This window comes from Capsicum annuum, chromosome 3 (genome assembly GCF_002878395.1).
Source record: "Capsicum annuum cultivar UCD-10X-F1 chromosome 3, UCD10Xv1.1, whole genome shotgun sequence".
NCBI lineage: Eukaryota > Viridiplantae > Streptophyta > Magnoliopsida > Solanales > Solanaceae > Capsicum > Capsicum annuum.
Genome location: NC_061113.1, coordinates 169,017,325 through 169,161,503, shown reverse-complemented (window position 1 = coordinate 169,161,503; position 144,179 = coordinate 169,017,325).

Here is a 144,179-nt window from a genome sequence, read left to right as displayed (position 1 = left end):
GCTTTCTGGTTTGAAAAAACTACTGGATAGATAAACATCTTTTTTCTTTTATAATTGAGTGATGATAAGGGTTGTAATTCAAGTGGACTAGGCATCCTAAATAGTACAAGTAGAACTTGTGCATTTTGTTACACAAGAGGACTAAACTATGCAGATGCATTCCAACTGTACTGTAGCCTTGAACATCCAGGGACCTGACCCATTATATTTATCTGCTCTTTATCAAAGTAAGATAAATACCTCACTTGATCTATATGGTGTTTTAAGGATTGTAGGCTGAGTTTATGTATCGAGAGTAGTTTATTAGATTAGATTGATATTGGTGGAGGATAATTATTCTAGATATTCCATCCATTCAAAAGTGACTAAGATGTATAATTATTTAAGACAATATATTTGGTCGGTGGTATGAGAAAGGATATAACAGATTGTGTAGCTCATGCCTATGTTTCTAGCAAGTGAAAGTCGAGCAATTGAGGATGTTTGCTTCAGAGGTTACCTATTCCTGAGTGAAATGGGAATGGATCACCATGATTTTCCTGACTAGTTTACCTTATAGTTCTAATAGTGCTTGGGTCATTATGGATCAATTGACCAAATCTTCTTATTTTATTCCAGTTCAGGTTTCTTTTAGTGTTCATAGGTTGGCCCATATCTATATTAATTAAATAGTTTATCTCCATGGTATACCAGTGTCCATCATCTCAGATAGAAGATCAATGTTGATATCTCACTTTTGGAGGACTTTTTTGGAATAGTTGTGTACTCGAGCTATCTTAATACAACCTTTCACTCCTTGACCAATGGTCATTCAAAGTAAACTATTCAAGTTTTGGAGGATATTCTTCACTCTCGTGTCTTAGATTTTGAAGGTTAGTGGGAGTAGTATCTTGCTTTGAAAGAGTTTTCATATAATAATAACTACCATTCCAGTATTAAGATGGCTCCTTTTAAGGCTTTGTATAGTAGGTGTTGTCGTTTTATAGTTGGTTGGTTTAAGGTTTCCAAGGTTATACATCAAGGTACGGACTTGCTTCATGAATCTGTATGTAGATTTTTGGTCATTCAGGATAGAATTCAAGTGGCTCAGAGTACGCAAGAGAGCTATGCGGATTGTAGACTTCGTTCTTTTATATTTAGTGTTAGTGATTAAGTTTTCCTTTGTGTTTTGACTATGAAGGGTATGATGAGGTTTGGAAAGAGGAGTGATCTTAGCCCCAGGCATGTTAGACTTTTTGAGATTCTTTGGACTATTGGGGATGTGGATTATAAGTTAGCATTACCCCTAGATTTATCATGTGTTCATCTAATTTTTCATGTCTCTATGCTTCGGCGTTATATTCTGGATAAGTCTCATATTATTCATTAGGATTCAGTCGAGTTAGATAAGAGGTTGTCTTTTGTTGAGGAGCCCATCTGCATTCTACCCAGGGATGTTAGACAACTACATTCTAGAGATATCCCAGGTCGAGTCTAATATGTGTGGTAGTTATCGCCAACTTTTTGCTAATTTTGGTATTTCCCTTGCCGATAGTTTAAGGTCAAAGTAGATTTTTAATGGTGGATGTCCAAATGACACGATTTTGGAGATTTTTCTAAAATAGAGAATTCTATGTGATTTGACCATTTTATCCTTCCTCGTGGTTGCATTATGATATTTTTGGTGTGTTGAGATATTTTTCCTGATTCCTAATGTATATCGATGTGATTTGTGCCAGATGATGGTTTTTGGTGGTTAAAAGACCTTATTAGTTGACTTCGGCCAACATTTATTGATATATGAGTCAGATGGTAAAATGGTCTATGCTAGTAGATCCAAAATGTTGATCGAGGTTGGTAACACGGTTGGTGTGGTTTTACGGCTTTTATATCTCATTTCAATCCTCGGTTCAAAAAGTTGCAAAATTGGGTTTCGACGGTTAACTTTGTGAAAACGTGTTTTTTCATAAATTTGATATCGCCATTGAGTCTAGAACATCGTATTCTAGTCTAGTAGCATATTTTATTTGCATTTCTAGGATTTTGGGTAAATCCTGAGGGGTCCGTAAAGATTTAAAGTTGTTGAGCTAGTGCACCCACTTAGTCGACTTTTTGGTTGCTTAAGCTACTCGACAACAATCTTGGTGTATTGCTTAAGTGACTCCTCCATCATGTATGTGACTATCGCTTAAGAGATAGCCACGTTGCTTACACGACAAAGCAGATATTGCGTAAGCAACACCTAGTCACTTAAGCAATGTCTGCTTAAGCGACCCGGTGATCACTTAAGCAATATCTAGGTGATATAAATCCATCTTTCTTGTGATTTTCACAATTTTTCAGACTTGGATCTTGGGTATTTGAGTTTTTAGGTGTTTTTTGCAATCTTTAAGCTTGTGGAAGCTACAAATTCCTTTTCCAATTACTTTTCTTCAATTTTTGTCATATAAATCTACTTAAAACATGAATTCAAAATTGAAATTTGGGGATATTGTCCTAGCAGGCCTAAATTATTAATTCTTTGATTAAAACACCGATTTCAACTCCTTTTCACTTGGGTTTTCTTCTATGAGTTTTTTTAATCATGGGATATTTTTTGACTAAAATTCTGATTTTACCTTTCTTTTTTGAAACCCCATTTTGGGGGTCTATTTTGACCCCGACCCAGAAATGGAAAACATGGGTATCGTTGTTTTAGTTGATTCTAAGCCCATTCATGAGGAGAAAGCTTTGTGTTGATGGCTTTTTTGACTTATTTTCAACATTCGTGGTAGGTTATGACTTAACTTTCTTCTGACTGGGCTGTGTCGTTAATATTTGTATAAAACCATGTTAGGGGTTTCGGAACTAATCATGCAAATGGGTTAATTATTGTGTTGTGCCCATGTGGTGGCCTATGTTGTTGATATTTGATGGATTTGAGATAATATTTTCTATGTGTGACCATGTGGGTTTTATATGATATTGTTGGCCTTGTGTATGTATATATGATTGTATTGTTTATGGTAAAAAAAGCATAAATTGGAAATTATGTGGTATCGATGGCATATTATTGTGCATTTTTTCCTATTGGCATATGGGTTATACTTGTTATTGGATAGTTGGCATATTGAGTGTATTTTTGCTCACAAACAATACGTCAGCTCTTCTACTTGAAATATCCTTCAATTATGGATATGGAAGTAATCTTCTTTTTTATACTGGATTGGTAATTGATTGGTTTGGAAATTTTCATTCTGGTTGGTTGTGAGCCTTACATCCTCATACCATACTGAACTAAGAAAGTGCAATAAACTAAACAAAATAAGGGAAATACAAAAAATAAATAACTCAAAAATTAAAGAAATGCACTAACTACAACCTAACCGAGGCCACATATGGCCAGAAAGATCACATAAGAAAGAAATTAACCCTACTAAGCCCCCATAAGCCGGTGGGTGCTGACAATAGGAAAAAAAATAGAAAACATAAATTCAGCAAATGAACTGATCCCAAGTAACCTTCTGATCCAAAATCCCTAATGAAACATCAAAATCCAAAATCTCGATATATATCAACTAGAACCAATGGGTAGTAGCGAGAGGCCAGCTGCCGTCTTCAAACAAAAAATAGTGAGAGTCCATATATAAACTATATAGAACCAATCTCAACACCACTGTCAAAATCCCAGTAACAACCATGATCAATACTGAAATATATCAGTCATAATCATATACAGAAGTAAGACAACTCAAACTAGAATTAAAATTCATTTATATAAAAATAAACACAACCAACTAATAGGAAGAAACTCAAGGGTTCTAGGCCAATCTCAAACCTATAAGTCAAGAATACAACTTTCAGGAAAATAAGTCTACTAAGGCAAGGTGGGTCTCGAATACTAGGTCAAGAAGGTGCGGACCTGTATCAGTTGCTATCCTACCTAGGAAAAGAAGCTAGAATAGGTTGAAAGTCGTGTTTAGGTTAGCCCAACTCAAAGTAATAGCCTAAACTAGCAACCAAAAGTCTAACTAAGCCAAAGGAAACTAAATGTCAAGTATACTAGCTAACAAGGGTAGTGAGACCCACAATGGGGTCACAAAAACTAAAATTGCCAAAACCTAGCCTAGTCTAGTCTAACGCTCCCCATTCTCATCTCAAGGTGCTAATAATACTAATCTTAGACCTAAATGATAGTACTACACTATACTAGTGGAGAACAAGCCCAAAATATACAAAATTGGGGCCTTAATTGGCTAAATAAGGCGTACAAATATTAATACAGTGCCCAAGATGCAACTACCTACCCAAAACTAGCAGAATAATACACAAATACCATAGACTAGCTCAATCTAAAAGTAGAGTATGCCTAGCCTACCTGGACATCGCAGAACGCTTCTTAAATTCTCTAAACTGGATCTTTACCCTTAAAAAAGTTCTTTGAGAGCTACCATACTATCCAAACAATAATCCATGTATCTATACTAGAAAACAATACCTATATTGCATATAAATGTGGACCAAAAATCCCATGGGGGACCTACTTGTGAAATTGTTAAATTAAAATCGTCACAGTGTCCCACGCAGCTCAAGGATCATTAGCCACATGAATTCTACTTAAATATGACCCTTAAAGTTCCCCGAACAAGCCTCAACATTAATACAAACTAAACAATCAAAATAGAGAACTATGGGAATTCAAACATATAGGGCCCACCAACATAGTCCTAAGCTAATCCTAACTCAACAATATGATTCTCCCTTGATTTCAAAGATCAAAGTGCCTTTAATGGTGATTTTAGTTAGAAAATAATGAGATAAAAAAAAAAGAAAGTATATATACTGCCAGGGGTCCTTTCTTTGTGAATTCAGGACTGCTGCCACAAACACAGGTGCCGACCCAAACAGACCTTCACGAATATAGCCGATCCACCTCGATTGTGAAGAATAACGCTAGACCAACTTGGACTGCCTCCTCTATGCGAACACAAAGTTTGGACCATGAATATGGAGACCAAAGCCTCGCAAATGCGAGGGCCATTTTTGGCCTGCACAACGTGCTGATGCACTAACAACTTTGGCAAGTTGAAATTATCCCAACCTATCCCTTAGGATTTATTCAAAATCTCATAAACATAAATGAACTATCATATCCTACAAAAATTAATATTCTAGACTCAATGCGCCATCAAAATTTCTATTCAAGATTATTTTGGTACGAAGTGGGTCCCACACCTCCAAGGGCCATTTTAATCAAATTTCACAGCCTAAAATGCATTTGGAAGCCTTGATACCCACAACAAGGGTCCATTTAGCCTAAAATCAAATTCCAGTGCTTTAGAGACTATCAATAAAGGAATTCAAGGATGTTTACCTAAGGTTTTGGCCCAAGACCTATTTCTTAACTTTAGAAGCTCCTAAAGAGGGAAATGGCTCTAAAAGCTAAGTGAACTGCTAGATAATCAAACTATCAGCCATAAGAAGTCATAAATGAACTGTAGTAGCTATAGGAAAGTTGTAAATAAAAAAAAATGTATGAATACAATGAAAATAACCTGGAGGATCATTACAAAATCCACTACTAAAAGGACTTTCATGATGCCACTGAATCTTAACTACAAAATTGTCCCTAGAGCATAACCGCCTAACATTTCTAAGAAAAATAGATATGAATATCAATCTCTCATCCAACTAAATCGATTCCCACAAATGAATGTGAGACTCATCTAGGATATACCTTTGTAACATAGTTATACGAAATACCAAGTGGATAGCAAAAATGCCTGAAGGTAAAGCTAAGTTATATAAAACCTCTCCAATTGTCCAAATAATCTTAAATAGTCCAATATACCTGGGGCTGAGTTTGCCCCTCCTCCTAAATCTCATCATACCCTTTATGGGTGACATTCGCATAATGACCCAGTCACCAAATCTAATGCTCAATGCACGTAGTCAACAGTTGTCATAACTCTTCTACCTGCTCTGGGATGCCCAAAACCTATCTTGAAACACCCAAACCCGATTCAATGAGTCAAGAAGTATACCTAAACAATGGGTAGATCTATTATTCTTAAACTAACAACCCCGAATATGCTCCGGCAATGTAGATGTAGCCTTAACTCTATTTAGAATCCTCTTGGGGTCTAAAATGTCAAGACAAACCATCAAGTTAGATAAAGACTCCATGAAAAAAGCTAACGACCATTGTGAAACTAAGATAAAGGCTAATCTACCTATAATCACTGCCCTTAGGTTTAAGGCCACATTGTCTTACCCGAATAGTATATAATAGATATACATAGTCCTTCAGCAACTTAATCCATTTGCACTACCTTAAATTATTCTCTTTTTAAGTCATAATATATTGAAGACTATAATGGCCTGTGAATGTCTCAAAACAAACACCATACAAACAATGTCTCCAAATCTTAAATGTGAAAACTACCTTAGTCAACTCCAAATCATGAGTGGGTAGTTTCACTCATTCCCCTTCAATTGTTGTGATTCATAAGTTATAATATGGCCTCGCTGCATCATATCACACACCAAACCAATGCCCAAAGCATCATAATAGATGATGAAACCCTCGCCCTTAAATATAAGAATAAAAAGAGATCTAAAGTAAGCAAGTCCTTGAGCTTTAGAAATCTCACCTCAAAACTCACAGACCACTAAAATGGAACCACTTTCCTAGTCAATGCAGTCATAGAGGTTATAATAATTTCAAAACTCTTGATGAACTGCCTGCAGTAGCCTGCTTAACATATGAAACTATGTACATTAGTAAGAGACACAGGCCTATCCCAATCATGAATAGGTTTAATCCTCATTGGGTCCACCATAATGCTATTCTTAGACATTATGTGCCCCAAGAAAGCTATAGAATTAAGCCAGAACTCTCACATTGAGAATTTGGCATAAAAGCCATGTCTTTTAAAGAGTATAACATAGTTCTCAAATGCTTCTCATTCTCCTCCCAACTTTTTGAATATACCAAATGTCATCAAGGAAAACTATCACCAAGGAGTCCAAATACGGCCTAAAAACATAATTCATCAAATCCATAAAGGCTTTTGGGCATTAGCCAACCTAAAAGATATAACTAGGAACTCATAATGACCATAAAAAGTTTTGAAAGTTGACTTAGGGATTTCCTTTGATCTTAGGTGGATTTATACACCTAAGTGTTGTTATTTAGTCTTAATTAGCTTAATTTTTAGGACTTCTCAATTGCATAGTGAGTTAATCTTCATATAAATAAGCATCTAAGTGTCAAGTTATGAATTAATTATTGTTTAAGGTATGTTCAAACAAGATTGGAATCAAAACCTTCAATTTGAATTCAAATAAGAAAACTAGTACTCTTAGCTTGAGTTATGTGCTATTCTAGCTTATCTTGCTTGATTTTATAGTGTTGTGAGCTCTAATTCATGGTGTTTGATGATATATGAAGATTGTTGAAATGTTTAATTTGATTTTGGGATGATATACAAGCTGTAATTGAAGACAAAAATCTACCATGAATCATGGAATCAAAGGCCAAACATCTGGAGTAGACTAGGACAAAATCTGGAATATTTGGACTTATTGGCGTGCCACACCCTCTAGGCACAACTTTAAGGTCTTGCCACACCCTTGTAATCAAATTGAAATGCAATTTCTAGTATGTTATAATGATAGAGGCATGCCACTCTCCCTATCCTCCGCGATAAGGGAGAGCATAGAGGCTAAACCAATATCAACAATTTAATCCTAATATAAATAGGACACTCTAACCCTTTTGTAAACACCTTGGACGACTTGTGGGGCTTGGACCATACGTGAGGAGGCTTCAATTAGGGGTTTTATTCCCTTACTTTAGGATTAAAAAATAAATTCATTAATTATGATTCGTTCTAAGTCTATGAGAGGCTAATCATCATCATCTAGGGTTAAGGCCTAGAACATGATTATTTTTGCTTTGTTTATTGACTTGTTTTGTGTTATTATCATTATTGGTTGTTTATGCATCCTTGTTTTAACTATTCTATGGGTTCACGACCCTTAGGATGAATTCATATTTCTATTATGATCTCGAAAGAAGGAATGATAGGATAGAATTGTAGTAGGATCATAATCATTCAATGAACTAAGGTTATGATTTGCTTTTACGATAGGAATATAACTAATTATACATAATAGGCTTATGCACAAAAAGAATACAAATATGTTTAGCTTAGTTTTTGCATCCCCGCTAAGTGATGTAGTTGTAAGGCTTAGTTAGATAATTGATTAGAGGTTCTAAAGACCATGATCAAGCTATGAAACCTGTGAACTAACAATAAAGATAATTAACTAAACCAATGATATAATATCTAAGTAGTATTGTTCGCAGTGCCTTAGCCTGATCAGGACTGATGGACCATCGAGCCAGCGACGGACCGTCGCCCAAACTGTCGCCACTTCCGATCAGCAATTTTAAGCAATTTTAAAAGGGTATGTAGGTCTTTTTCACCCGTTTTAACCCCTAATTATACCAGACCAGAGATCATAACTTCTTTATTCATCTACATTACCAAATTAGGGTTTCTCTCAAAGATCAATCCCCAAGAACAAGAAACCCTTGGTGTTCAATCCCAAGTCAAGAATTCAAGCTTTACTCCACCAAAATTCAAGAAATCATCCACCCAGGTATGCCAAGTGTTGATTCATTGGTTTCTTTCACTCATGAATCTCAAGAAACCCTATTTGAAATATAAACTTTGGATTCTATGGTATGAATTGAATTATATCCATGTTTATGTTGTTGTTTGATTTCCAAGTTGAAGTCTTTAATGACTATCATGAAAATATGTTAGTATATGGTTGAAGTTCTTGCATTGGAAATGTAAAATGTTGCCATGATGTATTATTTCAATATTCATGCCTAAGCCTAAAGATATGCATGCAAGGTGATTAATAAAATACCTAAGAGAATAGGAATTATGTCTTATGACTCATTTTTGACTAAAATTGATGAATCCATTTTCCCCCTTATGTTCGATATGATTCCCACGTTATTGTTATGCTTTTGTAATGGATTGACGAAATGCTCATAATATTAGGCTTATGAAATTATGATATGTTTACATGCATTCCTATTCATGTGTAATATTATAGTATATGAATACTTCATGAAGATCCCCAACGATTTTAATATGAATTGTTGACTATGGTCATTTGTCAAGAAGTGTCATGCCTTATCAGTTTCGTGCTATCGAGTCCTAGGGGTACTTGTACCCAAAAATTTAGTTGTGTGCCTCTAGAACTAGTGTTAGTTTACAAGATACTCTCATTCAAGCCATGCTCAGTAGAACTCAGTCAGACTCATGACTCAGGAAAACTCAGAAATCCTAGTAACCTCAGAAATTCAGTAATCTCAGTAGTATTCCCCCAGTCAACAGAACTCAATGAACGCAGTCCAGTTCAGTTCAGTTAATCATGTTTCAGTGTCTATTCGATAGGAGTAGGAATTAGAACCTAGTAAACCCAAGGATGAGGATACACACTTACAGTTGAGGGTGTAATTCTTAGAAGCAATCCTTGCATTCCAGAACTATGTAGCCAACATAGGTTCAGACATCAAGACTGATAGATGAGTGTTGATGAGGTAGATTAACACTGTCAGATGAGGGTCCCACCATTCTCTTTTGGGGACACTGTCAGACGAGGGTCACCCACAACTTTTCCTTAACAGTGGCGCAGTATTGACACCCTTCTAATTAGGGTTACAGATTAGACCCCAACTCAGCTATATAACTTATTGGGAATTTTGGTTAGATGACTACTTCCCAGAGTTACAGTGTCAATCTTAGTATCAGTAATAGAACTCAGATAGTTCTACAGAATTCAGGACTATCAGATACAGTCACCCAGTTTAGTACGAAACTTAACTAGTTCCATCAGAAACAGGACTGTCAGAACAGTCATTCAGATAATAGTATAACAGTTATATTAAAATTTACGTTATCGGTATTCAGATTTAGTGATGTATGATCTCAGTTACAGTTCACATATTTATGCATGTGTTCTCACGTTTATGTTATTCAATCAGTTAGTATTTTTTATGCATATAAACCCCGTGCATTCAACCAACGTCACTTGCATACCAGTTTATTCAATCGTACTGACGTATTTTCTCTATGGTATTTATTACCATAGGTTCAGAAATACGAGCTCTAGAGCATCCTTAGTAGATCAAATGTTCAGTAGCCAGACTAGAAGTTGGTCCTCATCATTTGAGGATAGCATGATTATTTTATTACTTTATTATTTCAGTAGTCCGGAGTTAGTTGGGGACATATCCCATCAACTCCACAATTTTTAGACAGTTTAGAGGCTTCCAGACTATAGCATGTTCAGACAGTTATTTCAGTGTTATTTTGGTATTGACATACCATATTTACAATTGTTATGTTTATCAGCTATTTGTACTTTATGGCCTTTCAGCCTTTTTCTGCATTTATACAGAGTATTATGCATTGCCCAGTTACAGATATCAGTCGTGGGTTAGCTTGTAGTCCTTCAGGGTCATGAGCACCATGTGGCATTTCGGGTACCAAATTTGGGGCGTTACAACCTCAAATTCAGCAAAAAGAGGATATTCATACACCCATGGCTAAAGATCCACCAGCACGTACAATCAAATGTGAAGTAGCAATCCCACCTATAATCAATGTTACCTCCGCCATCCGCAGAACAAAATTGGGAGGTAGATTTGAGCTTAAAAAAAACACGGTACACCTTTTGGATAGCAGTAGGCAGTTTACTGGATTGCTACCTGAGGATCCACATATCTATTTGTAGAACTTTTTGGAGATAAGTGACGTATTCATTCCCGCTAGAGCCTCTGAAAATTATATGAGGCTCACACTCTTCCCCTTCTCACTTTTAGGGGGAGCAAAAAGTGGTTAAGTATTGAGCCAATAGGTTCTATCACTACAAATGATGACTTGGCCCAAAAATTCCTCATCTGTTTCTTTCGATTCGATAAGACTTCAAGGTGTTAGCGCACACCTTTATTGAAGCACTTGACCATAATACAAAAATTTTGTTAGATTTAGTTGCAGGTGGTCAAGCACTGGAGAAAACATATGCGGAGCTCTATACCTTATTGAACTACATTGAACAAGGTAATCCTAACTAGCATGGTGACATCTCTAGAGGTCTAGTGAAAATGTCTGTAGGGCTGATTGAAGATGATAGTGTCATAGACTTAGCCACCTAACTGTTAGCTCTTTAGAATTAGATGATGCAGTTTAACAAATTAGGGGTGGATCACGCCTAGGATCAGGTGAATATAATTCAGTAGAACCTATCTTGGTGTGAGATTTATGGGAATAGTGGTTACTCTGCAGACTTGTGTGGAGAGAATCCAGAGTTTGGAAACTTTGTAAGCAATACACAAGGCCAAATATGGTAATGTCTACAACCAAAAGTAGAATACTCAATCCAACTATCCATGGGGTAACAATCAGACTCAACAATTTAAGTAGTAGCATAGCACATGGGCCAGTAATATTGAGGAGACATTAAAGAAGATCATGGATAAACAAGAAGAAATGGCTGCTACGATAAATAATCAACAACTTTCTCAAAAGATTTTAAAGGCGTAGTTGGGGCAGCTCACTCAAATACAGAACACCAGACCCTAAGGTCATTGTCAAGTTGCACCAAAAATCAAAAAACAGATTACGGTAATAACCTTTAAGAGTGGTAGATATCTTATTGACAAGCCTCCCAAGAAAAATAAGGAGTTTCACGAAGAGTTTTTCCCATAATAGGTTAAGGAGAAGCAAGTTATAGTTAAAGATGTTAAAAAATTGGAGAAGTCTGAGCACCCAAAAATAAAGACTACTGAGCCTGTAATAGAATGACCACCAACACCATTCACCTAGAGGCTCAAAAATTCATAGGAGGATGCATGTTTCAAGAAGTTCTTTGACACGTTCAGAGAACTTCACATTAATCTTCCTTTATTAGATGTCTTGCAGGGTATGCCTAAGTACACTAAGTACTTAAAGGATATGGTGACTATTAAAAATTTTGTAGGAAATTGAGATGGTGGAACTTACTGAGGAGTGCAGTTCAGTAGTAATGAGGAAGATGCAAAATAAATTGAAAGACCTAGGGAGTTTCACCTTCCCCATACAAATTAGTGATAATGATGTGGTCTATGCCTTGGTTGATTTAGGGGAAACTATAAACTTGATGCCCCGATCAGTGTTCAATGCTCTTAGGTTAGGTTAGCTGAGGCCATGCTCTGTGGCACTCCAAATGGTAGACAATACCAGAGTTCAACCCAAAGGAATCATTAAGGATGTGCTCATTAAGGTTGGTAAGTTCATTATCTCTACTGACTTTATTGCTCTTGACTATGCTCCAGGTGACAAGGTGCCAATCATCTTGGGACGTCCATTCATTTCAATGGAGGAGCACCAATTGATGTTAGAGAGGGCACTCTCAAAATGAGATTGGATGATGAAGAGATGTTCTTCAAAGTTTACAAACCACTCAATCCACCATCCCATTATAAAGACTTACACATGATCATAGCTATGGAAGTGGATGTGTGTGGAGTGGTAAAGCCTAAACGACCATTGACTTCTTTGAATAGTTTTATAGAGTTATCCAAGCCACCAACTAAGCCCAAAGTTGTGAAAATTAAAAAGGAGCCTAAAAAAGTTATTCTTGAAAAAAAAATGTTGTCACGACCCAATTTATGAGTCATGATGGCACGTACTCTACCTCGCCAGTAAGTAAGACAAACCGTAAACTGGAGCCTTGGTGGAAAATGCCCAATCATAGGTGAAAATAAAAAACACACATAAATAAGGAAAGTGTTCTAAATAGATAAAAACAATCAATACAAGATATCATCCCACGACCTGGTAGAGCCAGTATAAGAGAATCTAATAGTAATAATACAACTTTAAATATTTTAGAATACTCGACATCTGTCTAGATAACCAAAGATTGAATATCAAAAGCTAGAAGGAAAGAGGTGAATCCAACTATAAGATCTCACCATATCTCTAGAAATATTAACAAAGCATGATCAAGGATCAATAATGATAGCTAGTGATTGGATCTACACCAAAAAAGTACAGAACTGTTGTATGAGTACCAAAACAATAGGTACTCAGTAGGCATCATTGACTGTCTGAGCTAAACCATGGTATAAGTATGATAAAATGCAAGATAACATAACTAAGTCAAGGTGCAGAAACAAACATGAATCATCTCCAATACTTCTATACATAATAAATAATTCAATTGTAATAACAATATAACAGAAGGCATCAAAACATACCAATATTGTCGTGCAATATAAAAAAATAAATCAGAACAATAATGCATCAAAAGGCATCACACAACCAATCACAAACTATAAAATTAGATCCCATACGCCAATTGGTGCAAAAAATTAAATAACTCATCACATACCCCCATATGCATAAAGAGTACACAAAATATAGAATAACATAATCATCCATTATTACAACTAACCAACTCGTTATTTAACCACCATTTCACAATTTACCAATATTCGACAATGTACCCACATCCATAATATTTCCATCATTTAACACCCTTATCATCATTACTCACTATTCATCATCTATTGGCTAGCGATCTATCATTAAGTAATGCATTTGATTACTAGTCATCATATAACCTCAACTCATCATTTAACACTATTCAACACCTATTCACTAATCACTATTTATTAGATAACCATTATTTATCAACTAACATCATTTATTAACTAATCATCCTTTACCAATAAATCCTGATTTATCAACTAGACATGATTAGTCACTTAAAGAATATCCACTACTAATCATTATTTATCACTAATCATCAACTATACCACCTTATAATCATTTATCATTTTTGGGCTATAATCGGCGTCCCTAATATCAAATTTGTATATGCATATTTATGTATATATATATACATACATACATGCATACATACATACATACATACATATATATATATATATATATATATATATATATATATATATATATATATAATCATATCACAATAAATAGCCAGACTCAAATGGGTATATATACACATAGACACATCAACAAAATCATCTTTCAGCCTTATCGGGTATTAATGTATCATCATAATTATCCTCTGGCATTGTAAGGTATCAATGTATCATCATAATCACCCTCTGACTTTGTCGAGTATCAATGTATCATCATAATCATCCTCTAGCCTTGTCAGGTATCAATGTATCATCATAATCATCCTCCGCCTTTGTCGGGTATCAATGTATCATTGTTATCATCTTCAAAATCAAATCGGGTATAATAAATATTAATATTATCTTTATAAATTGAACAGAGTGTATTTTAGTAAATATCAAGACTCAAACTAGTAGCCATATCATCATAGTCAGTGGCATAATCAATATCATAAGTGCTAATACAGTCAAGTATCATGAATTCTAGCATAATATAGCATAACTTCCTATAAAATCAATAAGCATGACTTCTAGCATTATTAATAACACAATTGCTAACATCACCAGTAAGAATATTTTCTAGAATTCTTACTAGCATAATTGTTTACCATGATCATAATCATAAGTAATAAAATAGGGAATAACTTATCAATAGCATGGTCAAAGGCTTATCATTAGCATAATAGATAGCTTATATATGGAATAACCAATAGCTTGTTGAAATATGATTCATATCTCATCATAGCATAAGTAACATTTTAATCCATTAGTCTAGGAACATTACATCTAATGTTATAGTTACCATAACCATCAAATGTTGAGGTTCCTCAATATTGCCTCAAAAGTACATTCTCTAGGTATTTAATAAGCATATAAGGGTTTCAAGAGAACTATTTATCAATGTGACTTAAGGTGGGTCGAAGAGCCCACTTCTAAATCCCCAAAATACATTCTATGGCAAGTTCTACCCAGGACTAGGCTAGGGTATGTAACTCTATTATTAGATGTATAGCATGCTACAATTAGCCCTAAGGTAAAGATTCTTCTAAAACACAATAGTTAAGCCAGAATAGTAACTAAGGCAACTTCCTTTAATGTAAGAAACTAAAGCCAATGTTACCCTAAACATGGATGTCTAAATCATGTTTATCTAACCTGAGTTATATAAGGCATTCTTATGATAAACATGAGACTTGAAGCCAAATTCATCTACAACATAAGGCAACAAGTCAAGTGTTTTAAATCTATGGTTTCAAAATAGCCTAAATGGTCAAACTAACCCATCTTGCATTTCATAAATGCAACACCTAAAACCTTTCCCAAATCTAACATAATATCATGAGAATACTATGAAATACTTCAATCTAACAAGGGATAAACCTAGCCTACCTCGACGTCAAAGAAACCTCATGATCTGCTAAGCCATTGCTTTTCTATTTCGAGAAGCCTCTTCAATATGCCAAGCTATCATAAACACATTTTACATATCAATACGAGAATAACAATACCCATATTGCACCATAGTGCTTTGGGTCCAAAATTCATTAAAAAAATCATGTAGGTCCCACTTTTGAAAATCATATTTACAAAACTATCCCAATATTCTTACATGCTCAACGAATCATTACCCTAAAATGGGTGAAAACCAAGCTAAATATGGGCTAAAATCAAGCCGTTAAGTTTTGGGGGTTTGACCAAGAAAATACAAAAATATACCATGAATTTGGAGGAATATTACCTTAAATTTGAAGGATAATAGCAAAACAAGTGTTAATCAAGCTTTTGAATTACCCACAAGCTTCACTCTTACTTTACTTCACTATTTAGGGTTTAAGATCTCAAGAAATCAGTGAGAAATGGCTGAATTTATGATGTAATGGTCTATTTATACCCTTACCAGGTAATCGAGTCCCACTATCGTGGACCCAAAACCTGCGATCACAGGATTTAGTGGCTGCACATACAAGTTACAATCACAACTCATGCCCTACGATAGCACTACTTTACCATCAAAGGATACGATGATCGCGACCCTTGGCTTGCGATAGCAGCTTCACTAGATGACAGCTAAAACATGTAAAGTCTTCCATGTTTCCACCAAGACCTTGAGATTCATCTAGGATCCCAAATACACAAATAAACTATGTAACCATGCCAAATTCAATATTTCGGATTGAAAGGAACAATAGTATTTTCCATCCAAGGCCATCTTTACTAAATATGGTTCTCACACCTATATTTCATTTTCTTAACTTTTTAACCAATAGGTTGAAATGAGCTTGGATGCCTCAGGACCAGAACCAAAGGTACAACTTGCCTAAAATTGATATTTTGGATTTGTTGGCGCAGTCAAATTTTGCATATGAGTTTACTAAAGTTGTCGCAAGTGGCTATTTGGAATAAGCAAAGACTTCAAAAACTAAATGAACTGCCCGGTAACTGAACTGTTATCTCTAACAAGTTATAAATGACTTGGGGTAGCTATGGAAAGGATTTAACGGTAAAAATAAGTAAAACTATCGAAAATGACCTGAAGGGTCATTACAATATCCACTACTAAGGAACTTTCATCCGATAAAGTTAAGGATTAGGATGACCTAATGTCTTAAACCGGTGAGGATATAGGGTCCACATCTCACTCTTGATCTCCTAAGTGGCCTCCTCTACTAGGTGGTGCCTCCACTAAACCTTAACTATATGAACATCTCTAGTGCTTTGCCTGACATCACTAGCCAATATAAATGTTGGCGCCCTCACAAAGGTAAAATGCTCATCCAGCGAGATTGATTTCTATATAAGCACATGAGATGGATCAAAAATGTATCATCACAATATAAAAACATAGAAAACTAGATGAACAACAAGAAAAATAGAGGTAGATCTAACTTATAAGCCATCTCACCAACTGTGCGAATAATCTTGAAAGGTCCAATATAACTAGGACTGAGCTTACCCTTCCTTCTAAACCTCACCTTACCCTTCATGGGCGATACAAGGAGGAATACCTGATCACCAACCCTAAATCTCAAGGCACGAAGCCTATGGTCTGTATAGGCCTTCTACTTACTCTGAGCTGCTCTTAACCTATCCTGAATCATCCTGAGTCTATCCAATGACTCCTGAAGTAAATCAATACCACAGGGTCTAATCTTGAAAGTCTCAAGCTATCCAATCAAAGAACGACATCTCCTACTATATAAAGCCTCAAAAGGCACCATCTCAATACTCAAATGATAATTATTATTATAAGAAAACTCTTCGAAGGCAAATTTCTCCTCCACTAGCCCCCAAAATCCATAACACAAGTGCAGAACATATCCTCAAGCACCTGAATAGTCTATTTTTGATTGACCATCTATCTGTGGATGAAAGGATGTACTAAGATTGACCTGAGTATGCAAATCTCTCCAAAATCTAGAAGTGAACACAAAACCATAGTTTAAAATAATAGAAATGAGCACAACATACAAATGGACTATTTCCCAAACATAATTATAGGCTAACCTCTCAGTATTGAAGGACACTGAATAGGAATAAAATATGTTGACTTGGTCAAATGATCCACAATGACCCAAATTCCATCAAAATCATGGGAAGTGTGAGGCAAACCACTAATAAAATCAATGGTAAACCACTCTTATTTCTACTTTAGAATAGTAAACATCTAAGTCAATCCACCTGGTCACTAATGCTCAACTTTTACCTGCTGACAACATAGGAAATGAGCTATAAAGTCTGTCACATCTCTCTTCATACCACTACACCAAAATGTTATCTCAAATCTCTTTACATTTTGGTTATACCGGGATAAATAGAATATCTAGAGCTGTGAGCCTCATGTAAAATCAACTAAATCAAGTCATCGATCCTTGGAACACAAATATGGCCATCAAATCTTAAAAAAACATTAAAATCTTGGTGTTCCTCTCAGAATCACCACTCAATACCTAGTTATGAAGAAAGCAAGGCTTACTATCCTTAAATTAATGATCTTAAATTTGCTCAAATAGTGAGGACCTCACCTCCACACTAGTTAAAATCCTCCCAAGATCTAAAATATCAAGGTGAACCATTAGGTTAGCTAAGGACAGGATGTCCGTGCTAACGGCATTTGAGAAATTAAAATACAATCCAAGCAACATATACACAATACCTTTTAACTTAAGGTATTTACTGCCACATTAGCCTTGCCCGAATAATAAAAGATTAAAATATCATAATCCTTAAGCAACTTCATCCATCTATGTTTTCTAGCATTAAGCTCCTTAGGGCCATAAGATTCTAAAGACTTTAATGATTGGTGAAAATCTAACAATGACACATAATGATAATGCCTCCAAATCTTATGTACGAAAACAATCGCCACTAACTCTAAACAATGAGTAGGGTAGTTGCACTCATGCACCTTAAGATATCTAGAAATATAAGCAATGACATAACTCTTTTGCATCAATACACAACCCAAACTAATACCAAAAGAATCATAAAACACAATGAATCTCTCACCCTCAACAGGAAGAGCTAAAATAGGAGCTGAAGTGATAAAGTCCTTGAGCTTTTCAAAGCTTGACTCACACTCATTCGACCATTAAAAAGAACCTTTTTTCAAGTCAATCAAGTCATAGGGACTAAACTAGTAGCAAAACCTTCGATGAATCGCCTATAAAAACTAGTCAAACTAATGAAGCTACAAACCTCATTCAGAGATATAGGTCTAGACCAATCATAAATTGCCTTAAATTTAGCTGGGTCTACCCTAATACAATTCTTAAACACCATATGTCCAAGGTATGTAACAGACTAAAGCCAAAACTCACACTAAGAAAACTTAGGAAAAACCACATAATTTCTTAAAGTCTGGAACACAATCCTCAAATGTTATGCATGCTCCACTTTACTCCTCTAATACACAAGGATGTAGTCAATGAACACAATCAGAAAGAAATCCAAATAAGGCCTAAATACTCGATTCATCAAATCCATAAATGTGGATGGGACATTAGTAAACCCAAATATTATCACTGAAAACTCATAATGACTATAATAGAACTTAAAGTTTGCCTTTGGTATACCCTCGGCTTGAATCCTCAATTTTTGGTAACCAAATCTAAAATCAATCTTAGAAAATACTATTCCTTCCTGAAGCTGATCAAACAAATCATCAATGCTATGGATAGAATAACGGGTCGTCACCTTTACCTTATTAAAATGCCTATAATTAATATACAAATGCATAGAGCCATCTTTTTTCTTCATAAAAAATACATGAGCTCCCTAAGGAGGCACACTTGGTGTAATAAAAACCTTAACAAGAAGATCCTAAATTTGTGAATTCAGTTCCTTAAGTTTGGTAGGAGCCATACGGTAAGGTACCATAGAAATAGGTCGAGTGCCAAGCTCAAGGTTAATGGAAAACTCAATCTCAAAGATAGGGGAAATACTAGGCATATTGGTAGGGAACAGATTAGGAAACTCATAAACTATAGGAATGGATTCAAGCGACAAACTCTCCACCACTAGTATCACTAATATAAGCGAGATAAGAATTGTAACCCCTTAAAATAAGCCTTCTAGCACAAAAATATGAAATAATCCCCATCGTCTCACGGCTATTTGACATCTTCCACATGACTAGCGTTATGCCAAAAATGGATAAGGTAATGATTTTGGAAAATAATCCATCACTACATAATAGTGGGATAAAAAGTATGACCAAAATCACATAAAATCCACCATATCCAGAAACATAAGTATCAACATCACTAAGTGTCATAACACATGATCAGAAAATTCAATCCACTACTAAAAATTGCCCATGAGAGTAGAGATGCACAATGGCACAAATAATAAATCCTAAGGCAACTCCAACTATGGTGCATAATAAGAAGAAATATAAGAATAAGTAGATCCCAAATCAAACAAATTAAGGTCCATTAGTGGCACACCAAAATCGTACTTGTAACAATAACATTCAAAGTCTCAACCTCTATCCTAGTATGTATGAAACACCCAGGGATTTGTCCCTTGGAAATTTCCTAAGCTTTGAACTCACTGGTCTTGTAATAACTCATGATGTTGGGTGTATTTATACACTTTAGTTTTAGTATCCTAGCTTATTTAGCCTTGTTTTAAGGGTAATTCATGTTCTTAATGAGTGAATGATGATATAATTGAGAATCTAAGTATTTAGGTGTGTGGTTACAATATTCATGGTGCATTTCAATCAAGTTTGTAATTGAATTGGTCAATTACAATTCAAATGAGAAAACTAGTGTTACTAGTTTGAGCTAGGTGCTTGTCTAGTTGGTTTCATTGGATTCTAATGTGTTTAATGAGTACCAAATGGTTTAATTGTGTACTTATGTGTATAAAAACTTATTTATAATGTTCAAGGTTCAATTGAATCTATCCATTATTCAAAACACTAAGTTAAAGATGAATATAATGACACTAGTCTTAGCTTGAGTTTCCAGTTCACTGTTCTTGCTATTGTGTTGTTTTGATCACTAATCCGTGGTATATGTGATGTAGGATAATTTGTGAGTTGATTTTAGTTGTATATGGATGTTTAAAAGGCTGGAAATCAAGTTTAAATACACCACAAAATTTTGGGATAAAATATAAATGCATAAGGCAAAGAATGAGCGTCTAGAGCAAATTCAGTGAGGCATCGCTTTGAGCTTGTGTCGTGACCACCAGACCTTCTTTCCATATATTGTGTCACGACCTCCAATCCACCCTTAAAAATCTAATGATGTGACCACCAGTTCTTCTTTGCATATATCACGATAGAAAGCCCACTCCCTATATAACCAACTTTGCACTACTATAAATACAACCCTTTGCACATTATGTACTTACTTTTGCACGTCTTGGATATTGAGAGGAGGCTGCTCAAAACTATATTTAGGTTTTATTTCTCTTTAAATTATAATTTTAATGGATTATACCATGTATTCATCCATGATGATTACGGTTATGTGGATTAGTGGATAAACACCCCTTTTCAAGGTTAAAGCCAAGAACATAATTACGATTGCTATAAATTGATTTGGTTTTATTTATTTATCATAATTAGTTGTTTTTTTTTTAACCATTTTTATCATTATTTTAAGAATTTTCAAAGCTTATAATACATATATTGTTTATCTTATGATCTCGAGAGAGGGAAGATGAAGATAGAATGTGGGGGTAAATAGAGTAGGGTTCTTATTTATTTATAAAATAGGGGATTTAAAATAGAATCTAGGATTGAGATATATCTAAAAGCCTTGCTTGGTTTATATGTAGGATGATATCTTCTTGCATCTACTTCATTATTACATCCCCGCTTAATGATGTAGGCTTAATGTCCAAGTTAGGTAGACGATTAGAGGTCAGGAGACTATGATCATGCGATAAACCCTATGAATCAACAACAATGATAAGTAGTCTAATCAATGATGTTCGTTAGCATAGTATGATTGTTTATATTGCTTTATCCTCGGGCTTTCATCCATTGATTGTCCAAAGTCTTTACTTTTCTGCATTATTTTACTTTACTTTTAGTTCATAAACTTTCAAAACTCTTTGGTTACTTCACATTAATTTAATCTCAGTTGTGAACTGGAATTAAATAGTTGTTTAACACAAGTCCCTGTGGGATTGATACTTGGCTTCTAACGGGCCACTTTACTACTTGGTGAGACCTTGTAAACTTATGTGTGCACTTCAGTATAGCAAGTTTTTGGCGCCATTGTTGGGGACTTATAAATTGGAAACTATTTTATTTTTAGTTGTACTTTTTAGATTTTTATGGTGCTTTACTCTTTGTCTTAGGATTAATTATGCAGGAAAAAGGGTTTCATATAAGTAAGTTGGCAAGGGATATGGAATTGGTGAAACTGGGCCTCAAAGCCGAATAACGCTTTTATCAATTAAGGAGAAAAGCAATACCCTCCATAAAATTCCACAGATTCAAGAGGAAAAAAATGATCTTGCTCTCATGGCTGAAGAACAACTAGCCCGCAGAATAGTTCGCGAAGTGGCAATCCCACTTTTGATAAATTTGACCTTCCCTTTTAGAAGCCGACTGATGGAGGTAATTTTGAGATAAAACAGAACATTGTGCAGCTTTTGATCAGTAGTGGATAGTTTATGGGGTTTTCACATGAAGATCCACAAGTCCATCTATAAAATTTTATAGAGATTAGTAACACATTTATCCCGATGGGCATATCAACTGATTATTTAAAGATGGTACTATTCCCCTTTTCACTGTTGGGGGAATAAAAAAAGTGATTGAATGCTGAGCTAGCAAATTCAATCATAAGGTGGGATGACTTAGCCTAAAAATTCCCCATTCAATTTTGTCCGTCTGCCAAGACTGCAAGACTTTGCAGTGAGATTATGTGCTTAAAAAAGAAGCCAGATGAGAATTTATATCATGATAGGGAGTGCTTTAAGGCTTTTCTTTGGAACTATCCGTATCAGCAGCAGTCTAACGAGGTATTAGCTCACACTTTTGTTGAGGCACTTGACTATAACACAAAAAGTTTGCTAGATTCAGCTGCAAGTGGTCAAGCTTTGGAGCTGACTTATGATGACTTTATACTTTTTTGAAATGTATTGAACAATGAAATCTTGAGTGACATTTAGACACAAGAAATATCACAAAGAAAGTTGTAGGTGTATTGGAGGTAGACCAATTTTCTACAATCTCAGCCCAGATCTCTACACTGCAAAAATCAAATAAGCAACATAAAGTTGGAGACTACATAACCTGTATCCATAGTTAATATAATTCAACAAACTATAAGTTGGTGTGAGGTTTGTGGTAATAGTAGGCATTCAGTGGCTATGTGTGCTTCAAATCCTGAGTCTGTGATGTTTATTAGCAATGTTAAAAGGCCAAATTATGGGAATACCTACAACCTAAAGTGGAAAACTCAACCACCAAATCAATTATATAATAACCAATTATAGTATCAGCAGCAGCAAGTTTAGAATAATTTGGCTATAACTTAGACTAGCAATGTGGAAGAGATATTGAAGAAAATTATGGCTGGTCAAGCACAGTTATAAGCATATATAAAGAGTCAGTGGGAAGATATGTAAAGTTAGCAAGCTGTAATAAGGAGCTTGGAGTTGCAGTTGGGGCAGCTATAGCAGGCACAAAATACCAGGCCTCAAGGTGGTTTGCCAAGTGATACTAAACCTCCTAAACGAGTCATGCCAATTACTTTGAGGAGTGGTAAAGAGCTTAGTGAAGAACTTTTAAAGAAAACTAACGAGGTAGATGATGATTTGGTTCCTAAACTGGGAGAAGCTGATGAAAATTTGAGGAAGTCTGAATACTCAAAAACCACATTTACTGAAGAGGTGAAGAAGATCCGACCACTACCTTCCCCACAGATGTATATAAAGGCAAAGGAGGATGCATGATTCAAGAAGTTATTTGACACATTCATAGAGCTTCATATTAACCTTTCTTTTCTAGATGTTTTGCAAAGAATACCCAAGTACGCAAAATACTTGAGGGATGTGATCAATTATAAGGTTAAGCTGTAAGATATTGAGACAGTATCACTTACTGAGGAGTGTAGCTCTATGGTGAAGCAGAAAAAGCCTAAAAATCTCAAAGACCCTAGGAGTTTCACTCTCCCAATTCCAATTAGCGATAGTCAGGTAGTATATGCACTTAACGATTTGGGAGCAAGTATCAATTTGATGCCCTTCTCTTTGTTCAACACTTTAGGACTGAGGAAGATGAGACCAAGCTTTATGATACTCTAGTTGGTAGATCGAACCCTAGCTCATCCCAAAAGAATCATAGAGGATGTTCTAATCAAGGTTGGTAAGTTTATTATTCCTGCTAACTTTATTATTTTAGATTTTTAGCTAGATAAAAGAGTGCTAGTCATTTTGGGACATCCATTTTAGCGAGGAAGGATCTTTAATTGATGTGAGAGAGGGTACACACATAATGAAGTTGGATGATAAAGAGGTAGTTTTCAAAGTGTACAAACCGCTCAACATACTATCTTGCTATAATGATTTATGCATGATTATTATGATTGAAGGGGATAAGTGTGGGGTGGTGGAGTCTATTCCTCAAAATACCTCTTTGGACTTCCTCATTGAGCAGCTCAAGCCCCCAAAACCTAAGTACGACATGATGCAAATTGATAAGCCTAAAAAGACTAAATTTTAAAAAGTTGTTGAACTTAAGAGTTCACACTAAGGAGGTTATAAATGAATAACAAGATGGCATTATAGTGTGAGAAAGAGGATAAAACAATATGATTGAGTCAGAGATTGGGTCGTGCCACGACACTAAATCAGGCGTTGCTTGGGAGGCAACCGAAGTTGAGTTAAGGTATATTTTATTTTTAGTATTTTAGTTTCTTACTTTATTAGTTTTTTTTGGTTGAGTCACAGGTTGATGGGAAGTCTGAGTAACAAAAAACTTGAGCTAAGAAGCATAGAGAAGACTAAGTGTAGGGCCCCTAGACCCTTTTGATGCAAGAAGATGCTACTAACTAGGCCTAGAGGCTTCAGGGAGTATTTCTATCTCTACTTTTAAGTATAGTTTATGGACAAACTGTATTTGTAAGCGTTGGGTGGGGAATTCCCAGTTTTAGGGTAATTTTAAAATTTTTTGTGTTAGGAATAAGTGACATATTCTTGTTGGAGCTATATTTGACTGCATGATACAAGTGTTTCACTTGAAAAAGCATGTTGACTATGTGAATGACTACTTTTTGGACTCCTAGGCTTATTTTTATGAGTCTTGTACTTGTTGGCTTAATGTTGAATTCATATGATTGTTTAGTTGAGAGTCTAGTATAATCCTTCTTGTGGTAAGCATATGCCATGTGCGTGTGAGATGTTTGTATATTTACATGTGATTCTAGAACTTGCCTAGTGTGTATGTAAAATGAAATAAAATGTATGGGTTTAGGAGGTAATATAGTTATGTTCATACCCTTCTTTTTACCTACCCTTGTGTTACCCTAGTTAAATCCCATTGAGCTTTTAGTTTTTTCTTTGGCTGCCTATTATGCAGCCTAATCCCTTCTTTGATTGACCTTAATTTGATCCGAAAGCTCCTATGTTCTTTAGTATAAAATTAAGTGAGTTAAGGAGTTTGAATTGAAAAAGGGAAAGGTGAAATTGAAACCCCTAAGGGATAGCTATTAGTGTTCAAAAAAGTGATGTGTTATAGTGGGGACCCAACCTCTTTTCCTCACCCAACCTCCTTTCCAAAGCTTGTGTCATGACCTCTAATCCACATTTCCGCAGCTCATGAAACAACCACCAGTACTCTTTTGCACACATCATGACGCGAAGCCCACACTCTATGGATGACCAACTTTGCACTACTATAAATACAACCCTTTACACGTTTTGTACTTACTTTTGGACGTCTTAAATATTGAGAGGAGGATGATCAATACTTTATTTAGGTTTTACTTCTATTTAACTTATATTTTTAATGTATTATTCTATGTATTCATCCATGATGACTACAGTTATGTTGATTAGTGGCTAAACACCCCCTTTTTTGGGGTTAAAGCCAAGAATAGGATTATAATTGCTATGAATTGATTTGGTTTTATATATTTATCATAATTGGTAGTTTGTTTACCCTTTTATCATTATTTTAAGGATTTGTGACCCTTAGAATACATATATTATCAACCTTATGATCTCGGAGGGGGGAGGGGGAGAAGAAGATAGAATGTGGGGGTAAATAGAGTAGGGTCCTTATTTCTTTATAAAACAAGGGATTTCAATTAGCATCTAGGATAGGGATATATCTAGAAGACTTGGTTGGTTCACATGTAGAATGATATTTTTTTGCATCTACTTGGATTATTACATCCTCGCCTGATAATGTAGTTGTAATGTCCAAGTTAGGTAGACAATTAGAGGTCAGGAGACCATGATCAGGTGTAAACCCTATGAATCAAAAACCAAGATAAGTAGCCTAATCGATGAAGTTTGTTAGCATAGCTTGTAGTGCTTTATCCCCAGGCTTTCATCCATTGATTTTCCAAAGTCATTACTTTCCACATTATTTTACTTTACTTTTAGTTAATAAACTTTCAAAACTCTTTAGTTACCTTGCATTAATTTAATATCAATTGTGAACTAGAATCAAATATTTATTTAACACAAGTCCATGTGGGATTGTTACTTGTCTTCTAAAGGGCCACTTTACTACTTGGTGAGACCACATACACTTGCGTATGTGTTTGGGTGCAATAAGTATTGACTCACCACATAAGTCGTATGGGATGGGTATGGGTCAGGTGACCCAACTCATATGGAGTCTAGTAATTGGTGGTTGGGTTTCTATTATGGATACGACTTGGTGGGTAAACGTTGTATGTTTTGCTAACGAGTCATTTGGTCAATCCTTCACTTAATCTTAAACTTAAGAACCTAACTTTACTCTGAGTATGATAGGCTTACTAAGAGTCGTAAAGATAGGGTACGTGTGGGATAGTAAAGTTGTATGTTGTCTAGTGTAGATCCCATTGGTTTTTGTCTTAAGTATGACTGGACCATACGAGCCGTATGGTCTGGTCATGAGTTAGGGCAATGGAGTCGTATGGTGGACAGTGTGTGGGTCTCCAACCTTCTATTCTAGGTATGACTAGATGGTATAAGTCATATGATGTGGTGATGAGTTAGAGGATCAACTCTTACCCACATGTGGCATTTTTACAATTTAAGTTGGGGGTATTTTAGACTTTTTCCCTCTTAACTCCTTTTGACCCCATGACATAAAACCCCTTTTGTAACTTCATTGATCTACTATTCTCAATCCAACATTCTTAGAAATCTCTTAAATCTCTCTCAATCTCTTGGTTCAAAAAAAGGCTCGGGTTTCTACAAGGAAATCATTTAGGGGCTTTCAAGAGTGAATCTCTCCCTCTTACTTCTAGGGCATGTTACTCCTTTCTCATGTTTAGTTCAACTAAAATCATGTTTTAATAATTGGTTTTTCAAGGTATTATTATGGTATTTTTTTGGTTTAAAAATAGATATTAGGGGGTTTGGTTATCTATGGTTGGAGAATGTCTTCCCATGTTTTACTTAAGATTTTTCATGTTATAATTATGGTTTGAATATGTGGTTGCATGGGAATAGAGTGAAATGATATTTTGGTTTTGGAAGTTATATTCCCTCAACATGTTTGTTAAAATGCCAATGTGAATAATTTTGTCACATAGTTTAACTATTCTTGAAATCTTTGCATTGTATAATATGGTAATGGAACTTAAATTGGTTTGATTGGTTTTAAATGGATTGGAAAGGCCTTGGTGGCCATGGTATTAGTTATATTGGAAACTTTGGTGTCAAATTTGTTTAATGGCTTTGGTATGGCATAAATGGATAGACTTGGAAGCTCTAATTTTGGTATGATGATACCAATGGTTAATGCCTATTTAAAAAGACTCCTTGGTAAATGGTTGGGTATGTGTGAATTGTTTTAATATGGGCTTAAAGAGGATTGTGTTAGGAAAGCCATGGATTTTGGAGGTCCCGGGGGAACCAAAACTGAAAACTAATGTTTGTGGATATGAGATTTGGTCTTCGTGACCGTGTGCATTATGTCACACCTATATTTTGGGAGATGTACTAGTCATCTCAGGTTTTTCTTTAGTTTATGCAGCTAATATGCACCGGGGCTCTTTCAGCAGGGGGAGCTGAACCCATATAGCCTGTTGGTGGATTTAGGATGGTAAAACTACACAACTCAAGTTAAAGGTTTTAAATGCATACTAAACCCGGTTCCCTTTCCCGGCATAGTATATATATGTATATGTATGTGATTGCATATGGTTATTTACTTTGGTTTTGAATAATTATATTATTTTATCCTTTATTCCTGAGTACATGCTAGCATTTATTTTACTAACCATCTTTGGGTTATATCCCCACGTAATGCAGAAACAGACCATACTCCTCCTCCTACTCTATAACGTGGATTTGGGGACTGCTTCTTGTCAGACTAAAGTAGTGAGCTTTTATACTCTAGAATACTCCATTTCATGGAATGGACTTCTTTTATTATTGTCATTTCTTTGGTTTGTCTTTGGCTATAATTAAGGGCATATCTTGAATGAATGTTATTGATTCTGGTTAGACGCTTTTTTAAACTACTATAGGCATGGGTGGTGTCGATATGGGTGTTAATCTTTGTATTTCTATTAGCATTAGGGCTGATATCGGTTGGATACTTGGTTGGATATTTGGTTGGTTATATTTATTGACTCTATTAAATGTTTTCAACAATTGTTGATTTATCTTGTTATATATTTTGAATTTATCTAACATAGGGTACAGGGCAGTTATAGTTGGGTATTGGGGGCAGTCTCCGATCTCGGTCGAACTTGAGATGCCCAAACTGATTAGGCCTCGATTTGGTTTATGTTAAATTTGTATCAGAGCCCTAATTTCATGGTCAATTGGGAGTCTACAAAGCCATGTTGAGTAGAGTCTCTCTTAAATGTGTGTAGCGCGCCACACTTATAAGGGAGAAGATACATGGCATTTAGAAATATTTCTCTTTCTCATGTTCTATTTTCAAGCTGTAGAGTGTAAGACCTTAAAACTTCTCTAATTCTCGTTTGTTTACTTTATAGATCATGCCTCCTCGAAGATCTAAAGCTCATGAAAACTCTTATATCCTACATGACGACAATATTGATGGGACCCATTCTACTTATACAGTCCAGACTTGGTCTAGGGGTCCAGTTTATGCTGCCCTCTTAAAGTTCCACCGGTTCTCTCTAGTCCTTCTTGAGCACCTCAAGATGATGTAATGAATGTTAAGTTTTATCAATCTATTCACATGTTGGATCAGTTGGTAGCTTCTCAAGCTGAGTGTTGTACATTTGTTATTTTATTTTCTAGGGACATAGGGGTTGGCCAATTCATGAGGTCAAATCCTCTGTCCTTTACTTGTGTTATATTTAAGGAGGATCCTTAATGTTTTCTAGATGAGATGGAAAAGATCTTCCATGTTATGCAAGCCACAAATGTAGAGAGAATAAAATTTACCGCCTACCAGCTGAAAGATATGGCATATGAATAGTACGAGGAATAGGATTAGGCAAAGGGCAATGATACTGAGTTAGCCGTGTGGTAAGATTTCTCTAATGCTTTCCTAGACCGCTTTTTTTCTTAAGAGTTGAGAAACTTAAGGAAAAAGAGTTTGTTAGTCTAAAGCAAGGTAAGATATTAGTCAACGAGTTATCTCGGTATGCTCCAGAGTTAGTTTCTAGCATAAGGTATAAAATGAGAAAGTTTTAGTCTAAGTTGTTTAGAGACTTAATTCTGGAGAGTAAAGCTTCCTTGTTGAACAAGGACATGGATATCTCTAAGTTGGTTGTATACATGGAGCATGTAGAGAAAGAGAAATAAAAGTAGGTTGAGGTAGGGGAGAGGAAGAGCAAGAAGTGTAGATTTTCTCTGAAGGATGGTGCCCAACAGCAGAGTGGTAGGGATGGTTGAAAGTGGCCTAAGGAGAAGTGAGGCAATGTTGGGTCTTACTCGATGGCTAGACCAAAAGCCATCAAGTGACTTGTGTTTCTATATTAGCGACAACTATAAGGCATAAGGTGCCCAATCTTAATCTATTGGGGCCCAATCAACTCCATCGCATCCTCCCTGAAGGTATTATGGTAGATTGCATCGAGATTACTAAGAAGAAAGAAAGGATAAGTGCTTTAGCTGTGGTCACTAGAGCACCTAATTAGAAACTGTACAGTGTCCAAAGTTTCTTTGGGGACAAACAAAGTTCCAGTTGCCTCTTCATTAGTTCTGGTACCAAAGGGTGCACCATCTAGTTTCGGCATAAGTCAAAACTGTCTCTATGATTTCACTACCCTCTAGGAGTCCAAGGCATCACCTGATGTTGTGACTGGTATATTTAAACTCTTTTTCCATAATGTATACTTTTTTGTTGATCCGGGATCCACTCTCTCTTATGTGACCCCATTTATAGTTGTGTATTTTAGTTTTTGTCCCGAGTGTATTTGGGACCCCTTTTTTGTTTCTACCCCTATGGGTTATTTATGGTGTCTAACAAATTCTATAAGGGTTGTGTGGTATTTGTGGGTTGTCGGAGACTCTTGTGGATCTATTTGAATTAGACATTTTTAATTTCTACATCATACTTGGGATAGAGTTTGCACTCGTGCTATGCTTCTCTATACTATCAGACCTATAAGGTTGTCTTTAAATTCCCTAATAAGCCCATTATTGAGTGGGATGGTGGTTCCCTATCTCCTATAGGGAAATTCATATTATATCTTAGAGCTCAGTGATTATTCTCCAAGGAGTGTCTCTGTCATCTGGTCTAAGTTAATCTTTCTAACTCAAAGGGTCCTTTGCATTTCATCACGATGGTGATTGAATTTCCCGAGATCGTCTCTGATGACCTTCCTGGTGTTCCTTCTTATAGGGAGATTGAGTTTGGGATTGATATTGCTCTTGACACTCGTTCAATTTCTATTCCTCTATATATAATGGCTTCGGCTGAGTTGAAAGAGCTTAAGGAGCAATTCAAGGATCCTGTAGACAAAGGTTTCATCCATTCTAGTATGTCCCCGTGGGGTGTATCATTGTTATTCGTGTGTAAAAAAGATCATTCCTTTTGAATGTGCATTGATTATCGATAGTTGAATAAGGTAATGGTAAAGAATAAGTATCCTCTTTTTAGGATAGATAATATGTTTAATTAGTTGTAAGGTGCTAAATTTTTTTCCAAAATTGAACTTCAATCTGGGTATCATCAATTAAGGATTAGGGAGGCGCATATCCCTAAGACTGCCTTTTGTACTTGGTATAGGCATTTTGAGTTCTAGGTTATGTCTTTTGGATTGACTAATACCCTAGTGGCATTCATGGATTTGATCAATAGGGTCTTCCATCACTTTATAGATTTATTCATCATTGTATTTATAAATGACTTTTTAGTGTATTCTAAGAGTGAGGTGGATCATGCTGATCACCTCCGCATTGTATTACAGACCCTGAAAGAGCAGCAGTTGTATGCCAAATTTTTCAAATGTGAATTCTGGTTGAACGCCATTACTTTTCTGGGTCATGTCATTTCTAGTGAAGGGATCATGGTGGATTCATAAAAGGTAGTTGTGGTTAAGAAGTGGCCTAGAACCAAGACTCGAACCAATATTCAGAGCTTCTTGGGTTTAGTTGGTTAATACAGGAGGTTTATAGAGAGTTTTTCTTCTATAGCTTCCCCATTGATTTTGAGTTAACTCAAAAGAAAGTGAGGTTTTTATGTTAGAATGCTTGTGAGTGTAATTTTAAGAGGCTGAAGGATAAGCTAACATCGTCTCTAGTTTTGATGTTGCCAAAATGAATGAATGGATTTGTGGTATGTTGTGATGCAGACCGTGTGGGGCTTGGTTGTGTTTTGATGCATCATGGCAAGGTGATAGCTTATGCCTCTAGAAAGCTAAAGGTGAATGAAAAGAATTATCCAACTCAAGATTTGGAATTGTTATCCATGGTGTTCGCGTTGGAAATCTGGTGTCAATATTTGTATGGAGTGCATATGGATACCTTTTCTGATTATAAGAGCCCTCGGTATGTGTTTAATTAAAAAGAGTTTAGCCTTAGGTAAAGGAGATGGTTTGAGCTTCTGAAAGACTATGACCTGAGTCTTTACTACCATCCAGGTAAAGCTAATATGGTTGCTAATGCTCTTAGAAGGTTGTCCATGGGGATCCTACATTATACGGATGAGAAGAATCAGTAGTTGGTGAAGGATATTCACCGTCTTGCTAACCTAGGAGTTTGTCTCTTGGACTCTGGGGATGGGGACGTGTTTTTACAAGAGGTGGCGTAGTCGTCTCTTGGTAGTTAAATCAAGGAGAAGCAGATGTTAGATCCTGCCTTGATGAGGATAAAAAGTGAGGTAGGTGGGAAGAATGTGATGACCCTCGAGATTAGTGGTGATGGTACCCTACGGTACCAAAAGAGGTTATGTGTTCTAGATGCTGATGGTTTGGAAGAAAGGACCTTCGCTGAGGCGCGCTATAAGTCACATTATGTCATTCATCCTGGTTTGAAAAAAATGTACCATGACCTTAAGGAGATGTATTAGTAGAGCAATATAAAGCAGGATGTGGCTAGTTTTGTGGCTAAGTTCATGGTGTGCCAATAAGTGAAAGGTGAGCACATGAGGCCTAAAGGATTGTATCAAAATATTAAGTTGCTTGTGTGGAAGTGGGAAGTGGTCAATATGGATTTCATTACCAGTCTATCTTATCTCAGTATTAATTTTATTTAGTTTGGGTCATTGTGGATAGGATGACAAAGTTGGCTCAATTTTTTCCAGTGAGGACTAACTTTTTGGAAGAGGATTATGCAAGGTTGTACCTCCAAGAGATTGTGAAGTTACATGGGGTACCTATTTCTGTCATCTCGGATCAAGGTATGTAGTTTTCATCTCACTTTTGGCGATCATTTTTGAAAGGTTTGGGGATCAAAGTGATTCTTAGTATAGCTTTTCACCTATAGTTGGATGGGTAAGAAGAGAGGACTATTTTGATGTTGGAGGCTATGCTTTGGGATTACGTGATTGACTATGGTGGTAGTTGGGTGAAGCATTTTCCTATTATAGAGTTTACCTACAATAATAGCTACCACTCTAGCATTGGGATGGCTCCATTTAAGGTATTGTATGGCAGTAGATATAGGTCTCTGATTGGGTAGTTTAAGGTTGGTGAGGCGGATATGTTTGGCTCAGATTTGGTTCACCAAGCCATAGAGAAGGTGAAAGTTATTCAAAATAGACTTAAGGTTGCCCAAAGTTGCCAAAAATACTATGCAGATCTTAGGCGAGGGGAGTTAGAGTTTGAGGTTGGGGATAGGGTGTTCTTTAAGGTGTCTCCCATAAAGGGAGTGATGCGGTATGGAAAGAAGGGGAAAATTAGTCCCTAGTATATTGGTACGTATTTGGTTATGATAAAGGTTGGTAACGTTGCTTATGAATTGGAGTTGTCTTCTTGTTTGAGCTCCATTCACCTTGTATTCCATGTTTTGATGTTGAGAAAGTGCTTGGGTGATCCATTGCAAATTGTTCCTATCAAGGATATTAGTATTTTGGATTCTTTTTCTTATACGAAGGTCCCTGTTGAAATTTTATATCAGTAGGTTCGTCGGCTATGGACCAAGGATGTAGCTTCGATAAAGTTTCTATGGAGGAACCATAAAGTGGAAGAGGATACATAGGAAGCAGAAGAGGACATGAAGTCCAAATATCCATTCCTGTTTTCCCCTCTAAAAATTAGTGCGAGAGGTATATGTTCTTCTTAACATTTTTGTTTTCTAACTTAGTTAAAAGAAAGATTGAATTCCTTGCATATTTGTTTTCTAACTTAGTTAAAGGTAAGAGTAGAGGCTTATGGAGTCCAATCATGCTTGCACCACCTTGTTCTGTCATTCGAGGATGAATGATCAAAGTGGGGGAGAATTGAAACACCCAAAGTTTTGGCCCTTGGAAATTTCCTAAGCTTTGAGCTCACTGGACTTGTAACGACTCACCATTTATATGGTGTGGGTATAGGTAAGGTGAGCCAACTTGTAAGGAGTCCAGTAATTGGTGGTTGGGTTTTTATTGTGGGTATGACTTGGTGGGTATGGGTTGTATGGTTTTTCGATGGATCGTTACTTTGATCCTTTACTTAATTTAAATCTTAATAACTTTACTTGGTTCTGAGTACGTGTGGCTCACTAAGAGTTGTGAGTATAGGGTAAAGTGGGATAGTGGAGTCGTACGTTGTCCAATGTCGATCGCTTTGGCTTTTGTCTTGGGTATGACTGGACCATCCTAGTTGTACGGTCTGGTCATGAGTTAGGGAAATAGAGTCGTAAGGTGGATAGTGTGTGGGTGTCCAACTTTCTATTTTGGGTATGACTGTATGGTACCAGTCATGTGATGTGGTGGCGAGTTGGAGGGTCTAGTCATACCTACTAGTGGGATTTTTACAATTTAAGTTGGGGGTATTTTGAATATTTTCTCACTTAACTCTTTTTGACCCCATGACATAAAACACCTTTTAGGGATTCATTGACCTACTCTCAATCCAAACCTCTTAGAAATCTCTTAAAATCTCTCTCAAACTCTTTGTTTAAGAAAAGGATAGGGTTTCTACAAGGCAATCAATTAGGGGTTTTCAAGACTGAATCTCTCCATCTTTGTTGGTGTATAAGGCATGTTACTCCTCCCACATTGTTTGTTTAACTAATAACATGTTTTAATGATTGGTTTTCATGGTATTATTGTGGTACTGGTTTTGTTTAGAAATAGATGTTGGGGGTTTTGGTTGTCTATGGTTGGATAATGCTTTCCCATTTTTTACTTATGGTTTTTCATGTTATAATTATGGTTTGAACATGTAGCTACATGGAAATAGTGAAATTATATTTGGCTTTAGTTTTGGAAGTTATATGGCCTCAACATGTTTGTTGAAATGCCAATGGGAATGATTTTGTCGCATAGTTTGACTATTCTTGAAATCTTTGCATTGCATAATATGGTAATAGAACTTAAATTGGTTTGGTTGGCTTTAAATGGATTTGAAAGGCCTTAGTGGCCATGGTATTGGTTTAATTGGAAACTTTGGAGTCAAATTGGATTAATGGCTTTGGTACGGCATAAATGGATAGACTTGCAAGCTCTAATTTTCGTATGACGATACCAATGGATAATGCCTAATTAAAAATACTCCTTGGTAAATGGTTGGTTACGTGTGAATGGTTTTAAGATGGGCTTAAAGTGGGTCATGTTCGAAAAGCCATGGAAGGTGGAGTTCTCAGTGGGACCAAAACTAAAAACTCATATTTGCCGATGTGACGTTTTGTCTTGGTGAGCGTGTGCATTATCTCACACTTATATTTTTGGCAATGTACTAGTCATCTCAATTTTTTCTCCAATTCGTGCGGTTAACACACACCAGGGACCTTTCAGCTGGGGGATCTGAACCCAAATAGCCCATGGGAGGATTTAGGATGTTAAAGATACACAACCCAAGTTAAAGGTTTAAAATGTAAGGTAAACTCGATTCCCTTTCCTAGCATGGAATATATGTATATATATATATGTGATTGCATATGGTTATTTACTTTGGTTTTGAATAATGGAATTATTTCATCCTTATTCCTTAGTACATGCTAGCATTCAATACTCTAACCATCTTCGGGTGCTATATCCCCACACAATGTAGGAACTGCCCATACTGCTCCTCCTACTCAGTGATGTGGATTCCGGGACAACTTCGTTTCTAACTGAAGTGGTGAGATTTCATACTCCGAAAGACTCAATTTCATGCTATGGACTTCTTTTATTATTGTCATTTCTATGGTTTGGTTTTACATATGATCGGAGGCATGTCCCGATCAGATGTAATTAATTCTGGTTAGAGGTTTTGTAGGACTACTATACGCATGGGCGGTGTCGGTGTGGGTGTCAGCCATGGTATTGGTATTGAAATTGGGGATGACACCGGTTGGATACTTTGTTGGTTATGGTTATTGACTCTATTAAATATTTTTTCAACTATTGTTTATTTATCTTGTTATATGTTCAGAATTCATCCGACATAGGGTACAGGGAGGTTATGGTTGGGTATTAGGGGTGGTCTCCGATCCCCTTCGAACTTGAGATGCCCGACACGACTAGGCCCCAGTTTGGGTCGTGTCAAGGTACTTCATAGAACTGACCATGCTTCCACTGTGGCTGGGCACTTAATCGACCTCCTATCCTGCCTTCCTGAGAACCTCCTCGAGTTCCTTGGGAACTAGCCCTATGACTATGAGAACCACCTCTAGTTGAGGGATGAATTACTCTAATAAGGGGATCACTCTGAGCTGAAGCAACAATAACCCCATGACTAGGGCAATCTCATGAATAGTGACTAGGTGCTCTATAACTATAACATAACACCTGAGTTGAACCAAAACCACCAAATCCAACTGACCCAAAATAACTACCACATCTAGAATAACCAGATGATGAACCTCTCAAAGACTAACCATTTCCCTTACCAGGGAGACCACTAGCATAGACTTACCTCCGTCAGTAATTTAAAGTGTTGCCTGAATATGTCGACTAGGCTGACTCTAGGATTGATAGGATGGACAGGGAGGATATCTACTATGAAAACCGCTACCATTGAATCAGGAACTACTATGGCTCCCACTGAAACTGCCCTGATGTCTAGGCCTCTTATCACTGCCCCCACAGGCATTAAAATACATCTCCTTCATAAGCTGCGCATGATCAGAAACCTCAGCAAAAGACCTACCTATAACAACCAAACTATATATAAATATGCGAAAGGGAAGTATTAATACTCTGACAAAGTAATAGACTCTCTCATACTCAGTATCCAAAATAGAAGTAGCATATCTATCCAACTCGTTAAAATGAGCCTCATAATCTATAACTGTCATTGGGCCCTGCTCCAATCTAGAGAACTAATCCCTCAAACAATTTATAAGGCTATGAGGCATGTACTTCTCGAAGAACATCTCAAAAAACTGAGCCCATACCAAGGGAGATGATCTGAACTAGAATCCATATAACCTCTCCACCAATTTTGAGAAGCCAAGTCCAACTGAAATATAGTGTAATCCACACCATTGAGTCTCAACAAGTACCAAGTTATTGATCCTATCCTAAAAAACAATCAGAAACTCATATGCATCCTCATCCGGTGCACCAGAAAACCAAGGTGGAGCCAATCTCAAGAATCAACCCAACATCTTCTACTCCTCATAAGACATAGCAGGCTAAGCAACTACTCTCCGAGCAACCACTGGATGAGAAACTACCGGTTCAGGAGGAACCTAAACTCTAGGAGTTATAGCTACAGGTTGCGCCCCTGCCCCAATACCACTCTGATCAATAGACTCTTCATCATCAAATGGTCCACCACTAAATAACCCCCAAAAGCTGAACCATCACATCTCTGAGCACTGAAGAGGAAATGAATACTGGTGGAGCCAGGGATGGTCTCTAGGCTACCATTGTCTGGCATTAAAGAATCTCTATCTTAGGAGAAGGAATAGGGTTTGGTGGAGGACCCTTATCCTGGACCCTAGCTAAGGACACATCTTATGGCTGTCCATGACCTCAAGGTCATCCACAAAATAAGATAAGGATCTATAGGATTAGTCTTGGGACCCTCCTCTCATATAGTGATAGGACATGTCATGGCCATTTATGAAGAGTGAACTCAAAGAAATACACTACAAACCAACTCAGACTCTTAGATAGATATGAGTGAAAGAAGTGATAAACTCCTAATAATGTCCCATAGCCTCCCAAAGATAGGAAATGAACATCATCATTCCAATCTGCAGGACTCTACTCTTCACATGCTCTTGTACCGATAATATCGGTGTAGCCTAGGCTCTGATTCAAATTTTTCATAACCTAATTTACGAGTCATAATGGAACCTACTCTACCCCGCTAGTAGGTAATCCAAACCGTAACCCGGATCTAAAGGCAATGGTTAACTTAGTGAAAAATGCCCAATCATAGCAAAAAATAAATAACACACTTATAAATAAGCAAAGTGTTCTAAATAGATAAAAACAATCAATAAAAGATACCATCCCATAACCTGGTAGAGAAAGTACAAGAGCATCTAATAACTATAATACAACTTTAAATGTTTTATTATAGTCAACAATATCTGTCTTGATAACTAAAGACTGAATATCAGAAGATAGAAGAAAATAGGTGAATCTAACTCCAAGAGCTCACCCTATCTCTGGAAATATCAACATAACATGATCAATGATCAATGACCAATGACACAACTAGTACTCAGATCTGCACCAAAAAGGTACAGAAGTGTAGTATGAGCAACAAAAAATGGGTACTTAGTAGGCATCATCAGCTAACTGAACTAAACCATGGTATAAGTATGATAAAATGCAAGATAACATAACTAAGTAAAGGTGAAGAAACAAACTTGAATCATCTCCAATACTAATGTACACAAAAAGTAATTCAACCAAAATAATAATAAAATACAAGGCATTAACACATGCCAACAACATCGTGCAATATAAGTAAATAAATCATAGTAATAACATATCACAAGGTATCACACAAGAAATTACAAACTACAAAATTGGCTCTCATAGCCAATTGGTGCAGAAAAGTAAATAACTCATCACAGACCCTTATATGATTAGAAAGTAAACTCAAGATAAAATAATGCAATCGTCCATCATTACAACCAAACAAATCATTATTTTAACCATCATTTCACAATTTATTAACTTTCGATAATGTACCCACATTCCATAATATTACCATCATTTAACACTGTTATCATTGTTACTCACTATTCTCAAATATTAGATAACCATCGCTTATTTACTAATTCATTTAATGATGAGTAATCATATAAACTCTAGTCATTATTTAACATTATTCATCTCCTATCCACTAATCATTATTTATTAGATAACTAACATCATTTGTTAACTAATGATCCTTTACCAACAAAACCTCATTTATCAACTAGTCATGATTAGTCGCTTAAATAATATCCACTACTAATCCTTATTTATTACTAGTCATAAATTATACCACCTTATAATCATTTATCACTTTTGGGATATAACATTGACATAATCATCCTTCGACCGTCTGGGGTATCAATGTATTATCATAATCATCCTTTGGCCTTTTTGGGTATCAACGTATCATCATAATCATCCTCTGTTGTTGAGGGTATCAATGTATCATCATAATCATCCTCTAAAATCAAATTAGGTATAATTAATATCAACATCATCTTTCAAAATTGAATCGGGTATATATATATATAGTAAATATCTTAACTCAAACCCATAGCCACATCATCATAGTCGGTGGCATAATCAATATTATAAGTTATAATATAGTCAAGTATCATGAATTCTAGCATAATATAGCATACTTCCTATAAAATTAATAAGCATGACTTCTAGCATACTTAATAACACAATTTCTAACATCATCAATAAGAATGTTTTCTAGCATGCTTACAAGCATAACTTTCTAGCATGATCATAATCATAAGTAATAACATAGGCAATAACTTATCAATATCATGGTCAAAGGTTTATCATTATCATAATAGATAGCTTATACATGGCATAAGCAATAGTTTGTCGCAACATGATTCATATCTCATCATAACATAAATAATAATCTAATCCATTAGTCTAGGAACACTACTTATAATGTCATCATTACCATAATCATCAAGTGATGAGGTTCCTCCATATTACCTTAAAAGGATATTCTCTAGGCATTTAATTAGCATATAAAGGTTTCAAGAGAACTATTTATTAATCTTGACTTAAGGTGGGTCGAAGAGCCCACTTCTAAATCTCCAAAATACATTATAAGGCAAGTTCTGCCCAGCACTAGGCTAGGGTACCTAAATCCATTATTAGATGTATAGCATTCCACAATTATCCCTAAGATAAAGGTTCTTCCAAAACACAAAAGTTAAGCAAAAAAAGTAACTAAGGAAACCTTATTTAATGTAATAAATTAAAGCTAATCTTATCCTAAGCATAGGTGTCAAAGCATTTTTATATAACTTGAGTGATCCAAGGAATTTTCATGCTAAAAAATAAATATGCGACATGAAGACTAATTCACCTACGACATAAGGCAACAATTCAAGTGTTTCAACTCTAAGGTTTCAAAATATCCTAAACAGTCCAACTAACCCAATTCTTGTATTTCGTCAATACAATACCTAAAACCTATCCCAAATTTTACACATATCATAATAATACTACAAAATAGTTCAATTTAACAAGGGATAAACCTAACCTACCTTAACACCAAAGAAACCTCATGATCTACGAAACCATCACTTTTTCCTTTTGAGAAGCCTCCTCATGATGCCCAGATAGCATAAACACATTCTACTCATTAATATAAGAATAATGATACCTATATTGCACCATAGTGCTTTAGGTCCAAATATCACATAAAACCCCCTATGTGGGTCCAACTTATAGAAATCATATTTTCAAAACCAACCCAACATTCTTACATACTCAAGGAATCATTTTCCTAAGAAATAGGTGAAAACTAAGATAAATTAGGGCTAAAATCAATCCCTTAAGGTTTTGGAGTTTTGAGCAAAAAAATGAAAAAATCTACCATGAATTTAGAGAAATCTTACCTCAAATCGGAAGGATAATCACAAACAAGTGTCAATCAAGCTTCCCAATCACCCATAAGTTTCACTCTCACTTTAACTTACTATTTAGAATTTAAGCACTCAAGAAATGGGTAAGAAATTTTTGAATTTGTGACATAAGGGTTTGTTTATACCCTTAATAGGTACTCGAGTCTCGCTATATCGAACCCAGACCTATGATCGCAATATTTAGTGGTTGTACACATAAGTTGTAATCGCAACTCATGCCCTAGATTGCACTACTTTGTCTCCCAAGGGAACCACTTTCGCAGCCCTTGCCTTGTGATAGCAATTGCACAAGGTGACAAGCAAAGTTTCTGCTAAACCCTTGGGATTCATCTAGAATCCTATATACAAAAATAAATTATGTAACAATACAAAATTTGATATTTTGGACTCAATGGTGTAATCAAATTTTTTATCCAAGGTCGATTCGACCAAATATGGGTCACACACCTATATTTTATTTTCTAAACTTTCCGACTAGTAGGTCAAAATAAGCTTGGGTGCCTCAAGACCCAAACTAAAGGTCCACCTAGCCTAAAGTTGACATTTCGGAGCTGCAACCGCAATCAAAATTTTCATAGAAGATTGTTTTACTAAAGTTTTTATCTGGTGGCCATTTGAAATCAGCGACTAGGGGATTGGTTCTAAAAACCAAACAAACTGCCCGATAACTAAATTGTTAGCTCCAGCAAGTCATAAATGACTTGGGGAAGCTATGTAATGTCTCTAATAGTGAAAATAAGCAAAGATATAGAAAATAACCTAAAAGGTTATTACAGATATAGATGGAGTACATACTCAAAAGGTTAGAAATAAGTGAGAAGATGGCCTCTGAGTAGGAGATAGAGGATGAAGGAATATGGTTGAGATGTAGTGATAAGGTTCATGCCATGATGCTAAATCAGGAACTGCTTGGGAGGCAATCCAAGTTAAGGTAGGTATTTTATTTTTGTAGTTTAGTTTTATTTCATGTAGTTTTTTATTTTATTTTGTCACAGGTCATGGAAGACTCGAGTTAAGAAGTATGTCAAAGACTGAGTATGGGGTCCACCCAACCTCATTGATGTTTAACGATGCTACTAGCTAGACCTAAGGTCCTCAAAGAGCATTTCTATCCTTACTTTTTAGTATACTTTGGGGACAAAGTATGTTTTTAAGTATGGGGTAGGGTGGAATTCCCATGGTTTTGGGTGTAGTGGTGCTATAAGATTTTAATTCTTGATGGTTTTCTAGTTTTGTGTAAATTTGAAAAAATTACAAAAAGATTTTCTCTTTAGTAGTTTTTAGTTCTAGTTGTTTATGTCTATGTAGTAGGTGCAAACTTCACCCACCCCTTGGTTGTTCTTTTTGATTCTTTTCTAAGGTACGTCCTTTGAACCTATTTTTTTTTTTAGGAGTAAATTTTAATATTTTTATGTTAAGTATAAGTGAGACGTTCTTTCTATGTGCTTACTTGATTTGAAAATATGACATGTGTGATGTGAGCCTTGATGTATACTTCTAGTTGCATACTGATGTCTAGAACTTTTCTGGTGTGCGTGCAAAGTAAAATAAAGAATGTGAGTTTGGAGATGATATTGGCATTTCTTTGATAGCCATGTTTCATACCCTCTTTTATCTTCCCTTCTGCATAATCATAGTTAGCCCTATTGAGACTTAGCCTATTTCTTTTGGTAGCCTTATATGTAGCCTGTTCCTCTTCTTCATTTCCAGCAATTTGATTCAAAGACCCTAAGCACTTTATTTGAAAAGTAATAAGGTTAAGGAATGTAAAATGGAAGAAAAAAAGGTGAAACTAAATCCCTAAAGTAATAGATATTGGTTTTGAAAAAGTTTATGTTTTATGGGTGGGAGTAATGTAATGAAAAAGATAGAAATTGATCAATATTGAATCATATATTGATAAAATATATTCCCTTCTTAATATATGTGAACTAGCCTAATGAGATGGGGCACAACATAAGAGATGTGTGAAGGTATATGTGGTGAGAGTTTGGTTGTTTAGAAAAGATCTTCATGTATAATTTAATTTATTAAAGCGCTTAGGGAAAGATAATCACTATTACTGGCTAAAATAGTTCCTACTCTTTCCTTCACCTACATTACAATCCTTAAATACCGAAGTGATATTAAGCCTTAACATTCTAATATTAGTAGAGTACTACACTAAGGGAAATACTATGGTTCATATAGTGTGACATGAGAATTCTGTACGACAGTGAGCATAATTTGGTTGTTATACCCATTCTTGTGATAAATTACGTCTCTATGTGTGAATATAGGTAACTCTCTTGTGGTTAGAGAACAATTTAATGATAGTTAGGTGAATTATATGATCTCTATGATTTATTAATATTCTTGAGTTTTCCAGCTTGGTGAATCAACTCTTGAGGCTAGGTTGTTTTTGAAATAGTATTCTTGAGCTTTCAAATGTATGTAACATGTTTAGTGTAGAAAATTTCTATGTGTGTAGTCAGTGTAGTGTTAACTTGAGTGTCCGACTTGTATTAGTTCTTTCATTCCCGCTTAGCTATGTAGTTGTAAGGATAAGTTAGATAGTTGATTAGAGGTTCGGAAGACCATGATCATGCTATAAACCCGTGAACCAATAACAAATATAATTAACTTTACCTATGATATTACATTGCTAAGTAGGATTGTTTGCAATGATTTAGCCCTTGGTTTCTCCCCATTATTATTCAATAACTTTATTTTACCGCATTATTTAAGTTTACTTCTAGTTTTTAACCATCAAATACTTTTAGTTACTTTAGCCCTTGTTTGATCTTTATTGTGAGACTAAAAATGGATGGTTGATTAATACGAATCCCTGAGGGGTCATTACTTGGCTTTCTAAAGGCCATTTTACTACTTGGTGGACCACATACACTTACGTGTAAGCTTGGTGACAACATCCTCACCCCTAGTTATCAACTGATGGTAACCAAAACTCAAATCAATCTTAGAAAACACTGTTTCACCTTAAAGTTGTTCAATCTCAAAAATTGGCCCAACATCTTCTGCTCCTCCACAAACATAACTAGCTAGGCCATTCCTGATTGTTGGACTACTGGTGCTGGCAGAACCTCTGCTCTGGGGATGAAAGTTGCACCCCTATATCAATACTATCCTATATTTATAGATGAGATCCATTAGTCGGTGAACCACCAACTAAACCCAATAACTGAACTAATGCATCACGAAGAACTAAAGATAAGATATACGTGGGTAGGGCCTTAGCTAAGATATACGTGAGTAGGGCCTTGGCTGCCCTGGTCCACCTACTTTTATTATGGCAGAATATTCTAAGCTATCTCAGGCTCAAGAGAAATAACAGGATCTTGGAATAGCTCCCTAGCATGATCTAAAACTGGGTTTGCAGCTCTAGCCTACCCTTGAACTCAAGGTCAAACTCATCCTCTAACTGGAGCTCTAGCAGTAGGCTTGGGGTAGTAATCCAAGGCTACCATACCCCGTATCCTAGCCATCTACAAAAGTGTGAAACAAACAAGATTTGAAACCAATAAAGACACAACACACAAAAGAGAACCATAAAGATAAGACATTTCTAAGGATGAAACATAGGATACAAACATCTCTGTACCGATCCATGGGACTTAACCAAACATTGTCTCTTGTACAAATAATACCGATGAAACATAGGCTCTGATAACAAGATGTCATGACCTAATTTCTCTGGTCATGATGGTACCTACCTTAACTCACTAGTGGTAAGCCAAGCGATATCTCAAAATGGAAAGGATTAGACTAATGGGCAGAAAGTAAGAAAGACAGAAAGGAAATCGATACAACAATAAAGTAAGTTAAAGTAGAGAAATATATATATACACACACACATAACATGTTGTACAATAGAGAGAGAGGATAAAATGAACAAATAAAATCCCTTCTAAGACTTGGTAAGGATGGTACTAGAGCAAACACTACTAAAACAAGATATGAGACAAATGTAAAATATACATAGATGAAGTAGTCTTAGAATACAAAAACTATAACTGGAATAGATGTAGGAGGATCGTCGGACTCTAGAAAGCTCACCCCATCTCCAAATCAGCAGTTGGGCCTGAGAATAACATTAATGTCAGTGGATCATACTCAGATTTGCATTAGGGAAATGATATAAAAGTGTAGTATAAGTACCAAAGTGATCGACACTCAATAGACATCATCAGCCGACCTAGCTCAAATATAGTAAAAGCATAAATATAATGTAGCATGTAAGCTATGTCAACAGTAATGAGCATAGAAATATAAATATCTACTAAACTAGGAAAGTGCAATAAAGGAAATAAATATGGGCAAAATAGGAAATAAATACCTCAAAAATGAAAGAAATTCATCAACTACAACCTAACTGGCCCCTGTAAGCCTAGATAGCACACATAAGAAAGCATTAAACCCTACCAAGCCCCCCTTAAGAAAATGGGTGTAGAGAATAGGAAGTAAGACAAAAAAAAATGATGATCCTAGTTAGAGGTGACTAAAATCGATATCATAATGAAGAGTTAAACAATAAAATTAAAGGATAGTTGAGAAATAAGAGATGTGAAGTGAAGAAAAAAATGCTGAATTGAACATAATTAAATCAAACAAGAGGGAGAACTTAATAACCTGCATGAGAAACCAAGCTAAATCCATAAATATGATAGTTCGATGATCAATCAAGTGAAGAAGATAACACAAGCAATTCGAGAATCTCCCATAATCACTAGATCTAAGCTAATAATTAGAATTGAACCCCATTACTACCCTAACATAGAGTAACTAAATACCAAGTCTATACATGACATTTCTATTATCCAAAATGTAAGTAATGGAAATGGTTAAGGCAACTATTTATACTCATTGCCTTTACAAAAATAGCCTATTAAAATAAATAGCCTAAAATTATCTATTTCACAAATAACCAACAAGGGACCTTCTTGATTGCCCAAATGGTATCTTGATTGTCCATAACCTTACGTATTTATTTTTTCATGCCTTTCTCTGAGTTTTATGATATCAGCCATATATGAAAGCCCCTCCTAATGTGCTCTAAGCTAATTGTGCTCGTATCGGAAAATATGGATATCCAGTAACTAAATCAATCGCAAGTAACCTTTTGATCCTAAATCCATAATGAAATATCCAGATATGTACCAGGCTTGAACTACAACCAATGGTAGTAATGAGAGGAGAGACACCAAATTCAAACCAAATATAATGGGTATCGGGATTGATCTAAAAAAATTAGTAGTAATGAGAGGTGAGACACCAAATTTGAACCAAATGTAATGGGTAATAACAATAGGACATATATAAAGCATGTACAACAAAACTCAACACCACTTCTAAACTCCCAATAACAACTGTGACCAATGCTAGAATACACCAACCATAATCATATATAGATGCCAGACTAAAAATGGAACTCATAATACCCAGATCATGTTCAAAAATAAGATATCCCATAAGTAGTAATCCTAACCCATAACTAATATCAAAATCATATCAGAGCTTGTAAATAGTAACATAATCATAATTGTAACTAATGCCAGTACTAATAGAACTCATAATAATAGTACTAATAAAGTGTATGACCAACATGAATTGAAACTAAAATGAATATACATAAAAATAAGTGTAACTAGTTAATAGGAAGAAACTCAAGGGTTCTAATCCTATCTCAAACCATAAAGTCACAAATATGATTTTAGGTGGATAAGTCGACTAAGGTAAGGCAATTCTTGAATACTAGGTGAAAAAGGTAAGGTCCCAGATTAATTTCTATCCTACCTAGGCAAAAGAAGATAAAATAGGTTAGAAGTCATCTCTATCTTAACCCAACCAAAGGTCATATCTTAAACTAGTAGCTAGGAGTCTAATTAACCCTAAGGAAAATAAATTACAAGTACACTAGCTAATAAGGATAGCAGGTCCCATAACGAGGTCTCAAGAACTAAAACTAGGACAACACCTATCCTTGTCTAGTATAAGGCATCCCAATGTAAGGTTAATAGATACTAAAATTTCTAAATAGGGTAAAAATGTTATTACTTGTACTTTTCTTGGTTATATTTCAAATAGTATAACCTACAGATTTTCTAATCTTAAAGATAATACATTCCCATCTCAAGGTGCTAATAGTACTAATCCTATCCCTAAAGTATGATACTACACTATACTAGGGAAGAATAGGCCAAAAATCTACAAAAATAGGGCCTAACTAGCTAAATAAGGCATAAAATTATTAAAATGATGCTTGAACTACAACTACCTCTCCAAAACTAGCATAATAGTTTGAAAATACCATTTATAAGCTCAATCCAAAATTATGGTAAGACTAGCCTACTTGGATGTCGTCGAACACTCGCTGAATCCTTTAACTGGAGCTTCTCTATTTTAAGAGGCCTCTAAGAGCTGCCACACTATCAAAATAATAATTCATGCCTCAAGATAATAAAAATAATATTTATATAGCATATAAATGCTTTGGGTCAGAAATCAAACGAAAAATCCCACGCGAGGCCTGCTTGTGAAAATGCAAAATTAAATCAATCAAAGTATCCCATGCATCTCAAAGATCATTATCAACAATAATTCTAGCAAGCATAAAATAACCCCGAACTAGCCCCAAAAATAATACAAATTAAAATATATAAATGGAAAATTAATGGAGAAATCAAGTTAAAGCTTACATAGATTTAAAAATATATGGCCCACAAAAATAGGCCCAAGCTAATACCAGCTTAATAATATGATTCTCCCATGATTTCATAGCTCAAAATGTCTTTAATAGTGATTATACTTAGAAAGAAATAAGAGATAAATGAAGAATAAAGTATATATACTTCTAGGGGTCCCTTTTTCACAAATATATGACCCTTAACGTGAACACGGGTGCCAGCCTAAAGAGACCTTTACAAATGCGGCCGGTCCACCATGATCGCAAAGAAGAAAGCTAGACCGGCCTCCTCATTGCAAGTGCAAAGGCTGGAATGCAAATGTGTGGTCCTCATTAATGCAAAGGCCATTTTTGGCCTACACTAGGTGTTGATGCACTATCAACTTTGACAAGTTACAATAATCCCGATCAGGACCTCGGGATTCATTTAGAATCTTATGAATACAAAAAAAAACTATGCTATCCTACAAACATTCTAGACTCAATGAAGCTATCAAAATTTATATTTGAGGTCGTTTTAATAAAAAGTGGATCTCATACTCTCAAGGTTTATTTTAACCAAATTCTATCCAATTGTCTAAGTGAATCTGAAAGCCTAGGACCCAGAATAAGGGTCCCCCTAGTCAAAATTGACATTTTAAAGTTGTTGGGACTGCCATAAATGGCATCTGAGGCTATTTATCTAAGGTTTTAGCCAGGACCTATTTCTCAACCTTAGAAACTCCTAAATAGGAAAATGGCTCTAAAAATTAGATAAACTACCCAGTAACCAAACTGTCCATCCCAGCAATTCATAAATGACTAGGGGTAGTTATCGAAAAGCTCGGAATGTAAAAAAAGAACAATCATAAAGAAAATGACATAGAGGGTCATTACAATTTTTTTTATAAAAATTAATTACTCCTCTAAGTTCTTTGAAATCGATAAAAAGTCATCCATGGTAGAAATTAAGGTTTAGTCCTAACTTATGAACTAAAGGAAATTGGTGGGAATTTTATGGTTTTAGTTGTTAATGATCCTAGGGTGTTAGAAAACACTTGTTTTGGTAGAAATATTGTTGATAATGCTAAATTATGAATAATTCATGAAGTTTTATGGGTAAAAAATTCTAAGATAATAAACTAGGTAAACTGATAAATTTAGGTTCCTAATGGCTGGGAAAGATGAATTATAAAAATAGATATTGTATAATTGTTGCTTAACGATTAAGAACGGGCTAAGATTAAAAGAAAGGGTAGGTTTGTTGCTAAATTGTGTTTCAAGCAAGGAATGAAGCTAGGTTATGATTTATTTATTGCAAAAGTCTTGCTTGATGCAATTATTATATATGACTTTAGTATTTGTGATTGCTTTAAGGCACTACTTGTAGTTACTAACTAAATCTTTCATTTTCACTAATGTTGAAGATGAATATTGATATGTTGTGAAAATAATGATTAGATGATATGAATGATGATATATAGATCAAGATAATAATCATGATATTGAAGATTATATTGAGATCATAATGAGATAATAGTTGATAATGATACATGCAATTGAATGAGATGATAGGTACATCTTACATGCATTCATTCATCATGTGCATTTGAATGTACCTTATATATAGATACATAATGGTGAACATTATTGAAGAATCTACAAAGTATAAATGGTGTAATTGTGTACATGTATTTCCTGATGAGGTAAAGTATTATGTCTGCCATTGATTGTCATTAATTATAAGTTTTATTTTGCTTGTTGTACTTGTATTTGGTTTGCCTATTTAGGCAGTGTCGTGTTGAGTCGACCTATGGCACTTACCAGTACTCAGTTGATATACTAAATCTATATATGCTCTTCTTTTTGTTGTGTGCATAATGTGTTCCAGCATTTAAGATGGGACCTCAACTCTAGCCAGCATACACTGAATTCGATTTAAGGGTGAGCACCATGACCGAACAATCATTAGTTCTTCTTATCTCATTTATGTCCCTTGTTTTGAGACTAAGACATTTTCCTATTATTTTATGTTTTGGACAATCTATTAGACTAGTTTTGGATATTGTTAGATGTTCTTGTGCAGTGACTTTAGGTCCTGAGGGTTATATCAAATAGTGATTTTTTACACTATTGTATTGGCTATGATAATTTACTAAGTTAGATTTTATTTCACATGATTAATTATTATGTTAGTGATTTTGTAATAAGAGATTTTGTAAAGCGTATAACTTAATTGATAAGAGTTGGCTTAGATGGTCCTTTTAGTAGAGTGGTAGGTTAAGTGCCAAGCATGACCACTTGGATCCTAACAACCCTTCCAGATAAACAAAAGAACAAATGATTTGTGTATTACCATGTGCGTTTGTAATGGACAAAATATAATGGATAATATTTGACCACTTAGATCCTAACAGCCCTGCAAGAGAAACAAAAGAACAAATGGTTTGTGTATTACCATGTGCGCTTGTAATGGACAAAATATTACTCATAGTCTTTGCCCATAAAGAAGAGTTGATTCTAAAAAACAACTATAAATATAGTTGTAATGCATTCTGAAAATATCAAGTAAAAATTAATGATGCAAAAAATTATGAAACTTTCTTACTCACTTAAAAAGGGAAACATATGTTATTAGTATTAAGTTCGAAAAGGAAAATATTTGTAATATCCAAACACAACCAAGGGAAAAAAACAAATTATACTATACAAGAGAAACTATCAAATTACTTGCAAAAAAAATCATCCTCGTGTTTAACACATTGGATATTATTGTATAGTATGAATCAATTATTTCGTTAAGTTATTAGGACATACAATGCATTGCATTAATGTAAATGGATAATTATTATGTTTTAACGAATCATTTTAATACATACAGGTCTATGATCTTTATAAAAAAAATTATCAAGTTATAACAATATCTACCCCTTAGAAAACAATAGAATTTAAAAATCAGAAGACTTAAAAGTCTAACAATAATTGGGTCATGCCAACTCTTCAAAAATATTAAGGAAATAAGAGCGTGACAAAAGATATGGATAAATTACAAAATTCTCTAACATCTTTATTATTAATATATATTTTTCACATTTTTTATTTAATTACATATCTTTCCACATTTTTATTTTTCTCTCTTTATTGTACGTGATACGTCACCAAATCATATTAGCCATAACTTTTCTTCCACTAAAGAAAAATATTTCCTAGACCAAAGCAGTTGGTCAACTTCTCCCCTATACTTTTTTGACCACCACGCCACTGGATTCTAGTGAAAAAACAACCAACAACTCCATCATCTGGCTTTTACCTTTCTCTGTCCAAACCTCACCAGTAATCGATCAAACTCCAATGATGCATTGTAATAATCCAAAGTATTGTTATGCTAAAATAAGAGGTAAAATTTGCACCTAGACTCTCCTAAGAGAAATATTGATAAATTTGGGGCTAGCCTAGGTTTGGCTTATTTGTGGGGGTGTGATAACCTATGAAATTTTATATTAATGTGGTTTGTAGCGGCAAGATTTGATGTGATAACTAGATAGCCAATGAGGATAGAAAGCCATAGAAACTTCTGGTACCTAAAATAGAGTTATAGAACTCTAGTTTTAACATTTATAATGGAGGGGTAGATTCATAATGTCGAAATTCAAGGTTTGTATTATATAAAAAGAGAAAAACTAAAGAGGGTATCATGAGGTTTTACCTCAGACCTTTGCAGTAGAAAAATTAACCTCTAAAGTGATACCAATAACCGCTATGATGACTTTTGTAAAGAAGAAAGCAAACCATTGTAGTGGATCTTTAACTTCTATACCGATAACGTGCAGTAAAATTTTAGTTTTTAAAAGCAAGAAAATATTTTCACTCCCCACTTTTTCAAAGAACATTATAGAGTCTGAGTAAGGCAATTTTAAAAGTGTACTTGGAGTTGTTCATCTTTGAAGATAAGTAATTATTTCCTAGACTTAAATTGAATTTCCTTAACCTTAGTAAATCACTAGAAAATGAATTAATGGTGGGCTTTGGGGTTTAACCCTAGTTTATCAAAATTGATGAAAAATAATGAGATGTTTATGAATTCAATATGTAATGATCCCAGGGAGTTAGAAAACACTAATGAAACTATAATTAAGGTTTTTTATGCTACTTGAACTTAAATTCATAATATTAAAATGATAATAAAATACTAAGATGATGAAATAGGGTAAAATTTTTGACCAAAATCAATGGGTTATGATCCCTAATAATTAAAAGAGAGTTAATTATTGACATGATGGTGTATTGTTATTGTTGTATAGATGAAGAACGAATTGAATAAGAAGGAAAGAGCAAAAGTGTGGCTTAACGGTGTCTTTGAGAAAAGAAGTTTAGGTAGTCTATGATTTTGTTGTAGTACTTAGACTTTCTTGGCTTTGTGTTTATTTGTGAGCATGACATCTAAGATTTTCTTCTAGCATGATTTGTGACTTTATGACTGCATTGCATTTCATATGCATTGTAAGGATATGTTATGATAATGGATATGGTACGATGCTGGTACGAATATGATATATTGTGATAATGGATCAAGTATTATGCAGTAAGATTATGATATGATGTTATAATAGATTGAGTACCACGCCAGTACGATGTAATCTAGATGATAAGGTTGAAAATGGTAAGAGATGGTGCACACATCTTGCATACATGTAAGACCCCGCAAAATTTCTAAGCTTAATTCATCCTTTTAGGCTTGTCAAGGGGTGTCAGACTTAGAAAATTCTAGCTAAGTTCCCAGACTTAGTTTATTTTTGACCTTTGAAAGTTGGCAATCTTATTTTGTGACCTTAATATCCCATAATGGTTCATATTTTGTTGATTCATGATCAGAAAGGTCGATAGGTGTTCCCGAACGAGTTTTAGATTTTTCAAAACTTATTCAGACCACGTTTGGTGTATCAAAATAGTGCACCAATGCGATCTTGGTATGCCGCATCATCTATCGCATTGGTTAGCATTTTTTCAGGTTGCCAGAGTCAAACCACTAAGGCTTAGTGCAATCATGGCGTGATGTGTTAGGTATTACGTCGATGCCATCAATGCGCTGCGTCACCAATCGCGTCGATGCCCAAATTTTAGTCATTAAATGTCCGCATCTATACGGGCAAAAGGGTCCATTTTCCACCCCCTATATAAGCCTATAACACGAGATTCAGCTAGGTTTTAACCAAAATATAGTTGTTTCTCTCAAATTCCCTTAAGAACAAGTATAGGGTTTTCAATTGAAGGTTCTAATCTAGGAGATTTCACCGTTAATCTTCAAGAAACTTCTATCTAAGCTATATAAAGTTTTGATTCATGGCTTCCTTTCACCTAGGAAGCTTGAGAAACCCTTTCAAAAATATAAATTTTGAATTCCATGTTATGAATTGAATCATATCCATTTTATGTTGTTGTATGATTACCAAGTTGAAATCTTTAATACATATAATGAAATTATGGTAGCATGTGGTTGGAATTCTTGTATTAGAAATAAAAAATGTTTCCATGATGAATTATTTTAATGTTCATGCCTAAGCCTCAAGTTATGCATGCAAGGTGGTTGCTAAAATGCCTAAGAGAATAAGAATTATGCTTTATGACTCAATTGTGTCCAAATTGATTAATCCATGCTTTACCCTTATGTACAAAATGACCTCCATGTTATTGTTATGCATTGTAATGGTTTAGTGGAATGCTCATGAGTTAGACTTATGAAACTATGACATGTTTATATGTATTCCTATTCATGTGTAAGCTTATGACATATTAATACTTCATGAAAATCCACAATGTTTGTACTGTGAATTGTTGGCTATGGTCATGTGTTCAAGAAGTGTCATGTCTTGTCAGTATCATGCTATCGAGTCCTGGGGGTACTTATACTCGATAATTTAGTTGTGTTACTAGAGCTAGTGTCAGTTTCAAGATAATATCAGTCACGCCATGATCAGTAGTATTCTCAGTCAGTTTCAGAACTCAGTTGAATTAAGTTAGTTACATGACTCAGTAAAGCTCAGTAATCTCATGAACTCAGTTATTAACAGAATTCAGTAACATTCCGCCAGTCCACAGAACTCAGTGAACTTAGTTTCATCTCAACATAATTAGTTCAGTGTCTATTTAGTTGGGAGTAGGATTCAGCACCGAGCGAACCCAAGGATGAGGGCACACACTGATAGTTGAAGGTGTAACCCTTAGAAGCAATCCTTGCATTCCAAAACTATGTAGCCAGCATAGGTTGGGACATCAATACTGACAGTTGAGGGTTGATGAGGTGTATTAACACTTTTAGTTGAGGGTCTTACCATTCTTTTTTGGGGACACTGCTAGTTGAGGTTCACTCACAGTTTATCGTTACCAGTGGCGCAGTATTGACATCTTTCCAATTAGGGTTATAGATTAGACCCCAACTCTATATAGAAAAGGAGAATGTCGGTTAGATGACTACTTCCCACAGTCTCAGTCTCAATCTCAGTAAAAGGACTCAGATAGTCCTTCAGATTTAGGACTGTTAGATACAGTCACTCAGTTCAGTACGAAACTCAGCTAGTTCCATCTGAATCAGGACTGTCAAACACAGTCACTCAGTTAACAGTTTGTGAGTTATACAAAACTCATGTTATTAGTATTCAGACTCAGTAGTCAGTACTATTACGATCTTATGCATGTATTCTCACGTTCATGTTATTTAGTCAGTTAGTATTGCTCATGAATATGAACCCCATGTATTCAACCTACCTCACTTTGCATACCAATATATTTAGATATACTAACACATACTTTTCTTCTGCACTATGGTGTTTTGTACCATAGGTTTGGACGCTCAAGTTCCTGATCACATTAGCTTCAGATTCAACCAACAGCAGTAGATTTGCAGTGAGTCCTCATTATTTAAGGATATCATGATTATTTCATTACTTTATTATTTTAGTTTTAGTAGACGGAGTTAGTTGGGAACGTATCCCATCAACTTCATAGTTTTTGGACAGTTTAGTGGCTTTCAGAGTAGCATGTTCAAATAATTTATTTTAGTTTTAGTATCAATATAACTTATTTCCAAATGTTAAGATTTTTCATATATTTGAACCTTATGGCCTTTCAGCCCTTTAATTCTGTGTTTATACAGTATATTATGCAGTGCTCAATTACAGATATCAGTCATGGGTTAGCTGGTGATCCTTTGGGATTGCTAGCACCGTGTAGTATTCTGTGTATCAGATTCGGGGCGTTACAAACTTGGTATTAGAGACAGGTTTCAACAGTGTCTTAAGAACTCTGAAAAGCTACATTTAGTAGAGTCTTGTGCATGGGTGTGTTGCGCACCACATTTATGTACAAAAGGTTATAAGATGTTTTAGGAATAGTTTCCCTTCTTTTAGTATTCATATCATGCCAATGAGCATAGTCTAAAACTTAAATTCGCAGTCTAATTCACTTCTTTATTTTATTTATTGAACATGTCTCCCAAAAGGACTAACAAAAGAAGAATCGAGAATCAGTCATCACCTTTGCCCATTCAGGCAGATTCCCTGGACGAGCATGTCTTTCATGGCGAATTTAGAACCGAGTCCCTTACTTTATCTTACTTAGTAGTAGCTCAGAGCAATCAGTAGGCTATTATTCAACCTACGTATATGATTTATACCCAGCAGATTAAGGTGGGGAAGCATAGGATAAGAGAAAATATGAGAGCGAGAATAGGTAATTTTTACTTCGCTTAGTCTAAGTTAAAAGGTGGTAATCATTTTAAGTTCCACCCAAAATCCTCAGTTCCAACTCTATTAACAGCCAGTATACCTATACCTAAGTTCAAGATTGACAGTTATAAGGGGGCACCAGGCTCCAAAACCCAAGGTAGTGTGAGTAGGGATCTTACCTACCAGCTTTGCAAATAGTGTGGTAAGAATCATAAGAGTGTGTGTAGAGCCGGTAGTGATATGTGTTTTGGATGTGGTGATTTAGGCTACAAAGTCTGAGACTATCCTAAGCCCAGTCAATGAAGTCAGCACAGTCGTCCTTCAGCTTAGTCCGGTCGCCTGAATCAATAGGGTACCACTTCCAGTGACACTAGTGGGCAACGCCCAAGTGGACTCTACGCACTTTAATCCTGACAAGATCAAGAAAGTTCTTCCTATGGAGTCAATGGTATGTTACAGATCTCTTATTTACATATTTATGCACCTTCAGATCCATGAACTCCTTTTCTTTTGTAACTCTGTGTATAACAGTCCATCTTAAGGTCAAATCAAATATTAATAGGACCCTCTAAAGTCTCTACCCCAATTTTTTAGTCTATCATAGCCCGACAGGTATACATGAACTGTCTGGTTATGATATCTCAAAAATGTTAGGCCTTCAAATTCTAGTAGTAATGCCAGTATGTATAGAAATCCAGCATAGTACTTATGTATGCTTCATATCTCAATTCCATGAACACAACTCACATTGACGCACATTCCATAGAACATGTACGTTTCTAGTTCCTAGTATGAGGAATCCCGGTTCACTTAGTGTTACGAATCATGTTCTATGAACGCAGAAAACCCCAAACCTGGGTCATGCAGCTCATGACTCATGCATTCGAGTCAAGCTTTACAATATGCTCAGCCCTCATGATTTATGCTCCATTCCTAATGATCAGCCAAACTTAGATTATATCACGTATACCCTCAGTGAATCCATGGTGTTTATGCTCTATTCCTTATACCTCAATTATAGCATTAGTTTAGTAGTCGATATTCAGTCCAGGACTTAGATAGTCCTACAGAACCATGGTTTTTAGCTATCAGTTACTTAGCTATCTAAATTTAGTTTTTTAGTACCAGTCTAACCCTCAGCTATCCAAAACCAGCCTCTAGTCCTAGTTATAGTCTTAGCTACAGTATTCGATACAGTCTTACTTATAGTGTCAATCTCAGCTTCAGTTCAGTAATTAGATTAGTAGATCAGTTTAATTTTAGATTTGCTCGACCATAGCATACAGTTACCAGTTACTCAGTTATTAATATGTCAGTACCCTAGTTTATAGAATATTTTAGAATTATGTTAAGCACTTGATCTTATATTCTCAGATAATACTATTTTCATAAATACATGTAGTTAATCAGATAAGATAGTATGTTCATGCATTCGTGCTCAGCACCAATATGGATATCTTCAGTAGTCTTAGGTAAAGTATCACACGAAGGTAGAGAGTATAGTTAGGTATAAGTTTTAGTATAAGTTCATCCGTAAAACCAATAATTCAGTTTGGCAGTTAGACGGATAAATTCATATATTGTGAGTTCCCATCTTTTCATCTAGCCGCCATATCCGAAGTCTCATGAATGTAATCATTCTGAGATGGACCAACCAGGTAGAGACGTGTCTAGATCAATTCATTATCATGCCTTACTTTCAGATCCCAGATATTCAGTCACTATTCAGTTTGTAGGTGCCTTGTGCATCACCTTAGTTTTCCTAGTATCTTAGTAAATTAAGCATTCTTAGAGGGATAGTAGAGGTTTTCTCCCAAGGTGGAGATGGTGTTTTGTGTTTTCAGGGTCGTATCTATGTGCTAGGTAAAGACAACTTAAGTCAATGAATTCTTGCAGAAGCACATAGTGCACAATACTCCATTCATCCAGGGGCCAATAAGATATACCGCAACTTACAGGAGATCTATTGGTGAAGTGGTATAAAAAGAGATACTGCAAATTTTATGGATAAGTTATCTACATGTTAGCAGGTTAAGGTAGAGCATCAGAAGACTAGTGGGTCCACACAAGATTTTAATATTCCAACTTGTAACTGGAAAGAAGTAAGCATGGACTTTGTGATGGGTTTACCCCATACTCGTCATCAGCATGATTCATTTTGGGTCATTGTAGATGGAATGACCAAATCAGCTCATTTCTTTCCAATCAATACCTCTTATTTAGCTGAGGATTATGCCAAACTCTATATCAAGGAGTTATTCAGATTACACGGTATTCCGATGTCAATTGTTTCAGATAGAGGTGCCCAATTCACCTTTCATTTTTGAAAAGCATTCCAAAAGGGTCTTGGTACCCGAGTTTACCTTAGTACAACCTTTCATCCCTAGAAAGATGGTCAAGTAGAAAGGACCATCCAGACTTTAGAAGATATGCTGTGAGTGTGTGTAATTGATTTCAAGGGTAGTTGGGATGACCACTTGCCTTTGATTGAGTTTGCATATAACAATAGCTATCATTCTAGTATTATGATGGCTCCATTCGAAGATCTCTATGGTAGGAGATGTAGATCTCTAATCGGTTGGATCAAAGTGGGTGAGGCCATAATAGTAGGGCCTGACTTAGTATTCCATACCTAAGAGAAATCCCAATTGATCAAAGGACCCAAGACACCTCAGAGCCGGCAGAAACATACACAGATGTGTGTAGGAAAATTCTTGAGTTTGAGATTGGCGATCATGTTTATTTGAAAATCTCTCCCATGAAGGGAATGAAGAAGTTCGGCAAGAAGGGAAAGCTCAGTCCTTGATATGTCAATCCCTTTAAAATTCTCAGTTGCTTTGGTAAGGTAGCTTATGAGCTTGAATTGTCTTTAGATTTATCCTCAATCCATCCAGTGTTTCATGTCTCCTTGCTTAAGAAGTGCATAGGTGAACCAGTATTTGTATTCCTTATAGATGGCATAGACAAAAAAAACAACCTCTCTTATGAAGAGATTTTAGTCGAAATCCTTTACTACCAGACTCACAGATTGAGGAACAAAGAATTTCCTCTAGTCAAAGTTCTTTGGCGGAATCAGTCCATTAAGGGAGCTACTTGGAAAGCAGAAGCAGACATGCGGACCAATTACCCTCACATTTTCTCTTCAAACTCATACTCAACCCAATGAAATAGCTTTCCTTAAAGCTTATTCATTTTTATGTTCAAATCTCAGTTACAACTTAGTATTCAATTTCATGCTCAGATTCCCATTATAAACTTGGTATCAACTGCCATTGTATATTCAGTCATGTGTTCATGCATCATGTCAGTTATGTATTCCTGCATCAGATATGCATAATCAAGTGCATCGATACTCCCAGTCATGCATCCATGTATCAGCTCAGTCATGAAATCATGCATCAGATATGCATGCTCAGTATGAATCTCAGTAAATCAGTAATGTCAGTAATGTACTCATGTTTTAGTTTTTCATGATCAGTATATATATCAGCTTATTATTTCTCCTATCTCAGTTAGTCTCATTCAAGGATGAATGTTCCCAATGGAGAGATATTTTAAGACCCCGCAAAATTTTCTAAGCTTAATTCATCCTTTTAGGCTTGTCAAAGGGTCTCAGACTTAGATAATTCTAGCTAAGTTCCCAGACGTAGTTTATTTTTGGCCTTCAAATGTTGGCAATCTCATTTTGTGACCTTAATGTCCCTTAATGGTCCATATTTTTTTGATTCGTGATCAGAGAGGTCGATAGGTGTTCCTGGACAAGTTTCATATTTTATAGAACTTGTTTAGACCACATTTGGTGTCTCGAAATACTGCACCAATGCGATCTTGGCACGCTGCATTGGCTATCACGGTGGTTAGCATTGTTTTAGGTTGCCAGAGTCAAAACTACTAAGGCTTAGCACGATCATGGCATGATGCATCGGGTTTCACGTCGACGCTAAGTTTTCAGTCATTAAATGTACGCATTTGTAAGGGCAAAAGGAACAATTTCCCACCCCCTATATAAGCCTATAACACGAGATTCAGCTAGGTTTTCACCAAAATATAGTTGTTTCTCAGAAATTCCCTTAAGAACAAGTCTAGGGTTTTCAATTGAATGTTCTAATCTAGGAGATTTCACCATTAATCTTCAAGAAACTTTCATCTAAGTTATGTAAACTGTTGATTCGTGGTTTTCTTTCACCCATAAAGCTCAATAAACCCTTTCAAAAAGATAAATTTTGAATTCCATGTTATGAATTGAATCATATCCATGTTTATATTATTGTATGATTACCAAGTTGAAATCCTTAATACATATAATGATATTATGTTAGCTTGTGGTTGGAATTCTTGTATTTGAAGTGAAAAATATTGCCATGATGTATTAATTTAATGTTCATGCCTAAGCCTCAAGTTATCCATGCAAGGTGGTTGCTGAAATGTCTAAGAGAATAAGAATTATGCTTTATAACTCAATTGTGACCAGATTACTGAATTCACGTTTTACCCTTATATTCACAATGACCTCTATGTTATTGTTATGCATTGTAATGGTTTGGTGGAATGCTCATGAGTTTTTTTATATGTATTCGTATTCATGTGTAAGGTTATAACATATATATACTTCATGAAAATCCCCAATGTTTGTACTATGAATTATTGGCAATGGTCATGTGTTAAAGAAGGGTCATGTCTTATCAGTATCATGCTATCAAGTCCTATAGGTACTTGTACTCGACATATTAGCTGTGTGTCTAGAGCTAATATCAATTTAAAGATAATCTTAGTTACTCCATGATCAGTAGTATTCTCAGTCAGTTTCAGAATTCAGTAGAATTTAGTCAGTTACATGACTAAGTAAAGCTCAGTAATCTCATGAACTCAGTCAGTTAACAGAATTCAATATCATTTCATTAGTCCCTATAACTCAGTTAACTTAGTCTAGGTTATGTCTGTATAATTAGTTTAGTGTCTATTCAATTGGGAGTAGGATTCAGCATCGAGCGAACCCAAGGATGAGGGTACACACTGACAGTTGAGGGTGTAACCCTTAAAAGCAATCCTTGCATTCTTGAACTATGTAGCCAGCATAGGTTGAGACATCAACACTAATAATTGAGAGTTGATGAAGTGGATTAATACTGCTAGTTGAGGGTCCCACCATTTTCTTTTGGGGACACTGCCAGATGAGGGTCACTACAGCTTGTCCTTACCAGTGGTGTGGTACTAATGCCATACCAATTAGGGTTGCAAGTTGGACCCCAACTCTATATAAAAGGGGGTATTTTGGTTAGATGACTACGTCCCACAGTCTCAGTCTTAGTTTCAGTAAAAGGACTCAGATAATTCTTCAGATTTAGGGCTGTTAGATACAGTCACTCAGTTTAGTTCGAAACTCATCTAGTTCCATCAGAATCAGGACTGTCAGACACAGTCACTTAGTTAACAGTATATAAGTTATACAATACTCATGTTATCATAATTCAAACTTAATAGTCACTATTATCATAATCTCATTTATAGTTACGTATTCATGCATGTATTCTCACATTCAAATTATTCAGCTAGTTAGTATTGTTCATGCATATGAACCCCGTGCATTCAGCCTACCTCACTTTGCATACCAGTACATTTAGACGTACTGACGCATACTTTTCTTCTTCCCTAAGGTGTTTTATACCATAGGTTTGGATGCTTAAGTTCCTGATCGTACTTAGCTTCAAATTCAACCAGCAGCAGTAGATTTACAGTGAGTTCTCATCATTCAAGAATAGCATTATTATTTCATTACTTCATTATTTTAACTTTTGTAGACAGAGTTAGTTGGGGACATATCTTATTAATAGTTTTCAAACAGTTTAGAGGCTTTCAGACTAGCATGTTTATACAGTTTATTTCAGTTCTGGTATCAATATACCATATTTCTAGATGTTATGTTTTATCAAATATTTGAACCTTATGGCCTTTCAGCCCTTTTATTCTATATTTATACAGTATATTATGCAGTTCTTAGTTACAGATTCAGTCATGGTTTAGCTGATGGTCCTTCGAGATTGCTAGCACGGTGTAGCATTTTGGGTATCAAATTTGGGACTTTACAAACTTGGTATCAGAGCTAGGTTTAAAAAGTATCCTTGGAAGTCTGAAAAACTCCATCTAGTAGAGTCTTGTGCATGGGTGTGTTGCATGCCATATTTATGTACAGGAGGCTATAAGATGTTTTAGGAACAGTTTCCCTTCTTTCAGTATTTATATCATGCCAGTGAGCATAGCCTCAAACTTAAATGCTCAATCTAATCCACTTCTTTGTTTCATTTATAGAACATGTCTCCCAAAAGAACTAACATAAGAAGAACCAAGAATCAATCAGCACCTCCGCCCGTTCAGGCAAATTCCCTTGACGAGCATGTCTTTCATGGCAAATTTAGAACTGAGTCCCTTACTTTATCTTACTCAGTAATAACTCAAAGAAATTAGCAATGTATTATTCCACCTAGGTATATGATTTATACCCAGCAGATTAAGGTGGGGAAGTATAGGATGAGAGAATATAAGAGAGAAAGAACGGGTAATTTCAACTTTGCTCAGTCTAAGTTAGAAGGTGGTAATCATTTTAAGTTCTTCCCGAAATCCTTAGATCTAGCTCTATCTCCAGCCATTATACCTATTTCTAAGATCAAGATTAATAGTCATAAGGAGATGTCAGGCTCTAAAACCTAGAGTAGTGCGAGCAGGGGTTTTCCCTACCCGCTTTGCGAAGAGTATGGTAAGAATCATAAGAGTGTGTGTAAAGCCGATAGTGATAAGTATTTTGGACATGGTGAGTCAGGCCACAAAGTCTGAGAATGTCCTAAGCCCAGTCCACAAAGTTAGCAGAGTCATCCTTCAGCTCAGTCTGATCGCCCGAATTAGTAGGGTACCGCTTCTAGTGTCGCCAGTGGGCAACGCCCAAGCAGACTCTAGGCACTTCATTCCCGACAAGATCAGGAAATTTCTTCCTATGTAGTCAATGGTATCTTACAGATCTCTCATTTACATATTTATGCACCTTCATATCCATGAACTCCTTTTTTTTATAATTCTATGCATAACAGTCAATCTTAAGGTCATATCAAATATTAACAGGACCCTCCAAAGTCTCCAACCCAATGGGTCAGTCTACCACAGCCCGATAGGTATACAGGAACTGTCCGGTTATGATATCTCAGAAATGTTTGGCCTTCAGATTCTAGTAGTAATGCTAGTGTGTGTAGGAAATCAATAAGGGAAGGTAATTCCCAACCCGTTCCTATATCAGTGCAAAGTTTTGTACTACAGTCAGCATGATACTTATGCATTCTTCACGTCTTAATTCTACTAACACATCTCACATTCATGCACATTCCATAGAATTATGTACGTTTCCAGTTCCTAGTATAAGGAATCCCAGCTCATGACTCATACACTCGATACAAGATTCACAATATGCTCAGCCCTCATGAATCATGATCCACTCCTAATGATCAGCCAAACTTAGATTATATCACATATACCCTCAGTTTAGATCCCTAAGTGTAGTTGTGGTTTTGATGCTCTATTCCTTACACCTCAGTTATAGCATCAGTTTAGTAATCGATATTTAGTCAAGGACTAAGATAGTACTTCAGTACTTAGCCATCCAAATTTAGTACTTCAATACCAGTCTAACCCTCAGCTATCCAAAACCAGCCTCTAGTCCTAGTAACATTCTTAGCTACAGTCTATGATACAGTCTTAGTTATAGTGTCAATCTCAGCTTCAGTTGAGTAATCAGATTAGTATCTCAGTTTAATTTCAGATTTTCTCAACCATACCATACTATTACTAGTTACTCAGTTATTAATATCCCAGTACCCTAGTTTAAAGAATGTTTTAGAATTATTTTATCACTTGGTCTTGCATTCTTAGATAATATAGTTCTCACGAATATATGCTTAGTTATCTCATATTTCCCAGTCAGTCCTTAAATCATATGTATAATGATCTACAATTTTAGTCCATTCATTCTTACTAAGCATAGTTCAGTCTTACATGCCTAGTATTCAGCAGTCAGTCATACAATTAATTGAATAAGTTAGTATATAAATGCATTCGCACTCAGTGCCCATGCAAATATCTTCAGTAGTCTCAGGTGAAGTGTTTCACAAAGATGGAGAGTATATTTTGGTATAACTTTTAGTATAAGTTCATCCTTAAAACTAGTAATTTAGTTTGGTAGTCAGACGGATAAATTCGTATATTGTGAGTTCCCATCTTTTCATCTAGCCACCAAATCTAAAGTTTGGTGAATTTAATCATTTTGAGATGGATCAACCAGGTAGAGTCGTGTCCAGCTTAATTCATGTATCATACCTTAGTTTCATATCCTAGATATTTAGTCACGAATCATTTTATAGGTGCCCTGTACATCATCTTAGCTCTCATAGTATCTTAATAAAGTAAGCATTCTTAGAGGGACAGTAGAGGTTTTCTCCCAAGGGGGATGTGGTGTTTTATGTTGTCAGGGTCATCTCTGTGTGCCAGGTGTAGATGACTTAAGGCAGCAAATTCCTGCAGAAGTGCATGGTGTGTGATTCTCTATTTATCCAGGGGCCACTAAGATGTACTACGACTTGTGGGAGATTTATTGGTGGAGTGGTATGAAGAGAGATATTGCAGAGTTTGTGGCTAAGTTCTCTATATGTCAGCAGGTTAAGATAGAGTATCAAATGCCTAGTGGCTAAGATAGGTTTGCCCCGTACTCATCATCAGCATGATTCAGTTTGGGTCATTATAGACAGGATAACTAAATCAACTCATTTCCTTCTATTCCATACATCTTATTCAACTGAGGATTACGCCAAACTCTATATCAAGGAGATGGTCTAATTACATAGTTTTTCAATGTTTATTGTTTCAGATAGAGGTACCCAGTTCACCTCTAAATTTTGGAAAGCATTTCAAAAGGGTCTTAGTAACCGAGTTCACCTCAGTACAACCTTTTATCCCCAGACAGATGGTCAAGTAGAAAGGACCATCCAAACTTTAGAAGATATGCTACGAGTATGTGTAATTGATTTCAAGGGTAGTTGGGATGACCACTTGCCTTTGATTTAGTTTTCATACAATAATAGCTATCATTCTGTTATTAAGATGGCTCCATTCGATGTTGTCTATGATAGGAGATGCAGAATTCCAATCGGTTGGTTCGAAGTGGCTGAGGGTGCAATAGTAGGGACTGACTTAGAATTTGATACCTTAGAGAAAGTCCAGTTGATCAAAGAAAGGCCCAAGATAGCTCAGAGCCGACAGAAATCGTATGCAAATATGCGTAGGAAAGATCTCAAGTTTTAGATTGGTGATCATGTTTATTTGAAAATCTCTCCCATTAAGGGAATGAAGTAGTTCGTCAAGGGAAAGCTCAGTCCCCAAAATATCTATCCTTTCAAAATTCTTAGTCGCTTCATTAAGGTATCTTATGAGCCCAAATTGCCTTCAGATTTAGTCTCAGTCCATCCAGTATTTCATGTCTCCTTGCTTAAAAAGTGCATAGGTGACCCAACAGTTGCAGCCTCTATAGAGGGCATAGACATTCAGAACAACCTCTCTTGTAAAGAGATTCCAGTCGAAATCCTTTACTACCAGACTCACAGACTGAGGAACAAAGAAGTTCCTCTAGTCAAAGTTCTTTGGTGGAATCAGTCCATTGAGTGAGCTATTTGGGAAGAAGAAGTAGACATGCAGACCAATTACCCTTACCTTTTCTCTGCAAAAACTCAGACTCAGCCCAAGGTAATAGCTTTCCTTAAAGCTTATTCATTTTCACGTTCAAATCTCAGTTACAACTTGGTATTCAATTTTATGCTCAGATTTCTATTATAAACTTGGTATCAACTACCATTGCATATTCAGTCATGTGTTCATGCATCATGTCAATCATGTATTCGTGTATAAGATATGCACGAACAAGTGCATCAGTACTCCCTGTTATGCTTCTATGTATCAGCTCAGTGATGAAATCATGCATCAGATATGCATGCTCAGTATGAATCTCAGTAAATCAGTAATGTAAGTCATGTACTCATATTTCAGTTATTCATGATCAGTATATACATAAGCTTATCATTTCTCCCATCTCAGTTAGTCTTACTCAAGGATGAATGTTCCCAAGCGGGATATATTGTAAGACCCCACAAAATTTAAAAAGATTAATTCATCCTTTTAGGCTTGTCAAGGGTTCTTAGACTTAGAAAATTCTAGCTAAGTTCCCAAACTTAATTTATTTTTGACCTTTAAAAGTTGGAAATCTTATTTTAGTTTATTTTACCTTTACAAGTTGGCAATTTAATTTTGTGACCTTAATGTCCCTTAATGGTCCATATTTTGTTGATTCGTGATCAGAGAGGTCGATAGGTGTTCCTGGACAGGTTTCAGATTTTTTCGAACTCATTTAGACAACATTTGGTGTCTCAAAACTGTGAACCAACATGATCTTGGCAGGCTACATCATCTATTGCGGTGGTTAGCATTATTACAGATTGCCAGAGTCAAAACTACTAAGGTTTAGCATGATAATAGTGCGACGTGTCTGGTATCGCATAGATGCCTAGTTTTTAGTCATTAAATGTCTGCATCTCTAAGGGAAAAAGGGTCAATTTCCCACCCTCAATTTAAGCCTATAACACGAAATTCAGCTAGGTTTTTACCAAAATATAGTTTTTTCTCTCAAATTCTCTCAAGAACAAGTGTAGGGTTTTCAATTGAAGGTTCAAAATCCAGGAGATTTCAGCATTAATCTTCAAGAAACTTCCATCTAAGGTATGTAAAGTGTTGATTCATGGTTTCCTTTCACCCATGAAGCTCAAGAAACCCTTTCAAAAATATAAATTTTGAATTCCATGTTATGAATTGAATCATATCCATTTTTATGTTGTTGTATGATTACCAAGTTGAAATCTTTAATACATATAATGATATTATGTTAGCATGTGGTTGGAATTCTTGTATTCGAAGTGAAAAATATTGCCATGATGTATTATTTTAATGTTCATGCCTAGGCCTCAAGTTATGTATGCAACGTGGTTGCTAAAATGCCTAAGAGAATAAAAATTATGTTTTATGACTCAATTGTGACCAAATTAATGAATCCACATTTTAACCTTATGTTCACAATAATCTCTATGTTATTGTTATGCATTGTAATTGTTTGATGGAATTCTCATGAGATTAGAATTATGAAACTAAGACATGTTTTATGTATTCCTATTCATGTGTAATCTTATGGCATACAAATACTTCATGAAAATCCCTAATGTTTGTACTATGAAGTGTTGACTAGGGTTATGTGTTTAAGAAGTGTCATGTCTTGTCAGCATCATGCTATCGAGTCCTCGGGGTACTTGTACCCAACAATTTAGTTGTGTGTCTAAAGACAGTGTAAGTTTCAAGATAATCTTAGTCATTCCATGATCAGTAGTATTCTTAGTCAGTTTCAGAACTCAGTAGAATTCAGTCAGTTACATAACTCAAGAAAGCTCAGTAATCTCATGAACTCAGTTAGTTAAAAGAATTCAGTAACATTTCGTCAATCCACAAAACTTAGTGAATTTAGTTTGGTTCATCTCAGTATAATTAGTCAGTGTCTATTCAGTTGGGATTAAGATTCAGCAACGAATGAACCTAAGGACGAGGGCACACGCTGACTGTTGAGGATGTGACCCTTTGAAGCAATCCTTACATTCCATAACTATGTAGCTAGCATATGTTAAGACATCAACACTGATAGTTGATGGTTTATGAGATGGATTAACACTAACAGTTGAGTTTCCTATCATTCTTCTTTGGGGACACTACCAGATGAGGGTCACTCACAGCTTGTCCTTACCATAGGTGCGGTATTGACACCCTTCCAATTGGGATTACAGATTGGACCCTAACTCTATACATAAAAGGGGCATGTTAGTTAGATGACTACTTCCCATAGTCTCAATCTTAGTCTCAGTAAAAGGACTTAGATAGTTATTTAGATTCAGGACTGTCAGATCACTCTGTTCAGTAAGGAACTCAGCTAGTTCCATCAAAATCAAGACTGTCAGACACAGTCACTCAGTTAAATTTATATGAGTTATACAAAAATCATGTTATCAGTATTCAAACTCAGTATTCAGTATTATCACGATCTCATTTATAGTTATGCATTCATGCATGTATTCTCACATTCATATTATTTAGTCAGTTAGTATTGTTCACGCGTATGAACCCCATGCAATCAGCCTACCTCACTATGCATACCAGTACATTTAGAAATACTAACGCATACTTTTCTTCTGCGCTATGGTGTTTTATACCATAGGTTTGGACTCTTAAGTTCCTGATCGCACTTAGCTTCAGATTTATCCAACAATAGTAGATTTACACTGAGTCCTCATCATTCGAGGATAGCATCACTATTTCATTACTTCATTATTTTAGTTTTAGTAGATGGAGTTAGTTGGGGATAGGTCCCATCAACTCCACAGTTTTTGGACAGTTTAGAGGCTTTCAGACTAGCATGTTCAAACAGTTTATTTTAGTTTTAACATTGATATACCATAATTCCTGATGTTATGTTTTATCAAATATTTCAACCTTATGACCTGTTATCCCTTTTATTCTACATTTATACAGTATATTATGTAGTGCTCAGTTACAGATATCAGTCATGGGTTAGCTAGTGGTCCTTCGGGATTTGTAGTACCGTATAGCATTCCGGGTATCAGATTTGGGGCGTTATAATACATTTACTCATACAAATGAATCGAGTTCCTTATTATGTACTTACATGTTAATGAGTAGTTAATGAACCTAACTAAGTGTAAAAAGTTCAATAAAAGTTAACTTCTGAGTTGTAATGATATGATGACACATGATTTGTTTTGTTAAATAACATCATTAGTTATCAATTTTGTTATGATCACTTTTATACTTGCTTGGCTTTCTTACTCATACATTATTGAGTTAGTCAACCTATGATTCTTACAAATACCTATTGATGTGCTGATGCTACATGTACTATTCTTTTTATTGGTGCAGTACATCTTTCAGCGATTGACACGCGACCTTGGCTCTAGATAGTAATTCAGACTTTATTTTGAGACTGAGCTCTATATTTGGCCAACCTTCAGTTTCTCTTATGATGTTGATGTCCCTTGTTTTGTGACTAAGATGATTTTTGTTTATTATATTTTGGGATAGTCGCTCTATTTTCAGTCTTAGTTGGTTTTAGATTTTCTGGTATGGTAACTTCAGGTTCCAGGAATTGTAATATATAGAGGTTTCCACACTCTATTTTTTTGAGTGATGATGTTCTGAATGATTTATATTTAGTGAATGAATAATTCTTAGAACTTGTTTAAAATCATAAGCTAATATTACTTGGACTAATAATGATAGATGACGAGTATGGGTTGTTTTGTAAGTTTATTAAGATGAAGCCCCCGATATTTAAAGGTATAGAGTTTGATGATGCTTTTAAGATTTTAGTAGATTGTAATGAACATCAACATAAAATAGGTGTTATTTAGAAGTACGAGGTGGAGTTTGTTACCTTTTAGCTACAAAATAAAGATAAGCAATTGTGGAGGTCATTCGTAGAGTGCCGAGTTACCTTACCTCCACTTACTAGGCTCAATTTTAGAATGTATTCCTTAAGAAATTGATGAGTGGTAAATTTACCACTCATTGACATCAAAATTTGTGCATACTACTATGATTAAATTGTATAAATAAGGCAATTTTGTCATTTGAATGCACTGATTCCCATAGTTTGAAGGTTTACCGGTGATTGGAAGAAAACAAGTGAATAAAGTTGAAAAGAGAACAAAAAGGGCAAAGTTAGTGAAAAGGCTAGAACAATTGAGGCATCTTTCATCTAGATTTTAATTTTTGTGTAGAAAAAAACCCTACCACTTAGGGCAAAGTTAGTGAAAAGGCTAGAACAATTGAGGCATCTTTCATCTAGATTTTAATTTTTGTGTAGAAAAAACCCTACCACTTTGGGAAAGACAACTGTTGCTTAATATTCCAAGAGATTTTAGTTGTGAATTGAGATTAAAGCTAGGGAATTATTCTTGTTATGTTACCAATGGAAGAATTGGGTGCTAACTTGGGTTTAATTTCTTTCTCTAATCTCATGAGTAGCTAAACATCAACTTGGGGTTATACTTGAATAGGGTGGAAATATGTATGGCTCTTGATTTTTAGTGTCAATTCTTGGTTAATGATGTTGAGTTTGACTAATACTTGATTGTTAAATTGGAATTTGTGGGTGAAAGTCCTAATTTCCCTAAATCCTACAATATCCTTAAAAGAGGTATGTGGGTATTTCATTACATCCCACATCATCCTTGAAACAGGGATATGGGTGACAAGTATTGGTGAACAATGAATTAGATGTTATCTTATTCCTTTACATTATCATAGAAATTAGGATAGATTGTGAATTTGATATGGCTTGGGCATCATCCTAGAAATAGGGATGCCCAATTAAGATTTTGGGTTGATTTCCTCACCACACCCATGAGGTATTTGAAAGAATCCATGGGTGATATTTTGGTATTTTTTTGAAAGAGTAACCCCAAAAGCCCTAACCTAGACTACCCATTTATTCATTGACTAGAATTTGAATTTTGCTCTTATGTACTCGTACACTATTTGCCCCTAGGAATGCATAAACCCAATATTATAGTCTTATTGGAATTTAACCTTAAATTGTTGCTCTCAAGTAGTGTTTCAAGCTTATTTTGTTCAAACACATTTCAAATCTTACCCCCTAATGTCATTTATGTTTAGCTTTAAGTTTACATTGTGGGTTAATACCTAGCAACTATTAGCATACATAGGATTCAAAAACTAGTTACACTCCTCATGGATTCAACCCCAACTCAAGTTGGGTTATTATATTGACAATGATCATCTTGCCCCAAAATAATGGAGTAAGTTGACCATGATCAAAATAGTGTCACTGTCGGGGAGTGAAACTTAGTTTTTGCTTGTATGGTATTGATAATAACTTTGGGTTCACCCATAGTGTTTTTTATTTACTTTGTTTTTTTTTTTCTTCTTTTTAGGAGATTTCAATAGTGTCCACGACACAATGAGTGATTATGGAAGTAATGCTGAGACCTTTGATAGTCCCCTTATTGATAAGGACCACCTCCATGATATGGGGAACTCTAGTGATATCCCAATCCCATCGAATGAAGGCAATAGGGTATTTCATGTCACAAGTGTAATGTTATACATGCTAAAAATAAAAGGCCTCTTTGGGGGTCAAGCTCATGAAGACCCTAATCTATATTTGAAGAATTTTGTGGAGGTGTGTGCCCCCTTTAATATTGCTCATATCTCATCATAAGAGTCTATATAGTTGCGCCTTTTTTTGTTCTCTCTAATAAGTGAGGTAGTGTTATGGTTGAGGTCCCTTCTTGTTGGGTCCATCACATCATGTGTAGATCTTATCGATGCTTTCTTAGATCACTATTTCCCACCATCAAAGATATTGCAATTGCGGGACAAAATCTTTAATATTTTCAACTTAATAGAGAGCCTTTATATAAAGTTTGGGAGAGATTTGATAAAAATCTTGTGTAATGTCCTAATCATGATATACCAGATAAAATGCTCCTACAAATATTCTATAGGGCATTGGACTAACTAAACAAAACCGTGGTGGATAACGTGGTTAGTGGATCACTTGTGAGGTTATCATATGGTGTGGCTATGACTTTACTTGATAAAATCACAAAGCAAAATATGGGTGGCACACCTAGGATACCGAGGTAGCCATAGGTTCTCCCACCACCTCGATTGTGACTAAAAATCTAAGAAAGAAGAAGAAAAGGAAGAAAATATGGCAAAAATGATGACACAATTGGACATAATTACAAAGAATGTGATGGGTGCACCCACAAAAATGGTAAATGTCGTGGAATCCAAAGAATATTATGAATATAAGGCAAAGGCCCTTGATGAAGAAATTAGATACTTGGAAAACTACTCGGGGGTTCCCACCAGCCTATCAAAGGAAATGTGGTAACAAAGGTTGGAATAATCATGATCGAGAAAGGAAATAGAATGACAGAGAGAGAGATCATGATTGGAGGGATAAGGAAATAAAGTATGATATATATGTACCCCCGATCGCGTGAAGAGAAAGGAGTCAAATCTCGTGGATACAAAAAATTTCAAAGCCAAGGATGTGCTCTCTAGAATCTTGATGAGAGTTAAAGACATGGACTAGATGGTACGAGAGTTTAAAGGAGACTTTTATTAAATCAACCAAATGGTGATATCACACTCCACTTCAATCAATCAATTGGAGACCGAAATTGGCCAAACTCAACCACACTTAATGCTAGGGCTAAAGGTGGCCTCCCAAGTAATATAATGGAAAATCCTAAAAATAATGCCCTTGTCTTAGAAATTATCACAAAAATGGTTAAAAAAAACTTGGTTCACAAGAAGTTGGGATTAAAGAAAATTCCTTTGACGATAAAATAAACACAAAGATAAAGAATGTGGGTGAGTCAAATAATGAGGCTCCAAAGTCCCCAGAAAGGGGATGATAAAGAACCAATGATAATTGAAGAGATGGTTAATCAGGAGGGAACTCCTAAGGTAGTTAAGGGTGATGAACAACAATGTGACCCCTTGTCTCTAATGAAAATCCCTTCTTTATTCTCGCAAAGACTCAAGAAAAAAAAAAGAATGTCAATTTAAGAAGTTCCTCACCAAGCTTAGCAGTCTTTCAATCAATATCCCATTATTAGAAGCCATTCAACAAATTCTTGGGTATGATAAGCTAATAAGGACATTGATCTACAAGAAACTCCTTGTTGATAGTGAAACCACTGATGTTACCCATGGGTGTAGTGCTATCATGACGTGTTATGGTGGAAAATAAAAAAGATCTAGGAGCCCTCACAATCCCTTGCACCATTGGGACACACAAATTTGAGAAAGTCTTATGTGACCTTGTGAAACACCCTAAACCTTAGCCCTTGCATAATTTTCTAAGTATTGAACATTTTATGCATCATACGACTACATCATACCACTTGTATGGAAAGGATACAGTTTGAAGTCCTTTATCATATATTAGTCAATGTCACATTGGCCATGTTCTATTCTTAGTACGAGAAGGTATCATACGAGTCATATGTTAGGTTATGAGTAGTAAGGTCCAAATCATATGTTAATCAGTATGATCATGATCATATTCTACCTAGGATATAACTTGAATGGATACTAGTCATATGGTAGGGTAAAATTCATGCTAAGGAGTCATATGTTGGATAGATTATGGTGTCCAACATTCTAATCAACATACGAGTGAAGGGTACTTGTATGATGTGGGTAGGAGTGGAAAGGGCAAACTATACCCTCTTGTGCATATTTTCTAGCTTTTAAACTGAGAGTATTTTGGATATTTACCACCCCAAAACCCTTAAGATCCCACATCTTATAACACATTATAGCTTGTCATAACACATTATGAAGGATCAAACCACTCTCAAAATCCTCTCTAAACTCTCTCTTTAATATTGGGCTAGCATTTCTACAAAGTATTTATCTAGAGGCTTTACAGTCAAGTTCCTTCTATGAATAAGGCATGTGACTTTTCCCTCATTGTTAGTTCTCAAGTATAATGTGTTTTAAACGTTGATTTTTATTCATAAGTGGTGGTTTTGAAAACCAATATTGAGGGTTTGTTGCATATGGTCAAATATTGTTTACTCTTGATTAAAATTGTGTTTATACATTTTTGTGGTGATGGTTTTCACATTTGGGTGCTTGATAATTATAGCTTAACTAATGGGTTATCGATAACCCTAAAATGGATGGGTTTTACCTTAGTTTTGGTCTTTTTAATGGTATGCCCTCAATATGTTTGTGAAAATGTCTAAGAGAACAAACTAGTCATAGTATGAATTAGATTTTAAACTAATGCTTAGTACAAGTATGCTAATTAAAGAAAAATGATTTTGTAATGGTCTAGATGACCATAAATTGAATAAAAGTGTGTTTGGAACTAAGTCATTGTCCTAATAATGTAAGTGATTAGTAAAAGGTTTCATAAAGACCTTGTTAGCCATATGTTGATTTGAACTGTGACCTTGGTAGTTTAAATAGCTAAATGGGTTTGATTATCTAAATCTTTAATTGAATTGATGAATTTGTATATATAATGGGTTCGAGTCCCAAAGTCAAACGATAACGGTTATGGTATGTTCTATGCTTGCAAATGGGGTTGGTATGATAATACCAACAAAATGACTTTGTTAACTTATTGAATTAATGGTTGTGTGTATGTGTAAATAATTTTTTAATTGGGATTTAAAGTGGGATGTGTAGCCGGGCCGTGAAAGTAGAGTTTGAAGGACTAACATTGGAAACTACGCTAGCCGGTAAGGGTGTCTATATGACTGGGTGGTTTGAGTTCCCCGAATAAAAATATGAATGGGATGTTTGAGTCCTCTATATTAAATACATTGGTGATACATCACCTTGATTATGGCGGGAGGTTCATTTCCCCTATAATGGCATATAAGGATATGGATATTGTCTGATTTGTGCGGCTACATGCACTGGGGCCCTTTCAGCTATGGGAGAGTTGGATCCTTATAGCCCGTGGGTGCCTTGTTTTATGATGGTTATGCAACACATCACAGGTTAATGTTTTCAATTTCATGCTAAGCCTTGTACTCTATCCCAACACGATATATATATATATATGTGTATATATATATATATGCATACATGTGATTGCATACAATGATGTTACTTGGTTTCATTTATGGCATTATTTTATTTCTATATCTATGAGATACATCTAGCATTCCAACTACTAACCATATCTAGATGTTGTATCCCCACGTGATATAGGGACTAAAGCTTTTTCTTCTTTTACTATGTAGTGACCAGGTGATCCAGTGGTTTGTGAGATTGACATTGAAGTGGTGATCTTCCATAATTTAGAAGGAATTCATTTCATAGTCTTTTACTCTTTATCTTAGACTTTGTTTAGAACTTGTTTTTGGCTATTATCAGGGGCATATCCCGATATATTTTTAACTCCATTTTTGTAGAGGCTTTATGGATTACTATGGACTTGGGTATGATGGTTTAGTATGTTGTTTTGTACATTTACTTAGATACTTTATGAGTTATTATTGGACTTACTTTTTGTTATCTTGATATATGTTTGGAATTCATTCGATACTTGTGGTTGATATGTTGGTTAGGTTAGGTAAAGGGTATGATCTTCAATACACATGGGACTTAAGAAACCCTTTATGGCCAAGCCCTATTATGACTCATGACAAAGTTGGTATCAGAGTCAAGTTCATGGCCAGTTGGGTATCCATAAAAGCCGTGTGAAGTAGAGTCTATTTTATGGGTGTGTAGTATGCCCACTTATAAGAGAGGTGCTATGATATATTTAGGAATATTTCATTTTTTTGTTGTCTTACTTTGAGCAATAGAGTCTAAGGTTTTGGATTCTTTTGACTTTTATTTGTTCATTTTTTAGATCATGCCTCCATAAAAATCTGATAGTCATACAAACTCCTCTGACCCAACTGGGGGTAATATTGATGGGATGCGTGCTACTTCTAGGATCTAGACCCAGTCAAGGTTATTGCATCTAACTATCCTCGTGGGGTTACACCTGCCCCCATAAATCCTGCTCCAAAAAGTGATACTCATACTTTGTTGCCTCATAGAGAGGCTACAATGTTGAGTTACATCTATCCATTAATCTATTGACTCAGTTGGTAGTTTCTCAATGTGAGCATGGTATTCCTATTACTCTATCTTTTGAGGCCACAAGGGTTGGCCAGTTCATAAGGTTGTATCCTCCTATGTTTACTGGTATAAAGGTTAAGGAGAATCCTCAAAGTTTTATTAATGAAATAAAGAAGATATTTAGGGTTATGCATGCTTCAGAGGTTAAAGGTGTCAAGTTTGCAGCCTACCAATGGAAAGATTTAGTGTACCAATAGTACGAGGAGTGAGACAGTCAAGAGGTCAGAATGCTAGTTTAGCCATATAGGATGATTTTTCTAGTGCATTTTCGGACCACTTCTTTCCTCAGGAGTTGAGGGAAGTTAAAGTAGAAGAATTTGTTAACTTGAAGCAAGAAATGATGACAGTCAAGGAGTATGCCTTGAAATTTTATTAATTGTCTTGATATGCTCGTGAATTGGTATCTAATATAAAGGCCCAAATAAGAAAGTTTACTTTGGTATTATCTCGTGAGTTGATCATTTACAGTAAGACTACCTTATTGATCAAGTACATGGACATCTCCATATTGGTTGTGTATATGTAATAGGTTGAAGAGGAGAAAAAAATAGGTTGAGATTGGTGAGAGGCAGAGTAAGAGGTTTTGATTTTCAAAATAGAGTAGGGGACATTAGCTAAGTGGAATGTGGCCTTAGAGAAATAGTTAGGGAGTCCTAACTCCTATTCTACAGCTAGTGCTCCCTACCTAAAGCCATTAAGAGATAGTTATTTTCATTATGGTAATGATACTAGGGCACAAGGTGACCAGTCTCAGGATAATAGGCCCAATCAACACCATCCTACCCTCTTTATAGATTTTGTGGTCAGCATCATCGTGGTCAGCATGAGAAGAGGAGGAACAAATGTTTTATGTATGGTTAGATTGGTCATATGCAGCGGGATTGTCCCTCTAGAGTTGCTTCTGGGGAAAATAAGATTCTTGTTGCCTCTTTATTATCTCCTACACTGAAGGGTTCTACTTCTGGCTTCAACACTGGTTAGAATTTCCTTAATAGTCTCAATACTCTTTAGGATTCTGAGGTATCTCAAGATATTGTTACTGGTATGTTGAAACTCTTTTGCCATGATGTGTATTATTTGTTTGATCTGGGGTCCTTTCTCTTATGTGACCCCATTTGTGGCTGTGCATTTTGGTTTTGGTCATGAGTGACTATCAGGCCCTTTTTCTATTTCTACCCTGGTAGGAGACTCTGTGGTTATCAAAAAAGTCTATAAAGAGTGTGTGGTAGCTGTTGGTAATAGAATCTTTGGTGGACTTGATAGAGTTAGACATGGTTAATTTTGATGTTATTCTGGGGATGGACTGGTTGCACCCGTGCTATACTTCCTTAGATTATCGAACCCATAAGATTTTGTTTTAATTCCTTAATGAGTCAGTTTTTTAGTAAAAGGGTGGTTTCCTAGCTCCTAAGAGGAGGTTTATAGAGTATCTTAGAGCTTAGAAGTTAATCTCCAAAGGGTGTATCTATTATCTGGTCCTGGTTAAAGATTCTAACTTGTAAGGTCCTTAAATGCATTTAGTTCCAATAGTAAATAAGTTTCCCGAGGTCTACCCTGATGACCTTCCCGGTGTCCCTCCCGTATAGAATGGCTCTGGCCAAGTTGAAAGAACTCAAAGAGCAAGTAAAGGATCTCTTAGGCAAGGGTTTCACCTGTCCTAGTGTGTCCTAGTAGGGTGCCCCGGTGTTGTTCATGCATAAGGAGGATGGTTATTTTTGGATGTGTATTAATTACTAGCAATTAAACAAAGTTACGGTAAAGAACAGGTATCCTCTTCTGAGAATTGATAATCTCTTCGATCATCTTCAGGGTGCCATATTCTTTTATAAGATCGATCTTTGGTCTAGGTATCATCAGTTAAAGATTAGGGCGGTGGATATCACTAAGACAACTTTCTGTACCCAATATGGCCATTTTAAGTTTTTGGTTATGTCTTTTGGGTTGGCCAATGCCCCGGTGGCATTAATGGATTTTATAAATAGGATCTTTTGTCAGTTTCTAGATTTGTTCTTCATTGTCTTCATCGATGACATCTTGGTTTACTCTAAGAATTAGGAGGATTATGTCGATCACCTCCGTCTTGTGTTATAGACCTTGAAAGAACAACAGATGTATGCTAAGTTCTCTAAGTTTGAGTTTTCGCTGAATATTGTAACTTTTTTGGGTCATGATATGTCTAGTGAGGGGATTATGGTGGATCCTCAAAAAGTTGTTGTGGTAAAGAAGTGGCCTAGGCCCATGACTCAAACCAATATTTAGAGCTTTTTGGGTTTAGCAGGGTATTATAGGAGGTTCGTGGAGAGTTTTTGTTCTACTGCTACTCCGTTGACCAAATTGACTCAAAGAAAGGTAAAGTTCTTATAGTGTGATGCTTGCGAGGGTAGCTTTGAGAAGCTAAAAGATAAGTTGACTTCAGCTCCAGTCTAGACTCTACCTGAGGGTACGGAGGGATTTGTAGTTTATTGTGAAACGTCCTAGAATAGTTTTGGTTGTGTGTTAATGCAATATGGTAAGGTGGTTTCCTATGCCTCTAGATAGTTGATGGTTCATGAGAAGAACTATCTGAATCATGACTTGGAATTATTAGTTATGGCGTTCGCATTGAAAATCTGGTGTCACTATATTTACGGGGTGCATGTTGATCCTACAGTATGTGTTCACTTAGAAAGAGCTTAACCTTAGGCAAAGAAGATGGCTTGATCTTCTCAAGGACCATGATATGAGTCTTCAGTTCTATCCAGGTAAAGCTAACATGGTTTTGGATAATCTTAGCAGGTTGTCCATGGGTAGTTTGTCGCATGTGGATAAGGATAAGCAGGAGTTGGTAAAGGATATTAACCATTTGGCTAACCTTGGAGTTTGTCTATTGGACTCTGAGGATGGTGGTGTTTTAGTGCAACAGGTAGTGCAGTTATCTTTTGGTTTATAAATAAAATAGAAGTAGTGTTAGATCCTCTTTAATGAAAATCAAGGATGATATGGGTAGGCAAAAGGTGATGGATTTCGACATAAGTGGAGAAGGAATCTTGAGTTAACAAGGGAGGTTGTTTGTTTTGGATGTGGATGGGTTGTGAGGCAAGATTTTGGTCGAGGACTATGAGTCATGCTATATGGTTCATCTCAGTTCAATAAAGATGTATCATGCTCTCAAGTAGACATATTTTTGGAATAACATGAAATGAGATATGGCTGACTTTCTGGCTAAGTATATGCTAATCAACAAGTGAAGGTAGAGCACTTGAGGCACGGTGGATTACTTCAACAGATTGAATTACCAGTGTGAAAATAGGAGATAATTAATATAGATTTTGTTACTGACCTTCCACAATGGTGGAATCAGTATGACTCTATTTGGGTCATCATGGATAGGATGAATAAGACCGCTTACTTTTTGCCCGTGAGGACTACCTTTTCTGTTGAGAATTATGCAAGTTTTATCTTTAAGAGGTTTTAAAGTTGCACGGTGCGCCTATCTTGATTATCTCAGATCGCGGTACCAAACTCTCATTGCAGTTTTTGCATTCTTTCCAACGTGGTTTGGTGACTAAGGTAAGTCTTAGTATGGCTTTTCACCCATAGTCGGATGGCAAAAGGATCATTAATACTTTTAAAGATATGTTGCGAGCTTGCGTGATTGATTATGGTGGTAGTTGGTTCAACTATTTACCTTTGATTGAATTTGTTTATAATAATAGTTACCATTCTAGGATTGGTATAGACCCGTTTGTGGCATTGTATTGTAGGAGGTGTAGGTTTCCTATTCAAGGTTGGTGAAGCAAAAATGTTTGGCCCAAATTTGTCTCACCAAGCTATGAAAAGGCGAAGGTAATTTCGGATAGGCTTAAGACTGCTCATAGTCTTCAAAAGTACTATGCAGACGTGAGGTGATGATATTTAGAGTTTGATCTTTGATATTGGGCGTTCTTAAAGGTATCTCCCATAAAGGGATTGATGCAGTTTAGGAAGAAGGGGAAACTTAGTCCCTGGTATGTTACCATATGTGGTTTTGAGATGGATTGGTTTTGTTTCATATGAGTTTGATTTGACCTCTAGCATGAGTTCTATTCATCCTATATTCCATGTGTCCATATTGCAGAAATGTATGGGTGATCCTTCATTGATTAATCCTTCAGAGGACATTGGCATCTCGGATTCCTTCTCTTATAAGAAAGTCCCGGTGAGGATTTCGAATCAGAAAGTTTGGAGGTTCTGAACGAAAGATATGGCTTCAGTGAAGGTTTTATGGCAGAACCAAAAGTTTGAGAAAGATACTTGGGAGGCCAAGGAGGATATGAAGTCAAAGTATCTATTCATATTCACAATTCCGAAAAATCGTGCTTGAGGTATGTGTTTGTCTTAACACCTTTGTTTTATATCTTTGTTGATGATAGATTTGTGAATCTCTTGGTGTTTGTTGTCCTTCTAAAAGGTAAGAAAAGAGATGTTTGGAGTTTAATCATGTTTGTAGTGCCTCATCCTATCATTCGAGGATGAATGATCCTAAGAGGGGGAGAATTGAACACCCTAAACCTTGGCCTTTGCAAAATTTTGTAAGCCTTGAACATTTTGTACATCATACTTCTACATCATACCACTCGTATGGAGTGGATATAATTTGAAGTATTTGTTCATATGTTGGTCAGTGTCACATTGGCCAAGTTCTGTTCTTGGTATGAGAAGGCATAATATGAGTCATATGTTAGGATATAAGAAGTAATGGCCAAATCATATGTTAATCACTGTGATCTCGATTACATTCTGCCTAGGTTAAGATTTGAGTGGGTACTAGTTGTATGGTAGGATACGATTCATGATAAGGAGTCATATGTTGGATAGATTATTATGTCCAACATTTTTATCAACATATGAGTAGAGGGTACCACTCATATGATGTGGGTATGAGTGGAAGGGGCAAACCGTACCCTCCTGCACATATTTTCTATCTTTTAAATTAAGGGTATTCCAAATATTTCCCACCCTAAAACCTATGATACCCTACGTCTTATAACATATTGTAACCTCTCATAACACAATTTGAAGGACTAAGACACTATCAAAATCCTCTCAAAACTCTCTCTTAAAGATTGGGCTAGGTTTTCTATAAGGTGTTCATCTAGAGGCTCAAGAGTCAAGTTTCTTTCGTGAATCTTCGTGAATAAGGCATATGAGTCTTCCCTCATTGTTAGTTCTCAAATATCATGTGTTTTAACAATGATTACGATCCATAAATGGTGTTTTTGAAAACCAATATTGAGGGTTTTGTTGCATATGGTCGAATATTGTTTATTCCTGGTTTAAATTATGTTTATATATATTTTTGTTGATGGTTTGCACATGTGGGTTCTTGGTAATTATGGCTCTTGGTTTTGGTCTTTTTAATGGTATGCCCTCAATGTGTTTGTTAAAATGTCTAAGAGAACAAACTAGTCATATGATGAATTAGGTTTTAAACTAATGCTTGGTATAAGAATTCTAATGAAGGGTAATTGATTTTGCAATGGTCTTGATGACCATAAATTGAATAGAAATGTGTTTGGAACTAAGGCATTGTCCTAATAATGTAAGTGGTTGGTAAAAAGTTTCATGAAGGCCTTGCTGTCTATATGTTAATTTGAACTGTAACCATGGTGGTTTAAATGGCTAAATGAGTTCGAGTCCCTAAATATTGAATCAAATAGATAACTTTGTGTAGACAATGGGTTCGAGTCCCAAAGACGAACGATAATGGTTATGGCATGTTATATGCTTGCAAGTGGGGTTGGTCTGATGATACCAATGGGATGCCTTTGGTTAGAAATTTGACTAATAGTTGTGTGTATGTGTAAAGAATATTTTACTTGGGATTTAAAGAGGAATGTGTAGTCAGACCGTGAAAGTGGAGTCCTAAGGACTAACACTGGAAACTACGCTAGCCGGTGTAGGTGTCTATATGATCGGTAGGTTTGAGTCCCCCGAATGGATATATGAGTGGGAGTTTCAAGGCCCCCATATTGTATGCATTGGTACTATATAACCATGATTATTCCGGGAGGTTCGAGTCCCCAATAAAGAAATATACTGATATGGGTATTCTCTAGTTTATGCGGCTACACACACTTGGACTGTTCCAGCTAGGGGAGAGATGGACCCATATAGCCTGTGGGTGCCCTATTAAAAAATGGTTGTGCTACACAAGCCAAGTTAATATTTTCAAGTTCATACTAAGCCTCGTTCCTATCCCGGCTCGATATTTATTTGTATGCATACATGTGATTGCATATAATGATTTGACCTGGTTTCATTGATGGCATTATTTTATTCCTTTATCCCTGAGTTACATGCTAGTGCTCCAACCGATAACCATCTACGGATGTTGTATCCCCATGAGATACAGGGACTGGAGCTTTTTCTTCTTTTCCTACGTAGAGACCAAGTGATCTAGCGGTTTGTGAGATCGACATTGAAGTGGTGAGCTTCCATACTTTGAGGCATTTATTTCATGTTCTTTTACTCTTTGTCTTTGACTTGGTTTATACATTGTTTTTGGCTATTATTAGGGACATGTCTCGACGTGTTATTGACTCCAATTTTGTAGAGGCTTTGTGGAGTACTGTGGATTTAGGTGTGTGGTTTAGTATGTTATTTCATGGATTGATTTCGATACTTTATGAGTTATTATTGGACATACTTTATGCTATCTTTCTATATGTTTGGAACTCATCCGACACTTGTGGTTGATATATTGGTTAGGTTAGGTGAAATGGTTAATCTCTGTTCCACTTGATGGCAGATAGCTCTATTAAGAAACCGGTTGGAGTCTTGTATGATGTACTAGTAAAGGTCGATTGTTATAATTTGCCAGCGGACTTTGACGTCCTTGATTGTGAAATCAACCAAGAAATACCTATTATTCCTAGGAGACCCTTTTTAGCAACCGAGAGAGCAATTATTGAGATGGAGTAAGGGTAAATAAAGTTCCAAGTTCAAAATGGTGAGGTTTCCTTTTGGGTGCGTAAAATCGAGAAACAACCAATAGAACTACAAGTGATGTCCTTCATTGATATAATGGACATGGAGGTTGAGGATGGATCCCTCAAGGATCCAACTTGAAAAGTGAAAAATATCATGTCACGATGTTAAACTAGGTGTTATATGGGAGACAACCCATCATGCCACAAAAGTGGCCCGTATTCTTTGATTTTTGCTTTTTAGAGTAGCTTATGTTTATTAAAATTTATCCATGCAAATTAGATACCCAGAAGGGTTGTATTTGAATGATGTTGAGTAAGGAAAAGTGTGATTAATTTGAGTAGTGGGCTAAGTTGTTTAAAATAGTAGAGCTAAAATAGCTATCAGGTATCGTAATTGTGATGGCATGGGTCTCGTGGTCACGACAATATAGGGTTTGCGATCATGATCCCTTATTTTTTATTTGATCGAGGCTATTTTAAAAATGAGAAGTCGCCAAACCCCTCACCATATTCCCTCTCCAATTATTCAAATTACTCTAAATTGTTCCCTTATTGATAGCATCAAATTGTCCATCGCATCCTTCCCTGCATTGTCCAATACAATATGTGCTTCAAATTCCTTATTTTTATGTGTATGTGTAGTCCTTAGAACTTATATCTTTGGACTGGCCTAAATTTGTGATTTGCATGCTAAATCCTTGTTCAGTTATGCTTGTTTGGTGTGGTTGGCTGTTGTTATTGGTGTGCACACAATTGGGGAAGTCTTGAGTACCTAAAATAGTTCAAAATATATAGAAATAACATGTGCACACCATTCGATTAAATTCCCTAATGAATTTCTTACTAGTTTTTCCACATTCTAAGGCATGATTGAGTATCTAGGGACTATGTTTCTTGTTCATAATGTAAATTTTTTATTTTGAGGATAATTTGACATTAAAATTGGAAGTTCTAGATTCTGAGAAATTTTATCAAATATGCCTTAATTACCATGAACATGGTCTGAGGGTCGTGATCGCATTACCCCGATCGTGAACCTATTATTGCAATTACGATAATTAAAAGAATGATTTTAACTGGTCTCAGGAATTGCGATCGCGATCCAAGCAAACCATGATCACGATAACTGAGACCAGTTTGACAGACTGATCCAAATCTCAGACCTTGCCTTTTTTAGCCTGTCCATGTCCCATGAGTCTTTCCTTCATGTCAATCAAGTTAAATAGCACATTTTCTTCACATTGGCCTTATGGATTAATGCTTTGTGTATGGATGTCGGGTACTAAATGGAAGGATACAATACCAATTGCTTCATTGCCCCGAAATGTGAGATTAAAGATTATGAGGACCTCATGAGAAAGAAACTGTTGCCTGAGAGGGGGATATCCTACAGAATATACTCGAGAAACTCCTAGCTTTTTATGTAAGGCTAGAGTCCACTGGATAGATATTCTTTACCCTGGAACCATGCCGGTAAAATGATAATTGGGTGAGAGAATTCTATGTGAATCTCAGTGTAGTAGATCTCTCTAACCCAGTAATAAAAATCAGACACAAAGAAGTTCATTTCGTGGCCAAGTGGATTAATGGAGTTTATGGGATGCACAATATGGGTATTAGGGAATATGACGCCAAGGATTATGCTCCTGGGAGCAGGTTGGTTAAGCATTTATGCCCGCGAAGAGAGGTCTTGTCAGCCACCTCTAAGACTGGGATACTTATGAGTGACTTCACTACTAAAGCTAGGATCTGGTTGACCATTATTTGCAGTAGGATCTCTCCCACCACCAACCTGAAAAATATCACAACTATGCATGCTCAGATGGTGGTCTGCCTCTTGGACAACATTCCTTTGAATATTGGCCTCTTTGTGCTTATGGATATTCATCATTATAGAAACAAAAGAGGGCCCATGCTTTTGTTCTTGTCATTGATCACGGAGTTATATAGGCGAGCCGAGGTTGATCAGACTTGGTGGATAGTTGGATTTCTCCCAAGACTCCCATTTACCCACTGAAGATCTAAGGAGGGAGAGCTCTTAGAAATAGCAATAAGAGAAAGGTTGACTTGGGGAGGTCAGTGGATGAGGATACTGCTTCATGCCGGCCATCCACAACAGGGTCGTTTGATAAGATCTTAGTTGAGATGAGGAAAATCAGGGATCTTGTATCTAAGCTGCCTCAGGGGCCTAGAGAGCCTTCCACCACCCATCACATCTATGTTGCTCAGTCCAAATATAAGAGATACCTGAAGGAACAGAAGTATCAGGGGGACACTATTTCTAGGATCGATAGAGACTACACCTCATTAGAACGATCCCATTAGTCAATATAAGAGTCGCATGATAAGATACAAAAGAGAGAAAAAGAGGGATAAATTCTTCATTAAGATGTGGAAAGAAGTAAAGGGCCTATGAAAGGTCCTAAAACCCAAAGAAAGACTTTCTTCTCCCAGAGATGAGAGTGATGATAAGGTATAGTAGTATGGTGTGAATCTGAGGATGATAGGGATAATGCCATGACTAAGAGCGGCGAAAGTTCTTGATGTTTTACAAGGAGTAGCCTTTAATCTTTTCTATGCTTTAATGATTATACAGTGAGGTCAATGCAATCTTTTAGTTGGGGATGCCAATCTTCTTAGTAGTCGTAGTTATTTGATTAGTCTTTATTATTTGGATATCTGCTTGTATATTTTTACCTTTTTTTTGGATGATCGTTTTTTTTATTTTGGGTTGTAATATTTGGGCACCCTGATGGTGCCTAACTTTCATGGATTAGTTATCGGTTTTCATTCTTAGATTTTTATATTTTCTTATCTTGTTTATGATGATGTTGTATGAGCCTTTTGCTATGATAGATTGAGTGATGACATTCTTAAGGAAAAATCATCGTGTTTGGGTTTTGAGCCATGGATGCAGGGGAAATCTAAGTACCCATTACATTGGAGTTTGGGATCACCCTTATACCTATGGTGAAGTCTGAATAGCCATATGATTTACCCTCAGAAGAACTGAAATATGATACGGCGACTTGATTTGGTGCCATCAATAGAAAATTTTTTATGGTGTGAAGGATAAGAAAACACCCTTTCCATCAAAAAAAAATTAAAACCGAGGCATAGACGTGAACAATTTTATAACAATACTTTACCTCGTTTTGTGAATCCAGACTCGTTTGTTGGTAGCATATGGTAAATACCTCCTTTTGTCTCTAGTAGGAAATGCAATGGAGCCTCCTTAAAATTTTTGCATGTTATGTGCGGTAAGCATAGTTGTTTAACTCTCATGTTTACTTGTATCTTGTAGAACTTGTCCCATTAGTCTCTTAAGGCTAACTGTGATTATGCTTGGTTGGTGAAATGATCTTAGGCCTTCATTGTAAACATAGGAACCCACTTTCACCTAAAGATCATACTCGTACATAGAATAGTATCCCTAGTCACCCATTTTGAGCCTTCGAACCTTTCTTTGGAAACCACATACAAGCCTTAAATAATTTGAATTTTACCCCTCTTTTGAACCCTACCCTCCTTGAACTTAAAAACGCAACTTGAGGCCAACAACCTAATTTGGGGGTCGTAAATCTTGGAAGAGGTAACCTTGGGCCATGGTATTTTAAGTGGGTTCCTAAAAGCTACGGAAAGAGTGCAAGTGAAAAAGTAGAAAAGAAATGAATCATCTAAATAAGGAAAAGCATAGATTGCACAAAAGAAATAAATTAGATGAAAATGCTTTCAAAGAAATGGTTGAATCATGGTAGTGAAAGTAGGCACATGTGTGAAATGAAAACAAATGAAGTGACTCATGGTCCAAAGCTTGATTGAATAGTGTGATGTAAATGTTAAAGGAGGGTGTAGTCACTTTGCTCCCAAATGACATCATACCCTTTCCGGAGCCTACATTACAAGCTTGAAAAAGTCCTTCAAGATCTCCAAACAAGTGTATTCAAAGTTTTGGCTATTGAAAATAAGGGAAAAAATATGGTATGATACTTGTTCGCATTGAGAAAATCTTTGTGAGAGTAAGCTCTTGCATTTTAATCTCTTGTTGCATGATAGATACTTTGGTGTGTGGGATTTTCTTTCGCGAGGAGGCATGTAGACTAATTGAGGCAGGTAAAAGTATCATCTTTCAAAAAATAAGGTAAAGGAGTGTAGTTGATTAGCTATCAATGGAGAGTCACTTCTAGAGAGTTAGTGATTGTTCTTAGTTGTTTTTTAAAGTCTTTTGCATCCTTGAAAGGTGCTTTATGTTGAGGGGAGTAGTAAGAATAGCTTTACCCATGCTTGAGAGCTACTTGTTGGTGCTAACCAAGTTTCAAATTATTGTGATCATTTAGTTGTATGAATGTGCATATAATTACATAGCCTTATTGAATAAGAAGTAGTGTTGCTTGAGGACAAGCAAAGGTTTAGTTGGAGGTGTTGATGAGTGGTAAATTTACTACTTATTGACATCAAAATTTGTGAACACTACTATGATTAAATTATATAAATAAGGAAAATTTGACATTTGAATGCACTAATTCCCATGGTTTGCAGTTTTATATGTGATTGGGAGAAAACAAGTGAAGTAAACAGAAAAGAGAACAAAAGGGCAAGTTAGTGAAAAAGCTGGAAAATTCAGAGGAGGGATTGACCCTCAGTTTTCGTGATCGAAACCTAAGGGTCACGATCGCGACCAATTAAGATCAACTAAAGTTTGGCGATCATGAGAGGATAACCGCGATAGCAAGACTTATGATCGCAATCATGAAATGGCAATTGCAATGGCATGGCCAAATGCTTAGGGGTAGTTTTGTAATTTAAAGCAGTTGATCCCAAATTCTCAAAAGGGCAAAACCCTTACACAATTGAGGCATCTTTCAACTAGATTTTAATTTTTGTGTAGAAAAAAACCCTACCACTTTGGGAAAGATTATTGCTTTATATTCCAAGAGATTTTAGTTGTGAATTGAGATTAAAGCTTGGGAATTATTCTTGTTTTGTTATCAATAGAAGAACCGCGTGCTAACTTGGGTATAATTTCTTTCTCTAATCTCATGAGTAGCTAAATATCAACTTGGGGTTATGTTTGAATAAGGTGCAAATATATGTGGGTATTGATTTTTAGTGTCAATTCTTGGTTAATGATGTTGGGTTTCACTAATACTTTATTGTTATATTGGAATTTGTAGGTGAAAGCCCCAATATCCCTAAATCCTATATCATCCTTGAAAGAGGGATGTGGGTATTTCCTTAGATCCTACATCATCCTTGAAAGAGGGATATGGGTGACAAGTATTCACTACAAGAAAAACAGCCTTTAGGGAAGGGAAATCTGGTCCCTAAAAGTCCAATTATGGTCGCAAATGACCTTTTAGGATGGGAAAATGTTCGTCGCGGCTCGTCCTAATAGCCTTCATCGCTAAAGGTCAAATGCGACGATGTGCTCTAACTGGTCGTTAAATATCATTAGCGACAGTAACATATCCGGTCTCTTAAACACTTTTAGAGACCATGTATGTCATCCCAAATATATGACTTTCATTTTTAAAAAGTTGTTAGTTTGTGGACGCTAAAACCTTTTTGCGATGAGTAACTGCCTCGTCCTAAATTACTCTATTTGGACAAGCAATTAACTAGTCCTTGATTAATCTTTAGAGACGAGAAAATGACCCGTCCTTGATTAACCTTTAGAGACAAGCAACTAAGTCATCCTAAATTAACGTTTAGACCAAACAATATTATATTTGTATCTCTAATTTACCACCAATGGTACATCCTGAAACTTAATATCATAAAAGTATATATTTCATTGTTAAATATACAATTATTACCAAAAAGGACAAAGTATAATAAATATAATTTTAATATTTGCTAAACAATAAAATCTTAACCAATTAACATCCCGAGCTAGAATATTGTCAATAGTTTCAATATTTTTTAAACAAAAAAACTTAACAAATTATAATGCTGAGCTAGAATATGATGTCAAGCTTTACATAACGCTCTTAGAAAAATAATAATAAGCTTGTGCATCTTCTAAACTTGCATCTTCTCTTGTAACTTGAATCATCAAAAATTTGTCAGAACAAAGTTTTGAAAAGTCAATCCTTAAGTTAAACTACATGCTCTGGCACAATAACATAAAATGATAGATTTGCATGACATGTCAAGTTTATACAAGTGGAATAAAGTGTGTAACTATTGAGTTTAACGTTGGTGTAGTTCTTGCTCATTCAGGAAGGTAAAAGCAGTTTGTTGTTTTCTTATACCACATATATTCTTAAATAAACTAAAATAAAAGTGAAAAGACCTTTAACTGGAGCTATTTTCTTACACCACACATATTTTTCTTATAATAAAGTAAAGTAAATCTTTCCAAAGACATTTTTTACGAGAGAGAAATTGAAGTAGCAAAACAGTTTCAAAAAAAAAATAGAAGCAGCAGTAGGTATAATGGCTCTACTATACGTTATCGCTTGAATAGACACACAAGAAGCAGCAATCCGCATTTTCAGTCATACATCTTCTTTGTTTAAAAAAGTATACTATGTCAAGCAGCTCAATTACTTATAATCCAAGCATCACCAAGAAATACACAAGCCCCCCCCCCCCCAACAGAACACATGGTAGAGCTTCTTAGTCCTTTTCCTTGTTCTTTCGCAAAAGAACCTTCCAAAATAAATATACAGTTGTATGAGCTAAACATTGTAAGTTCAATATGACAGCAAATAGTACCATATTGTTTCACTTAATATGAGGTGCATATTTTGGAAAGATACTTATTCTGCACATATGGAGTAAATAGATATATTGCTATAGTATAAAAGGTCGACCAACTCATTTTTACGGATATTCTTATCATGCTAAGGGGAATAACGATTGGTGCCAGGTTTCTGGAAAGTTTGTTAATGGTCTTGTAATAAAAAGCGGGGAGTTTGTCTGGGCAGAATATATGCATTCTGGTTTTCCTTTTGTCCACATCAGAGTGATTCACACATTTATTAAGCTAGTATGCCAAAAGAGGCATTCCCAATTGCATAAATGATACAACCATAAAAAAATGTCAAGCCAGTAATGAAATCTTAAACACCAATCTTTTTTTTGACAAGTTAATTTAATCTTCAAACACCAATCCTTCTTTTAACATTATTATAACTAGTATTACAAATCACTCAAGGTTCATGTAGCGTACCATTATTAGCAGTTAAAATAAGAAAGAATTGATTTAAGCTTTAGATTTGTTCTTTTTGGTAAAATCAGTCAAGGTTCACATAGCGTAATTGATTTAAGCTTTATCTTTGTTCTTTTTGGTAAAATCACTCAAGGTTCACGTAGCGTAATTGATTTAAGATTGATATTTTTTCATTTTGGTAAAATCACCCAAGGTTTACAAAGCGTAATTGATTATCAAACTCCCTGCGTGAAAGAATCTCCAAAAAATATTATAGGTTCTACTACAGCCAAATAATCTGAGTTTTCCTATTGCTGACTATCGCTTTGCACTAAATTTCTAAAGAAAGTGTTGAAAATATACAACTCTATCATGGATATTGGAATAATAGTTAGTCTTGCTATTGGGAAGTCATGCTATAGGTAAGCCGTTGAGATATCAGCAATGGAACCTTGTTTCTGGGAGCTCTCATGGGTGTTGGAAAAACACTGTTCGTCAAACATAGAAGATGATTAACATAAAACTTATGAATTTAGTCTCCATCCACTGTCCACTCAAAGTTGTCATGATTTAGCTCTTTGTTTAATTTACTACCCAAAACTACGAAGTATCCCTCTACAAAGCAATGGCATATCGTCATTATGAATGTAATGAAGCAAGCTAAATCTAGGAGGCAGAAGCAAACTAGAATGGAATCGGAAATTCGTTACACAGAAGGGCAATCAGGAAATCATGGAGGCATCAAATAAAAGATAAAAGTAGCTGGGGAAACTAGCAGAAACGAACTTCCTTTCAGGTTCACGATGCATCCACAAGTGACACAAATGTCATAACTTGTAAAACAAAAAAGGACAAGTAGACTACACCAACAAGTAGCAACCACAAGCTTCACAGAGTGTGGCAGGAACTCCACAGCAGCTACCATACCTTTCACAGACAAAAAACCCTCAATAGAAATTTGATTTGAAAAACTTACTTGTTTTAACTTCTTGTAAATATAGGTTAACCTTATTAGTAGACAGAGGTAATGAAGTATTAACTCCCATGCAGTCGTTCTCCTGAACCACGAAGTTGTTACGTATTTTCGTTCCCTTTACTTGACTAGAACACATGGTAGAGTCTGTAACTCCTTCTGCTAGTCCTTTTCCAATAGCACCAGTAGAAAGAAAATCATATTACTAATACTTGAGGAATTATATTTTTAAGAACAATAATGGATGACCAAAAATAGGTTACAAGAACCAGCTATTTTTGTTGACCAAAAATAAGCTTTGGGTTTAATTCAAGTTATTTATGAAATTTAAAATACTAATTAATAAAAAGACCTTTCTTGTTTCAAATTCTTGGATGTATTGCCTAACTACATCATTAGGTTGATAAACTGAACTTAATGAACTCTTAGTTAGAGGTTTTCCCTTTGTTATCAAAGATCTAAGCCCTCGTCCCCATCCCTTTCCAATTGCACCAGGTGCGCAGAAACTATATCTCATAGTACTCTTAATAGTTGATCCATCCTCATTTTCAGTCTTCATAGTGAAACTGTAAAAAAGCCAAAAGTAAAAAAATAGTGAGAACTTTTTATCCATTCAAGTAAACAATACAATCAACGTAGTCTGTGTGCTTCACAAAATCTTAAAATCTATACAAAAAGTATTATAAGTTAAATTTTTGATGCTAAGAGAATAGAAGTTTTTTGTAGTAAGTACTTTATGAGATACTTCACCTCATATATTCTTTTACGTTTCTTTTGCGTTAGACTTTCAAAATCATCTACAACATCTGAAGGACTTTCTAAGTCATCTACATCATCATCCATTTGTTTCACAACCTTATAGGAATCACGAGGTTGAGTCTTCCTCACTACATGCCAGCCTTTGTTGGAATTATCATTAGCATAAAACACTTGAGAAGCTTGATCCACTAAAACAAAATGCTCATTTGTTTTCAAAAAACTACTCGGATTCACACTTGCATAGTCATACTTCAATGATACCGTAAAAGTCACTTTGTCTTCTAACTAAATTTAGATGAACATAAATATGTCTTCTAACTAATTCAGTGACAACATAAGATGATTTATTAGATGAGCTACATTCTGTTACTATTGGTTATGAAGAGGAAGCACTAGCATTATTCACAAGAACTAAATGAACAGGACTGCTGGAAATGAATAAATACAAATTAGAACTCCAGTGCTACAAAAGGATAAGTGTAGAAGATAATTGCAAAGACTTTTTGTGGATTCAGATAAGAAGGGACTGGGAAGGAAGGACATTCTTATGCTGGGATAAAATTAAAAAAAAATAGCTGAAAAGTGAGGGGATTAAATTACAATCAGAAAAGGGAAATTATTAAATCATTGAGTTACTGGAAAACTGACTTATATAGTTTTTAGGAAATAAAAGTTCAATAATGGTGGGAGATTGGGTTAGATAAGTCTAACCAAATAGATGGGTAGCTAATGGATTTCTTAAGGTAGATTGGGTTAGACAAGTCTGACCATGTTACATGCTTAGATGAGCTACATTCTATTACTAAAATTACTGAAAACAAAATGATTCTTGATGAGTTTGTCTTGAGAGCTAAGGCAGTATTGGCGATGATCGTATCTGTAACGGCTAAGAATAAGGATGTTTTTATGTGGCATTTAGGGAGAATGTCGTCTTGGATCAGTTTACAAGACAGGAAGATGATGAAGAGTTTAGGTAAGGCCATTAAAGCAAATGCAGTGGTGGAACAAGATGGTACTGGATTATCAAATAGTTGCTGAAGTAGCCGCGGCTATACTAGATAAGAGAAAAATGTGGTATATAATCTATGTCAAGAAAGGGATTTACGAAGATAATGTTGAGGTTACTAAGAAGAAAATGAACTTGATAATTTTTAGTGCTGACATGTATTCTACCATCATAACTGGTAGTCTCAATGTTGTGAATGGATCAACCAACTTCTGCTTTTCCACTGTTGCTGAAATTGGCCAAGGATTTATACTATAGGACATATGTATACAGAACACAGTAGGATCATAAAAATGCCAAGTTGTGGCTCTTTGACTTAGAGCTGATATGTCTGTCATAAATCGTTGTCGTATCGATTCTTATCAAGACACACTTTACACGTATTCTCTAAGACAGTTCAATTGAGACTCCTATGTGATAGGTACTTTCTATTGCATATTTTGTAATGCAGCTTTTGTGTTCCCAAAATACAAGGTCATAGCTAGAAAATCAGATAAAAATTAGAAAAACATAGTGACTGCACAAATAAAATTTCACCAGATTTCCAAGTAACAAAGAAATTTCTAGTACATTTAAGTAACAAAGAAAATCAAACACAGCACATTTAACATAATCTCCAGTACAATCTACAGAAATTTCACTAGATTTTCAAAATTCACAACCAGACAGATAGATTCTAAACATTAGAACTTTTTATATCACTTAACTAAGTAATAAAGATAACCAAAACAACAACTCGATCGATTAGAAAAAAAGCAAACTTTTGAAATTAATATCTCAATTCAGCAGCCTATGAATGAAAAATAGCAACTCGATCGATTGGAAAGCGAGCATACCTGGAATTCATAGATTTAGTTAGAGCTGCGAGAAAAACTCTTTCTCGTTGAGATTAGGCAAAGCTGATCAGTGGAAATTAAAAAAAAAAGAAAAATTTTGATATTAATACAAAAATCGAGCAGCCTATGAATGAAAAACAAAAACATCGATCGATTGGAAAGTGACGCCTACCTTGGAATTCCTCGATTTTGGTTAGAGCTACAAGAAAAATTCTATCTCATAGCAGATCGATGTGGAAATTGGAAGTATGTGAGTGATTACTGTAGCTCTAGGGTTTAATTAATGATAGTTTAATGTCAAGAAAAGGAATTTTTTTTAATTTTCACTTTCATCATATACATATAATTAGCGCTTTAACTTTTGATAAAGAAAAGAAATTGGCACTTTAATTTTTGGTAAAATAACAAAAAACAAAAAATTCCCACTCATGCCTTCAATTCTATATTATTTGGGACCATATACTAAATGTTTTTGGGATCATAATTTACTACCTTCACAATAAATACATAAATAAGGACCAAAATGTTGGTCATAAATAAAGGTTTTTCTTGTAGTGATTTGTGAACAACGAATTCAATGTTACCTTATTCCTTTACATTATGTTAGAAATAAGGATGGGTTATGAATTTGCTATGTCTTGGGCATCATCCTAGAAATAAGAATGCCCAATTGAGGTTTTGGGTTGATTTACTTATCACACCCATAAGGTATCCGAAAGAATCCTTGGGTGATATTTTAGTTTTTTGTTTAAATACTAACACCAAACCCCTAGACTAGCCTAGACTACCCATATATTCATTAACTAGAATTTGAATTTCACTCTAATTTACCCATACAATATTTGCCCCTAGGAAAGCATAATCTCAAGATTATTCTATTATTTGAATTTAACCAAAAATGATTTCTCTCAAGTAGTGTTTCAAGCTAATGTTGTTCAAACATATTTCAAATTTTACCACCCTAATTTCATTTATGTTTAGCTTTAAGTTTACAGTGTGGGTCAATACTTAGTGACTATTAACATATATAGGATTCGACCCCAACTCAAGTTGGATTATTATATTGACAACTATTTACTTGTCCCAAAATAATGGAGTAAGTTGAGCATGGTCAGAAATATATTTCATGCACTTATCATGGCTCGAAGAAGGATGAGTTTCTAAGGTTGGAGCAGGGTAACATGTCCTTGGGGGACTATGAGTCTAGGTTTCATGCATTTTCCTGATAAGCACTATAATTGATTACCTTAGAGAAGGAGTGGACTAGGTATTTTGTTAAAGGTCTGAATTTGGGGATTGAGTTTGCTATGTAGTGACTATAAAGTATTTTCAAGATATTGTTGAATTGGCTAAGAAGGCTGAAACACTAGAGAAATAAGAAGAGGTAAAGGTAAAACAAAAGAAGGCTTAAACCTCTGGATAATGTGGTGTTACTTTCTTAAAGGGGTGATGATCTGCTAAGCCCTACTATTCAGCTACGCTAGTATCAATAAGGGGCCTATCTAGGGTCATTTATGAGCATTTTCAAGCTAACAACTATACGCCTTCATCCTCTTCAGTTCAGAGGCGTACTTAGGGATCCAAATGCTTTGAGTCTAAGGGTTTGGTGCATGTTAGAAGGTATTGTCCAAAATTATAGTATGCAATTTAGTTCACTCAGCCAACCAGCTTCTACTGATTAGTTCCAATAGGTTGAGCTGGTGGAGGAAATGGTATGAGTTGTCTGCGAGGTAGGAATAGTCTAATCTTGGGATGGTAACTAAGCTAGTCGAGATGGAGAAAATGTTGGTAGAAATAAAGCTCAGGGTAGTAGATGTGGTGGTTAAGGTGGTGACAATAGACACCTTTATATAGTTATAGCTTGTCCTGAGGTGGAAGCTTCCAATATAGTGATCACCTATTGTTTGTGATCATAAAAATTGTGCATTATTTGATCCCGATTCCACCTTCTCTTATGTGCCTGGGAAATTTTCTATGGGTTGGGATTTGGAATGTAAATATCTTGATGCTCCCATGTATTTGTCTATATTGGTTAGGGAATTTATGTGTGTTGATTAGTTTTATCGTCCATGTTCTATAATACTCATAAAGATAGACATGGAGGAATTTGATATTATATTAGGCATAATTTGGTTATCTCATTATCATATTTTCCTTAATTGTTATGCCAAAACTGTCACTATTACAATGCTCAGGAAAAAGAAGTTAGAGTTGAATTTTAATTTAAACCTAGTTCAGTAAGGGTTGTGTTTGCAATTCGAGCCCAAAAATTAGTGAAGAATGGGTCTAGGTGATTTTTAGACTATCTTTAGTAATATAAATCTATATTCCCTTCTATAATGTTAGTTCTAGTTGTATGTCTAGAAGTATTTTTGGATGATCTTCTAGGTATGCCTATAGATCGGGACATCGAATTTCTTGTAGTCCTAGAGCTAGGGACTAGATCTATTTCTATTCCTCCATAAAATGTGGAACTAGAAGAGTTAAGAGAAATGAAATATCAATTACAAGAACTATTAGAGAAGGTCTTTATTTGCTATGTGTCTCTCCATGGGATGCACTAACGTTATTTATGAAGAAGAAAGATGGTAGTATGAGAATATGCATAGCTTATCACCAGTTGAATAATGTGATATTTGTAACAAGTATCCCTTTTCTAGAATAGATGACATATTTGATTAGTCCTAGAGAGTGATAAAGCTCGAACTACACTCTTGAATGGGTGTAAGCGATCGTCATCAATATAAAACATAACTAGGTTGGGGTCGAATCCCACAGGGAATAAGGTGTGAACTTAAGTCGGTTGCAATTTAATTCACTGATAGTTTAATGTTTCGTGAAATGGAGGTTTAATTTTCATAAGTAATTGTTTGACACTTTGATTTCGATGTTTGTAACCAAGATTTTATGAGATAACCAGAATTATGTTCACTAGGGCTTACGGTACATGAAAGATGCTAAAGGTGACTCAAGATTCTCATGTTGGTTTGGATAACAAGCTATCTTTATCTCACGGTGGTTTGGATAACAAGCTATCTTTATCTTTATCTTTTTCTTTATTCTACCCTTTTTCATACTCATCTTACACCATGCACCCCTATGATAGCCACCTTCAACTTAGGTTGTTTGCCTAGGTCAAGGTGCACAGTGTCCAAGGAAGACTAGGGCCAAACAGGTCATTATGGTATAAATAGGAGGGTGAAAGGTTTCATAAGGAATAAATAGGCTAATTAGGCTCAAAACATGGATCAAGGGATATAATACACATAGGGTAGGTTGTTTAGGCTAAAAGTGGGTTAATCAACAAAATGTCCTATGATCCTTTCCTAACCCTTATCCTTTAACCATGGTAAGACTAACTAGGCAAGTTCTGGCTTTAGCATACATAGGGAATTAAGTAGTTGCTCACATACACATGGCACTCAAGTATATCACAGGCTACCACTTATCTAGTTCATACAATTGTTCAGCAATGATCATCACTCAGTTAGAACTAATGCCACAACAAGATTCACAATGGTAACAAGTGAATATAATTCACACAGTCGTTGCCAACAAAAATTTGGAGAGGTGTTTAAAAATTAATCAAAAACATGTCAACTTCTTTCTGTACTTGTATTTCTCCTAGTTACCACAAAATATGTTACAACAATAGACTACCCTACACCCTCAACACTAAATCTAAGAAAAATTAAACTAAGGGTTAAAGTATACCTGGAATGGATCAATATTGGGTGTCATGGCTTGCCTCCCATGCAGTGCCTGATTTAACATCACAGCACAACTCAGGTATCTTGATTACTTCAAACTTTATCGAGACAGATAATGGTGATACTTTTCACTGATTCTTTCAAGCCAATGTAAACCTTGACACGTTGCCCATTTACCTTGAAGGTATTGTCGTCTTCATTTTTGAGTTCCAGTCTTCCAGATGAGTGGACTTGACTAACTTTAAAAGGGCCTGACCACCTAGATTTCAGCTTACCTAGGAATAATTTGAGTCTGTAATTGAACAGAAGCACCAAGTCACCTTTTTGGAATTCCCGTTTATCTATTCTTCAATCATGGTATTTTTTTATCTTTTCTTTATATAGATCTTCTAATTCATAGGCCCTGAGATGGAATTCATCCATCTTATTCAATTGCTCCAGTCTCAACTCTGCTACTTTCTTCCAAGTCAGATTTAACCTTTTGAGTGCCCATAAGGCCTTGTGCTCCAGCTCTATTAGTAGGTGATAAGCTTTTCCATAGACCAGCTAAAATGGTGACATGCCAATGGTTATCTTGAAAGCAATCCGATATGCCCACAAGGCATCATCAAGCTTTCGAGACCAATCTTTCCGGCTAGCATTTACCGTTTTGGCTAGGATGGCTTTAATTTCATAATTTGATACCTCCAATTGTCCACTAGTTTGTGGGTGGTATGGGGTAGCCACTCTATGTTATTTCACCCCATATTTTTCCAGACATCAAATAATTCCACTTCAAGAATCTTAGTCAAGGGCATCTCATGTCTTTTAGAGATTGACCCCTGCCTCTGGCATTGGTCACATTTCAGCACTAATCGTGGGCATCCTTGAATAATGTTTGACAATAATAGCCATTCTGCAACACCTTCCTAGCTGTTCGGTCACCTACGTGATGACCCCTAATTGGGGAAGCATGATATGCTTCCAATATGCACAATACATCCACTTCCGACACGCATCTCCTTGTAATATTATCTGTACATCGCCAAAAAAGATATGGCTCATCCTAGAAATAATGCATCACATCATGCAGGAACTTCTTCCTTTGATGGAAAGAAAGGTTTTCTGGGATGACCTCACTCACAACATAATTTGTATAATCTGCATTCCAAGGTAATTTTTCCATGGTGGCAGCCAGAATCTCCTCATCAGGGAATGCATCGTTTATCTTCATTTTATCACTACTTTCCTGTTCACCTTCCATTCTAGACAGATGATCTATAACTTGGTTTTCACAACCTTTCCTATCCTTGACCTCAAAATCAAATTCTTGCAGCAGTAATACCTATCTGATCATCCTTGGTTTAGTATCCTTCTTAGCCATCAAATACCTCAAGGTAGCATGGTCGGTGTGGATCACTACTTTTGTCCCAAGCAGATAAGCTCTAAACTTATTGAAAGCATACACTACAGCCAAAAGTTCCTCTTCAGTGATGGTGTAATTCTTTTGTGCTTCATTCAGTTTTTTGCTGATGTAATATATCGGATGGAACAGTTTTTCCCTCTTTTGCCCTAATACAGCTCCAAGGGCCACACTACTTACATCACACATGATCTCAAATGGTTTTTCCCAGTCAGGTGAAATAACAATAGGGGCCTCAATCAGCTTCTTTTTAAGGCATGCAAATGCCTTCAAGCACTCGTCATTGAAGGAAAATTTTACCTCCTTCTCTAAAAGTTTGCAAAGTGGATTTGTAATCTTTGAGAAGTCTTTTATAAATCTTCGATAAAAACCAGCATGTCCAAGAAAACTCACCTTCCTTTTACTAAAATGGGAGGTGGTAGTTTCTCAAAAACTTCTACCTTTGTTCGATCAACCTCTATCCCCTTTTCAGAGATTTTATGGCCGAGAACGATGCCCTCCTTGACCATGAAATGGCATTTTTTCCAGTTAAGCACCAAATTAAATTCAACATATCTTTTCAAGGCTACATTCAAATTTGCCAAACACATCTCAAATGAATCACCCACCACAGAGAAATCATCCATGAATACCTCTATGGTGTCCTCCACCATGTCAAAGAAGATAGACATCATACACCGTTGAAAAGTGATGGGTGCATTACATAGCCCAAATGGCATCCTTTTAAATGCAAAGGTTCCATATGGGCATGTGAACGTCATCTTCTCCTGATCTTCAGGAGAAATAAATATTTGGTTGTATCCAGAATAACCATCCAAAAAGCAATACCACCCCCTGCCAGCTAATCAATCAAGCATTTTGTCCATAAGGGTTATCAGAAAGTGGTTTTTTAGAGTCTAAGAATTTAGCTTGCGGTATTCCATGCAAACTTTTAACCTAGTTACAGGCCTGAGCAGAATCAACTCATTCTTTTCATTAGCAACCACCGTCATACCCTCTTTTTTGGGTACGCATTGAAATGGGCTCACCCACTTGCTGTCAGAAATAGGGTAAACCACTCCTGTATCTAACTACTTTATAATCTCCTTCTTAACCAAATCTTAGATTGGTGGATTAAGACGGCGCTGATGCTCTATGGTTGGAATACAATCCTCCTCAAGCTGAATTTTATGCGTGCAGATTCCCATGGGAATGCCAATAATATCTGGAATAGTCCACCCTATAGCTCTCTTGTGCCTCTAAAGTACTGAGATAAGTGCTTTCACCTGTTGTTCCCCTAAATCCTCTGCAATAATAATAGGTAGCGTGTTCCCATTGCCCAGAAACATATACCATAGGTGCCCAGGCAATTCCTTCAATTCCAACACCAGAGTCTCCTTAATAGATGTCTTGGCTAGTGGCGTTGGTCAATTAGCCAAATCAAGGTCTAGATTTTTAGGAGCATAAGGATATGAACCCATACCTGTCAAGGCATAAATGGTGTCTTCATACTCCCCAATGCCTTCACTATCACACTTCATCATGACCGCAGCTAAAGGTTCGATAACAAGTTGCTCAGCTATGGGCACCTCCTGTTCATCCTCATAATACACATCAACTACTGAGAAAACACTCATCTCTTCATGCTGATTTATTAATTTGCCCACATCAAATCATACCACTTCATTATTCATCCTAAATAAGATCTTATTCACTCTTAAATCAATCAGCACACTTTCTATTATAAGGAAAGGTCAACCCAAGATTATGGGCACCTCGAAGTCCACCTCGCCATCTAGAATGACGAAGTCTACAGGGAATATAAAGTTGGACACCTTCACCAACACATCATACATAATGCAAAAAGGTCGCTTTATTAACCTATCCGCCATCACGAGTCTCATGTTGGTGGTGGTGGGATTTGTCAAACCCAACTTTCTATAAATAGTCAGTGGCATCAAATTTTCTATAAATAGTCAGTGGCATCAAATTAACGCTTGCACCCAGATCACATAGTTCTTTGGTTGATTCTATGTCCCAATTGTGCAGGGAATAGTGACTGCATCTGGGTCTGGCTTCTTCTATACTAGGGTCCTTGTAGAAATTGTTCTACAAAGGTGGAGATCTCCCTCCAATTCCCAGCTCACCGCTCGTTTCTTAGTCATAAGGTCTTACATGAATTTCACATATCCTGGCATTTGCTAAAGTTCTTCAACCAGCGGCACATTTATTGTCAATTGCTTAAGCATTGCCATGAATTTGTTGAATTTGGCATCATCAGCCCTCTTCTTCAATCATTGAGGAAAGAGAGGTGGTGGTCTCGGGATAGATTTCAATACCACTTTCTCTTCCTTCTCTTTTTCTTTCTCTAAAGCATCAATAGAACTATCCAGTTTCTTAGACTCCACTGGTTTGCTTTTCGCAGATTCATCAATAACCATCTCACCATTTACAGATTGGCCTACAGAAGGGCCAGGTAAGATCTTACCACTCCTAGTGGTAATCACCATACATAAGTGATCATTCCACGGATTCTTTACTGTATCACTAGGTAAAGTACCATTTTTATTTGGTTTAGTATTGCGGAAAGTTGGGTCATCTATTGCTCCAAATGCTTGATAAAAGTGAAGTGTGAACTAACGAACTGACTCAGGGTAGAGAATTCACTCTTCATAGTGGTTATCCCCGAGATGGTAGCCTCAACTCCATTTAATAATTTTTCCATCATGTCCTCCAAGGACATCTTGCCAGATCTAGTTGGTGCAACATCCCGACTTCTAGGAAGAACATACAAACCACTCCTATCATTATTGTTTCTCTAGTTTTCTTGCTCTCTATCTTTATAATCAAGTTTTTCATAAAAGTTCCGACCTTGATTCCCTTGGCTATTGCCTCGGAAACCCCCCTAATAATTAATATAATTTGCCTCCTTATCTGCATCAATAGCAACAGCGCACTAAGATTCCACAACCTTAACCTTTCCAGTCTTTCCTGACAGTAAGTGCTTGGTCAATAAGTCCATTTGAGTCTTTAAGTGGGCTATGTCTTGGTCTTGCTCCTCATCTCTTTTGTGCTGCTCCGCAGTCATACCACCAGAAATAGTCGGGCTAGTTACCATAGAATCCCTGGTATGCCAAGCCCGACTTTGTTTGGTCATTCTATTCAGCATGTCTGAAGCATCTTGAAAAGAAAGGTCAATGAACGAACCACCTACAGCGTTATCTAAAATTGGCTTTGTCATAGAGTTAAAAGCTCTGTACAAAGTCTCCATCAAGTGCAAGTCCGTCATGTTGTGGTGACATTGTGCCATCTTCTTCTTAAATCTCTCCCAAGTTTCATGCAATGCTTCAGTTGGGAGCTGCCTGAAGTTACTAATTTTGTCCCTCAATTATACCCTCCTAGAGGGTGGAAAGAACCATTATAGGAGCGCCTCTTTCAACTTTCTCCAGTTGGTTATAGAATCGGGCTCCATCTTATTTAACCACATTATTGCCTCTCCAGACAGAGACAAGAGAAACAATCTCAATCGGATCAGATTCTTGCTCACTCTCGGATTATCAAAAGATTTTCAAATGGTGATAAATTACACCAAGTGCATGTTTGGATCATCACCAGGCAATTCTCCAAACAACCCCTTTAGATTCAGGAGTTGAATCATAGTACTTATTATGCTAAATTTTGCACTAGGTGCCAATGGTAGAGGAATGATAGCACCCGTTGCACCTATTTGTCCATTCCTTCGTCATTGTCATCAACCTCGTAATGGATAGGATGTTGACCATACCTTCCTCTAACTTGATGGTTTCTATCAAAATTTCATTGTACTGGTGCAGCAATTTGCTTAGCTCACCTTGGGTTTTGAGGATTTAGTAATTCCTTATCACCTAAGTCTTCATCATCATGGTTCGGGTGACGTACTTGTTGATCCTAGTTCTGTATGTTCACCTGAGCCCTGGCCAAAGTGGCTAATCTTTTCGCCTCCTGTTGTTATCCATTCTCTCGATCAGCTGAGGTTCCGGATTAATTAACAATAACGGTTCTCCAAAACTTCTTGTTTTTGTCATAAACAACAAAGAACCTGCAATAAATAGAAACAACAAATAAATGTAAATCTAAGAAACTAAACTAACAGTCAATTAGCACACACAAACTTTCAGTTTACAATCATATTCCTCAGCAACAGTGTCATTTTTAATAACGCTCAAACTATATTCTTGAATGGATATAAGCGATCATCGTCAATATAAAACCCAACTAGGTTGGGGTTGAATCCCTTAGGGAATAAGGTACGAACTCAAGTCAGTTGAGATTTAACTTACTGATAATTTAATGTTTCCTGAAATGGGGGTTTAAGTTTCACAAGTAATTGTTTGACACTTTGATTTCAATGTTTATAACCAACATTTTATGAGATAACTAGAATTATGTTCACTAGGGCTTACGGTACATTACAGATGCTAAAGATGACTCAAGATTCTCACGGTGGTTTGGATAACAAGCTATCTTTATCAATACTATGCTCAAATGTCTCTCATCCTATTTAAGCATCTGATTTTCTAATCCTATCAGACTTAGGGAATCACTATTCACTACCCAGATTTTACCTCAGGTTAATCAACCTAGTTACAACACTAATTATTAAACGAAGTATTTTTGAGTCCCTGTTGATAATTCACTTCCTACTGTTTATGATTTCTTTCTCAAGAAAATAAAAGTAGGTATGCCTGTTGTTTGCGACTAACATACATCAATTAAAATCTCAGAATTATCAAGAAATCCTAACACCTATTGAATCTTGAGTATTTAGCACCTCTTTATGACCTAACCCTAGATCCCATAATTTAGGTTAATGAGGTTTAGCCACTCATGATGCAAGAAACAAGTAGAAAAATAGAATTTATAATTAAGAAGATTATCTTACAACTATGATGAAGATCTAAAAATTATAACTTAAATTGATTCACAAGACAAAACTCCCAAAATATTCGTCTAGAGAGAGAGAGAGAAAAATTGTATGTTGTCAATAAGTCAATGATAAGTCAATCTCCTTCAGAAAAACCTAAAAGATGGCTTTAAATAGTTAACCCTAAATAAGGAAGCAAAATAGAAGTTTCATCTTTTTCTTGGAATAAACTACGACGTTAGTGATGGCTTATTAGGAGTCTGATCGCTTATCATAAGATGTCGTCAGCTCCTCTGCATTTTTGGCTCTTGCTACTTAAGTCTGACGATGATGTTGATGACCTATCACCATCTTGACAACTTGTCATGGATGTCATCACAAAACTTTCTTCAACTTCCATCTTCTGTTTAAGTATGACGACTTCCTTAACAGTTTATCACCAGGCTGACGACGTGTCATGGATGTCGTCATAAAGCTGTCTTCAACTTCTATCTTCTGTTTAAGGCTGATGATGCTCCTGATTCCTTATCACCATCCTGATACCTTATCACAAAGTATAGTCACAACTTCAACTCATGCCAATCTCTTGTTAAGTCTGACGACAACTGTGATAGCATATCACAGGGCTGACGACTTATCACAAATGTCGTCAGCCATACTTCTCTTCAGATTTCTCCAGATTTCAACTTCTTTGCTTCCATGCTTGTTGGTTCTCTATCCCATCATCTTAAACTATAAAGTCAGACATAAACAAATCAAAAACAATAAAAGTTTCTTAAGTCTTCGTAATTATTCTTGGTTAAAGGTCTTAAATGTGTTAACAATTGCTCACACATTAGGGAGATACAATGTTCACCAAGATTTATTTAAGGTCAAATTATAACAATCTTAAAACTAAGGCATAGGACATTCTAATGACTATTTTCTGAACATGACAAAGGCGCTACGAGTTTCCACTTAGGTTTTTTAGCTTGACTAATTCCCCTACTGTATTCATGAGCTTGATAAATGGAGTGTTTCAGTCCTTTTTTGGATTAATTTGTTATTATATTAATGATATACTTGTTTATTCTAAGAGTGAGAAAAATTATAAAGCTTATTTGTATACTATGTTGAAGGAAAGAAAAAAATTATTTCCTAAGTACTTTAAGTGTGAATTTTTTCTTTTTTCAATATCCTTTTTGGGGAACATGGTTTCTTAAGAATGGGTTATGGTGGACCCATAACAGGTTGAGGCTGTCAAAAATTAGGCCAGATTGATGAATAGTATGAAATCCTTAGTTTTATAGGGTTGGCTAGGTACTACCATTGATTTATTAAGCGGTTTTCTGCCTTTGATTTGCACATAAATCACTTAAATCATAAAGAATTTTTGTTTGAATGAGATGAAATATGTGCAGAGAGCTTTCTAAAGCTCAAAAGTTTGTTGACTTTAGTCCTAATACTAACCCTACACATTAAGGGTAAGGATTTTGTTGTATTTTGTGATTCCTTATAGTTGGATTTAGGTGTTGTGTTGATACGTGATCTGAATGTGATTGTTTATGCTTTGAGACAACTAAAGTCCTATTAGAAGAACTACCCCATGTATGAGTTGGAATTGACAATCGTGGTGTTCGCTTACAAAATTTGGAGATACTATCTTTATGGGGTGAAATGTGAGGTATTCACAAACCACCATATCTTACAACATGTGTTCATCCAAAAAGAATTAAATTTTAGATAGATGAGATGGATGAATTTTATTAAAGACTATGACATGTCAATCTTATATCACCCAAGTAAATCTAATGTGGTTTGGGCTGCACTAAGCCGAAAACCAGTAGTATGGTGAGCTTAGCATTTCAGTAGGTTTCCAGGCGCCTGTTGGTGTGAGATTGTAATGCCCCACATTTTGGGCCAAAATATAGACCATGAATCTGATACGTTGATAATCCCGAAGTAATAAATCCTATGCCAATATGACATGTTAATTATTTGCGTAGTATGTCAATCCATTCAAGCTTGAATTTAGACCATAGAGGTCCTTTAACTCACGGACGAGTTAAAAACTACTTCGATCGATTAAGTTTAAGTGGACATTATAATCTATGTCAACTTCTATTGACCATGACTCTTTGTATATGTCGAATTAGAGAGCCTACTATATGTAAAATGATAGGTTTCCGAGTTATCTTTCTAACGATACCAATTTTGCTAAAATCCGGCACCCGAGCAAGAAGTTATGGCCTTTCAAAGTAGAATATGTCACCTAACCAATCGCACATGGCTACTGGAAAGCATATGAGATAGCATAGGGGGCTCCTATGTAAATATAGGCGATAGCATAGGCTGCGCCTATGTAAATATAGGCGATAGCATATGCGCATCCGATGTAAATATAGGCGATATCATATGTGGCGCCTATGTAATGGTTTCAAGTGACTTAAACACTCCGTTTTTGCTGCAAAATGATCCTTTTCCCACCCTTATTCAGCCATAAACACGAAATTCAGTCTCCAATTCTCCAAAATACATCCACATTCATCTAAAAATTCTCAAGAACACTCCCAAGGTTTCAAACTAAAAACCCAAATAAATCAAGATTCAATCGTGGGTTTTCAAAATTTATTAGAGATTCGGAATCCCCAATCCACAGGATTCAAAAAGCACCCATTATTTTCCGAAATTGAGGTACGTGGGGTTTTTTTAAATTCTCATGGGCACATAAAAAGCATATTTAGAATGGGGTTTTTGAATCTATGTATATATTCATGTATTAAATGTTTTAACATCATTTTTTTGGTCTTTTGACCTTCCCCAAAGTGATTTGAGAATATGAATGTATGAAACCATGTTTTTAAGAATGAATTCTTGTTGAGAGCATGATTTTTGGTGAATTACCTCTTATTATAAATTTTTTCAGATTTCTCATAGCATATGAATTGTTTTGCAATGCATCCTTGAAAAGCATTATATGAAATGACTGAACTCATGTTATGATTTGAAGGTGATTTTACATCACTAAAGATGGAATCTAGCATGAATGTTTAATGTTCATAATGCATATAATGAAAGAGTGCATGGACTTGCTAAAGGCACTAGACTACCATAAGTTGATGAAGTTTTTGCATGATTTTGACTTGAGTTTCGAAATATGAAATCTTCTATACTAGTTGCATATTTTTTGGTGGTCTAAATTATGCTTTAAATGAAAGATTTAGCTTAATGTATTATGGCTCAGAAATCATGACTTACAAGTCTTGGTATGACGATACCAATTAAGACCAATGCCATATCAGACTAAGACTAATAAATATTTCAGACTATCATGATTTTAGATATTCAAAATGGTGCATGTACAAAAAAGGTTAAATATAGGCATTCAGAGATGTTAGGTGGTTCTCTAAAGAGGGCTTGAGTTCAAGCAACTCATTGCCTAAATTTGTGGTTTGTCGACCCGGGTATATTATTATACGCTGACTTAAGTGTCGTATGGCATATCAGATTTAGGAACTCCAACCCTTGTGGCATACTCAGGTTGGAGGATTCCCCGCTGAGTCAATTGCGGATTCCATATAGCCCATGGAATATTAGATTTGTAGGGGATACCACCTAACTCAGAAGTAATACACAGATCAGAGTTTGAGATTTACAGACAGGTTATATGTTTTCAGAAGATGCCTATGTGTTTTCAGAAATTTTTTTACGCTTAATGTTTGATGAAAATTTTCTCTCACGTATTATATCTATATATATATGTTCAATTACTCTATTTTGGATTGTTTCGCGTGCCAGTACAGTTATGTTGACCCTCCCTTTCCTCCCAGGTACTGAGGCACAGTCTAGGGGTCAAGATCCTCCATAGTGTCTATAGACAGGGTTATCTTAGAGTTCAGTTGGTGAGCCTTCTTTGCTTCAGAAGGCCTAGTCATTTAGGTATTTATTTCAGTATGGTTTTTGGTCTGCTGGGGGCCTTGTCCTAGTTATTCAGATAGTATGTCAGTAGAGATTTCGCAGACTGTTGCAGATATATATTAAATATTGTTGGGAATGTTTTCAGGCCTTTAATTGTTTTTAATTATTGACCATATTTTCGTATTATTGTGTCTAATCCGTATTACTTTGATCATATGAATTATGTGCTTGATTACCAGATAGACAGAGGGCGTTCTGGGCATTTGGGTTCGGGAATGCTCGTCACGGCCAAGGCCCCGGTTCGAGTCATGTAGAGATGTATGGTCTTCGGGTAATGGCTTTTCAATATTACAATATACTAGCAAAGGAAAGGTGTTGGCACATGTTGAAGTTAGGTTAACATTCTAGGATCTAATTAAAAGTTGAAAGTTTTGAAGATAAGACATTGAATGAGCTTAGAGAAAAAATTTACAAGTGAATGAGAAGGAGGCCATTTTGGATGATGAAGGGGCCTTGAGAATTTAACGTCGATTGTGTGTACCTCAAGTAGATAACTTGATTCTAGTTATTCTGGCAGAGTCCCATAATTCCAAATACTCCATACATCCGGGTGCCAATAAGATATATTAAGATACGAGACAACACTATTGGTGGTGATGGATGAAGTGTAATATTTTATATTGTTTGTTTAAGTGTAAAAACTACCAGCAAGTCAAATACGAACATTTGAAGCCTAGTGACACATTTCAGTAGATGCCTATTTCAGAATAAAAGTGGGAGCGGATAACAATGGATTTTGTGGTGGGTTTTCCAAAGACATTAATGAAATATGACTCCATTTGGGTCATTGTTTAAAGGTTTTTTAAGTTGGCCTATTTTATTTCAGTAAAAGTTGATTATAATATCACCAAGTTGGCTACGATTTATGTGAAGAAAAATGTAGGGCTATATGGGGTACCATTGTCCATTGCGTCTGATTGGATACCTAGTTCACTTTTAAATTTTGGGAAATATTTTATTCTGAGTTAGGTTCTAGATTTGACCTTGGAAGGAATTTTCACCAATAGTCTGATGGTCATTTTGAACGAACTATTTAAGTGCTTGAAGAAATATTTTGGGCTTGTGTTATGGATTTTTGGGATTAGTAGGACCAATACTTACCATTGTGTGAATTTGCTTACAACAATAGTTATTGCTCTAGTATTGACATGAATACTTTTAAAGCCTTATATGGTAGACGGTGTTGGTCCCTAATAGGGTGGTTTGATGCATTTAAGGTGAGGTCTTGGGGAACTTATATGCTCAAGGACTCTATATAGAAGGTGATATTCATATATGAGAAGCTCATAGCGATTCAAAGCTGACATAAATAATGCACAGACAAAAAGGTAAGAGATATTAAATTTTAGAAGAAGAAGAGGGTACTTTTGAAGGTGTCACCCATGAAAGGTGTAATGTGATTTGGTAAGAAGGGTAAGTTGATCCCAAGGTAAATAGAAACCTTTGAGGTGTTGAAGAAAGTAGGGTTTGTATCATATAGGATGGACTTAACCCGTAGTATTTCCAAAGTGCACCCTGCATTGAATATGTCTATGTTAATGAAGTACTATGGAGATTGTGACTACATTATTCATTAGGACGTAGAACTATTTGATAAGGAACTATCTTATAAAGATTAACCTATTTCTATTCTGAATAAAGATATGAGGAAGTTGAGGGAGTTATTCCTTGTGTGAAGTTTCAGTAGAGGAATAGTACTATAGAAGAAGATACATGGGAGAACAAAGTGGACATGTGTAAGCAATATCTTTACTTTTTCATCCACTCAAGTACACTCTATTTCAGTAGTTATTGATGTGCTATAGAAATAGCACTTTCAATGCTTAAAAGGATGAAAATATTCAAGTTTCTTAGGTTGTTTTTTAGATATGATATGTTTTGGGTATGTTTTTTAGGAAACCAGATTTTGGATACTAAGTTTGACAAAGAGATGAAAATGTAGTTTTTGGCTACTTACTAGATCATTTTGGGGCATTTGTGGCACTTACCTGATGTACGTGACCAAAGCATATGCTAAAACTTAAAGTTCGGAAGCTTGGTTGCAAGATTGAAAGGCTTGGCACTTACCTATATCAACATGTGGACCGAAATAGCACATGTGGTCCTTATATGACTTAGGTAAGTACCAAAATTAAAGATCCAGAGAGTGCAAGAGATGAAGAAGAACTTCTGGCACTTACCTATGTCTATATATGGACCGCAGGAAGTACATATGAATTGCATGTATTATATGCGGACTGCATGTGGATAAGGTAAGTACCAAAAGTCCAAAATCTTTAGAATAAACAGTGCAGAAAATGTTTTTGGCACTTACCTGGGTCCACATGCGGACCGCATGTGGCATATGCACCTACTGCCAGGCTGAATGTAGACATAGGCAAGTGGCCACCAACCATTTTTGTCCTTTTTCATTCATTCTTTGATTTTTAAGATGTTATCATATACTATAAATACCCTTTATGTGTTTATTTAGTAGAAGTTACACACTCTTGATACTTAAAAAAACATATTTTGATTATGAGATCTGATTTTGGTAATCAAAATAGAGTTAAAGGTGGTTGTGCTCAAGTGATCCTAACGTACAAATATTTATAGCCATATGAGAATGATGATGAGGATCTGGGGTCCATTGATCTGGAAGATATAGAAGCTATCATTCCTTCTATTTTACCCCCGGGTGTCATGTTCAATATACCAGTACTATGATCCAGTTCTTACACTTGAAGGGTGTGTTTGGGGGAATGTCTATTGATGATGCAAACATGTATTTGGCCAACTTTATTGGGATTTACACTTCATATACAAATATAAGGGTGAGTTAGGTGGTGCTCAAGTTAAGGTTGTTCCTTTTCTCACTTACAGTAGAAGCATCTTTGTGGTTAGGGAAACTTCCAAGAGGATTTATCACTATGTGGAATGAGTTGCATAGGCAATTCTTGAACAAGTTCTTTCCTCCATCCAAGATATTGCAGCTTGAGGACAAAATTTTTTATTTCAGGAAGCTACAATTTGAGTCCATATATGAGGGTTGGTTCAGGTTCAAGAAGAAGTTGAGTTTGGTGCCCAACCATCGGATTTCAGGGACGAACTTATTGGAGTTATTCTATAAAGCCCCGACCATTAGTTCCAGAGCCACGTTAGATACTATCTTGGAAGTATCTCTTATAAGATTACACTAGCAGGTATCTTTCGACATTCTAGACTAGATCTCTCTCACTAACCGAGGATGTAAAATTTAAATGGTAGAGTGGGGTTCTAGAAATTATTTCATTAGAGTTTTCGGTGACCACAGAGTAGCTGATGATTTTGTAGTGCAAGAGATTATGTTACTGAGGACTAATCTTGGGTTGCTGGAAAAGCAGTTTATGATTGTGAATTTAGAGAAACTTCATACAGTATGAACATAGGGTGCATCTTCTAAAGCTTATGAGTCTAAATTTAAAGATGAGGTGAGGTATATCTAGATCATCAGTTTGAGGATTTTGATCTCAAGGGCAAGGAAAACAAGGTTGCAACTAGGATAATGACCGATATAGAGACCGTAGTAGGGACAAAGGTAGTGAATAGAGATGGAGAGATAATTATAGAGAGAGGGGAGATAGGTACATTTTGCCTAGTAGATGAGATACAGAATCAAGAATGGAAGAAATATTTACCAAACTGGTGGAAGGGAAAGAAAATCCAAAGGCTAGCCTTAAGAAGATCAAGGCTGGTATTGCAGGTTTGACCTAAAAGGTTGAGTCCTAGCAACGGCTATCAAATAGTTAGAGCATTAGTTTGGGAAGATGTATGTCACTTTGCATCAAAGGCAGCGGGTACCCTTCTAAGTGACATGATTTAGAATTGTTCAAACACCAAGCATTGTCTAGTTATCACTACAAATTATGGTTCCACTAATGATGATCCCTCTGTACCTACTATTAAGGAATTGAAGACTGATAGTACTGAGAGCGATGATACACTTGAGGCAAAGCCTAAGAAGTTGATATAGAGTGATGATGATTTTTAGTATGATAATGGTGAGGATTGGGTTGCCAAGCCCAATGATAATGTGAACCCTTGTAGTGTGACTTCTCCCTTACCATTAGTAGAAAGGAAGAAGGACCTCAGAGCAGTCATTATTCCATGATCTATTAGGCCTTTCAACATCAAATAGGCTTTATGTGGGTTGGGATCAGGAGCAAATGTGATGCCACTGGTTGTGCATAATTTGTTGAGAATGAGGAATCAAACCTACACCCATAAACCTATTGATGGCTAACTCATTTGTGAAGAAATCGGTGGGTGTATTGTGTGACGTAGAAGTAAGGGTGGCATCCTTTATGTTTCCCACTAATTTAATGGTTCCTAATTGTGAGGTGAATTTTCAAGCCCCCATTATATTGGGTAGACCCTTCCTATCCGCTTTTAGGGTTTTGAATTATATAGACTTAGGGGATATCATCTTTAAACTGAATGATGAGCAAGTGGTGTATAATGAGTGTATGATAGTGCAGCTACCAAATGATATGCGAGTAGCGTCTGTGATACACACTATTGATAAGGATGTTGTTGTAGAGGCTTGTGTACCAAATGTACTAAGTTTTAAGAAGAGAATAAAGGTGAAAACCACTCAGCTACTGATTCTTGACACAGAGATGGCGATATTATATGAGAAGATTCGGCCATGGGTCTAGACTACACTAGAGATGACTAAGGCTAGACTATAGTCTGTGCACCGATCTACGAGTTCAATTGCACTTATGGATATAAGTTTTTAAAGGTTGAGCATCGACCTAATTTAGCAGGATTGAGATACCGAATCTAGGAGTCATTAGGTAGGAGATAGACCTACTGAGATCAGAGGTACACCCTCCCACTGAGAGCTACATATTATTTATCTCTCCAGTTGTATCCCCAGTTGTTAGCCATCAACTCTGCATTTTCCCAGAAACTTTCATTTTATTCCTAGAGGATGATGTGGCAGTCCCCGTAGATTCAACTAAGAGAGGCCGAGAGGAGGACCTGTTGAATCCAAAAAGACCATATGCGCAAGCCCTGAAAAGGGCCACCCGTGATTCAATAGAGACTGTATTTGTTGATAGGTAGAGGGATGCCAAGCTATCTATGAGTGCATCTTCTCGTAGTGTACCGCCATCACCATGTCCTCTGCTAGTGGATATTCCCCCATCTAGGGATTCTCATGACATGAATGCTTAGTGCATCCCAGGTATGTCCTTATTCCTTTTTCTTATATTATTTTAGGACGTTGAGGATAGTGTATATTTTGTAGTTGGGGATGGGGTATACCATAGCCACTGCGAGTTTTTATTACTGTGCTTCTTTTCTTATCGACCGTGGCATGGTTGTAGAATTAGTTTGTCCAGGGTAAAGTTGTATTGAACCAGATAAGTAGTAACTTGAAATATTGACTCTGTGCCATATGTGTGTGAGGTGCTACTTAGTTCTCTTTGTGTGTTAAATCCAGAACTTGCCCAGTTAGCCTTGCCTAGGTTGTACGATAGTCAGTTAGGAAAGTATCATAGGACATTTTTTTATTTTAGTCCACTTCTAGCCTGAATGATATTCCCAGTGTGAAATAGTATCCCTTGATCCCTACTTTGAGCTTTATAGCTTATTTTTCTTGTCTTACCTATCACCTTCCTATTTGGGCTGCAAAAACTTATTTTGGCACGTTCTTCCTTGGATATTTTGCACTTCAATTCAGGAAAATTACCTAAGTTGAGGATGACCATCATAAGTATTGTGATGTAAAGGGGGTATGTGGGAGGATAAAATGAGAGAAAAAGTTAGTAGGGTTGGGTGTGGTAGCAAAAGAAAAAGAAAAAGAAAAAAGCAAAGAAAAATTATTTAAAAGTGAAAAAAAAAACACCCAACCTGAATATGCATTAAATAATAAAAATAGAGAAATAAGATTTGAATAAAAAGAAAAATGGTTAATAAGTGGACCCCAAAGTTAGTGTAATTCCAAGGAGTCTTAGTCACTTGATATAACTATATGTACCATTCCAGCCCTCAAGTCTATATTACAAGCCGAATAAAGTCCTATAGTGATCCTAATTTGACTGTCTGAAAACTAAGATAAGGAATATAAGAGTAAGCCTATGGTATTTGCTGAACATTGATTGGAACTTGTCTTCTAAATGTGAGTGTCTGTTGACAGTCCCTGCATTGATATGCATTATTTCATATGAGTGAGTGGGACTTCTTTGTTATGAGGGCACATGAGTCATATTACCAGCTGCTTACTTGTTTTGGTTAGTGTAACTTGTATATACATGAATGATTGACTATTGCTAATGTAATGCCATAACTTAATCCCAATATGTCACATTGTCATGCTTTATATTATATACAATTGGTTTTGAAAGGTTGAAATAGGAGAGGGTATTGTGATTTGAACTTAAAGTGGTGATTGAATCCTTTAGATAGATTAGATTCTCCTAGTTAAGCATCGTGTTTTGTTTTGTTTTGTTTTGTTTCCTAAGGACATACAAACATTCTATATTGAGGTGTTGAGGTGTTGATGTGTTATACAAATATAGCACCTTCGACGCTTCAAATGACAAAAAATATGCAAGTTTCTTAGGTTGTTTTGTTAGATATGATGCGTTTTGGGTATATTTTGTAGGAAACTAGATTTGGGATGCTAAGTTTGAGAAAAAGATGAAAATGGAGGTTTTGGCTACTTACTTGATCATTTTTGTACATTTGTGTTACTTACCTGGTGTACGTGACCGAAGTATATGCTTAAACTTGAAATCAAAAGCTTGGTTGCAAAAATCAGAAGGCCTGACACTTAGCTATGTCTATGTATGGACCGTATGTAGCACATGTGGTCCATCTGTGACTAAGTTAAGGGCCAGAATTGAAGATCCGAAGAGTGCAAAAGATGAAGAAGAACTTCTGACACTTACCTATTCTGCATGCAGGCCGCATGTGGGTAAGGTAAGTACTAGATGTCCAAAATCCTTAGAATGAACAGTGCAGAAAATTTTTCTAGAACTTACCAGGGTCCACATGCGGACTGCATGTGACACTGCGCCCACTGCCAGACTGCATGTGGACATAGGTAAGAGGCCACCGACCCTTTTTGCCCTTATTCATTTGGGCTTTGATTTTTAGGGTTTCCTCATATACTATAAATACCCTTTATGTATTTTTTAAGTAGAAGTTACGCACTCTTGATACTTAATAAAATATATTTTGATTATGAGATTTGATTTTGGTCTTGGAATTCTCTTGTATTTATTTTGGCTGATTAATTCAGTTAATGTTTTGGATTTTCAGTTATGATTATTGTGTTTACATCTTATGCTTTCAATTATGAACGTTGTTGATTACTTCACGAGCATGAGCGTAGCAAGGGTTGTGGAAAGCTTGGTGGATTGATGAAGTAAGGTAAGTGTTATGTTGTTCTAAACTGATACCCATGCATGTATTGTATTATATTACTTTAATAGCTATCTTAGCGGTTGCAAATGTTAGGATCCTACCTAGTTTTTTTCTACTTACTCCAAAGAGGAGTAGTGACTAGGAAAAGATAATTACGACAGTAATTTGAAGTTTATCTGTTGATCCACACTACTAGGTATTATCAAGGTAAGATGGTTAGATGTCATCTAATAACTAAAGACTCTAAAGGTAATAGTTAATTAGGATCTAGGATAAGAGTTCATAAGGCGACATGCTGAGACTCAAAATATAAAGGGTGAAATCTGTCAGCTAGTCCAAAAGACGATTGGTGGTACATAACTTATCAGATTCTGGATGCAAGGCATTGGGCTAGTTCAATAAAGAATGATAATCTTATGAAGTTGAGAATCCAGGGTGAACACAATCCTAGTATTCGTTGATGACTGATTACAACAAAAGTTAATACTAGCTACTTGTTTGATAATGACACTACAATCCCCCCATTTACTTTTCTAGTTTTGCCCGTTGATTTCAACAGCTGAAAGCCGCAATTCCATGTATTCCCTTGGGATTCAACTCCAACCTTTATTAGGTTACTACATTTGATAAAAACTGCATAATTTTTAGATTGAAGGTGTAGCTTGTGCTTTATCAGTTATGTCTTTTTAGGCCAGTTATCATTGAAGGACCAACAAGTGGTAAATTGGTATAAAGTAACAACTCAAAATATCATTTTTCTGAAATAAGAGGTAAAATTTTCTCCTAGACTACCTTTAGAGAAATATTGAGAAATTTAGGGTTATCCTAGGTTTGACTTATTTGTAAGGGTGTGATAATCAAATGAAATATTGTATTAATATGGTTCATAGTGGTGTAACTTAATGTTATAAATAGATGCCCAAGAAGTATAGGAAGATGTACAAACTTTCATCACTTGATCCAGTTATGGCATTTATCATGGAGGGTTCATTTATGACGTCAAAATTCAGGGTATGTGTTGTAAAATGAGAAAAACTGAGGAGAGGACCTGAGTTTCTATCGTGGACCACTACAGTGGAAAAAGTAACTGCTACAGAGATACCACTAATGCAGTCTCCATAAAGAGAGATGTGAACTTCTGTAGTGGAACTTTAATTGCTACAGTGGTAATGCGTAGTACAGTTTCAGTTTTTAAAAGCTAAAAAAATATTTTCACTCCCCACTTTTTTGGAAAATGCTATAAATCTTTAGGAAGGCAATTTTCATAGGTTTTTGAAGTTGATCATCTTTGGAGGTAAGTAATTACGTTCTAGACTTGAATTAACTTTTTTTACCTTAGAAAATCGTTAAGAAATAAATTTATGGTAGATTTTGCGATTTAACCATAGTTTATGGAAATTGATGAAAAATAATGGGATTGTTTATGAATTTAGTATGTAATGATCCTAGGGAGGTAAGAAACATTAACGGATTATGATTCTTTTTGGTACTTTAAGTAAATTCATGAGGTTGAAATGATAAGAAAAATCTAAAATGATGAAATAAGGTAAAATTGTGACTAAAATTAATGGATTATGATCCCTAACTATTAAAAGAGAATGAATTATTGAAATGGTGGTGTATTCTTGTTTTTTTGTAGATGAAGAAATAATTGAAGGAGAACGAAAGGGCAAAGGTGTGTCTTAAAGGTGTCTTTGAGCAATGGAGTTGAGTTAGGCTATGATTTTATTATAGCACTTAAACTTTCTTGGCTTTATGTTTATTTGTGAACTTAACATATATGTTTTCCTTCTAGAATGATTTTTGACTTAATGACTGCATTGCATTGCATGTCATCTGCATTGTAAGGATATGTTGTGATAATGGATCAGATACCACGCCGGTATAAATATTATATATTGTGATAATAAATTGGGTACCATGTGGTACAAATATGATATGATGTGATAATGGATCGGGTACCACACCAATACGATGTAATCTCGATGATAAGGTTAAAAGGGATAAGAGATGATACAGACATCTTGCATACATTCACTCATACATATGAAATCGAGTGCCTTATTAAGTATTTACATGTTAATAAGTTATTGATGAACGTGAGTAAGTGTGAAAGTCTGTGAAAATAAACTTCTGAGTTGCAATGATGTGATGATACATGATTTGCTTAGTTGAATGATATCATTAGTCATGAATTTTTTATAATGGCTTTTATACTTTCTTTTCTTGCTTACTTGTACATTATTGAGTTAGTCGACCTTTGATTCTTACCATTATCTGTTGATGTACTGATGCTACATGTACTCTTTTTTTGGTTGAGTGTAGAACATATTTCAACGATTGACATGCGACCTCGACTAAAGATAGTGATTCAGACTTGATTTTTAGGGTGAGCACGATGTTTGGGCAATCTTCTTATCCTCTTATGATGTTGTTGTTCCTTATTTTTGGACTAAGACGATTTTCCTTTATTATATTTTTGGATATTCTCTCTATTTTTAGACTTAGTTGTTTTTAGATGTCCTTAAATGGTGACTTCAAGCCCCGGGGATTGTAATAAATAAAGTTTTTCACACTCTATTTCATTTTTGTAAGCGATGATGTTTTTGAATGATTAATAATTATTGAATGAAATAATTTTTAGAACTTGTTTACAAGAATAAGCTATGTTACTATGAAAGTGAAAATAACACTTTAGTGAGTAAAACTGAGTGTAGTATGATTCTAATGTCACAGGTTAGGACGGGTGCCATTCATAACCATTTGAATTGTGACATGCACCACCAGGAAACTAACATCATACACCATCATTCCGTCTTGCCTCACACTACCGCAAAATCGCTACCACGTTGTCCTCCCCTGCTCCATAACCAATAACCAACAACAACCACAAATCCACCAACAAAACTATCAAGCCCATTTCCTTCTCCAGCTAGAAAACTCTATAATTGAAGCTCCGAGGAACTAGTCAATCAACAACCTCTGTCCTCTCTCCTTTCAATATTCCGATGATGCCTCTTCATTTTTTCCTCCACACGTTTCCTTCTCTTTTAATATTTACATAAAATTATAAAAATCAGATACATAGCTACATGAAATTATAAAACTTAGATACATGGATACATGAAATTTTAAAATTCAGATATATAGGTACATAAAATTATAAAACTTAGATACATAGATATATAAAATTATGTTTAGATACATGATATTTTTTTGAAACGTGATTTGTATGTTTATATATCAAAAAAAGCATTACCTGGTGTGTTTTATGAAATATTATGTAATAGTAAGATATGAAATAATTAACTTCTATAGTTATGAGATTTATGTTTTATACTCAAACAATACTAAATGTGTTTCAAAAAGAATTTTAAAAACACATTCCAAACAAATACTAAATAAATATTGAACAAAAAATATTCTTCCAAATTTGTTTGGTCTATTTTGACTTAATACATAATTTTTTACACTTTTTTTTTGAATATTAGGTCTTTAATTAAAAATCTATTAAATGGATCAAAATAGTTTTTAAATTTTAGGATTTTAAATATGTTGTGTGTAATGCTATTAAAATAAAAAGTTGCCAAAATAAAATTAAAGTCATTCTTTTAACATGAATTGAAAAAATGAGGGAAAATACATCAAAATCACCTTAAATTATGTTCAAAAAGTCCAAGACACGCCCAAACTGTTAAAGTGACCTATTACACCTTTATACATATTAAATAAATTAAATACCATCCTGAAATGTATAAACCACTCGTATAACATGTGATGTTTTACACTCGCTTGTCACATCAACACCACGTCAGCGCCATATAAGAAATTATAATTGTATATCTTTTCTTTTATTTTATTTGTTTATTATTTATTTTTTATTAATTATATTTTACACTAATTAATCACTAATTAATTATTAAAAATTTCATTAAATACATCTTCTTCATCGTTAACCAATCCACTCCAATCTCATCGCACCAAAATATTTTATTCGGCCATCATAACTGATGAAACATGAGGGGTTGCGCCACACTATGAGGGACTAGGTCCCTTAGAGTCAGTCGCAGGGAATCAAATAGTAAAGCACCAGAAAACTAAAACCCTGCATGAAAGTAAAAACACGGTAATTTAACCTGAAAACCTCCTTGCTCAAGGGAGGAAAAACCATGGCTTACCCTCACAAGAACTCAATAGTCCACTATAATTAAACTCTTGATTATAGACTCAATTTGAACCTAACTCTAGGCTCTACCTATTTGCAGTAACTCTATTTAAGCACTCTCAAGAAAACAAGAAAAAACCATTACTCTTATAAAATGAGTAATTCAATTACAAAATCAATACTCTACTCAAGAACTCACTGTTTCAGTTCATACATAAATCAAGAAATTGAGTAATGTTGCAAAGTTGAGTTTTTGCCTCTCTCTCACTTCTATATTTTGATCTTTCAAAAACTCACCAATTGAAAAGCATTCTTTTCCTTTTATAGCGGAATAACTATTAGGGTATAAATCTGATTGGGCCAGGTGTCCTTAAAGTTACAAGCTCACCAGCGCAATTTGTTACACTAGAAGACAAAACTGTGCAGGATAGTGACAACTATACTGGATTCATGAAGACCCAGGTACCTGGTACCTTGTTGTCAGCTACTCATCATCAAAAAAGATATAGCAATTTCCCATTTTATGATGATGATAAACTAACCCCAGATTTTGAGCCTCAATTCTTATTCATCACATTTAATTAGAGTGATCACCACTACTTTGATAGATGTACCTCTTATCACTATGCACCTTGCTTCCTCTGTTAATATATCATGAACATAGGGACCTGGTCCCTTGTTGTCAATTGACATCGTAAACTCAACTCATTCAATATATTTTAATATTCCCTTATTAATATACTTGCACTTATTAATGTTCCCCCTCTCACATGCACCATACTTTCCCCTATAAATTACCTTTATGTTTCCATAAGCATTCTTTTCCTTGTTAATGGGACATCCAATACATGTCTCTATCTATATCATTCAACACATATGCCTCTATTGAGAAGTATTTTAACAGATCATGCTACATACACACACTTGGTCACACCTTGTCCCTACCACATATATTCAATACTCCCTCTTTTGGTATCATTGAAAAGTGCTAACAGTAAACTAAGAGTAAAATAAGCATAGTTTAGTTAACTTATAGCCACTTGTGAAACACTAACACTAAGAACAACTTTAAACAAGAAACAAATGAGATATACAAATAGAGATTCATTCATTGTTCAGGGAAATCAACACCATTACAATATATAAAAAAAGTTAAAACAACTCTCTTAAAAAACCACAGTAGAAACAGGGACTGGAAACAGACACATGGATGACAACTGACATAGAGATAATAGGACTCAAGTAGAGGAGGCTTTGGAGAGAAGTATTTGAGTTCATCGGTACTACCAAAAAGTCTCATGCTTACATTACTGTTATTTATGGTTTGATTATCTTAGACCACGAGGACCCAGTTATACTTCTAGTTTCCATTCCAATCATCATATTGATGATAAATCTCCTCATGCTTTGACATAAGAACTTGGAGTCCATATCATGGTGAAGATAAGGTAAGGCTGTGATTCTTGCTAAAAAAATAGACCAAACGCCTTTGAGTTATTGGCTTGTCCAACGTAACAGCATTCATGAGTCGCTAGTTCTTTTGCAATATTGGGATTTGGTGGCATTCATCATGCACTTCTGGGACCTGAGACACTTGAAGAATCTTTTCCCTTCCTTGGTTATGTCTGGAAAGATCAAAATAAAATTACCACAATTTTAGCTATTCACTTAAGCTTGTTAGGTTTAGGTATTTTTCTTCTAGTATTCAAGGCTCTTTATTTTGGGGGCGTATATGATACCTGGGCTCCAGGGGGGAAGATGTAAGAAAAATTACCAACTTGACCCTTAGCTCGAGTATCATATTTGGTTATTTACTAAAATCCCCTTTTGGAGGGAAAGGATGGATTGTTAGTGTGGATGGTTTAGAAGATATAATCGAAGGACATGTATATAATATGTTAGCCCCGTATAATCCTCAGTATGTGTTCACACTCAGCTGTAGATGTAGGAGTGATATAATTTGGAATAAATATAACTATGGATAGTCTCATATGTGATATCGACTCTAACCCCTTTAACCAGTGTGTGATCAAGCTGTGTTTGCCATACAAATCCGATAAAGACTGGATGATGGTGCATTAGAAGTACTACGATAGCTCTATAGGATACATAAAACTCCCGTACCATATTCGGGTTATAGATATCAAGTGGTCTAGTTATCTACTCTAGTTGATATCTATCAATTATTACCCATAACTGTGGTACTCACTCTAGCTTTGATAGGTCAATTAGGTGCTTCTCATAAATACATCTCATAGGACTGCCTAGATCCTAAACAGGAATGTCAAGCTCAAATATATGGCATATCCCTTCCATAAAAAACCTTAGATGTCCCTACTCAGGAGATACATTAGGGGCATGTGCAGGTGTAGGGCTCTACAGTACTGAAGCACTGAGGAAAGTCTACTCGGCACTCTCATAAAACTGGGGTACCTCTATTTATTGTACATGAGTTATGGTACCCTCCTCATATTGGGGCATCATAGAACCTCCACAGAAGAATCCTGGGACCCCTCCTCGGACTAGCAAGTCCTGAGTAGTAACCTATGAAGTAGCCTCAGACTTTATGTCCTCATCATCACCATCATCAAGTGGAGGAGTGTGTGAGGGTGATATCCGAGCGAACTTCATCATCAGCCGAGCTGCATCTGACTCATCTTCCTAGTGAGTTTGTTCTCTCATAACTCTACATGTCACCTAAGCGACAGTGTCTCTACGTTGCTGCCTCAGATACTCTTACACTTAACCACTAGGCTTGGGAGACTCTTCTTGTCTCCTTAAACTATCAGCCTTCATCTTATTTACTGCTTTAGGTGTCATATGTACCTGAAAAAACTAGTTTTTAGTTTCCAACAAAAGTGAGGGATAGCATAAGTCAAAGAAAAACTCAAAATTCAAAAAGTTCAAATTTTTCCTCAATTTTCACACCTCGATAATATATTTGAAATCCCAAAAAGTCCAATGTATACACACCAATCAAGAATCATGAATTTCAAAACAAACAAACATGCTCAACTAGTGGCATTACTTTTATACGTTCAAGTTAAACTTCCGAATAGGGCCTAAACTTAGAATTTTAATTCTAAACAAGGCCCTACATTATAATTTTAGGCTACTTCAAGGCTCCCACGTACACGCATGATAGTTTCTATATATTTTTCTATGGAATACACATATCAACTTGCTTAAACAATAGATAGATCAATAAATAACCATTAGGAGCAGAGAAAGTTGACTTTTTAATAAAGAATAGAAAGTGAATAATTAAAAAGTCAACCAAACCAAAGTTGAAAGTTGTTTTTAGCGTGTTGGAACAAGTTGGTATCTTAAACAAGTATCAACTTAGCCTTTACTTAAGTGCGGGGTTAGTTTGTGTTTTAAGTGGGAAGTTTGAATTCAAAGAGAATAGAGAAGTTTTGAAAATTTGAATGAGTTAGAATGAGGGTAAGAATGTTTTTCTATTGGTGGGGGATATTTTAGGTTATATTTAAATATTGGTGTGCCTAAAATTTTAATTAAAAGTGGGCCTAAACTGTGACCTATCTATGGCTTGTACCTGTAAACTTTACCCACAGTCAGGCCTTGGGCGCAGGTACTACCTGCAGCCCGCAGGTACTGGGCGTAGGTATTGAGCCAAAATCTTTGGCCCATTTTTCTACAACTTGGAATAGGAGTTTTAATACTTTTCCATATACTTATGGTCCCTCAACCTAAGTTTTAGGTCTCAAAAGTAAAATTAGATGCCAAAGTCCATAACTTACCATGGTTCATCCTCAAAATCTCAACTTTTTAACTTATTAATCAACTTACCGGGTGGGACTTGTGACCATGATGGACTGATCACACAGTCCCCTTACTTGGAAATTGATGATTGTAGAAATTTTTACCATATTTTAGGTAAGGTCCAAAATTTAAAAACTTACAAAAATGTGAACACTAAAATAGTGGGTTTCCTCCCTCTCAGCGCTTGCTTTAACGTCGCGACACTGCACGACTATGTTGGTTACTCAGACTTCACCAACAATCCCATGGGTCGCCCCCCATGTAGCACTTGATTTAACATCATGCCATAACGTAGGTATCTTGACTACTCAGAATTCATCAAGTTACCCATAGGAGTATTGTCCAGGATCATCAATACAATCAATCACCGACACTAGCCTTATGTCATTTGGTTGTTTCATTAACTTTTCGATGTTGAATGTTGCCTCCTCACCATTGACTTTGAATTTCAGCTAACATTTTTCAATGTCAACCATAGCTCTACTTGTGGACATAAATGGTCTTCCCAAGACAGTAGGTATCTCGGTGTCAACCTCATAGTCCAAGATAAAAAAGTCACTCAAGAAGATGAAGTTATACACCCTCACTATCACAATAAATAAGATTCCCACAGGCTTTTTCACTATGCGGTCAGCTATTAATTGTCGCATCAAAGTCGGTTCTGAAGGGCTCAAGCTTAATTTCTTGAATACGGCCAGAGGGATGAAATTAATGTTGGCCCTTAAATCATAAAAGGCTCAAGAAAATTAGGGTAACCCAATAGTGCATGGTATAGTGAATGCTCCGAGATCACATTTTTCTGCGCCAAGGACGTAATTGTGACTGCACTGTAGTGGTGCACACCATCAACATCCTCAAACGTCGCTCCTTTATTTCTTGTGACCAACTATTTCATGAACCTAGTCTATCCATACATCTGCTCTAATACCTCAAGAAGAGGTATGTTCAAGCTCAATTTTGTAAGCATCTTAATAAATCGCTTAAACTTATATTCCTCTTTCTTTTACTTCAATTATTGAGGAAAATGCTGGGGTGGTCTCAAGATCTATCTAACTTCTGTCTTAATGATTGGACCCTTACCTTTATCTTCAATAAATATACCTTAATCACCTGTTACTTTCTCAGACTCAACAGCAGGTGTCTCATCATCAACAACTTTTGCAGCAAGTAGTGAGGGATCTATAGTAGTGATACCACTCCTCTTGGTAATAGCAAGTACATAACTATCATTTATTGGAATTTGCAATGTGTTGCTTGGAAGGGTACTTGGCTGCCTCTGGTATAGAGTTGCTGACATCTACCCAAACTGGTGCTCCAACTGGTTGATAGGAGTGGCATATGACTCGACCTTCTGGGTCAACCCTGAAATATCATCCTTAATCTCCTGAAGGCTGGTCTCCTAATTATTTTGAACCTTTACCAGCTTATCCAGCATCTCATCCATTCTGCATTTTATATTGTGTCTACTAGGTAGAATATACTTATCTCCCTTCTCTCTGTAGTAATCCTTTATTCTCTAATCACCATCTCGCTATCTGCTACAGTCTCTGTATTTGTCATAGTAGTTTCAACCTTGGTTCCCTTTCTTTTGGGCTCGAAAACACAACATCTAAAAATCTAGATAATTAGCTTCCTTTTCCAATTCTGAATCGTACCATTTGGAAGCTGACCTCTTTGCCACTACTACATTCACTTTCTCAGAAGTCGATGCTACAAACTTCTTTTTTAGCACCCCTAAATCAGTCCTTAGTAACACTATTTCTTATACTACTATATCATCAGTTACTCTCTGGTTGCAGAAGGATATAATAGCATATATACCACATCTCCTCTCAGCCTCTTGATTTTGCCCCCTCGATTAGTGAGTGAAATCCAATCTAACATCTCTAAAGCTATCTTCCAGTGCAGTATCATAAAAGATCCTCCATAGATGGTGTACATCATGGATTTGGATCTGATGGTCAGAACTCTATAGAATACCTTAGATAAGCTTGTCCTTAACAACTGATGATTTTCCACCATGCTCAACTTCTTCTTAAACCTGAAACAAGCTTCGTACGTGGACTCTGACTACAGCTGCCTGAAGTTATAGATCTCATCCTTGAGCTACAACTTCCTTGATGGAGGATGAACCTATTTAAGAATTGTCCGTGCAACTCTTTTCAAGTCATGATAGAGCCTCTTGGCAATTCCCCTAACCATAAAGATGTTTCTTCTATAAGTAAGAAAGGGAAAAACCTCAGTCTAAGAGCTTCCTAGTCTATCCTAAAATTGTATACAAAGTACAGATCCCAAGGAAATTTGCAAGGTGCAAATTTGCATCATCATTAGGCAATCCTACAAACACACCCTTCAAATTTAGAAGTTGAATCATGGCCCTCGTGATGTCGAATTTGATGATTGAGGGAAAAATCGAAGGTATTATAGCTCCAGTTTTGGTGGGATCAAGATATCTTAGATCTTCTACATCATATATATATTTGGTTTCCTGAACTGATATGTTGGGCTTACTTGGTGAGGCGCCTCAAGCTCTATTTTGGTATCCAACAAGTGTTGCTTGGAAGTCTATTGCTTGTATCTGCTTAGTAAGATTTGCTTCCCTAGCTACTCTCTAATCTTCTTTTGTTTCCCTCTTCTCGGCTTCAGCATGAGCTAATAGCTCACCAATCTAACAATCAACTATATCCTGCACTCCTACAGAAAGAGGTACAACATTATGAACCCCTTCAGGATTATTAGCTTTTTTCTCCTCATACATCCTACCAAGTGTTTATACGATCCTCTCGGAATTTAGGTTGACTAGGAGTAAGGGTTTTCCTCTAATCCTATTCGAGGCATACACCAGCGTAAGACCAATTAAGAACAAAAAGAAAAAGAAAAACCCAAAAACTGCAATAACTTCAAATGAAAAATCAACACTGTGTTCCTCGGCAACAACACCAATTTCTTGGAGGTCCTACCGGCTGGAAGGAGTCAATTTTTCAGCTCTTCTTTGACTCTCGAACATGCATTGATCATGATGAAGCCGGAAAACATCCCGAACATCCATAATCACTCCAAAAGTAGCCAAAAATACCTTTTTCATAAACTTAGCATCTAAACACATAATTTCCTGCAAAACATACCCAAAATGTATCATATTTAACAAAAAGGCTTCATAAACTTGCATATTTTCCCTGTTTTAAGCGTCAAAAGTGATATATTTCTATAGTACATAAGTAAGGTAACTAAGGTAAATTTCATCCTCAACTTAAGTGACCAAGGAAATCTTCTCATTAATAGAGTAACTAAGGTATTTCCACACTAACAAGATCCAACAAGGTCAATTTCACCTAAGATAGGAATAACTAGGCTAATTATGCCCAAAATGGTATCCAAAATAGCCTAAATGATCCAATTAACCCCAAGTATTTAAATTGATCTCGCCAATGCCTAATACTCATCCTAGATCTAACACAATATCATAAAAATAGTAGCTCAATCTAACAAGGGGTAAAACCTAGCCCACCTGGACACCAAAGAAAGCTCACAAGATCAACTAAATCACCACTTTTCCATTCCGAAAAGCTTCTGCAATATGTCAATCTATCAAAATCACGTTCTACTCATCAATACATGAATAATGATACCCATATTTCAGTATTGTTGTTTGAGTCCAAAAATCACATAAAAATACCATATGGGTCCTATTTACAAAAAATCACATTTTCGAAACCAACCTAAAATTCCCACATGCTCAAAGAATCATTACCCTAAAAATGGATGAATTTTAAGCTAATTTGGGGCTAAGATCAAGCCCCCAAGGTTTTGGGATTTTAAACAAGAAATGGAAATTTCTACCATGAAAAGGGTGAAAACTTACCCTAAATTGGAAGATAATCACATAAACAAGTGTTAGCCAAGCTTCTAAATCACCCACAAGCTCCAATTTTAAGCTATCTCACTATTTAGGGTTTTATCTCTTAAAAAATAGATGAATAATTGGTAAAATCCTGTAAAGAGGATCTTTATACACATACCAAGTCCTTAGGTCTCGCTATAATGACCTGATGTTTGCGATCTCGGTGTAAGGAATCAAACAGGATATCGTGATCATGACATTATCCCTCCACGATTGTGGTTCTATTGTCCTACCTAAGGAGTCGTGTTCTTGACTTAAAGTATCACAATCGCAAAACTTACTACCCTAATCAAGGAGTTGTAATCGCAGGTATATCCATCGTAATCATGATTCACTAGAAACATCAGATATAGTTGAGACTTGGAAACTTTCCAAGTCTCTACCAAGCCCTCGAGATTCATCCAAAATTCACAGATGCAAATAAACTATGTAATCACTCCAAATTTGATGTTCCAAACTTAATAGAGCATTCCAAAATTCCATTCGGGGTTGTTTCAATGAAATATGGGTCTCACACCTAATTTTTAATTTCTTAACTTTTAGACCAATAGGTCGAAATGAGTACGGGTGCCTTGGGACCCAAATCAAGAGTCCACCTAGCCTAAAATTGATATTCTAGAGCTTCTGAAATAGTCAAAATTTTCATTTGAGGTTGTTTGACTAAATTTTTTGGTCAGTGGCCATTTAGAACCAGTGAAGACTTCTAAACAGGGAATTTTCTCTAAAAATCAAATAATTGCCCGATTACTGAACTATCAGTTCTAGCAATTCATAAATGACTTGGGGAAGCTATAGAAAATCTAACGATGATAATAAGTATAAATATGGAAATGACCTAAAGGGTCATGACACATGTACTCATGGTTTTGTTACAAGAGTAAACTGATGAAATTAAAAAAAACCCATATTTGTCATGGAACCCTAAACTTGAAGGAGAGATTAAACTTGAGAATTTGAGAATATTTGGGACTCAATGGATGGAATGAACCCATTGATTAAATCACACATGCTTGGATATAAAATCCTTGGAATATTCTTTGGAATTTGTGCATGAAGTTGAGGAACCCTACTTTTCCTTGGGAGAAGAGAGACTCGCCCCTTTACTAAGTGACAATTGAATTTATGATTTAATGAGAAATTTAGGGAATTTTTTCCTTATATTCCAGCCTTGAAAAATCCTCAACAATGTGGGTTAGGTGTTAAAAGAGTGGGAAAAGGCCAAACAACCCTTCTGAAAATCTTTAGAAATTTTATTGAAATAGTTGTAATGGCTCAGGTAATGACTTATTGGGTTTGACCACAAGTCGTGGCCTGAATTCATGACCAAAGGGTCGAGGATTTGATTCCACACTTTTATGATGATGGGAACACCTAATGACTCATTTAGACTAATAACGAGTTGTATAATGGACTCGCCATCACTAGATTTAGATACTTGGTCCCTCACTATTGTGACAAAGAGTCTTTATCACGACTCGTTGTGTCCTGATGAGTCATTGCTAGAGTCGTTGTCACTAGTAGCTTTATAGATCCTTACAAAGTTTTCCATAACTTTTTACCACTATATCAAATTAAGCCAAGACTAGTGGAAAGGTAATTTAACTATCTATCTTTTGAAGGAGGCTAGAGCTCAAACTCGGGGTATTATAGATATGCAATCGGCTTGTACAATTCCACACTTTATTCTTTTAATCTAACATTCTCCACATATTTATTTTCTTTAAGATTTTGCTCTTTTAAGGCCATTTTCTTCATTTGCTAGGCTCTTCAGCCTTATTACCTACGTGCAATTCAATTAACATAAAAATTGACTCAAACTAGGAAGAGAAGACATCTTTTTATTATCAATTGTATACATAATGAGTCATAAATTGTCGAATCATCAACACCCCCAACTTAAACTTTTGCTTGTCCTCAAGTGAATCAAAATTCTCAACGAAACAACTATGACTACAAATGATACTACTTAGGAGTTCAAACACATGCTTCTTTGTGAAAATATTTTTTCTTGATATAATTGAAAAACTTTGGAACAAGTATCCCGTATCAAACACTCAATTCATGAACTACAAGCCTCAAATTTTAACTAGTTACTACTAAACCAAGCACATGCTTGTAGACTTCAACTAAAGGTAACAAGTGTGCTTAAGAAACACAATCAAGTTCCCTCACAATAAAACGTATCCCTTTTCTCATGATGTGATAAAAATTTAAATAAGAGATTAGTACAGATCACTCTCACTCTCGAAGATGATCAATTACACAAATACCATACCATAGGCTTGCCAATATATTCCATCTCTCCACATTAAGTATTCTACATTAGAGATTTCAAAGATCTGATGTCAGCTCGTAATGAAAGCAATGGATAAGGTAGGATAATTTAGGATTATATGACTCTACCCTCTTTAAGTACTACATGATACCCTACAGAATTTCTTTTCCAAAGCTTACTTATTTTGACATACTATGGACCAATTCTATTGGATTTAGTAGTCATCTCCCTCCTCCTATCACTTTAAATGCTAAACTCTTCAAGTATTTAAAATTTAAATTCATAGTTGCAACTCTTTTTAGTCCCTACGCTATCCTAGAGCCAGTCAAAATTAATGTTACTATTATATAATTATTTCTATGGTTAGTAGTTATTGTTATTCTTCATTTATATTCTTAGAATTATTCCTTAATTTGGGCAGCCTTTTAATAGTGATCTATATATTGGCAAGCCTAGATTTTTCACTAGATTAGCTTTGAGTATGTGGTGTAATAGAGCCGAACTCAGAGGGTGTTCTCGTCACCAAGCCTATAGGAACAAAATAAAAGAATGTTAGAAGAAGAAAACTAGCAAATACTACACAAAGAAATAATTATTAAGGAGTAACATCTAAAGTAGATATTGGCTCAAGGATAGTGTTATATCTCTCATCTTCATAATTTAAAGAATTCTCTACTAAATCAAACCATAATAAAATAGTGTAAATATTTCTACTACCTCTAATAAAAGAACAACAATAGAAAGTAATTTACAAAATTGGAATATTTCAAAAGAAAGGTTTAAAACAATTTATAAAACTAGACACTTTGATTTTATAAAAAAGTTATAATATTAAAACTTCAGAATCTACTATTTTCATTAATAGGAATATTGAGACTATTAATTATTAGCAGCTGAAAATATTAACACTATAGGAAAAATTATAAGTCTCTTCATATAGGTCTTGTCCAAGTAGCGGTTAAACCATTATATAGATTAGGTTTAGATGTCCCTATATATCTCCTCTTAAGAGAAAATAGGTTATTAAACTTTCATGATTCATTATTAGTTGTACTACAAAGTAACCTCGCCAATGGCCCAGTATACTTTAATTTTTATCCTAATTATTTTTATAGATATTAATGATCAAAATATTATGGAAACGTTAATATTAAATGTTAAAACAAAAAACACAAATAAAGGTAAATACAAGAGAAATAGCCATAATATATAGAGTATATTATAGATTAATGAAAACTGTCTTAGCTCCTAAGGCTAAAATAGTATGTAATAAAAGAGTTATCATGCTTATGAAAGATAATCATAATCACAATAATACCTTTGTCCAAAAAAAATAATAAAATGGGATGGCATATTAATAAAAGATAACTGGCATTTTGACTCCATAACGAAGCCAGAAATTGAAAAAGAAAATTCAAACACTGGACAGGTAATACAATATCAAGATGGATCAATAGATTTAAAATTTCTAAGATCTCAATCCTTTAATCAAGACTCTTCAAGTAAAAGAATGTCCTTTTCTAGACCATTAGTCTCCAAATTTGTAGAAGAAAGGAAAATAAATTTAGAAGGTATAGAAAGAAAATTAAAGAGAGCAGATTTCTCGAAAATAAATTCTAAGGTAGAATATGAACTTAGAAATTAAAATTTAAACAATCAGTAAGTCTCACTGTTTGTGAAATACTAGGAGTAAAGGTTTCTCTATGAATGATTAGGTCAGATGAAATACTTGAACCTGACTTTGAATATTAAGATAAATTATGGACTAGTCCAAAAAATTCTATTAAAAGACAATGGTATAAACAAAGATATTCATTAAAAGAAAGATTATCTTTAGAGAAAATTGGTGCACTGATATGAAAAGAATAAGATACAATGTTGAATTTTTTAAATTGTTCGAATACAGAGGAAAATGGGATGATCAGAAGGAATCATTAAATGTGACTATTAATAAATGGTATACAAGTGACAAGGTAGTTGAATCTATACTTCCCCCATTAGAAGAAATTAGCCTACCAATAGATGGTAGAGTTATCACTGCTTCACCTTTTAAATTGGATATAGTTGATACTAAAGGTGATTCTAAAAATAAAGATATAAACAAAATACTTCAATAAAATTATTATACGAATTAACTACTACATGTAGTTTCTAAATAAATTCTCGGAGCCTAGAATAAATCAAATTTTAAAGATAAACCAAGTCCTCTTACCATGATAAAAAATTATAAACTCATCTAATATTTAAATTACCAGAATTTTCAAAAGATAAATTTTCTGAATTTTAAGAAAAGTTTGAAGTCATAGATGATATTTTAGGAAAGATTAATGAAAGGTTAAAATTCGATGATAATTTTATAAAAACTCTACCTAAGAAAAATGATAATGAAATTAACAAATTAAGCTCTAAATATTCAATAAAAATGAATTATTATGAAAAGCCCGTATTTTCAGATATGCAGTATAAAGAAGCTGAATTTTTATCTAATACTTCACATTCTGAAAGAGAAATTGTCGAATGAAATATAAATGGATTAGCAGAACATCAAATATATAATAAACTAAATAAAATGAAAATGGCAAATACGACATACAAAATTAATAAAATAATATATAAACAAGTAGGTACAATGATCATAATTGGATTTACAAGTGCCACAAAATATTGGTGGGATAACTAACTCATAGAAAATAATTAGCAAAGCATATTAAATCTTACAATAATTACTCAAGCTATTAAGAGTGAGTCTACGGGCAAACAGTTGAAAAACAAGTTTTAGAAGATGCGACCGCCACCTTAATTTATAGTCTAGCTAAACATCACTTATGGTGATGTTATAAGTTTTATAAATATCACAGGACTAGAATTATGTATGGATATTAAACATAAAAATCAACTAAAAGTGATAATAAAATATCATGAAATGAGTTAGAAAGTTTTTGTCAAGACTTTGGATATATTAAATTATCATCCCCTTCAAAAGAAGCTTTCGAAAAAATTAAAAGACATTATAAAAATTATAAAGATAAATCTAAAAAACCTTATTATTGTAAAAGATGATTTAAAAAATATAAAAAAGATACTAATAAAGGTGGATATAAATTCAAAAATGATGCATGTTGGAATTGCGAAAAAATAGGACATAGGGCTAAAGATTGTCGCGTTTAAAATAAAAAGAAAGATAAGTTAAATATGTTAGAATTAGGAAGCGAAGTTAAACATAAATTATATTCTATTCTTGATGAAAATAAAAATAGTTCTTCTTTTGAAGAAAGTCTTAGCAATGATAACCAGCTTAATATAGAATATAGTTAAGACGGTAGTGAATCAACTGACCATTATAAATATGGTGGTGTAATTTACACTTGCGAATGCCATTCTACAATGTTATTATATACTAATAGGGAGAAAGAGGTCTTCTTTGATATGATTGATCATCTTGTAGATCCAACTCTTCAAAAAATATTTAATAGCCTTAAAAGATATTGGTCTTAATCAACAATTTAAAAAAGAAACGATTGAACCCTCTAATATAAAAAATGTATTGAATAAATTTAAAGAACATAAGTCTGAAGCAACAATACATGTATTCTCTACTTCAGACTTACCAACTTAGAAGAAGAGTCACCTACTAATATAATATAAATGATTTAACATCTAACCAAGACCCAAAATCACATCAATTTAAGGTTGGAGAAATATTAGAAGTAAAAAGTAAAAATAAAGAAATAGAGTCTCTAGAAGAACCTCCAATAAACAAATCAGAAATTAATACAATTACTGCACCTAAAGCACAAAGTTACCATATACCCATTACATTGGTTATAAATAAAGATGTCATAATATTGCATTATTAGATACAGGTGCAGATAAGAACTACATTATAGAAGGATTAATTCCTATTAAGTACCTGAAAATAGGTGTCATATGATTCTTCTCCTCAATTGGAGAAAGATTAAAAATAAATTATAATCTATCGATAGTACATATATGCAATGATGAAGTCTATTTTTTTAATGATTTTCTAATAACCAAAGATATAAATAAAGAAATAATTTTAGGTATTCCTTTTATAACAAAAATAAAATCATACATTGTCGAGTTAGATGGCATTCACACTACTATACTAGGAAAAAAGGTTATTTTTTCCTATCCCAATAGTATATCAAAGAAAGAAAGTGACTTTATACAAGATAAACCTATCTTTAGAGTAAATTATTGAAATAATCAAATAAGCATCAAAAGAATAGAATTCCCTTTAAAAGCCCTGATAAAAAGAACTAAAACTAAAAATCTACAAAAGGTCATACAACGAGAGGTGTGTTTAATTGAAACTCAGCTCCAAAGGTTTCTAAGAAATCCCAACTATGTTATAGAATTTATATTCCTATTATTAGACAGGTTTGGAGGCCTCATAATCATCATCTTAAAAAGAATTCAGTTCCATAGGAATTAGAAAAAACTAATTAGGATACCATTAAAAGTAAAATTTACTATAGTATTATTGGTTACCAAATTTTAAAATATTTTAATCAACAAAGAATATCTATAAAGAACAGACTGTAAAATAACCAAAACTATTTTACAAAAGATTTTTAAAAATTTTGATTTTACATAAAATTTTATAAAAGCGGAAAATAATCCTATCCCAGATTTTTAACAAAAAATTTCTATAGGAAAATAATGAGACCCACCAAGAATAAGGCTGAGGCCTCCATTTCAGCATTTTCAACCTGAAGAGAAAATGAAAAGATCCTCAATGAATAAGATAAAAAGTCAAAAAATAAATATTCAGTCCTATCAGAATTTTCATCTCTGTCAAAACCTACTGTTCCTTTACCATTAAAAGAACCTATAACTAGTATACCAAAACTGCAGTCACTTAAACAAATATTTTAACAAGATTCATCAGCCACTAAAATTATTTCTATTCAAACAAAATATAGTGATACGGTGAACCACCAAAGATATACTCATAAGCAGTCTCTCCAGCTACCCTACAAAAGAAGGAAGAACAAATTATTCCAGATAAAAACAATTTGAGATAATGATTTTATAGGTACTGTCAATCATGGAACTCGATAAAATATATAAAGTTTTTCGAATATTGGAATTATTACAACCTTGCTATACAAATTGAGATTATGTGGAGATAGATGATCCTTTTAAAACCTAAAGTTATTACAAGTTTATTTGAACAAATACTGATTCGCTGCAAATTAAGCATAAATTAAAAGATATAACTTATCTCAATAGTATTTAGTATTCAAAGTTCACAACTAAAAGAATATTAAGCACTTTCAAAGGGTTTTTAGATCATCTGCACACACCCATGCCTCTATTAAGATCTCACCGACCATCAAATGTAAAACTAGCATGATTATAATGTGACTTGATACAACGTTATGTCTGTTAGACCTAACACTCACTCTTGATTTGTTAAATATTCAGAGTAGACAAAAACTACAGTAGTTTTTTGATGGTTCTACGATTGGTGGAATCAATTTTTAGGAAATAAATAGGTATTATCAACACAATTTCAAAAGCAATTTAAAAAGTTTTAGGGAGAGCAAAATATTTCTACACTACCTGAAAATGTTAAATAGTGTAAATTTTTTATTGGAAAAAGAATATCATATATTATTTATGAGTCCTTTGATATTCATAAAATTGAGAGGATCAAATATTTAAGCAAGACCATCAACATTAAAGGTTGGAGCCCAACAGAAAACCCAGTATTAAGTTTATCCTCACGTAAGTAATCACACCTTTCCAAAGATAAATTAAAAAAAGAAGACTCAAAGAAGCCTTATCAAGTCTAGATAATGAATCAGAATCAAAGAAGATAATAGAATTATTAGATACTGCATCTTCACATGCCAGTGAACCCAACAACGGTGACATAATGGATCTGTAAGAGATAGCACATGCATACCTCCTTAATTAAAAGAGAGGTGCCATCAGTCCTTCAGAATCTTAAAAGCTACTACATTTAATGGTGGACCCTATAGACAATCACAAAAAACTATGAAGACTAGAAGATAAATGACACAAATCTTCAAGGAAGAAAAGGTCAAAATCTTCTCAAAATTAGCAAAAGGCACATGTTCAAGATAATAATGAAAAGGTTACGGCTACTCAGCGACACATGCGAAATATATATGTAGTCAATATATATGTAGTCATCAAATACTCCTAGACAAGTGCGAAATAAATAGCACGTATTTGTATATAGACAGATGTAATAGCAGTATTAATATAGATGTAAATTAGATATCGCATATTAGATATTAGTCAGCACTTTTGAGGCCTATTTAAGATTTTCAACTTATATCAGTGGAGGGCATTCAGAAATACCCCTACTACTTTCTTTTTCATAATTTCCATCACAAGTAAATTACTATACAAACAAATAATTATTAAGGAGTAACATTTGAAGTGGATATTGGCCCGAGGATAGTGTTATATCTCTTATATGCATAATCCTAATGAATGATCCAATCAATCGAAGCATAATAAATATTGTTAATATGTCTACTTTCACTAATTAAATAACAAATAGAAACCGATTTACAAAATTGAATTTTCCAAAAGAAAGTTTTAAAAGAGTCTATAAAACTGGAAAATTTAATTTTTGTTAAATATTATTATATTAAAACATCTAAATCTACAGTTTCTATTAATAGGAATATTGAGACTATTAAATTATTAGCATCGGAAGATATTAGCAGGTATAGGAAAAATTATAAATTTCTTCATATAGATCTTGTCCAAGTGGTAGTTAAACCATTATATAGATTAGTTTTAGATGTCCTTGTATGTCTCTTCTTAAGAGATAATAGGTTATTAAACTTTAATGATTCATTATCAGTTGTATTACAAAGTAACCTTGCCAACGGCACAGTATACTTTAATTGTTATCCTCATTTTTCTATAGATATTTATGATCAAAATGTTATATATACATTAATATTAAATATTAAGATAAAAAACATAAATAGTAAGGTAAATACAAAATAAATAGCCATAATATCTAGAGTATATTATAGATTAATGAAAATTACCTTTGCCCCTAAGATTAAAACAGTAAGTAATAAAGGATTTCCCATGCTTATGTAAGCTAATCATAATCACAACAATACTTTTGTACCAAAAATGATAAAATGGGATGATGTATTAATAAAATATAATTGATATTTTGAATCTATTACGGATCCAGAAATTCAACAAGAAAATTTAAACATAGAACAAGTAATATAATATCCGGATGTATTTATAAATTTAAACTTTCTAAGATCCAAATCCTTTAATCAAGCCTCTTCAAGTAGAATAATATTATTTTCTAGACCATCAATCTCCAAATCTATAGAAGAAAGGGAAGTAACTTTAGAAGATATAGAAAGAAAATTAAAAGGAATAGATTTTTCAGAAACAATTCCTAAGGTGGAATATGAACCTAGGAATTTAAGAACTAAATAATCAGTAAGTCTCACTACTAGTGAAATGCTAGAAATAAAGGGTTCTTTATGCATGATTTGGTCAGATGAAGTATTTGAACCTGACTTTGAGTATTTAGATAAACTGTGAACTAGTATAGTAAATTTCAAAAAAGCCAAAGGTATAAATAAAGATAGTCATTAAAAGAAAGGTTATCTTTTAGAGAAAAATGTTGCACTAATATAAAAAGAATAAGTTGTAATATTAAATTTTTTAAAAGATTCGAATACACGAAAAAATTAGATGATCCAAAGAAATAATTAAATATGATTGTTAATAAATGATATATTAGAGACAGAGTAGTTGAATCTATATTTTTCCCCTTTAGAAGAAATTAGCCTACCAATAGATGGCATAGTTGTTACTGCTTTAACTTTTAAATTAGATATAGTAGATAGTAAAGGTGATCCAAAGAATAAGGATATAAACATAATACTTTAACAAAATAATTATACAAATCAACTATTACATGTAGTTTCTAAATAAATTCTCGAAGCTGAGAAATAAATTAAATTTTAAAGATAAATCAAGTTCTTCTTACTATGATAAAAAATTAGAAACTCGTACAATATTTAAATTACCTGAATTTTTGAAAAATAAATTTTCTAAATTTGAAGAAAATTTTGAAGTCACTGATGATATTATTAAAAAATTAATAAAAAATCAAAATTTGAATCAAAATCCACTAATGATAAAAACAAAATTGATACATGTTGGAATGACGAAAAAATGGGATATAGGACTAAGGATTGTCGAGTCCCTAATAAAAAAAGATAAGAAATATATCTTAGAACTATAGAGAGAAGTAAATAACAAATTATATTGTATCTTTGAAGAAAATAAAAATAGTTCTTCTTCAAGAGAAAATCACAATGATAGTATGCAGCTCAATAGTGCACATAGTTCAGACAGTGGTAAATCAATTGACCATTTTAAATGCATCGGTGCACTTTGAACTTGCAATAATCATTCTATAAATGTCATCATAAGGTCTTTTTTTATATGATTTCCCATATTGAAGATTCAAACCTTAAGAAAAAGTATGTAATATCATTAAAAGAAATTATTTTTAATAACCATTTCAATAAATAAATCATCAAACCTTTTAACATAAAAGATATATTAAATAAATTCAAAGTACAAAAATCAGAGACAACAATACAAGACCTCCAGACAGAATTACTACACCTAATAATGGAAGTTAAAGAAGTTATGCAAAGACTTAACAATTTAAGAGCAGAATCACTTGCTAATTAAATACTAAATAATTTAACACCTAATCAAGAACCGAAATCATGTCAATTAGAGCTTGTAGAAACATCAAAAATAGAAAAAGATAATAAAGGTATAAAGTCTCTAGAAAACAAACACAAAATTAATACAATTACAAAAGTTAAAGCTCAAAGTTACTGTATACCCATTACATTACTTATATATAAAAATTACACAATTCACAAAATTGCATTATTAGATACAGGTGTCGATCAAAACTTCATAATTAAAGGAACAACTCTCACTAATTACCTTAAAACAAGTACTACAAATTATTCTCTGCAACATGAGAAAGATTAAAAATAAATATAACCTACAGAGGGCACACATCTGTAATAAAGGAATTTGTTTTATAAATGATTTTGCAATAATCAAAGATATAAATAAAGAGATAATTTTAACTATTCATTTTATAACCCAAATAAAACCTTATATTGTCGAGTTAGATGACATCCACGCCACTATATTGGGAAAGGGATTATTTTTCCTAATCTGAATGGTATATCAAAAAAGAAAAGTGACTTTATAAAAAATAAAATTATCTTTAGGATCAATTTATTTTCATAACAAATAAACAATTTAAGAGATGAAATAAAAACTAAGAGGGTTGAATCCTCCTTAAAAATCTTGGAAGTAGAAGCTAAAATTAAAAGTGTACAAGAAGTCATAGAGCAGGAAGTCTACTCGAATTTTCCTAATTCCTTTTGGGAAAGAAAAAGACATATTATTGAATTATCATATATTAAGAGATTTGATAAAAGGATATCCCCTCCAAAGCAATACCCATTCAAATGAACCATGAATTAATGGAATACTATAAAAAGAAAATTAACAACTTGCTAGATAAGAACATTATTGGGCCTTCCAAATTGTCTTAGAGTTGCTCAGCCTTTTATGTCAACATAGTGCCGAAAAAAGAGGTGCTCTAAGACTAGTTGTCAATTATAAGTCTACTAACAAAGTAATAAAATGAATTAGGTAAGTGATACCTAACAAACATGACCTTCTTAAAAGAACTTATAAAGATAATATTTATAGCAAGTTTGATATGAAATTAAGATTTTGGCAGATACAAATAGCTAAAATAAATAAATATAAAATAGCCTCCAATATCCCTTTTGAAAAATATGAATGGAATGTAATGTCATTTGGACTAAAGAATGATTCGTCTGAATTTAAAAATATTATAAATAATATATTCTATCAATATAGCCATATTTATATAGTCTATATAGATGATGTTTTAATATTTTTAGAAGTTATGGACCAACACTTTAAACATCTTCAAACTTTTTTAAAGGTTGTTAAACAAAATAGATTGGTAGATAGTACTAAAAAGATTAAATTATTTCAAACCTCTATTAGATTTGTGGGTCATGATTTATATTGAGGAACCTATAAACGCATGTGTAGAGCTATGAAGTTCTTATCTAAGTTTCCAGGTGAATTAACTGATAAAACTCAGCCCCAAAGATTGAAGTCTCAACTATGTTGCAGATTTTATTTATAATATTAGACAGGTTTGTAAACCTCTTTATCATAATTTTAAGAAAAAATTAATGCCTTGGGGAATAGAGCATACTAATACAATCCAAATAATTAAATCAATAGTTCAAAACGTCCATGTCTAGGAATACCACATCTAGATGCTCTTATGATTATAGAAACTGATGCCTCAGACATATGATATGGAGGCATCTTTAAATAGGGAGTTTTCATAGAGTCTGTTGAAAAATTAGTGACATTCACTTCAGGAATATGGAATGATACTCAAAATATGATAGTACTATTAAAAATGAAATTTTGGATATATTACTATGTATTACTAAATTTCAAGATGATTTACTAAACAAAATTTTTTAATTAAGAGTAGACTGTAAAAAAGCCAAAGATGTTTTAGAAAAAGTGTTAAGAATTTATTTTTTAAGCAGGTATTTTCTAGATGGCAGACTTTATTGTCCAGTTTTGATTTTCAAACAAAATTTATAAAGGGAGAAAATAATTCTCTCCCAAAATTTTTGACAAGAGAATTTTACAGGAAAATATGAGACCCAAAACAATAAGAATAAGATCTTTGAGGCCTCCATTTCCATCTTTTCAACCTAAATATAAAAAGAAAACTCTTCGAAGAAAAAGATAAGGGTCAGAAAATAAATATTTTGTACTGGCAGAAGTCCCATCTCGACAAAAACCTTTCAGTAAAAGAATTCATAACAATTCTACGCAAACTACAACCATTTTAACAGGTTTTTAAGAGAAGACCCATCTTTATCAACCAGTAAAATTATTTCTATAAAGAGACATATTTACAAACAGGATGAAAAATTTAAAAGGCAATTTGAGATGACAATTTTGTCAATTATAGCACTTTATAAAAATATGAATATTTAAGTACCGTAATTAAAAAAATCATATTATACAAACTAAAGCTATGTAGATACTCAAAGATATTATGAGTACATATTAAACAGTTATAGATTCAATACAAATTGAGCAGATGAAAATACTGTTCAAAAGTTCCAGATAAAACAACATATCTCTACACTACCAAGAAAATGTTCTAAAGGAATTTTATATATGATTTATTGATCTTTAGAAATTAATGAATTATAAAGAATCAAATATTAAAGGATGGCCATAATAGATTAGTCAGCATCAATTTCCACCTCATAGAAGAAATCTCGTCTTCTAAATAAAATTAAAAGAAAAGCTCAAAAATCCTTATGAAGCCGTGATAAAGATGTGCAATCAAAGAAGATAATGGAGTTATTAAAAATTGTGTTAGCTATAGAGATATTATGAATCAACAAAGGATAACACAAGTATATCACCTCATTTAAAAGAAAAGGAGAACAGTTCTTCTACAATTAAATAGGTTAATATAGCAAAAGGTAAACCCCACAACATCTATCAAAAAACTATGTAACTATAGCATGAAGAAACATAAACTTCAAGGTATAAAAGACAAAGACACAAGAAATAATAAATCACAAGAAACATGGTGGACCCCATAGACAACCACAAAAAACTATGAAGGCTAGAAGACAAATGACACAAATCTGTATGGAAGAAAAGGCCAGAATCTTCTCAAAATTAGCAAAAGCCACATGATCAAGATAACGGTGAAATATTCTAGTGCCACATGCAAAATATATATATTGTCTTCAGCTAGTTCTAGACAGATGTAAAATAGATAGTATGTACTAGTACATGAACAAATGCAATAACATGTATTAGTACGGAGATAGATGTAAAATAATTAGCATGTATTAGATATTAGTTAGTACTTTTGTGGTCTATTTAAACCTTTCAACTTCTATCAGTAGAGGGCATTCAAAAATACCCCTACAACTTTCCCTTTACATATTTCCCATCTTTCCTCTTCATGTTTCTTATATTTACCTCTAATAAATAAAAAGTTTTTGTAAGTATTTTATCAACTTCTCTCTACATATTTTCTCTACATCATCTTTACTTTGTTATGTTTAATTTTGGTTCTCAAAGTTTTATTTACTTTACTTATTGAATCTAATTTTTCTTTTAAGTAGTTTACATGTCTAAGGTAATCTTGTTATTACTTTAAATACTTTAAATTATTTTACTCCCAAATGTAACTAAAAGAAATGTCAAAACACACAATCCCATCACACAAGCAAAAACATAGTCTAGGTACCTGAATAATACTCACCAAAATCAAAATCCAAATAAATACCCACACCCTAGTAAAAATAATATCTTTTGTCATTAAATGTAGAAAAGAGAGAGATAATGGAAATAAGAGCAATAGTATGGGTCCCTTTGTGATTTCTTGAAAGAATCAGAGTTTCTCCATCTGGTGGAGCTTAAAAATGTGCATCAGTTCCCAGGTCAAAGCTAGCCGGATTCGTGCTCACATCAAAAATCTTTTCATTAGGTTTGGAGTTGTTGGGACCTTCTGTAGTAGTCTCCTTCATTAAGCATTGTAAGTGGAAATAACTTGAACATCTTCAATGTCATGAAGCTATCAAAGTACTTATGCCTCATGATATCAACAACCTTATCTCTTATTAAGTTCCTTCTTATCGATATCCTCCTCCACTATCACAGAAACATCATCTATATCAATTGAAGTCCTCTCTAGGATTTGCTCAACAACTTATGGGGAAACTTTCTCACTAACATTTGGTAGAGTGGCTGAAGGTATCTATGTGAACACATTATCAAACTTTCCAGAGTGTGATTGATCCATCTCAGCACTCAATGTAGTAACATCAGCTCGAATGGCAACCAAACTATCAACACCAGGTATGAAACCTCCATCATTCTCTTTAAGGTCTTTTTGATCAGCTTTCTTGGTTAGTCAATCCAACCTATCACCATGTGATTGTAAAATCTGCTTCACCTCTTTTATTTCCTCTCGAAGAGGTTCCAAAGCCAAGTGATTATCTAAAATTTGGCTTGATAAAAGATTCACCCTTGAGTTAGCTGCTATTTCCAAAGAACCCATCCTCAGCAACATAGGATAAGTTAGTACTTGTTGTGAACCCAATGGTAGAGCAATAGGAGTTGTTGGTACAAAATCTAGATATAAAGTGGGTTAACAGAAGCACTAGAAGGGACTAAAGTAGTAGTAGTAGTAGTAGGTGGTACCGATATGGATGATGTCAGGCTATCTCCATGTGCAAGTAACTGTAACTCAACTATAGGAGACTATGAAATTGGGTTCTCTAAATGAGTTTTGATATATGTATGATCACGATCAAAGGCTTCCTAGATCCTCAAAATATTATTAATGGTTTTGGTTGGAATAATAATATTAGTACCAATATTCTGAGGCACTTTAGCTCTTATGCACATCTATGAGATTAAATAAGGAAATAAATAAGATGTTTGCCCCTATTGGGCCTTCTTTGCAAGTCTAAGGGGAATGGTTATTCATAAGTTTACCCACGACCACTTCATATTTCACCCGATTAGTAATGTTTTTCTCAAACTGATATTTGACTAATTTTGAGAAATCATTAACCTGCTACTCACAAACCCAAGCCATGGTTGTGCTTCATTATTTAAATCTTTCTTTTGAATAATTCCCTTAACTGAATCCATGAGGGTGTCTTGTCTCATAGCATAGAACTAAGCCACAATCTGCCACCACCTGATTTACAGGTCATGATGGCACCTACTAAGTCCCGCCAGTAGGTAAGCCAATACAATAACCCAGAGCTATTGCAATAGGTTAGTTTGGTAAGAAATACCAACATCGCCCCCAATTTAATGAGCACAAGTTAAATATAAACAAAGTGTTCTAACATAGATAAACAGTCATCATAAAATACCAATCCCACGACCTGGTAAAGTGAGTAAAAGAGCATCTAATGTCAATAATACAACCCAAAAGACTTAGAATATAGTCAATACATCTGTCTCAAATACTAAAGACTGAACATAAAAGATAAAAGGAAAATAGACGACTCGAGCTCTATGAGCTCATCCTATCTCTTAAAGTCAATCACCATATGAGCAATGGTCAATGATGATAGCTAGTACTCGAATCTGCACCAAAAAGGTATAGAAATGTAGTATGAATACAAAAAAATAGGTAGGCATCATCGATCGATTGATACAATTCATGATATAAAGATGATATGATGCAAGATAAACAAAAATAAGTCAAGGTACAGAATCGAACCTGAATCATCCCCATCATTACTATAGATAATAAGTAAGTAAACTGAAATACAGTATAATAGATGACATCAACACATACCAATATTGCGTGCATAAGAAATAGACAATTCAAAACCATAATGCATCACACAACTTACACACAAGCAAGCATAAGTAACAAGTTAGCGCCCATACACCAATTAATGCATAAAGTAAAGAACTCATCACCGCATCCCATACTATGAGAGAGTACACCAAGAGAGATAATAATAAGGCATTTAACTAATAACGAATCAAATTCCCATCATTATTTAATTGTATTTCACATTATCATCAATCAGTTATTTTACCAAACCTTTACTTGTTACCAACATTGACCATATCACCATATTCCATACAATTTCCATTATTAACTACTTAACATCAATACCCTTTATCCACTACTTATTTGCTAAGCAAGGATCACTAACTAGTCTGTTAGATTCTTAGCCATCATATGATATAATCATTTATGAGGAAACTATTCACCTCCATTTTAAAAGTCAACATTACTTATCTAACCAAAAATTATCACTAACATTACTCGCTAAGTAAATCCTCATTTTACACTAGTTTTCGCTTACCAACTAGTCTTGATTGGTCATTTAAATAATATCCATCACTAATCCTTAGTTATCATTAATCATTAACTACAACCCTTTATAAGAAATTAACTCTAGCATGCTACAATCGATATCCTAATGTCAAAAATCTACCCACAACACATATAAATAAGTATATACACATATGATCATACAATTTCCATACATAGGGCTAGACGAACTCGAATAGGTAGATCAACACATAGGCACATCAACAATTATCCTCCGGCCTTGCTGGGTAGATCATCATAGTCACACTCTAGCCTTGTCAAACATCGATATCATCGTAATAATGTTCTTTGGCATTTTTGAGTATCAAAATCATTATAACAAAATCCTCCAGGATTGTCGGGTATCAATATCATCATCACAAACTCTACCAGCCTTGTTGGGCATCAATATCATTATCAAAAACTCCTCCAGCATTACCAGGTATCAGTATCATCACAATATGAAATTTAATATCGATAATAAGGAACAAGCCCGACAAGGGCTAAAGTAAATAGCAAGCCCAACAAAAGCAAAAGAAAATGACAAGCCCCGCGAGAGCTAAAGTAAATGAACATAAAGGACAAGTAAAGAAGATCATACCTACAATACACATCATTCGCCTTCAACGTAAATTTATCAATATATATATATATAACTATAGGTAACATGAGTATTATAATTATCATCTGGACTCAAGTATAATTAGCAACATAACTTCCCATGTAGTCAACAAATATGCTTTGTAGAATCATTTGTATCATGACTCACAATATTAGCAAAATGAGGGCTTCCTAGCATGGCCACTAGTTTGGTTACTACACTAGAGTACAACATGATTAATAGCATACACTAAAGCCTAAAACAATAGCTTAATCAATGGATCACATGATACATAGGTATGGGCTTAATTGATAGCATAAACTATAGTTACTCATAGTATTAACGGTAATTTAGTCAACAAACCATACATATATATATCACTTCTAATGTCATCACCATAATCTAATTACTCAATTTAGCCAACATGCTTCTAAGGGAGCATTCCTAGAAATTTAGTAGCCATCTAAGGTTTTTAAGAGAACTACGTCAATCAAAGCTTAAGGTGGGTTAATAACCCGCTTCTAATTTCCCTAAATACACTCTAAATCCAGCTTCTACTCGGGACTAGACTAAGATTTCTTAATCAAATTTAAGATTCATAGAAAACCACCAATAGTCCTAAGGTAAAGGTTTTCCCCTAACATTACACCTAATTCAATCGTAGCATCTAAGCCACTTCTATTAATGGAAAAACTAGGGTCAACTTACCCACAACATGAGAGACAAGGTAACTCTCATCTAACTAGAGTAACTAAGACGTCCTCATGTTAGCCATGAGACACGAAGTCCAATTCCTCGAGGTTCAAGCCTACAAGTCAAGTATTTCAATCTATAACTTGAAGTGACCTAAATGATGCAACTAAACCCAAGCCATACCATTTATCAATCCAACACCTAAAAATCCTCCAAAATCTAACAAGATATCACAATTATACTATAATATAGCTC